General features: G+C 44.4%; 1 protein-coding gene across 1 annotated transcript; it reads left to right on the forward strand.

The window, feature by feature from the left end:
- Window positions 1–337: 337 nt before the first annotated feature.
- Window positions 338–81,084, forward strand: LOC127572871 (CXXC-type zinc finger protein 4-like). Its single transcript, XM_052020570.1, has 2 exons — window positions 338–2,550; window positions 78,931–81,084. The coding sequence occupies exons 1-2, from the start codon at window positions 1,729–1,731 to the stop codon at window positions 78,976–78,978; spliced, it is 870 nt and encodes a 289-aa protein (XP_051876530.1). The 5' UTR covers window positions 338–1,728; the 3' UTR covers window positions 78,979–81,084.
- The last annotated feature ends 63,095 nt before the right edge of the window (window positions 81,085–144,179 follow it).

The raw sequence follows: 144,179 nt of genomic DNA on the forward strand, positions 1-144,179 counted from the left end.
GATGCTGCTTGACCCGCTGAGTTCTTTCAGCAGTTTCCTTTTTTTTGCTCCAGATTCCAGTATCTGCAGTCTTGCTTCTACTTTCTTGAATTTTCTTGTGCTCTTATTTGGAAATCTTTTACCACATCTCCTACGGTTTCCTTCTGTGGCTTGGTGTTATTTTTTGAATAATCACTGTCCTGTGAATCACCTTGAGAATATTTACTATGTAAACATGTGTTTTTGAATACATCATTGTTCTCAATTAACTTCAACATACTTCCTGTTACATTGAAAATAATGTCATTTTAATTGGACAAATTCCTACTACATTTAAACGAAATTAAACTATTCAATCACATTCACCTCTGTTATGAGTTCGGACCTCTGCACGCTGACCCATGTGTGGTTAGATAAACCATCACAGATCGATCTCACCAACCAAGCCACTAATCAAAGGTTGCCCTGGTTCTTGACAGGACGCCCCAAACTCGTAACCAAACCCACCAACAAGGATAATGACAGCAAGTGGAGGGAACACCACTGTCTGCGGGTTCCCCTGCAACCCACCCCTCACGTTCTCAACCTGTTTATTTATCATCGTTGGGTTTGAATGTTGAACTGCCTACCCAACAATAGTGCAGAGTACTTTTACCGCAAGGGCTGTTGTACAGTAGTTCAAGAAAGTAGTTCACCACATCTTCTCAAAGCAATCCGGGATGGACAACAAAAGCTCGCCTTCCCAGCGACATCGCAGAAACATGAAGAAAAGAACATCTGTAAGCTCCCCAAGCACCAGTGGTTCAAGTGAAAGCCACCACTGCGGTGTATTCTCGGTGAATATTACTGGAATGCATCGGGAGACTCCATTGTCTCAAAATGACTTAACAGGCAAGGAACGCTGTATTCCCGAGCGAGTATGTATTTATTTGTGGATTGACCGCTTTGCTGATGAACTTAAAAGTCAGTACCTTTAAATAAAATGCTAAATTCATTCTGATCCTGAACCGCGAAGGTGGTTAAATGCTAAACCAGAACACGCAAGAACCCGCAAAGCGAGAAAGACGCGAATAGCAGAATTGAAACTTTCACGTGTCTCCCCGAGATAAAGCGGCCAACGAGGACGCGCCTGGTCTGGAGTCGTATCCGAACAATCTGTGCCTCCACATAATTCGCTCGTCGCGGAGCCAGATACAGATCAGTTTCTGCAGCACCAGATGTGAGCGCCGCGTTTGTGGAGTCTACATCACTGTTACCACTGGTGGAAGGATGTTGTTTGCCCCCCTGAGAGACTCGGTGCCACTAAACGCCTCAGGGCTCGCATCCGGACCGCCTGGTCTCCCGGGCGAGGCCAGGGCAGCTGAGGGCACGGCCGAATCCACTCACTGCACTGCCTTCGGTAAATCAGACATCCAGAAACCTGCTCACTGAAACATTCGGAGCGGTGCATCAGAAGAAACTAATCAACTCAGAAAAGGGGTTTTGGACTCGTTAGCTGGCAATGCCTTCTCCTGAATCCAATACACACTGTAACAACGCGTGCTGGAGATTCTGCCTTCTATTTTGTTAGTTATTGGCATCCAGGTTTTTAACGTTAGCTTCTGTGCGCTTCGTTTTATTGCAGCTTGCTTCAGTTGGAAAAGATGGAATAAGTCTGACCCAGCGACGGCACTGGGAGCCACAAGCGCTCGGCACTGAGGCAAGTTCCCCGGGAGGTCTGTCTGTCACGCTGCTGCTTTGTACAGAGCGATGTCTGGTGCAAGAGGCATTGTTCCCACTGTGAACAGTTGCGACGAAAAGCCGTTGAACACCGGGAAGGAGAAGGATGAAGTGAATGTGGTGGCGGTGGACTCCGACATCGAAGACCAAAGTTACAAGCTTTCGGCAAATTGCAGCAAAACTAACGGATCGCCCAAGCAGGCAGCCGAGGAGCCGTGCGGGGTGGCCCCGGTGTTTGCTCACGCCAGATTAGGCGGCTCACTTTGGAATAATGACAATGCCGTGCTCTGGGGAAGGAAGCCGCCTGCAATAAATTCTAATAAGACCCATGTGCATAGAAGTGACTCTCAGAGGCCAGGGATGATTGACAGGCTGCCAGGGACTTTGCAAATTGTGCACAGCGATCTGGCGCCTGCCTTGTCTCTCGAGCGCAGCAAAACTTCAGCAGGGGATTACACCAGCGAAGCCGAATGCAATGCATCCGACGCCGAGCTCCTAGCTCTCCAGGAGCGTGCTGGGGCGTTCGCGGCGTTCCCAGCTTTAGGGGCCATCTCCATGCCCCCAGGTTTCATCATCATGACTGCCCTGCACTCTCCCACCGCCCTGGCGGCCGTGTCGGACGGCGCGCTGCACCTCGCCAGCCTGCCCGAGTGGCCGGTGCACCGGGTGGCGGTGGCCGGCGGCGGGCACCCCGCTAAGAAGAAGAGGAAGAGGTGCGGGCTTTGCGCGCCCTGCAGGAGGCTGATCAATTGTGGGGAGTGTAGCAGCTGCCGCAACCGCAAGACCGGCCATCAGATCTGCAAACTGCGGAAATGTGAGGAGCTGAAGAAAAAGCCCGGCTCTTCACCAGAGGTAAACACACAGACACACACCGCCTCCACACACCACCACACACATCACCACACACTACATACACCCCCCCTACACACCCCCCACACACACACCCACCACACACACACCCACCACACACACACCCACCACACACACACACACCACCACACACACAGACACACACCGCCTCCACACACCACCACACACCACCTCTACACACATGACCACACACACCACCACACACACACACCACAGACTACATACACATCACACATACCACACCACCCATACACCACAGACTACATACACATCACACACACCACATGACATTACACATCACACACACCACACACACACTCCCACCATCACCACCACACACACTCACCACACACCCATACGCACACATACAACACACACACACACTATCTCCACCACCACCACACACACCACACACACACTACTTATACCCCCCCACACGCACACACCACACACACTCCCACCATCACCACCGCACACACTCATGTCATGACCACACACACACACACGCAAACTGCCATACATATACAGAGAAGCCCAGAGTGGTGCTTAATTTGGTTGAGATCAATCAATCCTTCTTTAAGTGGAGAACTGAACACAAACTGTTGTCTGGGTTTCCTGGGCTGGATTGCTGTGCCTTTGGATGTGCTGTCATTGTTTAAATGCAGAGGTAGCAGGGAGAAGTTCTCCCTACAGGCCTGTTGGCTGGAGGAAATGATGGTTTCCAGTGGAACACACAGTAACCCCTAGGTCCTGGCAAATTGGTCCCAACTGTGTGTACATTTGGATTAGTTACTGAGTAGCTTGCCACAAGATCCACTGGCATGCAGGGACATAAGTGCTGCTTGGAAGTGGGACGTGTGAATGCATACCGTTCACTCTACCTACACCGTGTAGTTTGACCCAGTCGATGCAGAGGCAGTCGGTGGTGTGTTTGAGTTCCAGGTTAACAGTTTTGAGTTCAGCCAATGCACTGTGTTAACCTGTGTTGCTTATCCTCTTTGCATACTGTAGGCCTGGAGTGAAAAGGGTTGTTCTCACTGCTATTGCCCCAGTGACAGATAACTTCTAAATTAGGACACAGACATATGACAATGGCAGGAGATAACTGCACAGTAATTTATCTGAGGCAGTCCCTGGGGATCTCCTTGAGCCTAACCAAGATAGAAGCTGGGCTAATGTTACCATTGTCAATTTGGGCAGGTGGAGGAGAGTGAGAATTTACCACACCAGCCCTAATCAGTAAATAAGTGTGTTGGAAGCAGGTTGACCACTCTGAATCATTTACTGAAAGACCAGCAATACTTTCACATAATGATTGAAAAACTGGGAACATTGATCAACATAGTTCGAATATATATTGTCTGGAGTCAAATCATCGACTGCTAAGTGCATACTTGGAAAATGTGGTCTAGCTGGACAGCTAACACTTTCTTGCTTTACATGTGGTGAATGTGACTCCTATTTAATATTGAAAGCTTTAATATGGCCTGTTCAGTATAGGGAAGAGCAACCAATAAATTAGGTGTAGCTAGTTAATGTGGGAGCTTCATTGAAAAGAAGAGGGAAAAATCTGACCGAGGCAGTTATTAAACTATTGGTCAAATCCTGTGTAAGATAATGGGATCAATATCAGATGTACATAGAACATAGAACAGTACAGCACAGAACAGGCCCTTCGGCCCACAATGTTGTGCCGACATAGCTATTCCCTCCTACCATGTAAACATGGTAATTATTATACAGATAATCATGTAGTATAAACTGCAATCAACATGAATTCAGAATGAAGAGACATTGCATGATGATCCTTCACAACTTTTTTTTGGTGCAAGTGATAACCCAAATGGACAGTGGCTGAATCTCATGACATGATGTCCTTGGACTTCCAGAGGATTTTTGAACAAAGGTTCATTTCAGCAAGAATAACAATTGATTACAGGGTAGAAAATTGTTTTAAGATGTTAAAGAGGTTTGTGTGGTGGAGGGATGGTGTTGATTGGATACAACATGGGATGTATTGGCGATTAATATACTGATCGTTGATGATTCTATTTGATATCGGACAATTGAACACTGAATCCAACTTGGGACAAAAAATTTGAGGTTCTGGGAAACTGTTCGCGGGTCTCAAAGTAGGTGAGTTTCACCCTTTAAAGCACAAGACCTGGATGATGTTTAAATGCCTGAGCCTTGTTTGAATGGCTTCAGTTACATAGAGCATTTGTGAGACTCCATCTGGGGTAATACACAAGTTCTGTGTATGGTATTGGTCTCCTTATTGGTCTCCTTTATATTGGAAGCAGTTCAGAAAAAGTTTATCAGACTAATGCTTGGATTACCTTATGAGGAAAGGTTGGAAGGGCTGGGGTTTTGTAAAAGGAGAGGGGATTTGATGAAAACATACAAGATTCTGAGGGGTCCTGATGGGGTGGATCTGGAGAGGATAATTCATCTTGAGGAAGAAACTGGAACCAGGAAGTCACTGTTTAAAAATAAGGAGAGGAGGGCAAATAAAAAAAAGAAGAGGAGGGCATTTTTTTCCTCAGAAGTTCATAAGCTCTTCCTCAAAGGGTGGTGGAAACAGAGTCTGAATATTTTTAAGCAGAGGTAGCTGGATAATAATCAAAAGATGACAAATGCAGAGTTGAGGTTACAATCCGATCAGCCAAGTGGCCTCCGTAACTAACCTGTATGTTGATATTGAATGACACTGAAGGCCATGCAGAGCAGACGGCAATGATGTCAGTGCCGCAGGGAGGACTGGAAATTTGCAGCCCTCACTTGCTCCATTGCTTGATGTTGAATTTAATATCTTCAAACTTATTTACACATTACAGCACAGGAGGTCATTCAGCCCATTGAGTCCATTATGGCTCCCTGAACAATCCATTCCACACCTCCATTCATAAGGCCCTGCAACTTATTTTCTCACTCATGCCTATCCATTCCCCTTTGATTCCCTTACCTACCCTAAGGGTAATCTACTGTAGCTAGTTTACCTACCAGCATGTCTGTGGGAGGAGGGAAAAACAAATTAAAACACTCAGAGGAAATCCGCAGTCACGGGAAGAACATGCAAACTCCACACACACAGCAGCTGAGGTAAGGATTGAACCTGGGTCACTAGTGCTCTGAGGCAGGGGGTCCAACTACTGCCTCTTATTCTGTAGCTGCAGATTCCTCCAACCTTCTGCTTCAGCTCTATGTACAGAACCTGATCCCCTTTTCTTCTCCCTTATTCTCCCCTTCTGTTCCCCCTACTGTTTGTTTACCTTCAATTTGCCTTTATTCCTCTCTATTCCCCTTTCCCCTTACTAACCTTCTCCTCCTCCTAGACTCATAGTGTCATTAGCATGGAAACAGCCCCTTTGAACCAACTCATCCATGCTGACTGCAGTGCCCACCCATGGTCCCATTTGTCCATGTTCAGCCCATATCCCTCTAAACCCCTGCCATCCATGTCCTTATCCAAATGTCTTTTAAATTTTGTTATTGTACCTGCCTCAACTACTTTCTCTACCAGCTCATTCCAAATATCCACCACCCTCTCCATGAAGAAGTTGCCCCTCAGATCCCTTTTAAATCTTTCAGTCTTACAGCTCTCACCTTAAACCCATGCCCTCTAGGTTTTACTTTCCTCTTCCCTGGGAAAAGGACTTTGTGCGTTCATCCTATTTATACCACTCATGATTTTAGACACTTCTGTAAGATCACCCCTCAATCTCCTTTGTTCCAAGGTATAAAGTCCTAGCCAGCCCAACTTCTTCCTATAACTCAGGCCCCTGAGTCCTTGTAGCATTCTTGTAAATCTTCTCTGCATTCTTTCCTGTTTAATGATGTCTTTCCAATAACAGGGTGACTAAAACTGTACTAAAACTGCAGCCTCACCAACGACTTGTACAACTGCAACATAACGTCCCAACTCCTATACTCAGTGCCTTGAATGATGAAAGTCAGTATGCTAAACGCATTCTTCACTATCCTGTCTACTTGTAACGTTGCTTTCAGCAAATTATGTACTTGTACTCCTCGGTCTCTCTGATCCATAATACTGTCCAGGGCCCAATCATTCACTGTATAAGTCCTACCCTGGTTTGATCTCCCAAAATGCAGTAACCTCACATTTATCTGGATTGAAAGCCACTTGCCAATCCTCGGCCCACTTACCTAGCTGATCAAGATCTCCTTGTAATTTTTGATAACGTTCTTCACCGTCTACAATACCACCTATTTTAGTGTCATCTGCAAAGTTATTAACCATGCCTTGTAAATTCACACCCAAATTGTTTATGTAAATAACAGACAATAAAGGTCTCATCACTGACCCCTGTGGTGCACCATTAGTCGCAGGCCTGTAGTCCAAGAAACTACCTTAAGCTGTCACTCTCTTCTTCCTACCATTGAGCCAATTATGAACCTAATTAACTATCTCTCCCTTGATCCCATGCAATCTGACCTTCTAGACTAGCCTCCCATGCAGGACCTTGTCAAAGGCCTTGCTAAAGTCCATATAGTCAACGTCCACTGCCCTACCCTCATCTACCCCCTTCGTTACTTCTTCGAAAATTTCTAAGAAATTTGTCAGACACGATTTCCCACACACAAAGCCCTGTTGATCGCTTAATTAGACCTTGCCTATCCAGATGTTGATAGATCCTGTCCCTCAGATCCCCTCCAGTAACTTACCCAATAATTTTCCTTTACTCACCTCTCCTCTGTATTCCTGCTCCCCTTCCCTCTGTTTGCACATCCCCTCCCTTTCTGTTTCTCTCTTTCCCTTTATTTTCCACTTTTCCTCTCAACCCTATTTTGCTTACGTTAAATTGTATGGATAGAGAATCTCTTTCTGCACTCAGGAGTTTGTGGAGGAGCTAGAAGTTCGGAATGTGTATCTTGTGCTTGTAGTATGGGAAGCAGTGGTCTTTTCATTGTATATGCTCCTGTTCTGTGGATTTTCACCAATGTTATGGCACCATTACCATTTCAGCACTCTTGGTGCAAAAATGTTTCATGTTATTTTGTTTACCTATGAATCCGAGACAAGTACCATTTTAAGAATATAAAATAGTTGGGTTTGAATTGAAACTGTATTTCAGTCAACTTGGATTTTACGTTTTGTACTATAATTACTGCTGCTTCAATTGATTTTCTACACCTCTGCTTCACAAGCAGTATTTCCTTTGTGTAACTTGTGCAGGAGTATTAGCCATCAGCCAGCATCTGTCCTACACATTGAAGCTTTTGTTGGTGCTAATATGTTGTGTGGCTTTAGCACAGATCATGTGACAGGAAAAAACTTCGATCAACAAGTCATCTCACATGACGTAAGATGGCGCTGATTGATGGATCTTCATTAAGCATATTGCAGGCACACTTGACTTTAATGTTGCACTCTTGATTCATATTCTGATTCACACAAAGTCAGACTGTGAGGATAGGATGTCTACAGATCAGAATCTTCATAGTTTCTGTTAAAAATGTTAAGTAATTTGTGATTACATTGTTGTACATTCATGTTGGAACTGTCTGACCTGGATAATAAAAATTGGTCATAGGAAGTTCAACAACAAAGGGGATTATAAGCAAATTTTTATTCTGTTCAGCATTAGAATGATCTCTCAACATAAAATAAGTTGAGTTGTTGATAGCTTCAGCACAGAAGCAATCATTTGGGCATCAGGTCTGTACCAGTGTTTTTGTTAACTTAAACCTGTAAATCAAATCCTGCTTTCCTGTTCATGCTGCATGTTTCTAAGGCTGCAGTGGTTAAAGGAGATGGCCCCCCAACACCTAAAGAGCAAGGTGAGATGGACAATAAATGCTGGTCTTGTCAGTAAAGCCTGGAAAATTAATTTAAAAAGATGTAGTGATAACAGTACAGCAAACAAGGTGAGATGATTAGGTAATTTTCCCTGTCACTTAAGCCTGATGACTAGAGGCCACGGCCATGTACGGACATCTGACTTATGGCTTCTCCATACATAGGAACGAACTCCCATAAATATTATTAAATTCAAATGAGAACCAGTCTTGAAAAAAGACTGTGTAGAGAGGGTGCAGAGGAGATTTACAAGGATGCTGCCTGGGATGCGGAGCATGCCTTATGAAAGCAGGTTGAGGGAGCTCGGCCTTTTCTCCTTGGAGAGACGGAGGATGAGTGGGGACCTGATAGAGGTGTATAAGATGATGAGAGGTATTGATAGGGTAGATAGTCAGAAGCTTTTCCCCAGGGCTGAATTGGTGGCCACAAGAGGACATAGGTTTAAGGTGCCGGGGAGTAGATATAGAGGAGATGTCAGGGGTAAGTTTTTTACTCAGAGAGTGGTGAGTGCATTGAATGGGCTGCCGGAAACGGTGGTGGAGGCTGATACGATAGGGTCTTTCAAGAGACTGTTAGATAGGTATATGGAGCTCAGTAAAATAGAGGGCTATGGGTAAGCCTAGTAATTTCTAGGGTAGGGACATGTTCAGCACAGCTTTGTGGGCCAAAAGGCCTGAATTGTGCTGTAATTGTTCTATGTTCTATGTGTACCTGTAACCTCCCTACAGTAATCAGACACCATTGTCTTTTAAGAGCACAGGCTACCAGTTTCACTGTGGGAGGCCACTTAAGAGAGTCACTTTGGAAATTGACAAGCAATCGTTTCTATTGATACTTGTGCAATGATACTCTGTTAATCAAAGTAACAACCACTGATACTTTCATTCTATGGAGACCGGCCATTGAGTTTGAGACATCCTGATTCTGTACCATTGTAACTAGGCACAGGAAGACAATAAATAAATGTACATTGGCCCTCATTATCATCATTCATTGCAATACTGTGGAGGTATGGTGACCGTGTCGAATGATTTTGTGTGTTTTCTGACTTCAAAAACAAAATTGTCTTATGGACATTTGTAAAGTCAGAACATGTTTGTTAGCCGGGGATGGCCTATACCTTGCTAGCAGTGACTTAGATTGATTTTATGTACATAATTCATATGTAACTACCCTCAATTAACTTCATTTTTTGGAGAATTTGTCCTGGTTATATATTGAGGAAGTTGCTATGTGACCTCGACGCTTTAAACTGACTGTTTTCTGACCAAATTGACTTTGATATACAGTTAACTGCTGAGAGCAATATGCCCCCAACCACCCACCCAACACCCCTCTTCCCCTGCCCGCCCTCAACTCCCCACCTTCTCCAACTCATTGGCTGATTCACTGCTGCCTATAAATACTCAATACTTTTAAATATTATACTTTTGCAATTAGTTGTGTAAATTCTTTCTAAAAATTCTTTCTGTTAGGCTCTGCTTCACTTATAGCAGTGCCTGAGATTTCACACAATAATTATATGCTGTGGGTGGAGAAGATGTATTGGAGACCAGATGCAGTATGTAAAGAGAGTTGAACGACCTAACAGACCAAAATTGGAGACTGGAAATGAGAGGAAAGTTCCATGGACAGCCAGCCCCTTCATTTCTCATGTTCAAGACAGCAAGAGAAGAGTTTGAGTTATTCTTGAAAAAGATTCATTTCTTCTTGGGAGAATTAAATGTTGCTTGGACAAAAAGGTATATTTAGTGCAAAGGAAAAAAACAGTCTTGGAGGCAGACCGAGGAAGAAGCTGGTGTTCTACTTCAGGTGAAAGGAGATAATGAGGCTATGAGTTGGACCTGTTAGATGTCAGAGCAGACTCCTGTAACTTAAAGGGAAGAAAAGCAACTATCTTTTATGAATTAGAAGGAAGGTAAATTTAAGGGCTGAAGATTAAGGCATGAATATGATTGGCTCTGGAGATTGTGAGCCTCAACAACGTACATAAGGAATAGAAATGGCAGCAGAAGAATGGATAGGATTGGTTGTGAGCAGAGGTGTCACAGATGTAAAATTTCTACAGGGTAGGAGAAGGGGGAAGTGGTGAGTTCAAAATGAAACAAGCCGATCTAAAAGTTGGTGCAAAATGGAATGACTGCAGCTTTAAAGAGAGGTCATCTGATGGTCAGATCACATTTCTAATTACTCACACACTGGGGTGAGTTTTAACTCTTGCTGCCAGCTGGAAAATGGCCATAGAGAGCTGGCCACCCATTGTATACCATGCAACTTGAGATATATAACAGATGTTGATTCACTGTTGCCAATTTTATATGTGGCGGTGCATGTTAAAATCTATTACAGAGTTGTTAGCCTGAAGTTTTGGTAAAACAGTAGCATAAGGAGCTCAACAAGACAATAAGATAGTTACCCATGAAAATCCTTCAAAACCATGCTACCAGTGCAGCACCCCAGATTTCTGAAAATTGGTTTCTTTTTCCCAGCAGAAAATAGTGCAATGATGTAGTGAGCAAGACATGGGCAAAAAGGGAGGACCTTCTGCTTGCGAGTTAAGGTTTGTGACAAGGCTGTTGGTTTATTTGTGTCAGAGAAATAAATTCTATTGAACAACTTGTTTCAAATTTAATTACAGTTTGATGTTGAGATTATTGACTGGTTTAAGGTGGCACAGGCACTGGAAATCATTTTACACTAATTAGCAATAGAGTTCATAGTTCATCTGATGTCATTGATAGCAGAAGAGCTTCTCAGTCAAAAAATTACATAGTTGGAAGCTGGTGTGGATTCCAATAACTTGTCTTTCACTTTGAAACATGCTCCACCATTTAATAAGATCATGGCTGATTTACTTTACATTGACCTTCCTATGCTTCCTCCTTACCTATTGATTTGGTGTCCAATAATCAACTAATCTTTGTCCCACGTTTATTCATCTTAAAATCCAATGAATATCCATAATCTTGTGGTGTAAAAAATCCCAATTTTCTCAACAGTTTAAGTGAAGAAACTTAACACCATTCAATTCTAAATGGTCAGTTCATATTCTGAGATTATGATTCTTGGGTTAAATACCAGAGCTGAGGTTCTCAGCCTCTCAGGTTCCATCTAGTCAAGCTCTTTTATTGTTTCATATGTATTAATGTGATTACTTTTCATTCTTGTAATTCAGTGGTGCATACCATATAGTCCAAGGCAACATTCCAGCTCGTGCAACCTTTTTATCAGGCCCATCTTTGTGGCTGTCCAAAGTCTAAACCAATTTATTGGTTACTGATTGGACCATTAAAATAAAAAAACAAGGACAGAAAATGCTGGAAATACTCAGCAGGTCAGGCCACATCTGTGAGAAGAGAAACACGGTCAGTGTTTCTGGTCGGAGACGAAGTTCACTTTCAAAGGGTCTTCAGTCTGAAATGTTGACTCTTTCCCTTCCTACAGATGCAGCCTGACCTGCTGAATACTTCCAGCACTTCCTGTATTCGTTTTAGATTGCAGCGTCTGCATCTTTCTTTGATTTCCATTCAAGTACAAACCTGACCAATAGAGGGAGGCTAGAATGCTTTAGAAAGTGTGGGAGACCGCAAGATCATTAGCAGGTAAGAGGGGGATGGAACTGGTGAGGAAGCAGAGAAATACCAAGGGGTTACCAGAGATAAAGTGCAACACAGCATCGAAGGATATAGTGGAAGCAGCCAGGAGGCACTGAGGGAGTAGTGTAGAAAGCAAAAAGGGCAAGAACTGATAGAATAAAAGGAGCACAGCAGCCAGAGTAGTGGCAGAGAAAAAGAAGCAATTGATAGCATCAAACACTTCATATGACTTGGAGGGAGAAGTATTGCTTTGTTGAGATAAAACACAACTCACACAGTGCCCATTCAAGTGTTTCAGATTGTCTGTCCTGCAAAAAAGGTTTGGGATACTGTTCTAAACTGCAAGAAACATTGGCCAGATCCACCTCACTTCTCTTCATAGGATCATCCCCTAATTTCAGGAATCAATCCAAAGAGTGCTTTTGTGCTCCCTCCAAGGCAAATATATTCTTCCTTTGGTAAAGAGAGCAGTACTACCCATAACACTCTAGATTTGGTCACTCCGAGACCCTGTCTAATTGCAATACTTTGCCTTACTCCTATACTATAATCTCTGAGTAATAAGGGTGAATATTTACTTTTCTGACTACATACTAATGAGTACAAGAACATGAAGATCCCTCCAAATAGAATATTTCCCAGTCTCTGTTATCATAAAAATATTTTGCTCTTATATTTTTTCAAAACAATTCTCCACATTATATTCCATCACCATTATCCTTATCCAGTCACTTAGCATGCCTATATCCCAATAACCTATCCTCCTACCCAGCTTTGTGTCAGCAGCAAACTTGGATACATTCCACTTGGTCCCCTTATTTAAATCATTGATGTAGATGGTAAATTGCTGAGGCCCAGGTCATGACCTTTGTGATACCCAGTTTCCTGACAATCTGAACATGACCAGATTATTCTTAGTCTCTCTTTGTGATCATTGAGCAATCTTAAATTTACGCTCCTCAATCACATGAGACTTTATTTTGTACAATAGCTTCTTGACGTATGACTACACCCACTGGCTCCTCCCTATCTACCATGTCAGTTACAGTCTCAAAAGATTCTAACAGAGTTTGCAATCTGGAATGCACTGCCTGAGAAGGTGGAGGAGGCAGGTATTCTTGCAACATTTAACAAGCATCTGGATCCGCACTTGAATTGCCAAGGCATACTTGGCCATGGACCAAGTGCTGGTAATGGTGATCAGTATAGATAGGTACTAGATTGTCAGTGTGGACATGGTGGGCCAGAGGGCCTGCTTCTGTACTTTATGACTCTATGATTTGGCTAACCCAGTTTAAATTTAAATTTCTTTTTAAATTTAAATTTTATTTACAGCGTGGTAACAGACCCTTCTGGCCCAACTGGTCCGCGCCGCCCATTTTAAACCCAATTAACCTACCCATACGTCTTTGCAATGTGGGAGGAAACCGGAGCACCTGGAGGAAACCCACACAGACACAGGAGAACGTACAAGCTCCTTACAGACAGCAACGGGAATCGAACCCCGATCGCTGGCACTGTAATAACGTTGCGCTAACCGCTATGCTACCGTGCCGCCCACCTACACTACCCTTTCATAAATCTATATTATGGTTTCCAAATGCCCTTTCACCATATCCTGAATAAGAGATTCAAGCACTTTCGCTACTATTGATGCCAAGCTAACCAGCCTACTGGCCCATTATTTCTTTGCCTCTTATCCTGAATAGCAGAGTTAAATTTTGCTATCTTTCAAATTGCAGGGGTTATTCTGAAGGGTGTAAACCAATGAATTCACTGTCTCAGAAACTATTTATTCGAAAATCATTGGGTATGGGTCATCAGGTCCAGGGATATACAAATGCTAATTTTTTTAAACTTCTCCATTCACACTGTATCTAGATTTCCCATTATTTCTGGAATTCTAGCATGAAGGCAGGTACAAAGTGCACAGTTTCTCCCAAGGCCTTATTAAATTTTGGGCTGGAACATGTTGCAATGTGGGCAGTGGTCCTGCATGGAATGACTGACAGACTGCCTTCTAATGCTCAGCGTGTCATCAACTTCTGCAGTGTGGCAGTCAGGAACACATTGGAAGTCAGGTGCCATTGCCACTGACCTGCCACACCAGCAAGTCCATTGTGGTTTAGATTGTACTTAACTGAGGGGCTGGATATGATTTACATATAAGCAGGACCAACTGCCTTTAAAAGGATAAGTTAAGGTTAAGATTTTTTTATTATATTTATCTGTTTAATTAATTTACACAGTTTAATGTATTTTTGGTATTTTAAAAGTTTTACTTTTACTCATTTTTTCTTCATATTTAATGCCCTTTCTAAATGCCCTGAATACTAGAGACAATTAAAGTCAGCAAAACATTTTTAACAAAAGTGAGGTGTCAATGGCCATCAGAGGAATCCTGAGCCGTGATTGCCACCCCTGACATGGGAGGGCTGTGGAATGCAGGTCTCCAATACGGTGGATATCAAAAGGTCACTAAAGGTTGGTGTTGCCTTAGGAATTGTGTGGATGTTGGAATCAGAGATCAGGCACAGGCCCTGTCAAGCATGATACAACCGATTATAACTTCTCTTCCCTCTGCCTGTATAGGACCCGTTTCGATTCACTAATCTCTTCCTTTTGAGGAACTTTTATAATCTCATGTTTCTTCTTAGTTTACTCTCTTACTCTATTTTCTCCCTATCAGTTTCTTGCTTGTCCATTGCAAAGTTCTGAACTCCTTCCAGTCTAATACAATCTTTAGTTTGTCTTGTTCCTTCCGACATTTTGCTGTGTTAAATGTGCTTTTTGGATATTTGTTGTTGTAGTCACAAATTGACTACTTCTGCCATGGGATTAGGATTGCTTAAGGGAATATGAAAATAGTTCTCACATCTGACATTTCAGCCACTGGCGCACTCCCATGTCAGCACACGCTGAGTGTGGAGATTGACACTGTAGTATGCACAGGAGTACACACCGTGCCACCTTGCCAGGGGCCCTCATTTAGATGTCAGGTGCAGAGACCATTTGCTCAGCTAAGCTCACTTTATTACTGTTCTTTCCCATTCAGTAATAAAACTGATTAAGTTAAAATTTGTGTTAATATTCTTTTTGCTTTTGTTTCCTTTTTTAAAAAATTGTAACTTCAGTCCAATCAGGACACTGGTTTGCAGGAGTTGCTGGTGAAGAGTAAGAACTAATGGATACACAGTGGAAATGGTGATGGGAAAGCCAGCTTGGGTTGACTACGTGTTTAGTTGTTATATCTACTCCGTGATGAACTGTTAAAATAATGTGCTCCAGTGAGAGGAAGAAGGAATGGGAATAATGAAATCTTTAGTGTCTAAGCAGCTATTTGTAAGTGTCAAGGTTCCACAACTATTAGACTGATTGTGGGAGGCTGGGGATGGATAGAGCAAACTAGTTCCATTAACATTTGGGAGCTTAAGCTTCATTAAGGCATTGCTGTGCTGTTGGAAAGCATGACATGCAGTTTTCTGTGGTGGGTGTGTAGATAACACTCGCACTCCTAGCCTTTCCAGGGATATTGAGTAATTGTGAGTCTGAAGCTGTAACTAACATGTAATGTCTGGAGTCTGGGGTTGTGAGAGGGGGGGTGGTGGTGGGGGGAGGGCAGTTCAAAGTCCTGGCATGCAGACCTGTAGTAGAGAATCATCAAAAGCTGCAGAGACTGCAGAAATTGGCTGCCTGCCAGGTCACGCTCCATCAGTGTCATCTGAAAGGAGGATAATTCCTTTCCCTTAAGGAGATCAGATAATTGGAAAAATCTGGACTGATTTCCATTTCACCAGATTAGCTGGGCATTTAACAGCTCCAAATGTAGAGGTGTTGCAGATAAACAGCTGTGGGGTGTGCTGAGGAGGGGAGTGGTGGTTACTGGAACGGTGGTGGGGGTGGGGAGTGTAGAAGAGCTTGGCTGTACATTGAAAGGAGCTCCTGAAAAATCTACAATTGAAGTGGCCTGAATTTTCAGCAGCTGGAGTCAGGTACAAGGAAAGTCAGTGCTTCTCAGTGATCCCAAAATTACAGATGAGTTTGTTTGTAATGCACATTATTATTCATACAGTGATGCAGCATTTTTGGAACACTTACAAATATATAATCTCCTCCTCTTTTAATGCAGTGCTTTTTAGGATCAGGATCCTTCCTCTATGTTCTTTGCTTTATGTCACCCCTCACCCTCAACACTCAACAGGTCCATGGCCTCTGCCAAAATTGACACCATGGTGACCATAAAACTTCCCTTACCAGACAGGTTTAACAGACCCACCTCCACCCTCACTGATGACTTTAGTTAGCCAATGCCACAATTTTTCCCCATGCCCTAGGAACAGCTGCCAAATGGCCTCTGCCCTTCCAGTGCAACTCCACTCCAAAAAGAAATCAAAACACAGAATGCTGCAAATTCTCAGCAGAAAACCTGAGATAAAATTGATGACTTTTCATCAGAAACCACCAGTTTTTTTAGAGTTTTGTTAGAGAAGTTAGTGATCTGAAATTGTTCAGTTCCACGTTGAGTCCCGAGGGCTATAATGTGCCTTATTAGAAGGTCAGATGCTGCTCCTCAAGCTTATATTGGGCTCTGATGGAACGGTTGGAATTACCGCTGCAACACAGTTGGGGGCTAGAAGTAAGTGGAGGTTTCAGGCTGCAACTTGACAGATCCTTCCAATTTGAAAAAAAACAATTCTGTCCAGTTACCATGGGAAATCCTCAGTCCAACTCAGTGTGTGTGGAATTCCCGCAAGAAATGACAGAGGACATGTCTTGACATCACCAGCCCTCTGGTTGGAATTATGCATTGACTGCGCAGTAGGTGGAGTGCTGGAAGTAAGTGTCTTTGCTTCTCTCTTGTCCTTCCAACATCCTTCCTAGGGAAGGTCATATATTGGGTATTCATTGGAGGAAAATTTGCTCCAGTGTCACGGGTCACTCCTTTGATCCGTCACAAGCAGAATCCTTGCTGCGTATCGACGATGAGGACTTGTTCTTTGTGATTATTGTAATAATAATTTGGCAGCAATTCTCTGTAATTTTGGATCTGATCCCTGTATGTGTCTATCCCTTGTTCCCTCCACTGCTACATTACCTGAGGAGCAGACCATTAACAGACTTTGGATTTAACATAATCCTCTGTGAGAGGGCCAAGCTCTGTTTCAAATATACCTGTAATCAGGGAAGTTGACTGCTTATAGATCAGGCTGTCAAGAGATTAAAATGAATAAATACAATTAATCTCATGATTAAAAGTTTTAGTCTGCTAATCTTGGTTTTAATCACTTATTTACCAGATACTATCATTTTCACATATTGGCAAAGGAACTAGAAGGAAGATGAAGAGATTTTGGGTGGTCAGGAATGAACTGCTTGAAAGGATGGTGGAAGCAGATTCAGCGGCAAATTGGATATGTATTACAAAATAAGAACATAAGGTCACGGGGAAAGAGCAAGGATGTGAGAATATAGCAGGTACTTTGAAAGATCTGGCAAAAGCATGATATGCCATTTAATCTTTGTGCTGTATCATTCTATAATTCTGTTGGTATGTTGAAGTACTTATTATCATTGTTGGCATTGGTGCTGGCCAGCGCATGTATTTTTGGTGTTAGCAGGAGATAATTGGTCTGCCGAGACAATGTTGGTGGATAAGTTAGTGCAAGAAGTATTGTTGATTGTGCAGGTTGGAGTTAATGGCCAAATACAGAAACAGCCAGGTTGTTTTAAAAAAAAACTAAAGGAAAATTCACAGAATGATACATTCCCAACCTTGAGAAATATGGTGGGCTGGATCTTGCTAGAGCAGAACAAGTCAGCACATGCAGTGCTGGACTTCTTCCTACACCCTTCAGTTTGAATCTGATTTGATGTGACTTGCTGAAATGAGAACTGATTACAGCATGACTGGGGCAGTGAGTGACCTGAGTGATGCTGTTTGAGGCAAACTGTGAGTGGCATCAACCAAGTAGCATTAGAACTTGCCAGTTGCTTTGTATGTTAATGTTCCCATATGTAACGTGGACTCACCATCATTTTTCTAGGAGGATTTTTGTCCATTATATTCCTAAGAAGGATTCAGAGGGGAAGTAAAAGAGCATAAGGGTTATGCTGAGCGTTCCTCTTTATGCTAGTTCCTCCTCTCCACATCTGCAATTAATGCAAGTTGAATTGAATGAATTGGCAACATTCAAATGTGTTAATTGTAGGAATCAACTGCTGTTAATTGGCAGACATAAGTTATGAGAACATACCAAACAAAAGCAAAAAAGAGGAGCCTCTTTGTTCACCCTCCTCTGTCATTCAGTATGATCATGGTTGATTATTTACCTGAGTGACACATTCCTGCACTCATCCCATATCCCTTGATACAGCACAGAAATGGGCCCTTTAGGCCCACCTGGTCCATGTCGACCGTGATACTTGCCTATGCTAATACCATGTGCCCATATCCCTTTTCGCCTTTCAAATCTAAGTATCTGTCCAAAATTTGTAATTGTACCTGCCCCTACCACCTCCTGTAGAATCAGAATCAGGTTTATTATCATTGACATTTGTGCTGAAATTTGTTGTTTTGCGACAGCAGTACAGTGCAAGATGTAAAGACATAAAAATTACTATAAGTTACAAAATAAATAGTGCAAAAGAGGAATAATGAGGTAGTGTTCATGGGTTCATGGACCGTTCAGAAATCTGATGGCGGAGGGGAAGAAGCTGTTCCCAAAACATTGAGTGTGGGTCCTCTCGCAGCTCATTCCAGATATTCATCACCTTCAGTGTGGGAAAAACTTACCCTTCAGATCTCCTTTAAATTTCCCCCCTCTCACCTTAAACCTGTGTCCCCTAGCTCTAGACTCCCCTGTCCTGGGAAAAAATGCTGACTACCTGTCCTATCTATGGCCCGCATAATTTTGTAAACCTCTAAAAGGTCACCTCTCATTTTTATAAACTGAAGAGTGTATAGGCCCACTCTATTTAATCTCCCCTCCTCGGGAGGCTGGATACAATATTGCTGGCACAATAACCCAGGTGCTGTTGTACAAAGGCCCCATATAATTGGAGGAAGATATCTCTACTCTTGTACCTAAAATCCCTTGCAATAAAGGCCAATGAACTATTTACCTTTGCTTGTTGTACCCATGTGTTAACTTTCTGTGATTAGTATACAAGGACACTCAGGCCCCTCTGAAAACCAACAATTTCTCACCATTTAAAAACAGCTCTGCCTTTCTATTTTTCCTATCACGTCGATGATCTCATATTTTTCCATATCGCATTACATCTGCCGTGTCCTTGCCCATTCATTTATCCTGTCTATAAACCACTCAGCCTTTCTGTATCCTTCCAACAGCTTGCACTGCCATCTGGCTTTGTACCATCAACAAACCAAGGACATAGATTCTGAATGCAAGAGATGTTCATGGGGATAGTGGGAGGACACTTCATTGGAATAAGGCCTGTATCTCAGCATCCACCACTTTAGGAAATCTACTGGGATGAAAAACGTGGTTTTTTTCCCTCTTCCCTCCTTTGCTCCCTGGCCAGGAGACCAGTCATGAAACTTCAAAAATAAACTACCCACTTTGGGAAATTCAAGCCACTTCCCAGGCCTGGATCCTCCAGTAGAACCCATCTGTCATTGTGGAGCCGAGAACATCTGTCCTGATGGTACATCAGCGTGAGGCTGGGTCATTTCTGAGCCAGTGAGTAAATTGGTAAATTAATTTGTTATTGTCACATGTACCAAGGTACAGTGTAAAACTTTGTTTTTCATGCCATGCATACAGATCATTTCATCACATCAGTAAATTGAGGTAGTACAAGGGAAAAACAATTACAGAGAAAATGCAGTGCAGGCAGACAATAGGGTGCAAGGCCATGATGAGGTAGATTGTGAGGTCAAGAGTCCATCTTATCGTATAAGGGGACCGTTCACTAGTCTTACAACAGCGGGATGGAAAGTGTCCTTGAGCCTGGTGGTACCTGCTTTCAGGCTTTTGAATCTTCTGCTCAATGGGAGAGGGGAAGAGAAAATATCTGGGGTGGGAGGTGTCTGTGATTATGTTAGCTGCTTTACTGAGGCATTAAGTGTCATGGTTCCGAGTGCTGGTTCTCGATTCTGCCCCTTATCCCCATTGATGGTGCCTTGTTGTACAGCACATGGTTTCCATGCACTACTATTTGCCTAATGACACACACCTGAGTTCCATCAGGAGACTAGTATAAGAACCCTGGTTTCACAAACACTGGTTGCCTGATTATTGGTCTATCTCTAGGCCTGCTTTGTCTCTTGGCTGCTTAGAGCTGGCAACCCTAGAGCAGTCCTGGTTTTGCTGTTTCTCTTAGAAAACCCTATTTCTGTGTTGGGACTCTGTCTCATAGCCCCAGGGCAAGATGTCTTCTGTTTGCTGTTCTGTGTTTGGTTCTGAGGAAGCATCCTGACTCCAGACTTGTTCTGGTGTTCTGCATTTGGGTTCTCTGAGATCTTGCTCTTTGTGTGACATTGTGACAGAATAATCTAGCCACATGAACCCAGTGGACATGAATCCCCTGCAAGAGGCCCTCACCAGCCAGGGCTCACTTCTGGGCTGGCATGACCAGCAGCTCCGGGAGGTTATGGAAAACTTCTGTGTCCTAGCAGTGCATGTTGGGCAAGTCAGTGAACAGGTCAGCTGAGTCTCTGCTCTTCTTACCTCTTCTGCTCTGAGAACTCTGATCAGCCTGGACAATCCGTAATAGCATCACTCTACGGCTTGATGACCTGACCACCCAAGGAACTGCATGTATCTGACCCAGAACCCTGCTGGGGGTCTTGGAAAGTGCTGGTCCTTCCTGCTACAATGCTCATTAGTGTTTGAGCAGCGTCCTTCTACGTACACCACCGATAGATCCAAGATAGCATTTATCTTGGGGCTGTTGTGAGGAAGTGTTAGAATGGGCCACTACCATCTGGGACAATCAGCCAGAGACCTGCTCTTCATTTCACACATCCATTGCAGAAATGAGAAAGGTCTTTGACCATCCTGTCAGGGGTAAAGAGGCAGCCAAGCAACTACTCACCCTCCATCAGGGCTCCCGCAGGGTCGTGGAATACTCACAAGATCACAAGACAAGGGAGCAGAAGCAGGCCATTCGGCCCATCGAGTCTGCTCCAAGGAAAAGGGAAAAAGAAATGGGGTGGGGGGAAAAAAAACTATTCTAATCCCATTTTCCAGCCTTATCCCCATATCCCTTGATACCCTGACTATTTAGATATCTGTCTATCTCCTCCTTGAACACCCCCACTGATCTGGCCTCCACTGCTGTGCGTGGCAAGGAGTTCCACAATTTCACCACCCTCTGGGTAAAGAAATTTCTCCTCATCTCTGTCTTGAAACTGTACCCTCTAATTCTAAGATTGTGCCCTCTGGTCCTGGACTCGCCCACCAAGGGAAACAGCCTAGCCACATCTACTCTATCCTTACCTGTCAACATTTTAAATGTCGCTACGAGGTCCCCTCTCATCCTTCTGTACTCCAGTGTGTACAGTCCAAGAGCCGACAAACGCTCATCATACTTAAGCCCTTTCATTCCCGGAATCATTCTCGTAAATCTCCTCTGAACCCTCTCCAACGTCAGCACATCCTTCCTAAGACGTGGGGCCCAAAACTGCGCACAGTATTCCAAATGAGGCCTCACTAGTGCCCCGTAGAGCCTCATCAACACTTCCTTACTTTTATACACTATACCTCTCGAGATGAATGCCAACATAGCATTCGCTTTCTTAACCACCGATCCAACCTGGTGGTTAACTTTTAAGGTATCCTGTACGAGTACCCCCAAGTCCCTTTGTACTACCGTACTATCAATCTTCTCTCCTTCTAGATAATAATCTACCCGCTTATTTCTGCTTCCAAAGTGTACAACTGCACATTTCTCAACATTGAATCTCATCTGCCATTTCCTTGCCCATTCTCCTAAACTATCTCGGTCCCTCTGCATCCTTTCTATTTCCTCCATGCTCCCTACTCCTCCACTTATCTTGGTGTCATCCGCAAACTTAGCCACACAACCATTTATTCCATCATCCAAATCATTGATGTACAAGGTAAAAAGGAGCGGCCCCAACACCGACCCCTGCGGCACACCACTAGTAACCGGTAACCAACCAGAACGAGATCCTTTTATTTCCACCCTTTGCTTCCTGCCAACCAGCCAATGCTCCACCCATTTTGCTACCCTACCCATAATTCCATGACCTCTCATCTTATTAATCAGTCTCTTGTGAGGCACCTTATCGAAGGCCTTTTGAAAGTCTAAATACACAACGTCTACCGCCTCTCCCTTATCCACCCTACCTGTGATTTCTTCAAAAAACTCCAATAGGTTGGTCAGACAGGACCTCCCCTTCACAAAACCATGTTGACTAGGTCCAATCTTGCCTTGCGCCTCTAGGTATTCGGTAACCTCCTCCTTGAGGATAGATTCCAATAATTTTCCCACCACTGACGTCAGACTAATAGGTCTGTAATTGCCTTTGTGCTGCCTCCCACCTTTCTTATACAACGGAACTACATTCGCTACCCTCCAGTCCTCCAGAACCATGCCAGAATCTATCGATTCCTGAAAAATAATCGCCAATGCCTCCGCTATCTCTACAGCCACCTCCTTCAGAACCCGGGGATGCACCTCATCCGGTCCGGGAGACTTATCAGTCTTAAGCCCCTTTAGTTTTCCTAGCACCTTCTCCCTATTAATCTCAACTGAACTCAGTTCCAATTCGTGAGACTCCTGACTAACGGGCACATTGCTTATGTCCTCCACGGTGAAGACCGATGCAAAATATTCATTCAATTCCCTTGCCATCTCACTATCGTCCATTATAATACCTCCTGCACCGTTATCAATTGGTCCTATGTCAACCCGTGTCTCTCTTTTATTCCTTATGTATTTAAAAAAACTCTTAGAATCCTTCCGAATGTTGTCTGCCAGCTTCCTTTCGTAACTCATCTTTGCTTTCCTAATGACCTTCTTAGTTTCTCTCTGCAGATTTTTAAAAACTTTCCAATCTTCTGTTTTCCCACTAATTTTTGCTACTTTGTACGCCGCCCCTTTTGCTTTTATTTTATCCTTCACCTCCCTCGTTATCCACATCTGTGCCTTTTTTCCATTCAAAACCTTTTTTCTTGGAATATATCTGTCCTGCATTGTCCTTATTTCCTGTAGAAATTTCTTCCATTTCTCCTCTGCCGTCCCTCCAGCTAACTTACTCCTCCAATCAATTTGGGCCAACTCTTCTCTCATACCTTTGTAATTTCCCTTATTCCACTGAAATATCGATACACCAGTTATCAGCTTCTCCTTCTCAAACTTGAAACTAAACTCAATCATGTTGTGATCACTTGTTCCCAGTGGTTCCATTACCTTTAGTTCCCTAATCACCTCGGGTTCACTACACAGCACCCAATCCAAAACAGCCGATCCCCTGGTGGGCTCCTCAATAAGTTGCTCCAGAAAAACATCCCTTAGACATTCCACAAACTCACTCTCCTGAGTACTACCGCCTTGCTGGATTTCCCAGTCCACCTTCATGTTAAAATCCCCCATAATTATCTTCACATTGTCACTCTGGCACGCTTTTTCTATCTCAATCTGCAACTTATGGTCCACTTCCTGACTGCTGTTCGGGGGCCTATATATGACTGCTACTATTGTCCTTTTACCCTTGCTATTTCTTAGCTCCACCCATAAGGATTCCACCTCCTCTGACCCAATGTTCTTCCTTTCTATTGATTTTATATCGCTACTAACCATCATGGCCACACCTCCCCCTCTGCCTACCCGCCTATCCTTCCTATACACTGTATACCCCTTGACATTCAGTTCCCAATCACATCCATCATGAAGCCATGACTCAGTGATTGCAACGATGTCATATTTATTAACCTGTAGTTGTGCCACTAGGTCATCTACTTTATTCCTGATGCTACGTGCATTTAAATATAGTACGTTTAGACTGGTATCTGCTATTGATTTTATTGTACTTCTATTGTTCAGCAGATTATCCTGACTTTCTACCTGTCCATCCTTCTTACTATCTTCGCTACCTACTATCTTAGACATGTTCGTGTAGACCTCATCCCCTATCCTAACATTCAGTATCCTAACATCCTCATCCCCGATCCTAACATTCTGTATCCTAACATCCTGATTTGTTGTACTTCTATTATTCAGTAAATTATCCTGACTTATCACCTGCCTGTCATTCTTGCCATCCTCAATGGATTCGTTTCTATACACTTCCTCCCTCACCTTAGCATCTTGTAACCTAGCATCCTGGTTACCATCCCCCTGCCAGATCAGTTTAAACCCTCCCCTACAACTAAATTAAACATTCCCGCCAGGATATTGGACCCTTTGGAGTTTAGGTGCAACCCATCCTTAGCAAATAGGTCTTGCCTCCCCCAAAAAAGGTCCCAGGTATCCAAGAATCTGAAGCCCTGCCCCTTGCACCAGTCACTCAGCCACGCATTTAACTGCCAGAGCTTTCTATTCTTCCTGTCATTGACACGTGGCATGGGTAGTAGTCCTGAGATTACTACCCTTGAGGTCCTACTTTTCAACCTTCTCCCTAATGCCTTGTATTCCTCCTTCAGGACCTCTTCTCTTTTTCTACCTACATCATTGGTACCTACATGTACCAAGATTTCTGGCTGCTCACCCTCCCATCTCAGAATATTCTCAACACGGTCTGTGATATCCCGTACCCTGGCACCAGGGAGGCAACACACCATCCGAGACTCATTATCGCTATCGCAGAATCTGCTATCCGTACCCCTTACTATCGAATCCCCAATAACCACTGCATGTCTCTTCCTCTGCTGGACCACAGTACCAGACACGGTGCCAAGGTCCTGGCTGCTGAGGTCTTCCTCTATGAAGTCATCCTCTCCAACCGAATCTAAAATGAGATATCGGTTTTTGAGGGGGACCGCCACTGAGGTGCTGTCTACATATTCTTTATAACTCCTGTCTATCTCCTGCTCGCTCTCCCTAACCAACCGAAGGTCATCCAGCTGCTGCTCCAGACTCTCAATCCGTTCCTTGAGGAGCCGCATCTCGGTGCACTTTGCGCAGATGTAGTTATCAGGGAGTCTGGTCGTCTCCCAGGGGCCCCACATCTGACACTCCAAACACAACACTAATCCCAGATGCATACTGCTGAATATCACTGAGGTCAACAACTAAACTAAACTAATAACTTACCCCCTCTCTATAATCTCGCCTCTTTCCCGCTCTCGCTGAAGCCCGTTGAGCCAAAGCCGAACCCACTCTGCTCCCTCTCACTCCACTGCCCGCTCCGACGCTGCCCGCTAGATATGCTCGTCTGCTTTTTAAATCGCCCGCGCGCTTCCGGGTGACGTCACGCGCCTGCGCAGTCACTCGCCGCTGCCCCGAACGCTAGAAAGAGAAAAAAAAACCTTGCTCGTTATTTTCCGGCACTCTCCGCTCTCTTGTCGCTGGAAAGAAAACTGAAGGCGAACCTCCGACTTTTAAATCGCCCGCGCGCTTCCGGGTGACGTCACACGCCTGCGCAGTCACTCACCGCTGTCCCGAACGCTAGAAAGAGAAAAAAAAACCTTGCTCGTTATTTTCCGGCACTCTCCGCTCTCTTGTCGTGGAGTTCTGGATGTTAGCGGCCATCTCTGAGTGGAATGATGAGGATCTCCAGGGGTTTTTCAGCAAGGCCTCGGCGACGGGATAAAGGACAAGTTGGCGGCAATGGATGAGAAAACCAGACTGGACAACCAACTCTGGGAACGGCAGAGAGAGGACGGTTCATGCAACACCTCCATTCACCCCATGGGTCACCTTCCCAGCCTCTCCTAGCCCGAGCCTCTCTGCTCCTTCCGCTCCTAGAGCTGCTCCCGACCTGGCCGATTGCACCACCCCGGGAGAGCAACCAATGCAGCTGGGATGGAACCGCCTATATCCCACTGAACAATGTCAGAGGTCAAGAGCTGGGAATTGTCTCTATTGCGGCCAGCCTTGCCATTTTCTTGCCACTTGTTCCCTTTGGCCAAAAGGGGAGGGCTCACCAGTAGAGAGGGGGGTCCTGGTGAGCCAGACAACTTTCCCTTTTGTCCCCCAGAACCGGATGCTGATCCCAGCTACCATAAGGTACCTCCAACAGTCCCTGTCCCTTTCTGCCTTGGTGGACTCTGGCACCGAGGGAAATCTGTTGGACAAAGATGTAGCTTCCTGGGCCAGGATTCCTCAGGAGTCAGAGTTCCCCTCCTGAAGTTCAGGCACTAGACGGAGGATTGTTGACCCGAGTATCTCACCGTACACCTCTGTTGTCTTGGCTTATCTCTGGAAACCATCGAGAATGGGTCCAATTTCACCAGATCCTCCCCGCAGACTCTGATGGTTCTTGGGTACCCCTGGTTGAGCCACCATAATCCCCACATCAATTGGTCCATGGGCAGGATAGCCAGTTGGAGTCCCTTCTGCCGCTCCACTTGTCTGAAGTCCCCGGTAAAGGCTACTGTTAGTTCATCAGCTGCTGAAACCCCAGACTTGACCAGGGTCCCAGCAGAGTATCATGACCTGGGGCAAGTACTTAGCAAGCATTGGGCTCTTTCCCTGCCTCCACACCGGCCATACGATTGCGCAATTGACATTCTCCCCGGGGCTCCGCTACCTACCAGTTGGTTATATAACTTGTCCCGACTAGAGAGGGAAGCAATGGAGGGGTATATCAACGAATCTCCCTCGGCAGGCATTATTCGTCCCTCATCCTCCCCAGTAGGCACAGGGTTCTTCTTTGTGGGGAAGAAGGACTGTTCACTGCGTCTATGCATCGACTACTGGGGCCTAAATAACATAACTGTCAAGAACAAGTACCCGCTGCCTCTCATCAATTCTGCTTTTGAACTACTACATGGGGCCACCATATTCTCTAAATTAGATCTACGAAGCACTTACCATCTAGTCAGAATAAGGGAGGGAGACTAGTTGGAAACAACATTTAAAACCCCTTTCGGCCACTTTGAATACCTGGTAATGCTATCTGACCTCACCAGTGCTCTTGCTGTTTTCCAAGCTCTGATCAATGATGTCCTACGAGACTTCATAAATCGAAGTGTTTGTCTATCTGGATGAAATCCTGATATTCACTAGTCTCCAGGAACACATCCATCATGTCCATCAGGTCCTCCAGAGGCTTTGTGAAAACAAACTCTTCGTCAAGACTGAGAAATGCGAATTCCATGTCCCCTCTGTCAGCTTCTTAGGATACATCATTGAGAGTGGACAAGTAAGGGCAGATCCCGAGAAGATCTGGGCGGTGGCGGAGTGGCCTCGACCCACGACACGCAAACAACTCCAATGGTTTCTGGGGTTTGCGCATTTCTATCGCCGGTTCATTAGAGATTATAGTTGGGTGGCAGCGCCCCTTACTCAAATCACTTCACCTGCGACTCTTTGAAACCCCAAAGGTGACTCGGCATTCTCGGAGCTGAAGCAACGCTTCATGTCCTCCCCCATCCTGGTCCAACCAGACCCCTCCAGTCAATTCATTGTGGAGGCTGATGCCTCTGACTCCGGGGTGGGGGCTGTCCTCTCATAACGCTCAGGTCTGGATCAGAAACTGCACCCCGGTGCTTTTTTTTCTTGCCGGTTGTGCCCTGCTGAACGTAATTACGACATGGGGAACCAGAAGTTACTGGCAGTCAGACTTGCTTTAGAGGAGTGGAGGCACTGGCTAGAAGGAGCGGAACATCCGTTTATTGTTTGGACAGACCACAAGAACCTGGAATATATCTGAACCGCTAAACGCCTGAATCCTCGCCCTTTGGCAGGTTCAGGTTTACGTTAACCTATCGTCCTGGGTCCAAGAACGAGAAGCCCGTTGCTCTCTCCCAGCAATACACTACCGAGGAGGACCATCCTAACCCCGAGACTATCCTTCCCTGGTCCTGTGTGGTGGTGGCCCTCACCTGGGAGATCGAGGCCGTAGTCAAGAAAGCCCAACAGACTCAACCTGACCCAGGTAACGGACCACCCAACTGCCTTTTTGTATCCAAGTCCGCGCGGTCTCAGGTTCTTCAGTGGGGACATTCTTCTCATTTTGCCTGCCATCTGGGGATTGATAGGACGCTTTTCCTTTTGAAGAAACACTTCTGGTGGCCCTCCATGGACGCTGATACCCATTCCTTTGTTTCTGTCTGCGCCCGTGGAAAAGCCTCCCACTGACCACCTGCTGGACTGCTTCATCCCTTACCTGTACCTAGCTGTCTGTGGTCCCATATTGCCCTGGATTTTGTCAAGGGACTGCCCCCTTTTCCCCTTTTCATGGGAACGCAGCTGTCCTCACCATAGTGGACCGATTCTCCAAAGCAGTGCATTTTGTGGCCCTTCCCAAACTCCCTACAGCTCAGGAGACAGCTGACCTGGTCGTCCAACATGTCTTCCGCCTCCACGGAATCCCTGCAGACATTATTTCAGACCTGGGTCCCCAGTTTGTCTCTGTAGTATGGAGGTCCTTTTGTCAGGCCCTTGGAATGTCTGTAAGCCTATCGTCTGGTTTCCATCCACAGATGAACGGCCAGACAGAACAGGCAAATCAAGATTTGGAAGCAGCGCTGCGCTGCATAATGGCGAACAACTCATTTACATGGAGCACCCACCTCGCTTGGGTTGAGTACGCCCACAACTCTCTGGTCTGCTCTGCCACCAGAAGATCCCCTTCAAATGCTCACTTGGTTACCAACCCCCTCTGTTCTCCATCCATGAAGAGGATATCGCCGTGCCCTCAGTTCAGGACCATCTCCGCTGTTGCTGCAAGGTCTGGAAGGACACATGTGGGGCCCTGCTCCATTCCACCAACCGCAACCGGAGAATTGCTGATTGCTGTTGGGTTCCTGCACCAGAATACCAGCCTGGGCAGAAGGTTTGGCTCTTGGCTAGGGACATCCTCCTCAAAGACAAGCCCAAGAAACTCTCCCCTCGCTTCTTGGGACCTTTTGAGATTGAGCGGCTTGTCAATCCCGCGGTGGTCCGGCTCAAATTGCCTACAACTCTGAGGATACATCCCACTTTCCACGTGTCCCAGGTGAAGCCGGTGGTTACCAGTCCATTGTGCCTTCTGGCTGAGCCCCCTCTGCTCTGCTTCCACCCACCCCCCCCCCCCCCACTAGATCATCGGATCATTGAGAACCATCCAGCATACACCGTCCGGTGTTTACTGGATATGCGCTGCCTGGGCAGGAGTCTGCAATACTTGGTCGACTGGGAGGGATATGGTCTGGAGGAACGTTCCTTGGTTCCTCACTGCTTCATTTTGGACCCTTCCCTCATTCATGAATTCCATCAGAACCATCTGGACAAGCCCGGTGGGTTGTCTGGAGGCTCCTGTTGGGGGGGGGGGAGGTGGGGGTACTGTCATGGTTCTGCGTGCTAGTTCTCAATTCTGCCCCTTATCCCCATTGATGGTGCCTTGTTGTGCAGCACATGGTTTCCATGCACTACTATTTGCCTAATGACACACACCTGAGTTCCATCAGGAGACTCAGAACCCTGGTTTCACAAACACTGGTTGCCAGATTATTGGTCTATCTCTGGATATACTTTGTCTCCTGGCTGCTTAGAGTCATTAACTCTAGAGTAGTACTGGTTTTGCTGTTTCTTCTAGAAAACCCTTTTTCTGTGTCAGGACTCTCAGAGCCCTGAGGCAAGACTCCTTCTGTTCGCTGTTCTGCATTCTGTACCAAGGAAGCATCCCGACTCCAGTCTTGGACCGGTGTTCTGCATTTGGGTTCGCTGCACTCTCGCTCTTTGTGTGACATAGTGACAGTAAGAAGTGTAGATAGTCAATGGAGAGGAGGCTGCTTTCTGTGATGTGTTGAGCTGTATGCACAACTCTCTGTAGTTTCTTGTGGTCATGGGCAGAGCAGTTGCCATACCAAGCTGTGATGCATCCAGATAGGATGCTTTCTATGGTGCATCTATAAAAACTGGTGAATGTCAAAGGGGACAAACCAAAGTTCTTTAGCCTCCTGAGGCACTGGTGAGCTTTCTTGGCCTTAGCGTCTATGTAGTTGGACCAGGACAAGCTATTGGTGATGTTCACTCCAAGGAACTTTTAGCTCTCAACCCTCTCAAACTTCAGCACTATTGATGTAAGTAGGAGCATGTACATTGCACCCTCCCACTTTCTGAAGTCAATGCTTTGCAGACATTGAGGGAAAGGTTGTTGTCATGACACCATACCACAAGGTGCTCTATCTTCTTCCTGTACTCCCCATTTGTTGTTTGAGATATGGCCCACTACAGTTCTATCATCTGCAAACTGATGGAGTTAGAGCAGAATTGGCCACACAGTCATGAATGTACTTCCAGCATAGGGTGTCAATGGCTTCCTCTGCCCAGTTACAAAGACAACTACAATTCCCAAACTAAGGAGAAGACCTAAGATAACCAGGCTTCAATCTTGTTTCAGCAGTGACTCTGGACAAAAGAGTAAGGGAATTCAACTCCCTACTTTTTACATTCATAGCAATACTGTAGACCATAGTTTAAAACTGTGACAGATAAAAGGAAGAAGCTAGAAAACTGAGAGCAATAAATACCTTGTTACAGCAAGTCATTAAGGCAAGAGCATTCCATCTTTTCATGGAAGAGTAGATACACATTTTGAACCTGAAAAAGATCAGGGCAGTGAAGAGGGATGGTGGCAGGGATTGCTGGAAGTTGACACTGGCCTGTGGAATAGGGAAAGTCTGTGCCGTGAACTTTAGTGGTTGGATTTTCCTCTTGATTTACCATCTTGATGCTGCAAACTGACCATGTTCGCCAACAAATTTCCATCCTCTTCACCCTCCGACAGTCCACCCTCATTCATGTAGATGAAGTCAGTGGGGTTTGGTCAACCCATTAACCTGATTGTCGCTGAATGCTAATTCTAGCTTGACAGTAATAAAACAACCCCAGTCTGAACAGTGGTATGCAGTAGGTGCTGGAGCTGTTCTGTTTGCTGTGGTTGAATGATGATGATTTTAGCCATTTGGTGCTCTTAAACCAAATCCTATCTGGTCAATTATCACTGATCTACCCTGAGTGAAAGTGATGGAAGCTGTTGTCAACAGTGCTATCAAGTGGCACTTACTCACCAACAACCTACATACAAATGTTCAGTTTAGGTTTTGGCAGAACCACTCAGCTCCAGACTTCTTCACAGTCCTGGTCCAAACCCAGATCACAAATCTAAGTTCCAGGGGTGATCTGAGAGAAATTACCTTTGACATCAAGGCAGCATTTGATCAAGAGTGGCATCAAGGAGCTCTGGTAAAACAAGTCAACAGGCATCAAAGGAAGACACTCCAGTGGCTGGAGTCTTCTTCACAAAGGAAGGTGGTTATTTTCAGAGATCAGTCTTCGCAGCCCCAGGACATTAATGCAAGAGTTTGTCAGGGCAGTGTCCTCGGCCCAATCCTATTCAGCTGATTCGTCGATGATTTCTCTTCCTTCATAACATTAGAAGAGGGAATGTTCACAGATAATTGCGTGATGTTAAATTCCATTCACAATTACTTGGCAAATGAAGCAGCACATGCTTATAAGGATGATCTAGACAATACTCAGGCTTGGGCTGGTTATAACAAGTAATATGCAACAAAAGTGCTGGGCAGTCACCACCTTCAACAAGAGGGAATCGAAGCATCTACCCTTGACCTTCAATAGCATTACTGTCACTGAGTCTTCACCGTCAATATTAGCGTAGTCTCCATTGACCAGACTAACTGGACTAATTACATAGAGCAGACGAGAGGCTGGTCAATGGAGACTCCGCTAATATTGACGGATCCTGTGGCTACTGATTTGTCTCTTGATATCCTGAGGTTTTTCTGCCATCCATAAAATACAAGTTAGGAACTGATAGAATGCTCTCCACTTGCCTGGATGAGTCTAATACCAACAACTCTTAAGAAGCTTGACATGCAGAACTAAGCATCTGCTTGATCAGCACCCCATCAACCATTGTAAACATTCACCCCAATACTGACACAGTGGCTGCAGTTGTAACATCTATGACTTGCCTTGCAGTTACTCACTCAGGCTGCTGGGACAGTACCTTAACCCCTGACCTCTATCATGAAGAAAGCCAAAGGCAGCAGGCAACATAATTGTGGGAGTACCTTCACCAGACTGACTGCAGTGGTTCAAGACAGCAGCTCACTACCAGCTTCTCAAGTGCAATCAAGGCTGGCTTTGCCAGCGATGCACAGATCCTGAAAATGAACTTAAAAATTAGAAAGAAATTTGTGTCCTGTCTGTTTAATCAGCTCTGCAGATGGCATATGTTTGGCCCTGAACTGAGCTCTTCCCTGCATTCTTAATTTTAAAACCACTAGTTTGGAGATTTTCAGAACAAGACCAAATAAGAGTCATTTGTTCCCTATGCATAGGTTGTACTTAAATTTCCCTGCAAGTTACTTTAATGGATGTTTTGACTTTCTATATACCTCCACCTGTGGCATGTTAACGGTGAGCTGGAGCTATAGCCCACTTACACCCAGAGGACTGTTGTTAGTACTAGTGAAAATTACCATTGTAATGAATATTTTTTCTACTGTATCCTTCCACTCAGAAGCAAATAACCTGTGTCTTACAAAGCAGATAACTTCAGACATATGTACCAATTCATTTAGTTTCCAGTAGAAGTAAATAAGCAAAGTGCAAATCATTTGCACCACACAAATGCTGAGCAATGACAATATTTAATGAGAAAATCCAGCTATCATGCCTTGACATTCAATGGCATTACCATCTCTGAATTCCCCCACTATAAATATCCTGGGGATTACAGTCAACCAGAAACTGAACTGGAGTGGCCATATATACTATGTGGCTACAAGAGCAGGTCAGAGGCTAGGAATCCTGTGGTGAGTAACTCACCTAACTCTCCAAAGCCTGTCCACCATCTAGGAAGCTCAAGCCAGGAGTGTGGTGGAATGTTCTCCATTTGCCTGGATAGGTGCAGCTTGAACAACATTCCAGAAGCTTGACACCATACAGGACATTGCAGCCCACTTGATTGGCACCCCATCAACTACCATTCACTCACACCACCACCGACACACAGTAGCAGCAGTTTGTACCATCTACAGGATGCACTGCAGCAACTCACCAAGACTCCTTAGACAGCACCTTCTGAACCCACGGCCTCTAGAAGGACAAAAGCATGGGAACAGCACCAGAAGTTCCCCTCCAAGCCGCACACCATCCTGATTTGGAAATACATCGCTGATCCTTCACCATTGCTGGGTCAAAATCCTGGAACTCTCTCCCTAACAACATTGTGGGTATTCCCACCCTTCAAGGACTGCAGCAGTTCAAGAAGGCAGTTCACCGCCACCTTCTCTCGGGAAATTAGAGATGGGCAATTAAGTGTTGACTCAGCCTGAAAAGCCCACCTCCCTTAAAGGAATAAAAAAAAATTCTGTTCTGCATATTGGCTATTTCCCAACAAGTTCACAAAATCCAACATGCCAATTCTTCAATTTCACAAACAGGAAAAGCTTTTTTTCAATTAGTTTGGAGTGCCAGTCTTCTCCTACAGACGTCAGAAGGTTTTTTGTTTTTGTTGGGGCTCAAGGTCACTCCAGACACTTAAATGCAGTATTGAGGGACTGTTGCACTGTTAAAGGTGCTGCCTTATGAAAGAGACATTAAACTGAGGCCCTATCAACCCACATGAATAAATGAAAAGATTCCATAACAACAATTCAAGACGAGGACCCACCATTCACAGTTAACTAAGAAAGTTCGAGTTAGTGCCAAAATTAAAGAAAAAGCATATAAATTGGCAAGGACAGATGGCAGGTCAAGAGATGGGAACAAATATAAAAAACAGCAATGAATGACTGAAACATTAATAAAGAAGGAAAAAGTAGTGTACGAGACTAAGCTAGCCAGAAATATAAAAACATACAGTAGGAATTTCTAAAGACATTTGAAAGAGAAGAGGGTTAGCAAAATGAGTATTAGTCCTATGGAAAGTGGAAACTAATTATTGAAAAAGAGGTGACAGGTGAATTGAAAAGGTAATTTGTACCTGTCTCCACTATAGAGGATACAAGTGTTATCCCACAAATAACTTTGGGTTGGGAATTGGACAATTGCTTGGGCAGTGACAGAACAAATGGAGCTGTTGGCTGACAAGTCTCTGGGCCCTGATGGACTTCTTACAAAGGGTTTAAAAGAGGATAATGAGGTAGTTGATACATTGGTTTTAATTTTCCAAAATTCCCTAGATTTAGGGAAGGTTCCATTAGATTGGAAAATGGCAAATTTACCTCCTGTATTCAAAATGGGAGGGAGGTAGAAAGCAGGAAACTAAGGCCAGTTAGTTTAACATCTGTCAGGGTGAAAATATTGGAAGCTATTATTAACAACATTATGGCAGAGCACGGGAAAATTCAAGGTAATCAGGCAAAGTCAACATTGTTTTGTGAAAGGGAAATCATGCTTGACCATTTTATTGGAGTTGTTTGGAGAAGTAACGTGCTGTGGATAAAGGGGATGTACTAGACTTCCAGAAGGCATTAGATAATGTCAAAGGTTATTGCAGAAAATAAGAGCTCATAGTGTAGGAGGCATTTTTGGGGCATACAGAAGGTGGCTAACAGGAAACAGAGAGTCGGCGCCAATGGCAATTTCTCTAGTTGGCAAAATGTAACAAGTGATTTACCACAAGGATTAGTGCTGGGTCCTCAACTTCATAAATGACTTGGATGATGGCACTGAAGCTGTGGTTGCTAAATTTGCTGATGACAAAATGATAAATAGGAAAATGAGTTATGAAGAGGACATAAGGAGGATACAAAGGGATATCAGTAGGTTAAGTGAGTTGGCAAAGATGTGGCAAATGGAGCATAATGTGGAAATGTGAACCTGTTCCACTTGGCAGGAAAAGTGAAAAAGCACATGCTCTAAATGGTGAGAGATTGCAGAACTCTGAGGTGGAGGGAGATCTGGGTGTCCTAGTGCACAATTTACACTGGACTGAAATGCAGGTACAGTAAGTAATTCAGAAAGCTAACAGAATATTATTGTTTATCGCAAGGGAAATTGAATATAAAAGTAGGGAGGTTATGTCTCAGTTAATTAGAGCATTTGATGAGACCATACCTGGAGTACAGTGTACACTGTTGGTTTCCTTATTTAAGGAAGAATGTTAATGCATTGGAAACAGTTCAGCGAAAGTTTACTGAGCTGATACCTAGACAGGTTGTCTTAAAAGGAAAATTTGGACCAACTGGTCTTGTATCCTCTGGAGTTTGGAGTGTGAGGGGTGATGTGACTGTCAATCCTGAGGGGTCTTGGTGGGGTAGCTATGGAGAGGATATTGCCTCTTGTGGAAGAATCTAGAACTGGGAGTCACTCTTTAAAAATGAGGGGTTGTCCATTTAAGACAGAAATGATGCAAAACATTTTCTCTGTAGGTCATAAATTATTGGATTCCTTCTCTTAAGTTGGTGGAAGCGTAGCCTTTAAACATTCTTAAGGCAGAGCTAGGCAGATTCTTGATATAAGCGAGGGGGTGAAACGTCATCGCTCCCAGGCAGGAATGGGGAGTTGAGGTTACAATCAGATCAGCCACAACCTTACTGAATGTTGGAGCAGGCTTGAGGGACAAAATGTCTACTTCTGCTCCTAGATGTACATTCAAAGAGGAGGTGGGGAATTCTGCTCTGATTAGGCCATCATTAATCATCAACTGCCATTACTAAAAATAATCAGGCCATTTATAAAATTGCTGTTTTCAGGGCCTTGATCTGTGCAAATTTCCTATTGCTTTTCCCTGTAATAGAAGAGTTACTGGTTCATAAGAGTTCGTAATTGGCTGTTAAATATTTTGGAACATGCTGTGGAGATGAAAGATACCATTATAAATGCAATTCCTCTGTATCTTTATCATGAAAAAAACCATCATACCAGCCCTGAAGTCATTTGTGACTATCTCTTGCAGACATTGTGCTGAACATTGAAGGGGATAACTGAAATAAGAATTCCAATAGCTGTCTTGCCAGTGAACAGACAGAAGACATTCTGAAGTCTTGTTCTAAGGGTGGATAAATCCAACAATATCCTGTAGTCCAGTGAAAATCTTCAGTGAGCTCACTTGTTCCCCCCACTGACCCCATCAGGCAGGCAGAAGATACAAAAGCCTGAAAGCATGTACCAGCAGGCTCAAGGACAGCTTCTATCCCGCTGTTATAAGACTATTGAATGGTCTCCTGGTATGATAAGGTGGACTTGACCTTACAATCTACCTCAATATGGTCTTGCATCTTACTATCTGCCTGCACTGCACTTTCTCTGTAACAGTAACACTTTATTCTGTATTCTATTATTGTTTTCCCTTGTACTACCTCAATGCACTGATGTGATGAAATGATCTGTATGGATGGCATGCAGAAAAGTTTTTCACTGTACCTCAGTACATTTGACAGTAATAAACCAATAATAAACCAATACCTACACTTTTAAAATGGAAAACATCAAACCAGTTTTCTCTTTAAAAAAACAATGTTGCCAATTAAGCCAAGAATGAAACCACTTTGAACTTTTAATCAAAAACATAATTTGATCTTTAAATAATAAGCAGTCTGAGTTTTTTCTGCAGCACCAAAGACCAACCATTGTTAAATTCTTGTACTAGTGTTTTGCACCTTCTTTGTGAAGCCAGCCATCAATTATGCACTGATGCTTCCACTGTTCCTTTCTGGTAATAGTACTGCATATGCCCACATATCGTTCCAATGATGGATGGGGTAAAACCTTCAGTGACAGCCCTGAAAAATGACTCTTTCTCCCTTAGCATGGATACCACAGAGAAGCACCAACACAGCATTAAAATGATTTATCAAAGTGTCTTCCCCACACTTGACCTGTAATGCACCAGTGATAACTCTCACACCCAAGTTTGTGTTTTATCTCCAATAGCCAGGCTGGGGAGCTTTGACAATACTTGACAAAAAGTTGGAATTATTTAGGAGTTTGAGGTGCTTGATACCATTCCATTCTCATACCCAGCTTTTCTAAAAATCAGCAGTGATTGCATTGTGTTGCAACTGTTAGGCAAGCCCGTGTATCTGTTTCCTGACCTTGGCAGATCTTATATTGTTTGGTTAATTTACGTCTTTGTGTTGCAGCCCCTGGCAGCATTTCACGTTTTGTCTGGTTTGCTCTGTTCAGGTGATGATGAGGAGAATCCCCATGACACTTGGTGTAAGTTGTCATTGTTGGGAGCTGAGTGGAGTGTAATGAGGGGGAAGTGTAAAAGAAATTTAAAGACTGCCTGTTGCTGTTGATCAGTTTATATTAACTAAGGCACTCAGTTAAATTTTAATACCCCATCTTCCCTTGACCTCCTAACTGCTGAGGATGACAGGACTGCAGCACCAATTTTTTTATTCATTAAAGGCCTTTGCAGGCTGAGCTAGTACTTAATTGCCCATCCCTAGCGGCCCTTGAGAGGTGGTGATGAGCTGTCTTCTTGAACCGCTGCAGTCCTTGAGGTGTGGGTATCCTCATAATGCTGTTAGGGAGGGAGTTCCAGGATTTTGAACCAGCAACGCTGAGGGAACGGTGATATATTTCCAAGTCAGGATGGTGTGTGTCCTGGAGAACAATTCTATTGTGAAGTGCAGTTTGGGTGTTCGAGGGTCAGCTATCAGTGATAGCGCTCCTTCTTCTACGTGTCTCTTTCCAAATATTCCAGGATCCAATCTCTGCAGATGCATTAGTGCAGTTCTGAGGACAGTGTGCTCTCAGTATGTCATCTTTCAAATGAAATAAACCAGGCACCTTGTCAGCCTTTTTACAAAGAGTTCCTCTGCAACATTGAAAGAAGAACGTTGAGCTCTCACCAGTGTCTTGGCCAATATTTACCAATCAACCCGCATCACTTTAAAAAAAGGATTATCTGGTCATTTATTGCTTTGTCTGGCACCTTGCTGTGTGTAAATTGGTTGCTGTGTTCCCAACATTACGACAATGAACTACACTTTAAAGTATGAAATAATTAACTGGCTGTAAATTGCTTTCAAATGTCATGGGGTTGTGAAAGCATTGCTAGGCTTCTTGCTATTTATTTATAATATGGAATACGTTGGATGAAATTTACTCCAATAACCTTACACATTCACTCAAACATGACGCACTCAGCATATTGCATGTTCTATTCAGTGGTAGGAGCACTAAAGGAGCAAATTGCTCCTTGCTGCTTGATGATGAGCTTCCTGGGGGATGTGGAAACTGTCCTCGTGCTGGTGAGTGATGAATATTTTATCATATTCTTCACCTCAGCTTTGTAAAGGTAGGAAGGTATTTACAGGTAAGCCAAAAGGTCTTTTGGCCTTGCACAACTGCTTATCAAAGCCTCCAGTGGGTAGTGAGCCCAGAATGAGTTGTCCTTGCCAATACAGGTACCTGTAATTGTCATGAGGAGTTGGTTTGAACTTGGCTTAATGCAGATGACCATTAGAAGCACCCGTATGATTAACTTAATTTGCTACTTGTCTGACACAAAACTGGATTTGGCCAGATCCCAAAGTAGGCCAGATAGAGTTTACATTATTGGAGGAATTGTGAACAGCTGAGTATGCTTGACCTTATAAAGGAAAAATAATGAGGTGGCTGAAAATGGTTAGGTTGAGTGTCCCTGCTTCACGGAGCTATTTCAGCAGAGTCACATGGCTGTGAAGATTGGCAGTCACGGTACTTCCTTTGTCAGCTATGACACTTGCCAGTGGAGAGTTTTTCAATGGATCTCATTGACTCCAGTTTTGCTAAATGCAATATTTAGTCAAATGCTGCCTTTATACCAAGGGCAGCTCTTCTCACTTTTCATCATGTAGCTGCGAATGCATCAAATCTTTGTGTCTGAAGGCTAGGAGTTCCTGCATGGTGAGCAGGTTTGGGTCAGTAAGTGCTACTTAATGACATTGTTGACAAATCTTCCATTACTTTGCTGATGATTGGGAGGTCGTTAATACAATGGTGGGTGTCAGCTTCAATTTGTGCTATTTTGAGATAGTTTTAAAGGTGTTTTTTTCCTGCATAGTATTCTGATTTCAATCTGTGCCAGCTATTAATCCATTCAAAAATACTGCAGATGCTGGAAGTCTGAAATGCTTGAAAACTCAGTGGGTCAGGCAGCATCTGCAGAAGGAGATACAGTTAACATCTCAGGTATGGGACCCTTCATCAGAACTGAAAAAGAGAGAAACAAGTTAGTCCAGGTGGCCGAGAAAGTAGAGGAGGGCCATGAGTGGAACAAAGGGAATTTTTCAGATAGGGTGAACAGATTGGTGGTTAAGCTCTTTGTCTGTGTAATGTGTTGCTGATGTTGTAATGTCTGTGTAAAGTTGCGTATTCTGGCCCAACAGCCCAGACTGTACAAATGAAAGAAAAAGGGATGCAGGCAAAAATAGCCAGTCCTTATACAATCAGGAAAAAAAGAGCAAGTAATCTGAAGTTGAAGAATTCAATATTGAGTCCTGCAGGCTGCAATGTGCTTAGACAAAAGGTGAAGTGTTGTTCCTCGAGCTTGTGTTGGACCTCGCTGTAAGAGTGTATGAGGCCACGGAGAGAGAGGTCTGTGGGGCGATGGGATGATGAATTAAAGTGACAGGCAATGGAAAGCTCAGGGTCAGTCCTGCAGACTGAGCACTGGGTGCTCGGCAAAGCAATTTTTTTGGTTTCTCCAATGTAGAGGAAGCCTCCACATTGGATGAGATAGTGTGTGAATATTACATCTGATCGAGATTGTGGTTAGGTGAACTGAGTGCCTGAGTTGGTGCAGTTCACCGGATGAATGTTTAAGAAATAAAGCAAGAGCAGACCATTAAGCCCACATTCCTGCTCTGCCATTCAATAAGATCATGGCCGACTTTTTGCTTCAGCATCACTTACCCAATGTCCATCAATACCATTAATATCTAAAATTACATTGATATCTGTCTTGAATGTACTGAATTACTGAACCTCTACAGCCCTCTTGAGTAGAGAATTTCAAAGATTCACTAGTCTCTGGGTAAAGACATTTCCTCTTATCTGACTGGTTAACCCCTTATTTTGTGACAGTGATCCCTGGTTATAGACTCCCAGCTAGGGGAAGCATTTTGTATGTTTCAATGAACTTGAGTTGTAAGGATAGACTTGCTAGGCTGGGACTTTTTTGCCTGGAGCATAGGAGGTGAGGGGTGACCTTGGAAAGGTATATAGAATCATGAAGGGAGTGGTTAAGGTGGATGGTCACAGTCTTTTCCCCAGGGTAGGGGAGTCTAAAATAAGAGTGTTTAGATTTAAGATGAGAGGGGAAGAATTTAAAAAGAGACCTGAGAGGCAACTTTTTCCACCAGAGGGTGTTGGGAATATGGAACGAGCAACCAGAGAAAGCTGCAGAAGTGGATACAATTCCAATATTTAAAAGATATTTGGACAGGTATGTGGATAGGAAAGGCCTAGTGGAATATAGGCCAAATTCAGGTAAATGGAACAAGCTCAGTTAGACATTTTGGTCAGCATGGATGATCTCATAGAGTCACAGTTATACAGCAAGGGCCTGTTTCCATGCTGTATAACTGTGACTCTATGAGATCACCTCAGTATCTAAACTTGAGAGGATACACCTAGTCTGCTGAATCTTTTCTCATGTGGAAAACTTTCTAGTAATCAGTAATGCAAGTATATCCTTCCCTAGCTGAGGAATCCAAACCTACACACCATTTTCCAAGATGTGTTCTCACAAATCGCTATATAACTAGAGCAAGATGCTCTTCTCTTGCATTCAAATCCTCTTGCTATAAAGCCCAATATATCAATGGCTTTCTTAATGCTTGGTAACTTTAAAATGCTGTCTATACAAAGATGCTTGGGTCCCACTGAACCTTTCATTCTCTCAACAATTCAGAAATACCTACCATACCCACTCCTGTGAGATGTGAAGTTTTTGTAGTACAACAGCCGGGCCCTTGGGTTCTGATCTCCACAGCTATCATCTCCCCCTGCCCTTCCACCTTGTCTCCTTTTCCTCTAATATTTTAAAGATGCTTCTCCTATCTCCAACAAGGCCTCCAGTGTAATCCAGAGTAATTTTGTGGTCCACCCTCCCATGTCATAGTCATACAGCATGGAAACAGGCCACACCGACCAGTGGGGACCACTCCTATTAATACCATCTTCCAGCCCATCGCCTTCAATGCCTATGCAATCCAAGAGCTTGTCCAGTTTCACTGCTGTCAGTGAAACTGCTTCCATCACTCTCTTGGGCAGTGTATCCCAGGTACTCACCACTCACTGGATGACTGAAGTCCCCCTTGGATCCCCTCTAGGTATGTTAGCCTTGTTCTTAATCTATGTGGGAGTCACTTAAAGGCCAGCTGGTCAGAATTCAGTACCAACATGTTCCTGTGAAGAAGAAAGACAAGGATGGCAATATTCAAGAACCTTAGATGATGAGAGATGTTGTAAATTTAGTCAAAAAGAAGCATATGTAAACTTTAAGAAGCTGAAATCAGACAGGGCCTTTGAGGAATATAAAGGAAGCAGGGGAGAACTTAACCAGAATCAGGAGGTCTAAAAGGTGACATGAAATGCCTTTGGAACATAGGATTAAAGAGAATCTCAAGACATTTTATACATACATTAAAAACAAGAGGGTAACTGGGGAGAGGATAGGACCACTCAAGGACAAAGGAGGGAATTTACGCCTGAAGCCAGAGGAAGTGGGCAAGATACCAAATGAGTACCTTGCATTGGTGTGAACCAAGGAAAAGGACATTGAGGATAGTGAAATCGGGGAGGGTTATGTTGATATCAAGGAGGAGGAGGTATTAGGTCTTCTGAAGAACATTACGGTGGATAAGTCCTCAGATCCTGATGGAATCTATCCCAGGTTGTTGAGAAAAGCAAGAGAGGAGGAAAATGGTGGGACCTAGACAGAGATCTTTGTATCCTGTTTAGCACCAGGTGAGGTCCCAGAGGACTGGAGAATAAGTAATGTTGTTTCTTTGTTTATGAAGGCGGTAGGGAGAAACCAGGAAATTATAGGCCAGTGAGCCTTGCATCAGTGGTAGGGAAATTAATGGAGAAGACTCTTAGGGATAGGATTTGCTCACATCTGGAAAAGCATGGACTTACTAGAGATGGTCAGCATGGCTTTGTACGGGGGAGGTCACACAAACAATGGAGTTGTTTAGAGAAGATGATTGATGAGGGTAGGGCAGTAGAGGTCGTCTACGTGGACTTTAATAAAACATTTGACAAGGTCCTTCATGGTAGGCGGACCCAGAAGATTAAGGCACATGGGATCCATGGAGCCTTGGTAGACTGGATTCAAAATTGGTGTTGCTATAGAAGATAGGCTAATGGTGGAGAGCTATTACTCTGATTGGAGGTCTGTTGTGGTGGTGTTCCACAGAGATCAGTGCTCGGACCTCTGTATAAATGATTTGAACAGAAATGTAGGTGGGCTGATTAGTAATTCTGCAGACGACACAAAAATCAGCAGAGCTGTGGATAGTGTAGAAGGTTGTCAAAGGATACAGCAGGATATGAGTTAAGAAATGGCAGATGGAGTTTAATCCAGACAAATGTGAGGTGTTTCATTTTGGGAAGTCAAATGTAAGAGCATTGCTGTACAGCGGGATCTTGGGGTGCAAGTCCATAGCTCTCTGAAAGTACAACACAAGTAGATAGAGTGGTAAAGAAGGCATAATCACACTTGCCTTCATTGAGGCACTGAGTATAAAAGTCAGGAAACCATGCTGCAGCTATATGAAACTTTGGTTAGGCCATATTTGGAGTGTTGTGTGCAGTTCTGGTCGCCGCATTACAGGAAGGATGTGAAGGCTTTGGAGAGGATACAGAAGTGGTTCACCAGGATGTTGCCTGGATTAGAGACTGTTAGCTATAAGGAGAGGCTGGACAAAGTTGAATTGTTTTCTCTGCAGTGTCACCCCTCAGTATCTGTACTGAGGGGTGACCTGAGAGAAGTTTATAAAATTGAGAGGCATAGATAGGGTAGATAGAGTCTTTATCCCAGAGCGAAAATGTCAAATACTAGAAGGCATGCGTTGAAGGTGAGAGGGGAAAAGTTCGAAGGAGATGTGCAAAGCAAGTTTTTTACAGAGTGGTAGGTGCCTGATGAGCGCTGCCAGGGGAGATGGTGGAAGTAGATACAATAGCAACATTTAAGAGGCATTTAGACAGACACATGAACAGGCAGGTATATAGACCATGTGCAGGCAGATGGGATTACTTTAAATCAGCATCATGGTCGACACAGACATTATGGGCTGAAGGGCCTATTCTTGTCCTGTTCTATATTCTTTGTCCTAGTAGTTTTATATACTTCAGTCATATCTCCTCTTAACCTTCTCCACTCCAGGGACAACAGACACAGACCCTTTATTCTCTCCTCATAAATGAAATGTTTTATCCCAAACATCATTCTAATGAATCTGCTCTGCACTATCTCCAGCACTATCACATCTTTCTTATGGTATGGTGACAAAACTCTAGCTGAGGTCTGACCGATGTTTTATAAAGTTGGAGTGTAACCTTCCTGCTCTTGTATTCAGTGCCCCGACTAATGAGGACCAATATCCCATATGTCTTTTAAACACGTTATCTACCTGCACTGCCATCTTCAAAGATCTTTAGACTTGTACACCAAGATCCCTCTGTTCTTCAGTGCTCTGCCACTCATGCTATATATCCTAGCCTCATTAGTGCTCCAAAAATGCATCACATCAAATTTATCTAGATTGAACACCAACTGCCATTTCTCAGCCCATTTCACCAACACATTTCAACAGCAAATATCACCCTGTGGCCCAAGACTACCCTCCACACTGTCAACAACTCTAGCAAACTTCGTGTCATCTACAAACTTGCTGATCAAACCTCCTACATCCACATCCAAAACATTCACGTATATTACAAACAGCAAGGGTCCAGGCATCCAATCATCAAAACAACCCTCAACTATCGCCTCTATTGCCAAGCCAATTTTGGATCCAATTTACTAAATGTTGAATCCAATTTGTGCTGGATCCCATGGGCCCAAAACCTTTGGACCAGTCAAGTGGGACCTTGTCAAGGTCTAACTGAAGTTAATGTAAACCAAATCTACTACCCTACCCTACCCTCATCAATGCACTTTGTTACCTCTTCAAAACATTTAATCAGATGATCAAACCAGATCTGCCCTTGACAAAGCGATGCAGGTTGTCTCTGATTAGTATCTGACTTTAAAAGTGATTGTTAATCTTGAACGTCAGAGTTTTTCCAACTCTGATCCCTACAACTGATGTGAAGCTCACAGGTCTGTAATTGCCAAGCTTTACTCTGCTCTCCTACTTGAAAAGGGGCACCACCTTTGCCATTCCCCCAGTCATCCGGTACATCACTTGTGGCCAGCGAAGGTTTAAAAGACTTACTGAATCTCTTCCCTTGTCTTTTACTTATGGAGATTTTAATTAGAATTTAACCTCCTCCTTCGTTGAATCCTCCAACTACAACATCCATTTCCTTTGTGAATACTGATGAAAGGGTTTCATTTAGGTCCTTGCCTCTCCCTTCTGGCTCACACACAGATTGCTCCTGTTGTTCCTAATGGCCCCTACTCTTCCTTAATCTTTTGCCTTTGATATACTTATAAAATGCCTGCAGGTTTACTTAATCATGTCCCCTAGTGATATTTCGTGATCCCTCTTTGCTTTCTGTTTTAAGCACCTCCTTACACCTTCATACACTTGACAGGCCTCCCCATCTTTACCGTGCTGACTACCTCCCCTCTATCTTCCAGTCCCGATGAAGGGTCTCAACCCAAAACATTGACTGTCCATTTTTCTCCACAGATACTGCCTGATCTATTTAGTGCCTCCAGCTTCTTGTGTGTTGCTCCAGACTCCAGCATCTGCAGTCTCTTGTGTCTCCCACGTCTTTAGTTCCCTATACCTGATATATGCTTCCTTTTTGCTCCCTATCCAACCCTCAGTGTCCCTTGACATCCGGGGTTCTCTGTACTTGTTTCACCCCGACAGGAACATGGTGTGAGTCTATTTTCCAGCTCCAGCTACCTGCTGTAGCCACATTACATCTCCCCTTTGAGAGATCTCTCTGGTTTCAGTTGTCCCCATGCTGCTGTGACCAGCCAACAGTGTAATGAGTGGTTAGGGGAATGGGAGGGTGGAGAGGGGTAGGTGGGGTGAAGCTGAAGCCTTTATTGTGAACAGACAGCTTGAAGTTGGAGTGCAGCCTGCACTGCATTTAAAGAATCATCCCAGCTTGGGTTCCCGACACCTGTTTTTGGAGCGTGTTGATTATAGCCCGTTCTTTCTTGATTTTAATCTAGTCCTATCTCAGTACTGCTCAGTACTGCCTCTTCATTTGCTGCTACTTTGCAGACTCCCCTAGTTCAATGAAGATTGATGTGAATACTACTTTGGTACCTGAGCCTCGCCTCTCCACCTGCAGCCATACAATGTCCAGTTTGGGGCCCTTCATTTTACCATCCTGTTATTGAATCTGTGTTTGTAAAGGAATTTTAGATTCCTTTTCATGTAATGTATGATTGCTTTAAATATGACTAGTGAGGACTCCTTTGTTTTGTTTAATGTTGTGTTCAATTCAAATGGGGCTTTGGCTGAGTGTGAATACTGTGAGTGGAGTTGTGATTTGCTTGCTGTTCATGCTGCCAACTGTGGATAGGCCCAAACATCTCTGTACCGAGTGGTGTCTTGTGTATATACATAGCTGGTCACATTGCACCAAATAAATGGACATTACCTGTCCTAATTTAACAGTGTAACATCACATACTAATTACCTGGCTTATTTTTTGTTATTTTAGTTTTGGCCCAGTGCCATAGTGAACCCACAGCAGGAGAATCCTGAATCACACAGCTAGCCAAGAGAAAGGGAAAACAATGTTAATATTCCCAGCAGTATTCCCAGATGGAAGCCCTGACTGTCTGACGCTGAACTCAGAAACCACTGAACCATAGGATATCAGATGATTACTGGGTGTAGTTGCAGCAGAGCAAGTTTAGGAAATAGATTGAAGATAGAACAGTACAGCACAGCACGGACCCTTCGGCCCACGGTGTTGTGCCGACTTATATAAATCACAATCAATCTAACCCTTCCCTCCTACACAGCCCATAACCTTTCATTTCTCTTGCATCCATGTGCCTACCTAAGAGTCTCTTAAATGACCCTATTGTATCGGCCCCTACCACCACCCCCGGCAGTGCGTTCCAGGCACCCACCACTCTCTATTTTAAAAAAACCTACCTCTGACATCTCCCCTAAACTTTCCTCCACACCTTAAACTGACATCCTCTGGTATTGGCCATTACCACCCTGGGGAAAAGGTGCTGGCTGTCTATCTATGCCTCTCATAATCTTGTACATCTCTATCAAGTCGCCTCTCATCCTCCTATGCTCCAAAGAGAAAAGCCCTAGCTCGCTCAACCTTTCCTCATAAGACATGTTCTCTAATCCAGGCAGCATCCTGGTAAATCTCTTCTGCACCCTTTCTAAAGCATCCTTCTGATAATGAGGTGACCAGAACTGAACACAATACTCCAGTGTGGTCTAACCAGAGTTTTATAGAGCTGCAACATCACCTCGTGGCTCTTGAATTCAATCCCCCGACTAATGAAGGCCAACACACCATACGCCTTCTTAACCACCCTATCAACTTGCATGGAAACTTTGAGGGATCTATGGACTTGGGCCCCAAGATCCCTCTATTCCTCTACACTGCTAATAATCCTGGTGTTAACCTTGTACTCTGCCTTCAAGTTTGATCTTCCAAAGTGTATCACTTCACACTTTTCCGGATTGAACTCCATCTGCCACTTCTCCACCCAGCTCTACATCCTACTTGTATCTCATTATAACCTACGACAACCTTCTACATGATCCACAACACCTCCAACCTTCATGTTGTCTGCAAACTTACTAACCCATCCCTCCACTTCCTCATCCAAGTCATTTATAAAAATCACAAACAGCAGGGGTCCCAAAACAGATCCCTGCAGAATACCACTAGTCACCGGCCTCCAGGCAGAATATGCTCCATCTACAACCACCCTCTGCCTTCTGTGGGCAAGCCAATTCCGAATCCACACAGCCAAGTTTCCATGGATCCCATGCTTCCTGACTTTCTGGATGAGCCTACCATGGGGAACCTTGTCGAACGCCTTACTAAAATCCATGTACGTCACATCCTCCGCTCTACCTTCATCAATTTGTTTTGTCACCTCCTCAGAAAACTCAATTAGGCTCATGAGATTGAAAGGTTCTTTTTAGATTATATTTTCCAATTCTGAGGAAGAATTATTCCTGAAATATTAATTTTCTCTCCTTCCATTGATTGACTGCTCAGTACTTCCAGGAGCTTTTCTGTTTTAGGTGGTCAAGATTTCATGAGCAGTGACTCAGTAACTAGAGCATAGCTTTAAGGTAAGCGGTAGGGGACTTGCAGGCACAAAGAGGAGAATTGTCTTCATTCACAGGGCGGAGAGGCTCTGAAGATCATTTCCCACTCCCCGGACGGGCAGAAACCCTCATCACATTTGGGAAGTACTTGGACGAGCAATTGTAATGTGGCTATAGATGAAGAAATGAAGAAGTGAGAATGTTGGTGACGTCAGAATTTATTGTCATATGCACAAGTATGTGTATGCTCAGGTGCAATGAAAAACTTACCTGCAACAGCATCACAAGCACATAGCATCATATAAGCAGCATTCACAAGAAAAACATAAGTTAAACATAAATTATGCACAATTTTTACAAGAAAGAACACAATTAGAACAAAAAAACACACAAGTCCTTTTTCATTTGGTGGACTCATGATGATCCAAGTGGCTTTATCCTGTTCCAGCAATTTCTATGGTTCTACTTTAATTACCTGCCCTATTTTTCCTCTCCATATGGGCCCCTGTCTTGCCTGTCCTAAGCAATGCACAGGCGTGATGAGAACCCTACCCTAATTTATGTGGTGCATATTGATGCAACAGTGCAGATTCACTCACTACCCTGTATTTGTCCAGTTACATGCCTGGCCCATAAAATATGGTGCTTGCCCTTCTTGGATTCAAACAACAAAGCACCTAAGATTAGGTATTCAGTTGAGCTTTTCACTTTGGCTCTAATCTTGTCAAGGATTGATAGTTTAGCAGCTGACACAGATAAATAGTGGGTGAGTACAGGGACCTGATATGCTGTAAACCTACCTTCTGCCCAACTCTGAGGAGGTAATTTCAAAATACAAATACAGATGCACTATTGCCGTGTCAAACCCTTGTGTGTCATTTCAGAACACAAGCAAAACAGATGTAGATTTTTACTACCCTTAGGTAGGAGCTATATATAGGCTGTATCTGCAGTTGTTCTGTGAGCAGCGGGAGTTTAGATGCAGCTAGGTTTCCATATTGCAGGGACAAGATTGCTGCAGATTGCAATATGCCACTAGTGTATCAAGGGAGATAAAGCAGCTTGATAGATGGACTGGCAGATGGCAAGGTGTGTGGAAAGAAAGGTGGATTGTGAATGGTGCAGCAGCTCACATGCCCAGTTTTTCTGCTAAATATCACTCAATAAGCTTTGATTTCAAACATTTCTTTCTTAATGAATAAGTTGCAAAGTAAAACAAAAAATACATGCAGCCTACATTAGGCAAGGTCAGAGATCCTTTTGCAAAGTTGTTGAGATCTGAGGGTCTGATGTATGATGGAGTTAAATACAGGCATGTTTTTGGCTGCATTTTCCTTGTTTAATGGAGAGAAGTGGTCGAGCTTTCATGTCAAAACAGAATAACTGCAGGGAAGTACAATCATGTTTAAAGACGTGTGAAATTCCTTCTCAGCTGAGCCGTACGAGGCAAGGCAAGTGACAGGCACTTCTTGGAATGTGGCTTTCTTCAGATCAGGCTAGTCCTACAAACTCTAGATTTGTCCCAGAATCTCCAATAGTTTATGATTACCTGGGTTCTGAGGACTTCTCTGCAAATTCCTATTTTCCCAAATGCAGGCTTGCATAACGACACCTGCAATCAACCTGCTCTTGAGCCACCGGCTCCATTCCACCCTTCAATGGCAAGGGGGATCTGAGTATGCTGAAGATTCTGTCTGAAGATGTTTCTGAAGTGCCATGGTGTCAATTGGGTCTGTTCATCAAGGTTGCTGGCCTTGACAAACTGAACCTGCTCCCTTCTTCCCTTCCATCCAGTCTCTGAATTAGCTTTCATCCTGCCTCAGCTGTTCATTTAATCCTGAATTTTGCCAAATGTAAGAAGCACCAAGATAAAGAAGCCATGGTAGATACTTACTTGTATGTAATTAGTTTGATTGTTATTAATTAAAGATCAGACCCCTTGCATCTTTTGTCCCTTTATCTGTAGTGAACACTTGCAGGTATGGCTATTCCACAGCCAGCTGAAATGGTGTAATTGAGCATATAAACCTGAAATGACGGCTTGAAAATTGTTCCAGGTCAAGTGCACTGACCCTGCTCCCAGATTCCTGGAATGCATTCATGCTGCACAAAGCTTTGTGCAGGAAGCTTAGAATCCCGTGGTGTAACCCTTTGTGTTCCAGTTAAAGGCCAGTTTTATGTACACACCTGCAGAGCAATTGCTTCTGTCCAGGGGAGTGAAAAATTAAAGTAAATCACAGTTCTGGATTATCATTTGACAAATGCTGAAAATGTATTTAAACCACAATTTAATATGAACAAAGACATAGAATTTGACATAGAATGCAAATATACATAAAGCAAAGGAAAAAAACAGCTGCTTCATCTGGCTCATCTTCATTTTTTTATTTTGTGTCCATTTTTGATTGATGATGCTGCTCTGAGGGATGTTTTCTCTACATTAAAGATGCTATGTAAAGGCAGACTATTATTGTGACAGTGGTTCTGATGACATGCGTGTCCTTTAAACTTGTAAAAGACCAGCATAATTCACTTCTCCTTTCACATCCAACCACCAAAGTCATACTTCTTTTCAGTAGCTTACACATTTGAACTCCTACATCCTGACATCCTTCAGTGTGGGCTGTCAAATGACAAGTAATGTTCAAGCCACAAAAGTGCCAGGCAATAATGACTGTCTCTTTCGAGAAGGATTTGAATCACTACTCTCAGTATTAAGTGACACTTCCATCACCAAGTCCCCACCATCAACATCCTGGGGTTGCCATTGACTAGGAATTCAATTGGTCCAGCTACAAGAATACTGAGTAAGCTGTGGCAAGTGACTCACTACCTGACACCTAAAGCGTTTTCCACCATGTATTAGGCAGACAGGAAGATTGTGACGGAATACTCTCCACTTGGATGAGTGCAGGTTCTCCAATACTCAAGAAGCTCAGAACCATCTAAGAGAATGTTTGATTGGCACTCCATTCACCACCTGAAACATTCATTCGTTCCACCACTGGTACATTGAGTTCAATGTATACCATATACAAAATGCACCATAGTTACATATCTAGGCTACTCTGACAGCACTCCTAAAACCCACAAACTTCTACCACCAAAAAGGACGAGTAGCAAACTAATGAAAGAGACATGCTCTGCAGGTTGCATTCCAACCATTACTTGGAAGTGTGTTGCCATTCCCTCATCATTGTTGAGTCCACATTCTGAATGTCCCTGCCCAACAGCATTGTGGAAACACCTTCACCAGCAGGACTGCAGCAGTTCAAGAAGGTGGATCCTCAGTACCTTCTCAAAGACAAATAGAGATAGGCAATAAATGCTAGCCTTGCCAGCAATTCTCCCATGCTGACATTATTTCAGTGCAGAATTTTGGGACATCTTTCTTCAAACAGAATTTTTATTGGATGGAAATGTGGTGTAAAATGAGATGGACTATGTTAAATATTTACACTTGATTTTTCTATGATGGTTTATATGCTCAAAGGAGCGAGCAGTCCTCTAATATTTGTGTTGCTAAGAATTTATTTATACCACAGTCAATGGTCTGAGTCAGTTTTTCTTGCACAAAATAATGTTCTCACCTCTGGATGGATGTATTCCCAAAGCTTCACCATGATCCTTCATCTCCAATCACCTTGCCCAGACAAGCAACCTTTATTCCCCAAAATTCGAATGAGGTAAAACAAAAAGAACACAATGATTTTAATGCCTTTATATAGAACATAGAACAGTACAGCACAGAACAGGCCCTTCGGCCCACAATGTTGTGCCGACATAGCTAATCCCTCCTACCTACAGAATGCCCATATTGCTCCATTTTCCACTCATTCATGTGCCCATCCAAGCCCCTCTTAAAAGCCCCCAATGAATTTGCCTCCACCACCCTATCGGGCAACGCATTCCAGGCATCCACCACTCTCTGAGTAAAAAAACTTACCCCTCACGTCTCTTCTGAACCTACCCCCCTCACCTTAAATGCATGCCCCCTGGTATTGGATTGCTCAATAATGGGAAAAAGATATTGCTTGTCCACCCTATCTATGCCCCTCATAATTTTATACACTTCCAACAGATCACCACTCAGCCTCTGCCGCTCCAGAGAAAAGAGCCCAAGCTTGTTCAGCTTCTCCTGATAGCACATGCCCTCTAATCCAGGCAGCATCCCAGTAAACCTCCTCTGCACCCCCTCTAAAGCCTCGACATACTTCCTATAGTGAGGTGACTAGAATTGCATGCGGCCTTTCTATAGAGATGCATCATAATTTCTTGACTCCAATACTCAATACTTTGATTAATGAAAGCAAGCATTCCATAAGCCTTCTTAACCACCCTATCTACCTGTTTAGCCACTTTCAATGAGCCATGGTCTTGCACCCCAAGGTCCCTCTGTTCTTCAACACTGTTAAGGGTCTTACCCTTAAGAGTGTACTGCCTCTTACATTGGTCCTACCAAGGTGTAATGCCTCATTTATCTGGGTTAAACTCCATCTGCCATTTCTCTGCCCACTTATGCAACTGATCTATATCACGCTGTATCCATTGCCAGTCTTCTGCATTATTCACAGCTCCACCAATCTTGGTATCATCTGCAAACTTACTAACCCACCCATCAACATACTCATCCACGTCATATATGTACATCACAAACAGCAGAGGACCCAGGACAGATCCCTGCGGAACACCACTACTCACAGGCCTCCAGCCCGAATAAGTCCCTTCAACTACCACCCTCTATCTTCTATGGGCAAGCCAGTTCTGGATTCACACAGCCAATTCTCCATTGACCCCATGCATCCAAACTTTATTGATTAACCTATTACGTGGGATCTTGTCAAATGCCTTACTGAAGTCCATTTAGATGACATCCACAGCTCTACCTTCATCAGTCTCTCTCATCACCTTGTCAAAAATATCAACCAGGTTAGTAAGACACGACTTGCCCTGCACAAAGCTATGCTGGCTTTCCCTAATCAAGCCATAGGATATTACCAGCATCTGGAATCCAATCTCTAAGAATTTTCTCCAGGGATTTCCCTACAACTGACATGACACTCACTAGTCTATAGTTCCCCTGATTTTCCCTTGTTCCTTTCTTAAATAGAGGAACAACATTAGCCTCTCGCCAGTCATCCGGGACCTCACCCATGGTCATGGAGGACACAAAGATACTGGTCAAGGTCCCAGCAATTTCCTCTCTCGCCTCCCTCAGTAACCTGGGGTATATCCCATCAGGCCCCGGGGACTCCATGAATATTTTCTCCTGGTTTGCTCACAATGGTGATCTGGAGGTTCATTCCTGGAGATGCCAGACCATTGTTGGGGTTCATAGCCTTGAGTGCACCCAATAGCAGAGTAACCTCCACTGTTTTGCTGCTTAAGGGAATGGGAAAGACGGAATCTGTGAACTTTTAAACGGAGGCTGAGTAATGTTTGGAATGTGCCTGTGAAGTTTGACTATTTTGTAAACCAGGTTTGACACTCCATAGTGGGGGAAAACCATCTGAGTCATCTGTAGTCAGGTCAGGATCCTCACCCTGGGTGTACCCTGCACATTTAGTGTTATGAGCAAAGTATTGCTTCACATCAACATCAAACATGCAAGGTCCGTGCAGCATAATTGTGCTGGTACAGGGTTGTTAGCAAACAAAAGGAGCACCTTAATGCCTAATCCATCTTTTACCTTTAGAATCTGGTACACAATCCTGGAAATACTAGCACAGAATAGAGCCACTCAGCCCACAGTACTTGCCTCATTGTTAGCTCTTCAGCTGGGTCTATTTGTATACAAACCTATTGTTCCAATCAAGTGGTCTAAGTATTGCATGACTGACACTTAGTGTTCCTTGTTTTAACTGTGGACCGATTTTCAACAGGTGAATTACAATGACAGTTATAAACAGCCACAATTGGTCGTGTGGGGGAAGGGAGATGCCTGGGGTATTTTATATCTTGTGTCTTATTTAAATGCTGGCAGTGTCTTCTCATCAGTTCGTTGAATATCAAGAGAGACAGATTTCCATTCTGTCATGTTGACAGACGGCCAACACATAGAGCGGCCACCTATCTTCAGTAAAGGAATATATTTGGCATTTATCCTATAGCTTTGGTTACCTGCCAAAGAGAATGATTTCCTCTCTGTATTTTAAGGTGGATTATCTGAAACCTCACCCATCTCCTGCATATATCAGAATATGACAGGTGTATTAGTTCGAATTTTCTAACACACAAAGCTGTACAATAAAAGCACTAAATCCCTTTAGTCATGATGAGCAGGTTCATAACTTTTCACTTTCTGCACGTAGAAAATTTTCCCCAATTTACTGAACACCAGTAACAAAGTCACTACAGAGAACAGCACACAAAACATGGCTAATGTCAGATGTATCAGGCACCTGCTCACAGTTCTCTTCTGACAATCACCTTAACTAGTTCAGAATTTTAAGATTTAATGAAGTGTGGTTGTTGTGCAAAAACCAGATACCCATCACACAGCATGGGAGAAGTCAATAATGGTGTTCTTTTTAAGCATATCATTGATGGGAGAATTTTGAAAATCCAGTGCAGTGAAATGGGTCCAGAGTATCTGCACTGAAGGATAATCTCCTGCATGAGACTGATGCACTGCCATGATCTGCCTCATGGGGAGCTGACAGGGCAGCAGAATAGAAAGTGTATTTGTGCTTTAGTAATGTCAGACTAGCTCTGTTGTTCTCACTCTTGCCTCAGAGTCCTGGGTGGTGGTGCAAGACGTACTGTGAATTTGAGATTTCAAGTGTGGAGGGAGATGCTGCCTTTGAATCAAGGCATTAAATTCTGCAGCTCAAGATGGTTGCAAGGCCTTGAAGTCTGAGAATGATAGAATTATCCAATTATCTTACCCTCATTGTTGTGCACAAGTAATTGCCTTGTTTGGCTACAGAATATTTCATTTGGGTGTAAATATCTCTGGGATGTCATGATGACACATTAATATGCTGAATAAATAGAAGTTTGTACTTTAATTGAGCTTTCTGGTTCTCTGAGCTTAGAAAAAATTTAAATGTTTATAAGATAAGATATTTATGTATTAGTCACGTGCACATCGAAACACACAGTGAAATGCATCTTTGGCGTAGAGTGTTCTGGGGGCAGCCCGCAAGTGTCGCCATGCTTCTGGCGCCAACATAGTATGCCCACAACTTCCTAACCCATATGTCTTTGGAATGTGGGAGGAAACCCGAGCACCCGGAGGAAACCCACGCAGACACAGGGAGAACATACAAACTCCTTACAGGCAGCAGCGGGAATTGAACCCGGGTCGCTGGCACTGTCATAGCGTTACGCTAACTGCTATGCTACCATGATTGCCAGACTTCTCCCTTATGAAAATATAAAATAATTTGTGCTGACTGAAATTGTTTGCCTTAAAGTGTTTATCAGAATATGAGTGTTTTTTGATACTCGTTGATCTTTTGTTCCTTTATGAGGGTAAAATGTGCTGATGACTGAATAATATTTCATCTCTCTATCAGCTACTAAGTGGGGTTCCTCGAATAATTGCGGGAGCCCCTGTGCCCACTGACTTACTGTCAGGAACTTAAAATTCTCATTGTTAATTTCAAATTGTTATACGGGGTCAACTTCCTTATCTTATAAACTCTTCCAGCTGCAGAGTCTCTGAGATTCCCCCATTTCTGGGCTCTTGTGTATTCAGGGTGTTAGTTGCTCCATCATTAACAGCCATGGCATCTGTTGCCTGACTCATAGAGCGGTACAACATGGAGGCACACACTTTGGCCCACCAAGCCCACACTGACCATCAAACACCTATTTTTACATGACCCTAACTCATTTTCATGCCCATTTACAAACCCACTTCCACCGCACCAAACTCTACCACTCATCTACAGACTAGGCATAATTCTTTACCAGAGCAATTAAATTCAAACATTTTGAATAAACCAGAGCACCCACAGAAAATCCGTGCAGTTCCAGAGAGAACGTGCAAACTCCACACAGACAGCACTAGAGGTCAGGATTGAACCCAGATCACTGGAGCTATGAGGCAGCAGCTTTGCTAGCTGTACCACTGTTCTTCCCCCATCATTTCTATGTCTTACCCATATGTTCTAAACTCTAGAATGTCCTTCTTAAGCCTCTTCATCTCCCTCCTTCACTTTCCTCCTTTAAGACCTTCTTTAAAACTAGTCGTTCACCTGTCCTGATACCTCCATTTCTGACATGGCATCAAATGTGGTCTGATGATGTCCATGTGAAGTGCTATGGGATATGTTACTATTTTAAAGTTGCTATATAAATGCAAGCCATCATTGCATCTCTGGTACGGGCATTTCCACCATGATGGTGCACCTGATGTAATTCAGGAGACTGTAAGGAGTTAGGTGGATTGGAGCAAGGTGGTTAGGTGGTAACTCTGGAAAATGCTGGGTAAAGGTAGGTAGTTAGCTTTTCTAACATCATGTAACAGAAAATATAAACATTTTAGTGATTATGCTTTTGCTTAACTCTTTTTGTGAGCTCCTGATATTATTGGATGCTCAAAACCTTTTCAATTGCCTAATGCTGTCACTGTTTGGTTTAGTGCACCATTGAATGGGTAAGACATGCAAATGTGTTTAAATTTCTCTGAAATTTGCAGCTAAGTGTAAATACCTGCAGGAAACTATCATCCCATGTTACTGGAAATATCAAGCCAAGAAGCTTACAGAAACTCATTAACAGTGTCACCAGACACATTAACTGGATGAGTTCCTACTCTACCTCATTAATTTATCTTCATACTATATAACTAACATGTAAAGAGACCAGTGTGGCAGTAAAACCTTCAGTCAACAATGAGAACGTCCAAATTGTGCACCAATCTGGGACAAGATTTTAGAAAAAACTCCAAACAATCGGAAACAATCAATCAATCAATCAATTAATTAATTAATACTTGTTATTTTTATTTACAGTGTGGTAACAAGCCCTTCCAGCCCAACGAGTCCACGCCGCCCATTTTAAACCCAATTAAACTACCCGTACGTCTTTGAGAATGTGGGAGGAAACCGGAGCACCCGGAGAAAACCCACGCAGACACGGAAGAATGTACAAACTCCTTACAGACAGCGATGGGAATCGAACCCCAATCGCTGGTGCTACGCTACCATACTGTACTGTGCAAAAGCATAATCACTAAAATGTTTATATTTTCTGTTACATGATGTTAGAAAAGCTAACTACCTACCTTTACCCAGCATTTTCCAGAGTTACCACCTAACCACCTTGCTCCAATCCACCTAACTCCCTATAGTCTCCTGAAAATCTGGGAATTTCTTCTGGCTCCCAAAATGGTAGCCTCTGAATGAGAAGGTTTGTGGGCACAGGTGAACATGGATCATTTCCTTATTACTTTTTGGAAGTACATTGACCACACAGACTACAGCATCTTCATAAGAGTTATTTATTGTGATCCTTGCCCAGCGTACTCACCCAGGAGCCTCTCCAGCCATGCTGTTCCTTCTTCTCATGAAGGGTTTGGCCAGTTTTCTCTTCCATGTCCACACATGGTACTCGGAGTTGGCTATTGCTGCACTCAGCTATACCCCCAGTGCCTCAAACCACTCCTGTGGTCACTAACACCGTCTACTAACACAATGTTTTCTTGCTTGATGTGCAGTCAGGGTTTTTGTACTTCATGAGATGTCCATTTGTTACATCCTCAACACCAGTTTGTAATATCTGCTCACATGCATAGATTATCTGTTCAGACTGTTATTGTTCAGGGAATATTGAGAACCATAAAGAGCCACAGAGCTGCAGGACATGTGCACCTTGTTCATTCAGTTCTTTAACCATACTGCACAAATCTGCCATACATATACACTGGCTATACTTATCACAGTTGATCTCTAATTAGCCAACATTATTTTACTGAAATACAGACTGATTTTCATAGAATCATAGAACAGTACAATGTTGTGCTGACCTTTAAACCTCGCCTAAGACTATCTAACCCCTTCCTCCCACATATCCTTCTATTTTAAATTCCTCCATATGCTTATCTAGCAATCTCTTGAATTTGACCAATGTACCTGCCTCCACCACCGCCCCAGGCAGCACATTCCATGCCCCAACCACTCTCTGGGCAAAAAACCTTCCTCTGATATCTCCCTTGAACTTCCCACCCATTACTTTAAAGCCATGCCTTCTTGTATTGATCATTGGTGCCCTGGGAAAGAGGCGCTGGATGTCTATCTATTCCTCTTAATATTTTGTACACCTCTATCATGTCTCCCCTCATCCTCCTTCTCTCCAAAGAGTAAAGCCCTAGCTCCCTTAGTCTCTCCTCATAATCATACTCTCTAAACCAGGCAGCATCCTGGTAAATCTCCTCTGCACCCTTTCCAACGCTTCCACATCCTTATAATGAGGCGACCAGAACTGGACACAGTACTCTAAGTGTGGTCTAACCAGAGTTTTGTAGAGCTGCATCATTACCTCACAGCTCCTAAACTCGATCCCACGACTTATGAAAGCTAACATCCCATATGCTTTCTTAACTACCCTATCCACCTGTGAGGCAACTTTCAGGGATCTGAGGATATGAACCCCCAGATCCTTCTGCTCCTCCACACTACCCTGGATCCTGCCATTAACTTTATCCTCTGCCTTGGAGTTTGTCCTTCCAAAGTGTACCGCCTCACACTTCTCCAGACTGAACTCCATCTGCCACTTCTCAGCCCAGCTCTGCATCCTATCAATATCCCTCTGCAATCTTCGACAGTCCTCCACACTATCCACAACACCACCAACCTTTGTGTCGTCTGCAAACTTGCCAACCCATCCTTCTACCCCATCGTCCAAGTCATTAATAAAAATCACGAAACGCAGAGGTCCCAGAACCGATCCTTGTGGGACACCACTAGTCACAGCCCTCCAACCTGAATGCACTCCCTCCACCACAACCCTCTGCTTTCTACAGGCAAGCCAATTCTGAATCCACACGGCCAAGCTTCCCTGGATCCCATGCCCTCTGACCTTCTGAAGAAGCCTCCCATGTGGAACCTTGTCAAATGCCTTACCAATATCCATGTAGACCACATCTACTGCACTACTCTCATCAATCTGTCTGGTCATCTCCTCAAAGAACCCTGTCAGACTTGTGAGACATGATCTGCCCTTCACAAAGCCATGCTGGCTGTCCCTGATCAGTCCATGATTCTCTAAATGCTTGTAGATCCTATCTTGAAGAATCCTTTCCAACAGCTTGCCCCCCCCACAGATGTAAGGCTCACTGGTCTATAATTCCCTGGACTATCCCTCCTACCTTTTTTGAATAAGGGGACAACATTTGCCACCCTCCAATCCTCCAGTACCATTCCTTTGGATAGCGAGGACTCAAAGATCCTAACCAACGGTTCAGCAATCTCCTCCCTCACCTCGCGGAGCAGCCTGGGGAAGATTCCGTCAGGCCCCGGGGACTTATCTGTCCTAATATTTTTCTAACAGCTCCAACACATCCTCTATCTTGATATCTACATGCTCCAGAACATTAACCTTACCAACACTGTCCTCAGCGTCATCAAGACCCCTCTCCTTGGTGAATACTGAAGAGAAGTATTCATTGAGAACCTCACCCACTTCCACAGCTTCCAGGAGCATCTTCCCACCTTTGTCTCTAATCGGTCCTACCTTTACTCTCGTCATCCTTCTGCTCTTCACATAAGTGAAAAATGCCTTGGGATTTTCCTTAACCCCACTTGCCAAGACCTTTTCATGTCCCCTTCTCGCTCTCCTCAGCCCCTTCTTAAGTTCCTTCCTCATATCCCTCATGAGCCCTGTCTGATCCTTGCTGCCTACACCTTATGTATGCTGCCTTCTTCCTCCTAACTAGTTGTTCCATCTCTCTTGTCACCCATGGTTCCTTCACCCTGCCATTCTTTCTCTGCCTCACCGGGACAAATTTCTCCCTAACATCCTGCAAGAGATCCCTGAACAATGACCACATCTCCATAGTACATTTCCCTTCAAGAATGTCATCCCAATTTACACTGGCAAGTTCTAGCCTTACAGCCTCATAATTTGCCCTTCCCCAGTTAAATACCTTCCTGTCCTCTTTGCTCCTATCCTTGTCCATGACAATGCTAAAGGTTTTGGAATGGTGGTCACTGTCCCCCAACTGCTCACCCACTGATAGATCTGTCACCTGACCCGGTTCATTACCTAATACTAGATCTAATATGGCATCCCCTCTAGTTGGCCTGTCAACATACTGTGACAGAAATCCGTCTTGGACACACTTAACAAACTCTGCCCCGTCTAAACCTTTGGTACTAATCAATATTTGGGAAGTTGAAGTCTCCCATGATAATAACCCTGTTATTCTTGCACCTTTCCAAAATCTGCCTCCCACTGTGCTTCTCAGTATCCTTGCTGCTACCAGGGGGCCTATAGAAAACTCCCAGTAGAGTAACTGCTCCTTTCTTGTTCCTAACTTCCACCCATACTGACTCTAGAGAGGATCCTTCTACATTATCCACCCTTTCTGCAGCTGTAATAGTATCCCTGACCAGTAATGCCTCCCCTCCTCCCTATCCCTTTTAAAACACTGAAATCCAGGAATATTCAGTATCCGTTCCTGCCCTGGTGACAGCCACGTCTCTGCAAGAGCCACAATATCATAGTTCCAAGTACTTATCCAAGCTCTCAATTCATCACCCTTATTCCTGATATTTCTTGCATTTAAGTAAATACACTTTAGCCCACCTACCTTTCTACTTTTATACCCTATACTCTGATTCTCCTTCCTCAAAGCCTCTCTATATGAGATCTGACTTTACTCCATGCACTTCTTCCACTGACCTATCCCTCTGGTTCCCATCCCCCTTGCAAACTAGTTTAAACCCTCCCGAGCCACACTAGCAAACCTGCCTGCAAGGATATTGGTCTCCCCCCCCCCCCCCCCCCCCCCCCGAGTTCAGGTGTAACCCATCCAATCTGTACAGGTCCCACCTTCCCTAGAAGAGATCCCAATGATCCAAAGATCTAAAACCTTGCCCCCTGCACCAACTGCTCAGCCACGCATTCAACTGTCATCTCCTCCTATTCTTACCTTCACTATCACTTCCACTTTCTTTTGAGATTCACACTAATCAATAATTTTCGGATAAAATTTCCAATTGACTCTAGCGTACGTTGAACAGGCGTTATTTTAAATCCTGGAAAAGAATCTGGGATTTTTGGACTTTGATTATTCTGCAGGAACTACAACTCGTACATAAACTGAACCAGCATTTTCTGCTTTTATTTTAGGAAGAGATAGATGGGTTAATAGGATGAGCTTATGGAGGGATATATTTTTAAAATATACACACACGCACACACACACACACACACACACACACACACACACTGTAAGACAAGGAAATGAGAAATGGGAGTTTATACTCAGTAGAAGAACACAAGAGTGTGAACCAACAGAGAGACCAGGGGCTTTAAGTATGTAATTTCCTAAACATCAAGTGTAGGTGGATAAAACCTTTAAATAAGGTGAATAATACCTTGGGTTATAAACAAGAGCATGGAGTAAAATAAAATAAAGAAATAATGATGCATTTGTACAAAATTTTGATTAGTTAAGTTACAATTTAGGTACAGGATAGAGTTAGAAGTCATATACAGGAAGATCACAGAGATTGGACAGCATAGATTCACTGGGTTCGACAGTTCAGAGGAGAAAACTGAAATACTGGACTAAAGAAGGACGAGTTCATTTAACAGAACTCTTTAAAAGCATGAAGGACTTTAATGTGCCAAGGCAGTTTGCTGTATTGGGGTGTCAGTAACAAGGATCATTAATTTTCAGAGAGGGAGTAAAGGGATTAGGAGAAATGTCTTTATTGGCATATCAGTGAGCACATTCCTGATGAGGGGAAAACACTGCAGATTCTGCTCTTTTCTCAGTGTCAAAAAGTTGGCTTCTTGCCATTAAATATATGCAAATGAAAGAACTTACATTTTTATGGTGTCTTTCGGCTAATCCCAAAGCACTTTATAGCCATTGAAGTAGTTTGAAGTATACTCATTGTTTTAATGTAATGCCATGGATCTTTTAGGCTGCTTAAATTACTGGAGAGGCAGACAGGTTTAGCTGTTCATCCAAAAGGTGTCACCGGTGACAGCCCAGCACTAAATTTTATGCCAGTCTGCATTTTATACTCGTCTCCCAGGTACAGGATATGACCCCATAACTAGTAACTCAGAAACAGGAGTGCTATCTCTCAGGCAAGGCGAATAGAATAACTCATTATCCTCCAAGGTTCTGTTTTTGTTCTGCCTGCTACTAAGTATTTCCAGGTATTTGTATTAAAGGAAAAAGGGTCAGATAAAAGTTAAATTTAGTCTATGCCCATGCAGTTTGATAGACAGGAACACTTGCTGTGGAATTTTCCCTCATAAATGGCTGTTTTGTTGTTTTAATTAATTGCAATAAGCTGATATTGACTGTACTTAATTTGGTGGTGAAAATGCCAGAGCCTCTCACATCAATACCCATCCACAGGAAGTGGTAACACAAATGCAGAGACTGTGATGGCTGTAACACAGCTACTTGAAGACATTGAATATCCAAAGAGTAAATGAGCAACAACTTGCTGTCAGACAGCAACACTGCTATTTTGATGTAAATTGTGCAGCAACTTCAAGCAGGGTTAAATTCAAAAAAATCTCATCTGTCTGCTAGCTCACTGCTGAAAGGGAGTAAGTGGCAAGCTTTTGTTGCATTTATGCTGCAAACATATACATCTAGGACATAGAACATTACAGCACAGTACAGGCCCTTCAGCCCATGATTTTGTGCCGACATTTCATCCTGCTGTAATATCTATCTAACCCTTCCCTCCCACATAGCCCTCTATTTCTCCATCATTCATGTGGCTATTTGAGAATCTTTTAAATGCCCTTAATGTATCTGCCCCCACAACCTCTGCCAGCAGTGCGTTCCACACACCCACCATTCTGTGTAAAAAAAACTTACCCTGACATCCCCTTTATACCTTCCTCCAATCACCCTAAAATTATGTCCCCTCATGTTAGCTATTGTCACACTGGAAAAAAGTCTGACTGTCCACTTGATCTATGCCTCTTATCATCTTGTACACCTCTATCAAGTCACCTCTCATTCTCCTTCTCTCCAAAGAGAAAATCCCTAACTCACTCAACCTATCCTCATAAGACACATCCTCATAAGAAATACTCTTCAAGTGTTAATTGTTAACAATCAACCTCTCTGGCACTGAAAGTTAATTCTTACAAGTGTGCTATCTCATTCCTTCAAGTTTTAATTATTGGTGGAGCTTTAAAGATATAAAATTGATAGAATGGATGAGGGTGGGAACTGCAGGAAGGACGTGTAAACAGTCCATAGCACCATGGCACAGGGAGCAATTCAAATGGGGGAGAAAAGTTGGGCTGATAAGTGGCAGATGCAGTTCAACCCAGATAAGTGTGAAGTGGTTCTTTTTGGTAGGTCAAATATGATGGCAGAATATAGTATTAATGGTAGGACTCTTGGCAGTGTGGAGGATCAGAAGGATCTTGGGGTCCAAGTCCATGGGATGCTCAAAGCGGCTGCACAGATTGACTCTGTGGTTAAGAAGGCATATGGTGCATCGTCCTTCATCAATCAGGGAATTGAATTTAGGAGCCGAGAGGTATTGTTGCAGCTATATACGTGCCTGGTCAGACCTCACTTGGAGTACTGTGCTCAGTTCTGGTCACCTCACTACAGGAAGGATGTGGAAGCCATAGAAAGGATGCAGAGGAGATTTACAAGGATGCTGCCTGGAATGCGGAGCATGCCTTATGAAAGCAGGTTGAGGGAACTCGGCCTTTTCTCCTTGGAACGACAGAGGATGAGGGGGGACCTGATAGAGGTATAAGATTATGAGAGGTATTGATCGGGTAGATAGTCCGAGGCTTTTCCCCAGGGCTGAAATGGTGGCCACAAGAGGACATAGGTTTAAGGTGCTGGGGAGCAGGTATAGAGGAGATGTCGGGGGTAAGTTTTTTTTTACTCAGAGTGGTGAGTGCGTGGAATGGGCTGCTGGCAACAGTGGGGGAGGCGGATACGATAGGGTCTTTTAAGGGACTGTTGGATAGGTACATGGAGCTGAGAAAAATAGAGGGCTATGGGTAAGCCTAGTAATTTCTAGGGTAGGGACATGTTCGGCACAGCTTTGTGGGCTGAAGGGCCTGAATTGTGCTGTAGTTTTTCCATGTTCTAAAAGAAAAACAATAATCCTAGTGGTTAGCACAGTTAGTGGAACAGACACTGTTCTCTGTAATAAAGATGGAGAGGCCCAAAGACTGTGTAGCCTGTTAGGGTCCAGGACATCTCTTCTGGGCTGGAGAAGAACTTGGAGTGGGAAGGGAAAGATCCAATTGTCGTGGTCCACGTAGGCACTAGTGACATAGGTAGGATGAGAAAGGAGGTTCTGCCGAGGGATGAGGAGGAGCTCGGGGGCAAAACTGAAAAGCAGAAGCACAAAAGTGATAATCTTTAGATTATTCCCTGAGCCACATGCAAATCAGCAAAGGGTTAATAAGATTAGAGAGATAAGTTCATGGCTCAAAGGGTACTGCAGCAAAAATGGGTTTTGATTCATGGGACACTCACACCAGTAGTGGGGAAGGAATTACCTGTCCCATTGGGGTGGTCTTTACCCGAATCATGCTGGGACCAGTGGCGTGGCAAATTGTATAAATAAACAGGGCTTTAAACTAGAGAGGAGGAGGAGAGCTCCAAGAACAGGATATTTAATAAATCAGGAAGAAATGACTAAGCGGTGGCACAGGATGAGAGGGGAAATTGACAAGCAAAGTGTGACAGGCTGTGGCAGAAAATGCAAACAGAAGTATACAGGTAGCATTTTCAGTAAGATAGATGAGTTGATGACTAGCAACATCTGAGTATGATCTAATAGCTACTATGGAGACATAGTTGCAGAGCGACCAGAATTGGGTGCTCAGTATTCCAGATCATACAATGTTTCATAAGAACAGACCAAAAGAGAAAGGAGGCAGGGTAACATTGTTAATTGACGAAGGTATCAGAGGTGTGCTGAATTGCAATATAGAGGCAGTCTGTGGATAATGATGTAGAATCAGTTTGGATTGAAATCATGAATAGTAGGGGAAAGAAAATGCAGGTGGGAGTAATCTATAGACCCACAAAATGTGACCTCTGGACAGGGCAGAGCAGAAATGGGGAAATATTTGAAGGGAACTGCAATTATCATGGAGTATTTAATCCACATATTGATTGGACAAACTGAACTGGCAAGGGTGTCGTAGAAGAAGAATTTATGGATACGTAAGTGGTTGCCTCTTAGAGCAATATGTTACTGAACCTACCTGGGAACAGGCTGTTTTAGATTTGTTCATGTGTAATATGGAAGGATTAATAAGAGGGGGTCCTGACCACAATATGATAGAATTCCATATGCAGTTTGAGGATGAACCAGGCCATAATGACTGTCTTCAACTTAAATAGGGACAGTTATAATGATATGAGGGAGGAATTGTCTAAAGTAGATTTGGGAAATAAGCTAAGAGACAGGTTCATGGATGAGCAGTGACAATATTCAAACAGCTGGTTATAACACTCAGCAGGAATTTATCCCAATTAGAGAGATTCCATGAGAAAGAGCCATAATCTGTGGTTAATAAAGGAGGTCAAATATAATGTTAACTTGAAAAGTAGGGCATAAACAGTGCCAAGGACTAGAGGTAGACTGGAGGACTGGGAAGATTTTAGGATCCAGCTGCAAAAGACAAAAAAACCTCATAAAAAGGGAGAAAATTGATTTTGAGAGAAAACTTGTATGCAATATCAAAACAATCAGTAAGGGTTTCTATGGATATATAAATAGGAAGAGGGCAGTTCAGGTTGGTGTGGGACCTCCAGGGAACGAGGCTGGTGAATTAATAACAGGAAACAAAGAAATGGCAGATATGTTAAATCAATTTAACCATGGAGGATGCTGCAAATGTCCCTAAGATAACAGATGAGCTAATTTCAAATACCATGGAGGAACTTGAAAAAATCCCAATCACAAAGGATAAAGTATTAGAGAAACTCATGAGGCTAAAGGTGGACAAATTGCCAAGACTTGACAGCCTGCACCCAAGGGTGTTAAAGAAAGTGGCTGCAGAGATGGTGGACCTATTACTAAACTTAGGTAGGGTACTGGAAAATTGGAAAACAGCCAATTTTTGTTCAAAGAGGAAGACAGAAGGCAGTTAGTTTAACATCTATTGTTGGCAAGATGCTAGAGTCAGTAATCAAAGAGGAAATTATCATTTCTGAAAGTGAATATAATCAAACCTAGTCAACATGGTTTATTGAAAGCTAAACCATGTTTGACAAATTTGCTCAAATTCTTTGAAGATATTATAGTGTATATTGATAAAGAGGAACCTGTTGATGTTGTGTACTTAGATTTCCAAAAGGCATTTGACAAGGTGCCACATAAGAGATTGATACATAAATTAAGAGCCCAAGGTATTGGAGGAAGTGTGTTAGCATAGATCGAAAACTGGTTGTCACTTCGAAAACAGTTGGAATAAATGGGTTATTCTCAGGATGGAGGGATGTAAGGAGTGGAGTACCCCAGACGTCAATTCTTGGCCCTCAATTGTTTACCTCAATGATCTGGAGGAGGGAACAAATTGTGATATTTCCAAGTTTGCTGATGATACGAAAATAGGTGGAAGGATATGTTATGATGAGGACATTGTGACTCTACAATAGGATATAGATCGGTTAAATGATTGGGTAAAAAGCTGGAAAATGGAGTTTAATGAGGTCATGCACTTCAGCAAAAGGAAACAAAAGGCAGATTATTATCTCAATGGAGAGAGACTGCAAATGAGTGCAACTCAGAGGGATCGAGGTGAGCATGAATAAGGTTAGCAGGCAAGTCCAACAAGTATTTAAGGTGGCAAATGGCATGTTGGCTTTTATTGCAAAGGGATGGAGTTTAAGACTAGGGAAGTTTTGTTACAGTTGTACAGGGTGTTGACGAGCCCACACCTGGAACACTACAGTTTTGGTCTCCCTATCTATCAAAGGATATAGTAGCATTGGAGGCAGCCCAAAAGAAATTGGCCAGGCCAACTCCTGGGATGAGAGGGTTGTCCTATAAAGAGTGACTTGACAGATTTGTATTTCTTACTCTTGTGTAATCCTAAGGGGTTTTGGCAGGGTAAATGTTGAGATGTTGCTGTTAGTGGGAGGGTCATGAACAAGGCGACATGGCTACAAAATAAAGAGCTGATCATTTAAAACTGAGGTGTACACATAGAACAGTGCAGCACAGGAACAGGCCCTTCAGCCCATGATGTCTGTGCTGAGCATGATGCCAAATTAAACTAATCCCTCCTGACTGCACATGATCCATACCCTACCATTCCTTGCATATTCTTTTGCCTATCTAAAAGCCTCTTAAATACCACTATAGTATCTGCCTCCACTACCACCCTGGCAGTGCATTCCAGGCACCCACCACTGTCACAAAAAACCTGCCTCACACATCCCTCTAAACTTTTGCCCTCTTGCCTTAAAGTTAAGCCCTCAAAGTAGAAATTTATTTTTGCAGACAGTAGTGAATCTCTGGAATTCTCTGCCACCGAGAGTGGTGGAGGCCAGATCATTAGATATATTTAAGGTGGAGGTAGACGTATTTGAAAGATGGCAGAGTTGAGGGTTATGGGGAAGTGGCACAGAATAGGACAAATCAGCATTGGTCTGTCTAGATCATATTGAATAATGGGAAAGGTTAAGAGTCAAAGTGTCACAATGTCGAGCAAAGAGCGAGCTCGCAGAGAACCAAAATGCAGTGCACTGGTACGAGACTGGAGTCAGGATGCTTCCTCAGAACCAAACGCAGGTGGCAACCTGAAGGAATCTTGCCTCGGGGCTCTTTGAGGTGGGGTCCCAACATGAAAACTGGATATCCTAAGAGGAACAGTGAAACCAGGACTGCTCTAGAGTTGCAACTCTAAGCAGCCAGGAGACAAAGTATACCCAAAGGTTGACCAGTACTCTGGCAACTAGTGCTACTGAAACCAGGGCTCTTATGCTAGTCTCCTGATGGGGCTCAGGTGTGTGTTGTTATGCGATTAGTAGTGCATGGACTCCATGTGTTGCACGATGAGGCCCCATCAATGGAGCCAAATCAAGGGCCAGCACTCTGAACCATGACAGTACCCCCACCCCCCAACAGGAGCCTCCAGGTGACCCATTGGGCTTACCTGGATGGTTCTGATGGAATTTCTGAATGAGGGAGGGGTCCAAAATGAAGGAGCAAGGAACCCAGGAACGTTCCTCCAGATTGTATCCCTCCCAATCCACCAAGTACTGCAGGCCCCTACCCTGGCAGTGTATATCCAGTAAACACCAGACGGTGTAAGCTGGGTGGTCGTCAACAATCTGGAGGGGCAGAGGGGGCTTGGCTGGAGGGTATAATGGACTGCTAGCCACTGGCTTCACCTGAGACACGTGGAAAGTGGCATGTATCCTCAGTTGTAGGCAATTTGAGCTGGACCGTCGTGGGATTGACAATCTGCTCAATTTCAAAAGGTCCCAAGAAGCAAGGAGCTAGTTTCTTGGGCTCATCCTTGAGGGGGATGTCCTTAGCCGAGAGCCAAACCTTCTGCCCAGGCTGGTACACTGGTGCAGGAACCCGCTGATGATCAGCAAATCTCCAGTTGCGGTCGGCTGTATGGAGCAGGGCCGCGCGTCCTCCCAGACCTTGCGGCAACAGCAGAGGTGGTCCTGAACTGAGGGCACGGCGATGTCCCCCTCATGGATGGAGAACAGAGGAGGTTGGTAACCGAGTGAGCATTCGAAGGGGGATCTTCCGGTGGCGGTGCAGACCAGGGAGTTGTGGGCGTACTCAACCCAAGTGAGGTGAGTGCTCCATGTTCACAGGTTGTTCGCCATTATGCAGCATAGTGCTGTTTCCAAATCTTGATTTGCCCATTCTGTCTGGCCATTTGTCTGTGGATGGAAACCAGACAACAGGCTTACGGACATTCTGAGGGCCTGACAAAAGGACCTCCATACTGCAGAGACAAACTGGGGACTCAGGTCAGAGACAATGTCTGCAGGGATTCTGTGGAGGCAGAAGATGTGTTGGATGACCAGGTCGGCTGTCTCCTGAGCTGTAGGGAGTTTGGGAAGGGCCACGAAATGCATTGCTTTGGCTAAGCAGTCCGCTACAGTGAGGACAACTGTTCCCGTGAGAAGGGGGCTGTCCTGTGACAAAATCCAGGGTGATATGGGACCACAGACAGCTAGGTACAGGTAAGGGATGAAGCAGTCCAGCAGGTGGTCAGTGGGAGGCTTTTCCCACCAGTGCAGACAGAACAGGCAGAAACAAAGGAATGAGTATCAGTGTCCATGGAGGGCCACCAGGAGTGTTTCTTCAGGAGGAGAAGCATCCTATCAATCCCCGGATGGCAGGTGAAACGAGAATGTCCCCACTGCAGAACCTGAGACCGCATGGATTCTGGTACAAAAAGGCGGTTGGGTGGTCTGTTACCTGGGTCAGGTTGGGTGTTGGGCTTCCTTCACTATGGCCTCGATCTCCCAGGTGAGGGCTGCCACCACACAGGACCGGGGAAGGATGGTCTCAGGGTTAGGATGGTCCTCCTCGGTAGTGTATTGCCAGGAGAGAGCATTGGGTTTCCCATTCTTGGACCCAGGACAATATGTCAGTGTAAACCGGAACCTGCTAAAGAATAATGCCCACTGGGCTTGATGGTAATTCAGGCATTTCGCGGTTTGTATATATTCCAGGTTCTTGTGGTCTGTCCAAACGATAAACAGATGTTCTGCTCCCTCTAGTGAGTGCCTCCACTCCTCTAATGCAAGCTTGACTGCCAGTAACTCCCAGTTCCATGTCATAATTACGTTCGGCAGGGGACAACCAGCGAGAAAAAAAGCATAGGGGTGCAGTTTCTGATCCAAACTGAAGCATTGAGAGGACCACTCCCACCCCAAAGTCAGAGGCGTCGACCTCCACAATGAATTAGCTGGAGCGGTCTGGTTGGACCAGGATGGGGGAGGACGTGAATGCTGAGTCAGCTTCAGGGTTCCACAGAAAAGGGGTCTTAGGTGAAGTGAGTTGAGTAAGGGGCACCGCCACCCAACTATAATCCCTAATGAAACTGCAATAGAAATTCTCAAACCCCAGAAACCGTTGGAGTTGCTTGCGTGTCATGGGTCGAGGCCATTCCACCACCACCCAGGTCTTCTCGGGATCTGCCCTTACTCATTCGCTCTCAATGATATAACCTAAGAAGCTGACGGAGGGGACATGGAATTCACATTTCTCAGCCTTGACAAAGAGCTTGTTTTGCCAAAGCCTCTGGAGAACCTGACGGACATGCGGGGTGTGTTCCTGGAGAAGATCAGGATGTCATCCAGATAGACAAACAAGTTGATTTATGAAGTCCCGTAGGACATCGCTGATCAGAGCTTGGAAGACGGAGGGAGCATTGGTGAGGCCAAATGGCATTACTAGGTATTTGAAGTGGCCGAGAGGGGTATTAAATGCTGTTTTCCACTCGCCTCCCTCCCTTAACCTGAGGAGATGGAGAAAGGGCCGACTGGAGACAAGTGGAATGGCAGAACGGACTCCAACTGACTATATTGCCCATGGCCCAATCGAGGTGGAGATTGTGGTGGCTCAACCAGGGGTACCCAAGGACCATCGGCATCTGTGATGGAGTTTCAGGTGAAATTGGACCTGTTCTCGATGGTTCCCAGAGATCATCGACAACAGCGAAGGTGTACGGTGTGAGACTTCGGTCAACAGTCTGCCATCTAGTGCCTGAACTTCTAGAGGGGTACTCAGTGGCTCCCGAGGAATCCCAGCCCAGGAGGCTGCATCTTCATCCAACAGATTTCCCTTGGCGCCAGAGCCCACCAAGGCGGAAAGGGACAGGGACTGTTGGAGGTGTCTTATGGTAGCTGGGATCAGCATCCAGTTCTGGGAGACGATAGGGAAAGTTGCCTGGCTCACCAGCACCTCCCTTTCTACTGGTGAGCCCTCTCCTCTTGGAGAAAGGGCACAAGTGGCAAGAAAATGGCCAGGCTGGCCACAATGGAGGCAACTCCCAGCTCTTAACCTCAGGCATCATTCAGAGAAAGGCGGTTCCATCCCAGTTGCATTGGTTGCTCCCCTAGGGTGGTGCAATCAGCTGAGTTGGGAGCACCCCTAGGGGCGGAAGGAGAAGCAGCAGAGAGGCTCAAGTCAGGAGAGGCTTGGGAAGGTGACCTGTGGGGTGAATGAAGGTGTTGGACAAACCATCCTCTCTCTGCCGTTCCCAGAGTCGGTTGTCCAGTCTGGTGGCTAGGGAGATCAACACATCCAGGCTGGTTGTCTCATCTTGTGCCGCCAACTAGTCCTTTATCCTGTTGCAGAGGCCTTGCCGAAAAGCCCCCTGGGGAGCCTCCTCATTGCATCAAGTCAGCTGCTAACGTCCAGAACTCCACAGAGTATTCTGCAATGCTGCGGGAGCCTTGACAGAGGGTGAGTAGTTGTTTGGCTGCCTCCTTACCCCTGATGGGATGGTCGATGAAGGTGTGAAATGAGGAGCAGGTCTCTGGCTGATTGTCCCAGATGGCAGTGGCCCATTCCAGCACACTTCCTTGTAACAACCCCACAATAAATGAGATCTTGGATCTCTCAGTGGTGTACGTGGAGGGCCACTGCTCAAATACTAACAAGCATTGTAGTAGAAAGGACCAGCATTTTCCCAGATCCCCAGTGTAGGGTTCTGGGTCAGGTACATGCAGTTCCTTAGGTGGTCAGGTCATCAAATCATAGGGTGATGCTCCTACAGATTGTCCAGGCTGGTCAGACAGTTCTCAGAGTGGAAGAGGTAAGAAGAGCAAAGACTCAGCTGATCTGCCCAACATTTCACTGCTAGGGTACAGCAGTCTGCCATAACCTCCCAGAGCTGCTGGTCATGCTGGCCCAGAAGTGAGCCCTGGCTGGTGAAAGCTTCATACAGGGGCTTGATGACCGCTGGGTTCATGTGGCCAGAGTATTCTGTCACAATGTCAAGCAAAGAGCAAGCTTGCTGAGAACCCAAATGCAGCACACTGGTATGAGACTGGAGTCAGGATGCTTCCTCAGAACCAAACACAGAAGGAATCTTGCCTCAGGGCTTTGAGGTGGGGTCCCAACACAGAAACTGGATATCCTAAGAGGAACAGTGAAACCAGGACTGCTCTGGAGTTGGGAGCTCTAAGCAGCCAGGAGACACAGTATACCCAAAGGTTGACCAATACTCTAGCAACTAGTGCTAGTGAAACCAGGGCTCTTATGCTAGTCTCCTGATGGGGCTCAGGTGTGTGTTGTTATGCGATTAGTAGTGCATGGACTCCATGTGCTGCACAACGAGGCGCCATCAATGGAGCCGAATCGAGGGCCAGTGCTCGGAACCATGACACAGAGTTACATAATCATCAAATAGCATGGAAGCAGGCCCTTTGGTACAACTCGTCCATGCTGACCAAGGTGTCTTTCTGAGCACGTCCCCTTTGCCTGCATTTGGCCCATATCACTCTAAACTTTTTCTATCCTTGTGCATGTCTAAATGCCTTTTAAACATTGTAATTTACCTGCCTCTACCACTTCATCTGACAGCTCATTCCATGTACCCACCATCCTCTCTGGTCCCCTCTAAATCTTTTCTCTTAAAAATTGGTATTGATAGGGTAGATAGTCAGAGGCTTTTCCCCAGGGCTGAATTGGTGGCCACAAGAGGACATAGGTTTAAGGTGCTGGGGAGTAGATATGGAGGAGACATCAGGGGTAAGTTTTTTACTCAGAGAGTGGTGAGTGCATGGAATGGGCTGCCGGAAACGGTGGTGGAGGCGGATACGATAGGGTCTTTCAAGAGACTCTTAGATAGGTACATGGAGCTGAGTAAAATAGAGGGCTATGGGTAAACCTAGTAATTTCCAGGGTAGGGACATGTTCGGCACAGCTTTGTGGGCCGAAGGGCCTGAATTGTGCTGTAATTGTTCTATGTTCTAAACCTACAGTATGTCCTCTAGTTTTAGACTCCCTTATCCTGGGAAAAAGACTGTGACAATCCATCGTATCGATACCTCTCTATAATGTTACTCCTCAGCTACCTTCACTCTGGGGAAAACAGTTCCAGCCTATCCAGTCTCTTTAACTGGCAACATCCTTGTGAATCTCTTCTGCACCCTCCCTAACCTAGTGGTCTACTCCTGCTCTTGTTTTTTTGTGTTCTATGTTTACCTTTTCCCTTCTCTTTTTGCTCTTTTATAACAACCTTTCTTTTTTTAAAAAAAAAGTCCATGAAGGTATTTAGAATATCTGGGTACAAGGGCTGATATTTATCTTCAATCACAGAAAACATCTGTTAGTGGGAGTTTGCTGAGCTCAGTGTGGCTGCTGCTCCTCAAACAAAACCTTACTCTGTCCTTGGATATAAAGTGCTTTGGGGTGGCCTAATATTGTGAAAGTTGCTAAAGAATGGTATCTTCATTTTCTATATTTCTCTATTTGATTTAGCCTTGAATTTATTTACTCTCATGTACCTTTGTGTTTCAGTCCATGCACTTCACTTTAGAATCCTTTAATCTGATTGGTTAAGGTAGGTTACTATGTTCAGTCATATTCCTCACTGAAATATTATCAGTTGTCATTTTCAGTAAATTGTCATGCAAACATTTTAAAAACTATCAACATATAAGGGCAATTTTAACCGTAGCATATGTAGCTAGATGAGTGGCTGCATCAAATTGCAGCCTATTAGCTTTAAGTTCCTTCTGTTTTCCCTGTCCATCTATAATAATGATTTGAATCTGACGTTATTGGGAAGTTCATTGGAAGTGCAACTTTAATCCCAAAGCAATTGAGCAGTCTATGTTAGTTCATCTATCTATTTAACCTTGCAGCTCTGCTATAATCTTTGGGGAACAGTAGCAATACTCCATATAGTTAAGTGTGCGTAGCTCCTATAGAACAAAAGTAATTGTTGTTACAGTGGTAATATTCCCTAGAAGATGAAAGCAAAGCTCCTAACAATGTTGTGTTTAATAATCTTTACATCATTGATATTCCTTTTGGCACACTCCTTACAGTTCTATCGGATATTATCAAGACTCCTCATGGGTCTGTGCCTGTATTCTTTTTATTGTAGTAAAACACCATAGAAGTTTACAGCACAGAAAACAAGCTGTTTATCCCATTGTGTCTGTGGAATTTTTGCTAAAGCAATCCAAAACTGAGCTCAGCACTCACCATAGACCTCTATTTTAAATACTTATCCAATTTTTCCATTGAATAAGGCAGTATGTTATTCCTGTGGCAGAAGATTCCATAGACCAATATGTAACTTCCACCTAACTCTAATTGTTAATAACTCTGTTATATTTTAAATAGGTGAACCTCAGTGACTCTCCTGATAATATCATTGCTCCTTAGACACTAGTAATCATCTACCAGTCATGATTATCATGCCATACTCCTAATTTCATCATTGTAGAACTGTCTGGGGACAAAGAACAGTACGGATGCTATTTATAGGACTATACTGAGACTGTACATTCTCTGAAGGACATTATTTAACTTATGATAATATGCTCCTTATTGCAGTGTCTCATGGGACTATATCTGTAACATTATTTATTACAGGGTCAAATATCAATGAAGAGTTTCTAAACTCTTCAAATAAGATTTTTGATGTAAATGGCATGGAAGTGATTGCCATGAACATGTCTGAGATTATGGAAGAAATACATTGCACATCTGATATTGGCCTGTTCAGTTCTGGAATTACTGTCAAGGGTTCAGAACATCAATATAGTGCTGAAAATACCATTTGGCAAAATTTCTGCAGATCAAATCTCCACTAACAACATTGTCCTGGATGAAAAGCGTGTTAATTATATACTGTTCCATAGATCATGATATATTTATTTTTATAGCACATGATTTAATCATTCTCCAATTGTCCAGGAATTCATCCATGAATTCACAGTTTGTCTAACTCAATGGCATCTTGATTATTTTCATATTAAGCAGTTTATCCTCAGTCCCATAATTTGTAATAATTTTACAGAAGTTGAGAGACAGGGTTATTGCATATTCTGTTGCCTTTGGTGTCTTTTTTGAATGACGGTCTCTCCTCTGATCTTTTCTCCTTTATCTCCTTCCTTTTCTTTTGCTCTTTCTCTCCTCTTTCATTTTCATTTGTTCCTCTCCCACCCCTTTTGCATTTTTGCTTTTGGGCAGGTTGTTTGCAGTGTGTGGCAAGAATTTTGCTACCAATGGCTGCAGGCTGCATTTAGGGTGGCATGAGATAGATACGTAATCCTCGCCTACTGACTTCCTCCCCTCACACCATTTACATGTCTCCCTTCCTCTGGATCATCATTTTCCAAATGAAATAAAACCAGGAGTAGGGCCATTCAACCCCTCACACCTACTCTGTCATTCAGTAATATCATGGCTGATCATTCTGCCTATGTCTCTTTAGATATTTTGACCCTAATGTATGCAATTAACATTGGCCTAATCTCCTAACAACTCAGGACTGAGATCACTAGTTGCTTCAAAATTCAACGGATTTCTGATTGAAGATAATGGTAGGGAAACAGGCTCTCTCTCTCTCTCACTCTCTCTTCTCTCTCCCCACTCCCTGAGCTTAATCTATTTTGTTGCAGTCTCTGGTTCAGGAGTTCTTTTATCTTTAAATGCACAGGTTAAAGCAGTGCAGGACAGGGACCTGGGCATGTTCAGAGAGAAATACAGCACAGAAACCGGCCCTTCAGTCCACACCGACCATCAGCCACCCATTTACACTAATCCTACATTAATCCCATTTTTATTCTCCCCACATTCTCATCAACTCCTCCCAGATTTTACCACTCACCTACATACTAGAAGCAATTTAAAGTAGCCAATTAACCCACTAATCACATCTTTGAGCTGTGAGAGGAACCTAGAACACATGGGGGAAATCCATGCAGTCACAGGGAGAATGTGCAAACACCACAAAGACAGGGGTCAGGATTGAACCTGGGTCTCTGGCACTGTGAGGCAGCCTGCTTGCTGTGTCACTATGCCACTGTGTTGTCCCAGTCCCTCAGAGATCCAGTTTTCTACTCTATATACAAAAGCATGTGCAGGTTTTAAAATGTGTAATCTCTTTGTTTCACTGTTACTACACTTCATTGTTACTACACAACAGGTGCTTGTTAGTAAAACAGATGCCACGTACCTGTTAAAATGACCCTACATTAACTGAAGTGAAAACAAAAAAAAATGCTGAAAATACTTGGCAGGCCAGGCAGGATCTGTGAAGAGAAAAGCAGAGCTAACCTTTCAGGTAAATGAACTTAAAGCCATAAATATCAAAAAAGTACAGATGTAGGAAATCTTAAACAAAAGGAGAAAATGCTGGAAACAGTCAACAAGTCAGCAGCAAGATGAGTAGAGGTAATGTTTTGGGTTGAAGACCTTCATTGGAACCTTTAGCCATGTGATAAAACTCATCAACCTGAAATCTTAAGTCTGTTCATGGACAAAACCGAATCTGCTGAGTATGTTTTTATTTCAGATATCTGGCATCTGCATTATTTTGCTTTTGCAACTGATGTGTTTGTTGTGTTTGAGCTCAACAAGTCAGTGCAATCTTCTTCCTGATGTGTGCAGCACTCAGAGCCAAATGCACTGATTTTAATCTCCTTGCAGGTGTTTATCATCCTTCTGTATGGTGAGCCTTCATGCAGCCAGCTGCTGTTTCCAGTCTGTTGCCTTAATTGTGTTCAAGACTTGTGGTTGCATCACTATCGTGTGCCTCGTTACTCAGATAAGCAATTTTAGAATATGATCCCATCAGCACAGCATTGACTAAATGTGACTGCGGAGACCAGATGTCTGTGCTGGGTGGATGATGTACCCTGATGGTAAAGTAACTTTGGAATGTTTGCAAATTGCAGTCTAAATATTAGTCATGATGTAGTTAACCTGGTGGAGATGATGTCAACCACACTAATAGAAATACTCAAAGCCAGACACCATGGTACCTTGGTTAACCCAAAGCAATGCAATGTCAATGTGTGGCATTGTTGCTGGGTTATTGCCTCTCTGTTTGGTTGCTCAAGTGTGGAGTCAGGTTTTTAACCTCAGAGGCGTGTCCTTTTCGTACATCCTAGCACTCTTTTTCACCTGCTGACATGCTTCTCTTCTGCCCCTATTTCTCCTATTCCTCCTCCTTCTGCTGGTTCTTGAGACTTACAGATAAGGGCTGGGACTTCAGATGACAACAGCATGGAACAGATGACAAGGAAGGCTAAAGATCCCCTTTGGGGAGTGCTGCAGGGCACCTCCTGTTCACTCCAGGTACTGGACTCTCATCTTGAGGACCCTGGTGGCACTCTCCACTGACCTCCTGGTGATTGCATGGCTCTGATTGTACTGGGACTCTGCTACATGGTCAGCAGCTCAGAAAGGGACAGGGAGCCAAAGAAGGAGGGGATACCTTATCCCCATTGCACCAGCTCTCAGTGCAGTATGGCAGCTAACATGTGACAGACTCCCTGAAAATAAAGAATTCCCAGGAAAGAGGTTTGGCTGTGAGAAATGTCATACCCTGAAGAGTAGACTGTTTGAGGCTGTGATAGCCCAAGTGATTCAGAGCTCAATATTTACAGAGAGTGCCACGAGTGCCATATGATTTCAATCCATTGCTCTGTAAGCCTTCAGGAAGCCTGTGACCCTGGCAAATCCCCACGTCCCTGACAATTGCTGTTCTGTGTTCATAGAGAAGGAGATAAATTCTTCACACCAATTAGTCCGAATGTGAGCTGAACACTGAGATATGGCCATTGTCACTGACATGTGGAGAGATGGTTAATAGATAATTTTAATTATATTTAAATATGTGGTATTAGATTTCCAAATGTTCGTTGAGGCCCTTGTATTAGAAATTCATTTTACTAAGAAAAATAATGGATGAAATAAAATTTCAGACAGAATAAAGTGTATGAAATGATGAGAAGCCCAGAAAGGGACTTCTGAGCTTTAGCAGAGAGGCCAGTAAAAGGGAAATGGGAGAAAGGTTTGAGAGGAGTTGATAAAGAACGATTTCACTCATTGAGTGGTAGCCATCTGAAACTCATTCCCTGAAAGGCAGAACGGCTCACCATATTCACAATCTGACTGAGCAGATGAAGAGGTAAAGCCTGCAGGCTGATAGACCAAGGGCTAGGGAATGGGAGATACTTGAAATCTACTCTTGGCTGGCATGGACATGATTGGGTTGAATGGTCTCCTTTTGTGCTGTAAAGGTTTGACATTCTGTGAAATGAGTACACAGTGACCTGGGTAAGGCTGACTGCAAAATTGCAGCTTTTGTGATTCATTTAATGTAGGAGAAACAATAACTATGGGCAATCATGATAAGATAACTTTCATTTATTACTGGGTGAAAAATGAGTGAGAGCAGATAGGCAGGTTGTTGCCCATTTATTTTAGCACCATCTAGAATTCATAAAAAAGTTAGTCCTGATGCTTCATCTGTAAGGGAAGTGGTGCGTATCCACTATTGAACCCACCACTAAACTGGATGTTTCATGTGGATAAAATACATGGGTATCACTATGACCCTCACTAAGTTTTCAGTGGGTCACATCCCAGGCCATGAGGGCTTTAAAAGTTAACCACATTGTGTGGGATTGGAGTCACATTTAGGGCAAACGGAGTACAACTGGCAGGCACCCCTTTCCAAGGGCCATGTGAATCATTTTTCAATATTCCAGTAGTTTTCATAATAGGTCAATTGGCTGACCCAAATGTGTTGACTTTCATTTCTAAATTTGCCTTGATGAATTTGAACTTCTTATCAGATTGCCTCTCCCATACCATAGATACCCAGATAACTTTATTCTGTTGTCTGTGTGCCTTTCATCACAGTTCACTCATGTACACACTTAAAACATTAAGCTGTCTTTACAGTCACTGACTGGCAGCTTTGGCTGCATTTTACACTTTGGCATTGTAGCAGTGTTGCTGCTTCTGAGTGAGAGGGTGCAGGTTCAAGCTGCGTCTCATCCTGGCAGGTGGAAGCCTGAATTCTGCCTATGAAGTCTGGATATTCACAGGATATTCACACAGGAAGGCTCTGGGTGAATTGTCCCTCTTTGCTCATTATATAAGTTGTGGGAGGCCATTAAGCCCTTCCCTTAGTCAATGGTTGGGCGGCCTGCAAGTACTTAACTATTTCTCCCTGTCCAACAAAAGAAAAAACGGGAAGCCATGACAACTTTAGTATTGGCAGTTTTCTTTCCTATTTTTAAATATTAATCTTTTTTTTCTTCCTTTCACTTTTGCAGAGGGTGATTGTCCCCGGTGGCAGTGAAGCCTTCAGATGGTTCTTCTGAGGATAATTGCAGAGCTCTTCAAGACCTCATGAAACGTGAATTGTCTCACGAGCAGAGAGCTTGTTCTGCATGTGTTCCCGATGCAAGGCACAAGTTCCATGCCGATGGTTCTTTTCTCATTATTGTAGTGGACGTTTTTTTCGAGCATTTTTGGTTTTATGTTAAAACTGTGTGCTGTTATTATTAGGGGTGAATTTTACAAAAATGCAGCTAGCATTGTATGATGAAGAGAACTGGACAATCACTATACTATATTGAGCATTTGTGGCCAGTGCTATTGTTTATATAAAAAAAACTTGTTTTAAGAGATGGGGAATTAAGCAATAACCTATAGTGCAATTGTACAGGTAATGAGCATGTTTTGTAGGGTAGTGAAGGATATAACAGTTTTGCTAAGAGTAGATTCTTTTTTTTCCTGGGTCTAACAAAGGGTTTGTACTTAGTGTGCTACAGTTCATGCTATCAGATGCTTCTCTATGTTGACTGAAGAAGACAACAGGACCACTGCAGTGCTGTTTGACTTTCAAGATTGGTGGATGGACTGTAAAATGACTGAATAACAAAGGCATGAAAGAAGATGCAGGGAAAGGAGTGATTCACTGTTTGCAAAGAAATCCCCTTATATTTGGTTGTGTCAAATAGGTACCATCAATGTGGAGACATATATATTTAGCAGTGTATTTTCTTTCCTTATCTATTAAAGATGCACTTTGGTGAGAAGCCTTTGTAGAACCTCTATTTGAGCATTGTGATATAATGGAGAATTGACCTTATGAAGCACCCAGTATATTTGTCATGTCAAAAGAATGCATCAAATCATTCACATGGCCAAGTGTGTAAATTTTGCCTCCATTTATAAGATGGGATATTCCTTTAGATTCCTTTATGATGAAGGAGCTTGTTTAATCACATTCTGTGAAAATTATTTAGTGAGGGCAGTTTAGTGGTTACTGCACAGACCTCTCAGCTCTGAAATCTTGGGCACTGATCCAGCTTCAATGAATGGTGAAAGCTTGTGTTCTCTCTCTCTCTCTCTCTCTCTCTTTCTCTCTCTCTTTCTCTACCAACAGTATGCACCCTACACCCTAAATGTGCAGTGAGTTTGAATGCTGTCAACTTTCTCACTTCCTGCTAAGTGTAAGCCATGAGAAAAATTATCCATAATTGGACACTAAGTTAGGAATCTCACCTGGAGACCACTGACATGGTTGGTGTATGAAAGAAGACCTTTCCACCTGTTTGAGTTGGGGACATTCTTCACGAATGTTCACAGGAAGCGCAGTCCCTTTTAAGCTATAGCACCTAACTGGGACAGAGTTAGTGGAAGCTTGCTGTGCACCTAGCTCCACAAGGACCCTTATCGTTGCCTTCAAGTAATAGAGGTTCAGTTTCCCCACTACAACATCAACCACCTTAAAGTCAGCATTAATGTTCACCAAAGTCAAAAGGAAGCGACTTAGATTTGCACAGAACATTTCTTCTATGGAACGTTATGGAGGGGGTGGGGGGAGGTGCGGGGGAGGCATGGACGATCATTTGATTCTATACAAAGGCTAATTTACCCTCCTAGTTTTATTTGTAAAACCTGCTCGATTTAAAATTGAAATAAATGACAATATGTATTCATTTGGAGAGCTGCCTAGTGAGGCTGAAGGTTTTGCTCTTATTAACTGATCAAAACACAACACAAAGCTGTAAATCTGAATTAAAAATGAGTGCCGACACAGGGTCAACCCCTGAAGCGTTAACTTGTCTTTCTCTTCACAGGATCACTGACAAAATGGCTCTATATTTCTTGCATTTCCTGTTTTTTTTAATTTATCAGTCTTTTTATGTCATGGTGTCTGGGGTCCTGCACAGTAACTGCCTGCAGATGCACGTTTGCAGCCTAAGTTGCATGCTATATCTGTACTTTCCTGACTTTTTTTGAAATAAACTGGTAGCTAAATTCAATTGTTGCTAAATGTGAAATTAGTTGTCTGTTGTTGCCCGTACAGTCTGGGTCAAGATGTTTGTGCGGCATTGTTTTATCAAACAAAAGCTATTTTTGTAACTGATTTTGTGAGTAGTTTTAACATGCACCCAAATAAAGTGTGATACAATGATCAGCTCATGCATTCAGGTGCCCTTTTATCTTTTTCTTTAATTTCTGATCCTGAAAGGAGAAAACCTGCATTGATACAGCACCTTTCACAACCCCAGGTATCCAAAGCACTTTGAATCCAATGAAGTGCTTTGGAAGCACAGTCTTTGTTCTACTGTAGGGAAAGGCAGCCGTTATATTTTACACAATACAAGGTCCTGGTAACAGTAGTGTGATTATAATCAGATAATCTGATTTGCAAAAGGCTAGTATGCAGATTCAGCAAGTAATTAGGAAAGTTAACAGAATGTTGTCATTTATTGCCAGAGGAGTTTAATACAAAACTGGGAAGGTTAACCTTAAGTTATATAGCATATTGGCGAGGCCATGTCAGAGAAAACTAAAGAATCTAGTATCTGGAATGAATGTGTTGTCTTATGAGGAGAAGTTGAACAGACTGGGCTTGTATCCACAGGAGTTTAGAAGTGTGAGAGGAAATAATTGAAACTCATAAAATCCTGAGAGGTTTCAACATGGTCGATACAGGGAGGATGTTTCCTCTTGTGGGAAAAATTAGAATTAGGGGTCACTGTTTAAAGGGTATTCTGCCTAAGACAAGAGATGAGGTGAATGTTTTTTCTCTCTGTTGTGAGTCTTTGGAACCATCTTCCTCAAAGGGCAGTGGAAGCAGAGTATTTGAATATTTTTAAGGAAGAGGTAAATAGATATTTGATAAGGGGTGAAAGGTTACTGTGGATAGGCAGGAATGTGGAATTGAGATTATAATTAGATCAATCATGATGGTGTTGAATGGTGCAACAGATTTAAGGGGCTGAATGGTCTACGCTTGCCCCTAATGCAAATGTTCATTGACCATAGTTGAGAGATAAATATTGTCCAGACTACTGTGGGGACCTAGCCTGATGTTCTTCAGAGATTGCCAGGATATCTTGTACATCCACCCCGGGTTTATCATCTCACAGAGGGTCCCCTCACTACTGACCGAACTGTCAGCCTTGATTCTGTTTAAATTTCTAAGGTTGTGAAAGTGCCAAGACGCAGTGTTATTAATGCCCTACTTTTATGCTTTTTAAGAAGGAAAATGAGTATGGAACAGAGCTAAGGTGGAGGTTTGACTATGAAGAGTGTCTTTAATCAAAGTGAGAAAGAGAACTTGTATAGTCAAGGGAAGGTATGAATTCATGTTCCATGTGACTCAATACTGTGTCTAACAATTCAGTTTGATGGGAGTGGGGTGCCCACAGGACCATTCATCCATTACACTAAACCCACAATATACTAAACCCACTGCACTGTAGTGTTCCCACTATACACTACACCAATGCACCATTCCCAGAGCACAATACTTCTTCAGGAGGCTAAAGAAATTTGGCATGTCCCCTTTGACACTCACCAACTTTTATCGATGCACCATGGAAAGCATCCTATCTGGATGCATCACGGCTTGGTATAGCAACTGCTCTGCCCAGGACCACAAGAGACTGCAGAGAGTTGTGGACACAGCCCAGCACATCACAGAAACCAGCCTCCCTACCATGGACTCTGTCTATACCTCTTGCTGCCTTGGTGAAGCAGCCAGCATAATCAAAAACCCCACCCACCCGAGTCATTCTCTCTTCTCCCCTCTCCCATCAGGCAGAAGATACAGGAGCCTGAGGGCACATACCACCAGGCTCAAGGACAGCTTCTATCCCACTGTGATAAGACTATTGAACAGTTCCCTTATACGTTGAGATGGAATCTTGACCTCACAATCTACCTTGTTGTGACCTTGCACCTTATTGTCTACCTGCAATGCACTTCCCTGTAGCTGTGACACTTTACTCTGTACACTATTATTGTTTTTACCTGTACTACCTCAATGCACTATGTACTAACTCAATGTATCTGCATTGTGTAATGAATTGATCTGTACAGACGGTATGCAAAACAAGTTTTTCACTGTATCTTGGTACAAGTGACAATAATAAACCAATACCAATACCAATCCAGAGCAATGCAGAAACACTATTGTAAGCCCAGAGTGCAATATATTCATTGTATTCACTGTTCTCCTTCTCAGCTATCCTTCCATAGGTTGATTATATTGTTCACAACCACACTGTTCACCCAGGGCATCCTATGACCCCATCATGGTAAGCCCACTGTAGTCTGCACCTGGTTGTATGTTTCTGGACATTGGGAATTTTCTGTGCTGTGATAACCAAGTCATCACAACAGCATGGGTCTGTGAAAATCAAACAAACTGCAGATGCTAAAAATCTAAAATAAAAACAGAAAATACTGGAAATACTCAGCAGGTCAGGCTGTATCTGTGGGAAGGGAAACAGAAGTAAAGTTTCAGGTCATAGATCATTGGTCAGAACTGGGAAGGACAGAAAAGAAGATGTTAAGCTGCAGAGAGGATGAGGGAGGGGGGTGTCTCTGACAGGGGAAAACTGGGGTGACCATGGGGATAAACTGTGCTGGATGGAATGATTATTTGGTATCTAGCAATTTTTTGTTAATTCATAGAGTAGAATAAAAAATAACTGATCCTCCATTTAGGGAAAGGGAAAGGAAGAAACAAAAGATCCTAGAATGCCTGGTACTTTTATATGATGGTGAAGAATTGAATGATAATGTTTGCTTTATTAAAGTTGAAATTAATTTCAACATCCTTGATAACTAATATTGTAATGCATGTAAGGAGACAGCTACCACCTGCCATCAATGTTTTTCTCCAAAGTCCCATCACTAAATGGGTTCCAGTGTTTGGTCAGCCCTGGTGCTCCCCACTGACTTCACTGAAACTGATTAACAGGTGGGGTGGGGGGCAATTGAATGTTCATTATCAAAGACAGGTTTCTACATGTTAAGTGTGTTGGAATGACCCAAATCCACCTTTCCAGCATTCCAGTTCGAGGATCTCCAGTCAGGCTTTCAAACTGTTGACAGCACCAATTAGCCTGAACCAAGGTTGTAAATGATATTTCTGTGTCTGAATTCATGAAATGTTACTGGATTTCAAATTCTCCGTAAAAATTGACATGGTTGTCACATCATCCACTTCCAACATCTTTCACATTGTCCTTCTGGGTGGGATTGCCTGCAATTTAATCCATGCCTTCTTTTGGATCATAGCCAAAGCCTATGTGGGGAGTTTCCCACACCATTACCTCTGGAGTGCCTTTTTCTTCACTGACTTGCTGGATAACATCATCTGCAGACAAGGGGTGGTTTCTTCAGCTCCTTCACTGCCTGCGTTGTCAGACTGCATCTCCAATGCTCGGTAGTATTTGAGTTGGAAATGCTCCAGATGAAGAATGGGAAAGTTGGATATAGTAAATTCATTCAAAACTGTATCCCCAGCTTTGCCCCCATCCTTATCCCTGGACACTTTCTGCATTTTCTCTGGTGGAACTAGCTTGTTTCTGACCTCACATTTCTACTGAGCCTCCAACTAACATCCCTTCCAGGAGAAAGATCACCCACCTCCATCTCATTGGCCAGCTCTGCCCCTTCTTCAGATCTACTACTGCTAAAATCCTCAGCTATGCCTCAGTCACACCAGACCCAACCATTCCAGTCTTCTTCCAGTCATCCTGCCATCCTTCACATTCTATAAACCTAAGCCTTCATTGTAACCCACGTATGCCCACCAGTACACTTTTCTGGCCTACATTGGCTGCCTGTTCTTTAAAATTCTCACCTCTATATTTTCTGTTATGGTCTTGCATCTTCATTTCTCTGTAACCTTTCTCTCTGAACCATCTGCAGCTCTACAACTCTCTTCCTCATTGTCTCCCTGTCCTTTTACCTCTGATCTCCTGATGACAGCCACTCCCTTGACTCTAGCACAGCAGCTGTCCAGACTGTATGCACTGGACTTCCCAGGATTGAAGACTTCCAGAAGATTCATGGAATGATAGACTGCACTCTTGTGTTAGGATGTTTCCAAAAAGTCCACACATCATGGTCAGCATGGACTCGTTGGGCCAAAGGGCCTGTATCTGTGTTGTATGACTGTATTACTCTTTGGAATGGGAGGCACTGGTGGAGCAGCTGAGACTTTAATTCCACATTTCAATTTTACTTTCCATGAGTTTGTCCCACCTGAGTGTTGACTATGTAAGACAATGATTGGTTTAGATACGTAAATAGAGGGAAGCTGTTCCCATAAGTTTCATGGACAACAGGACATAGATTTAAATTTTGGGGCAAAATTGCTAAGGAAAAATTATGAGGAAAAACAGTTTTACTCAGGGCACATTATGGCCTGGAACTTGTTGCCTCTAGGGGAGATAGTGACCAAATGCATCAGTACCTCCAAAAGGGAGTTGGATGGGCACTTAATACAAAATGTTCAGGGTTATTGAAAAAATGCTGGGGAATGGTACTGAAACAACTGCTCTAACTGCAGCCAATATAGACTTGATGGGCCAAATGGCCTGCTGCGCTACAACAATTTTATAATTCTATGAGGAGACTTTATCCCTGTACTGCCTTAAGAACAGACGCTGTTTGTTTGATTGGCAGTGAGTTGGCATTAACCGAAGAGGAATGGGTATGGAGAACTATTAGTCATTCTACACCATGAGCCTCATACATATTGATTCTTGACACGAAACCGCAGTAAAACCCCCTGGGAATGATTTAATTTAGCAGGGTTCAGTGTGACGAGGTCACGGAGTGAATGAAGATTAGCTTTGGACCTCTCCAGCATCAAATGCATAAGCACGTTTCAGCACAGTTAATGCCTGAGAGAGGAAGGGCAGAGAGAGAGAAAGAGAGAGAGAGAGAGAGAGCAGGGGAGAAATTGAATCTGAGAAAAACAGGAAAGAGAGAATCTGAGAGAGCAAGGCAGAGAAGAAAACACAGGAGGGGAAAGGAACAGAGTGACAGAAAAAAACGAGAGGCAAAGGGGAACCAAGAGGTAAAAAAGGGATACATAGACCCAGGCAGACAGAGATCAAAGACACAGAAACACAGAAGAGAGGGAGAAAGCAAAGAATCAAAGGGCAAAGAGCAGACAGAAACTGACAGGCAGGCAAAGAGAGACAGAAAAAGACAGAGGGGGAGAGAAAAGGAAGAACAAGACAAAAATACAGACACAGAGACAGGGTAGAAAGAGGGTGGAAGAGAGAAAGTCATACACACATCTCCCTTGAACCTACTCCTGGTGATTTGAAAAGTACTGTGCATCTGATGATCACTGTCCTTTACTAATTTCTTTAGATCAAACATTTGCTTTCATTCCTACTTCTCCAATCTACTATTGAGACTTTAATTATACATTGTCTTAGTTTTTAGCACAAAATGTTTGAAAAACTTTTGGAATGAATTAAATGGGCTGAATTTAGCACTAAGAAGGTAAAATACTGATGAAGTTGGAAATCTGAAATTGAAACAGGAATTACTGTTATTAGCTTTCATCTTCAGCTTAAAATTTGACCGGGGGCCTCCATGTTTCTGTTCTGATATTGCTGGGATTGTTGTGTGTTTTCGTCTTTCAGTCTACTTGCAAACTTCCAAGCCTATTTTTGAGAAATTTTATGATGTCTAGGAACGAGACAGTAATTAAAAAGACAAATGTACAGAAATTGCTCTGCCCTGTGTCATATGGAGTCATAGTAAGACACAGCACAACCCTAACCCAAGTTATAAGGAATAAGGAGCGAATGGATTCCAGGAGTGAAGGAAGACCGTTTCCTTGGAGTGAAGGAGACTGAGGGGTGACCTTATAGAGGTTTATAAAATCGTGAGGGGCATAGATAAGGTGAATAACCTTGTCCCTCAGGGTAAGGGGGTCCAAAACTAGAGGACATAGATTTAAGGTGAGAGGGGAAAGATTTAAAGGGGACCTGAGGGGCAAGATTTTCACACAGAGGGTGGTGGGTATACCAGAAGCTGTAGAGGCGGGTACAATTACAATGTTTAAAATACAGGTGGACAGGTACATGGATAGGAAAGGTTCAGAGGGATTTGGGCCAAACACAGGCAAATGGGACTAACTCATGTAGGCAGCTTACTCGCCATGGATGAGTTGGGTTGAAGGGCCTGTTTCTGTGCTGTATAACTCTATGAGCCAATGACTAAGCCTGTGCTGACCATCAAGCACCCATTTACACTAATCCTACCCTAACCCATTTTATGGTCCCCACAATCCCGTCAACTTCTTCCATATTTTACCACTCATTTGAACACTAACCTACCAACCTGTACATTTTTGGATGTGGGAGGAAACTGGAGCACCCAGGAGAAAATCCAATGCATTCACAGAGACGACGTGCAAACTCCACACAGACAGCAGTTGCGGTCTCTGGAGTTGTGAGGCAGTTTTGTTTTTTCTGATTTTTGTTGATTTGAACAGAACCAACTTTACCCATGGGAGAAAGTTTTATCACAAGTCATAGGTTCAAAGAACACGGAAACAAGCCCCTTGGCCCACCAAGTCCACACCAACCAGCAATCACCCATCTGCAACAGCACGTTGTACTTTCCTCACTTTCCCATTCATTGCCTTCAGATTCTACCACTACCAACACACTCACCTACATACTAGGGGCCATTTACATTGGCCATTTACAGTGGCCAGTGAAACTACCAACCTGCACGTCTTTGAAATGTGGGAGGAAAATGGAGAACTCGGAGGAAACCCAAGCAGTCAAAGGGAGGACATGCAAACTCCACGCAGACAGCACTTGAGGCTGTGCCACTGCACTACCCTACTGTGCTCTTTCTCTAGTATCCCACTTGGTCTCCTCTCTCAACGGTTCCCATCTTCCCACCCCACTTCCCTTATTTGGTTCTATGCTCCACCTTCCTTTCCTATCAGATCCCATCATCTCCTTTGTTGCCTCCACCTATCATCTCTCAGCCTCTGTCACTATTTCCACTCTTCCCTCCTCCGTCTGCCTGTCACTCCTCCTTTCCATGCCAGCTCTTACTCCACCCCTTCCCCTCACCTCTTTATGCTCTCTATTCTTTCAGTCCTGATAAGGCTCTCAACCCAAAGCATTGATTGTCCGTTTCCCTGCACAGATGCTGCCTGACATGCTGTTTCTCCAGCTGCTTGGTTTTTGCTCCAGATTCCAGCATCTGCAATCTCTTGTGTCTCCAAAGTATCTGCTTGCTGCCACCTGTAACCTTCTGGTGAAGGTGAAAAGGCCATATCCCCACACAAAAAATGGCAAGGCCTTGGAAGCAGATCATATCCTGCCTGAAGTTCTAAAATTTGGAAATGAGAGACTTGGGTCACAAATCCAAAGCCTTATCTACAAGTTCAAGTTCAAGTTTAGGTTTATTGTTGTCAAAGGCATATATACACAGGGTTGAAAAGCCATGAAAGTTAGCTTTTTGCAGCACCAGCATAGCACATTACAAGATGAGCTCAAACATAAGTCAACATAAACTTAAATTAACATAAATTATACATAACTTACATATGTGAAAAATAAAAAAACGACACTAATGCAAGAGTAAGAGAGAGAGAAACAAAAATATAGTCCAAGGTAGAATTAAGGTTTTTCAGGTCGGTTCAAGAACTTGATTGTAGTGGGGAAGAAGCTGTTGTTGAACCTTGAGGTGTGGGTCTTCAGGCTCCTGTACTTTCTGCCTCATGGCAGCATCGAGAAGAGGGCATGGCCTGGATGGTGGGGGTCCCTGATGATGGATGCTACCTTCCTGAGACTTTGCCTCTTGTAGATGTACTCCATGGTGGGGAGAGCTGTACCTGTGATGGAACTGGTTGAGTCCATCATTCTCTGTAGCCTCTTGTACTCCTGTGCATTGGAGTTTCCATACCAGGCCGTGATGCAACCAGTCAGAATGCTTTCCACTGTACATCTGCAGAAGTTTTCAGAGTCGTTGATGACATGCTGAATCTTGTCAAATTTCTAAGTAGAGGTGCTGGTATACCTTCTTCATAGTTACATCTATGTGTTGGGCCCATATAACACATGGAAGGGGAGCATATGCCAGGGTTCACAAAGGCACTCTAATCATGACCATAGTCAAAGGAACAAAAACAGAAAATGGTCGGGCAGCATCTGTTTCTGTTTTTGCTGTGGAGATAGAGATTCAGCCAAGTTTCAAACAAAGATGTCAGAAAGAGGAGTTCTCATTTGGGACAGCCAGAAATATCCTGGTGTCATGGTTCAGAGTGCTGGTTCTCGATTCTGCCCCTTATCCCAATTGATGGTACCTTGTTGTGCAGCACATGGTTTCCATGCACTACTATTTGCTTAATGACACACACCCCTGAGTTCCATCAGGAGACTAGTATAAGAACCCTGGTTTCACAAACACTGGTTGCCAGATTATTGGTCTATCTCTGGGTATACTTTGTCTCCTGGCTGCTTAGAGCTGGTAAACCTAGAGCAGTCCTGGTTTTGCTGTTTCTCCTGGAAAACCCTGTTTCTGTGTTGGGACTCTGTCTCAGAGTCCTGAGGCAAGATTCCTTCTGTTTGCCGTTCTGTGTTCAGTACTGAGGAAGCATCCTGACTCCAGTCTCGTTCCAGTTTTCTGCATTTGAGTCCTCTGCGATCTCGCTCTTCATTTGACATTGTGACAGAATAATCTGGCCACATGAACCCAGTGGACAAGAATCCCCTGCAAGAAGCCCTCACCAGCCAGGGCTCACTTCTGGGCTGGCATGACCAGCAGCTCTGGGGGGTTATGGAAAACTTCTGTACCCTAGCAGTGAAAGTTGGGCAGATCAGTGAACAGGTCAGCTGAGTCTCTACTCTTCTTATCTCTTCTGCTCCGAGAACTCTATCTGACCAGCCTGGACAATCTGTAATAACATCACCCTATGGTTCGATGACCTGACCACCCAAGGAACCTCACGTACTTGACCCAGAGCCCTACACTGGGGGTCTGGGAAAATGCTGCTCCTTCCTGCTACAATGCTCATTAGTGTTTGAGCAGCGGCCCTCCATGTACACCACTGATAGATCCAAGATAGCACTTATCGTGGGGCTGTTGAGAGAAAGTGTGTTAGAATGGGCCACTACCATCTGGGACAATCAGCCAGAGACCCGCTCTTCATTTCACACATTCATTGCAGAAATGAGAAAGGTCTTCGACCATCCCGTCAGGGGTAAAGAGGCAGCCAAGCGACTACTCACCCTCCGTCGGGACTCCAGCAGTGTCATGGAATACTCCACGGATTTCCAGACGTTAGCGGCCAACTCAGGGTGGAATGATGAGGCTCTCCAGGGGCTTTTTCGGCAAGGCCTCAGCGACAGGATAAAGGACAAGTTGGCGGCAAGGGATGAGACAACCAGCCTGGATGCGTTGATCTCCCTAGACACCGGGCTGGACAATCGACTCTGGGAACAGCAGAGAGGGAGGACGGTTCATCCAACACCTCTGTTCACTCCATGGGTCACCTTCCCAGCCTCTCCTAGCCCAAGCCCCTCTGCTTCTAGAGGCACTCCCGACCCGGCCGATTGCACCACCCCGGGGGATCAACTAATGCAGCTGGGATGGAACCGCCTATCTCCCACTGAACAATGTCAGAGGTCAAGAGCTGGGAATTGTCTCTATTGCGGCCAGCCTTGCCATTTTCTTGCCACTTGTTCCCTTCGGCCAAAAGGCGAGGGCTCACTAGTAGAGAGGAGGGTCCTGGTGAGCCAGACAACTTTCCCTTGTGTCCCCCAGAACCAGATGCTGATCCCAGCTACCATAAGGCACCTCCAACAGTCCCTGTCCCTTTCCACCTAGGTGGACTCTGGCGCCAAGGGAAAACTGTTGGACAAAGATGTAGCTTCCCGGGCTGGGATTCCTCGGGAGCCACTGAATACCTGTCTAGAAGTTTGGGCATGAGATGGAGGACTGTTGACCCGAGTCATGCACCGTACACCTCCGCTGTCTTTGCTTATCTCTGGAAACCATTGGGAACAGGTCCAATTTCACCTGATAGCCTCCCCGCAGACTCTGATGGTTCTTGGATACCCCTGGTTGAGCTGCCATAATCCCCACATCGATTGGTCCACGGGCAGGGTAGCCAGTTGGAGTCCGTTCTGCCACTCCACATCTCCAGTCGGCCCTTTCCACCATAAAGGCCACCGCTAGTTCGTTGGCTGCCGAAACCCCAGACTTGTCCAGGGTCCCAGCGGAGAATCACGACCTGGGGCAAGTATTTAGCAAGCATTGGGCTCTTTCCCTGCCTCCACACCGGCCATACGATTGCGCGATCGACATTCTCCCTGGAGCTCCGCTACCCACCAGTCAGTTATATAACTTCTCCTGACCAGAGAGGGAAGCAATGGAGGAGTATATCAATGAATCTCTCACAGCAGGCTTTATTCGTCCCTCATCCTCCCCAGTAGGCGCAGGGTTCTTCTTTGTGGGGAAGAAGGCCGGTTCACTGCGTCCATGCATTGACTACTGGGGCCTAAATAACATAACTGTCAAGAACAAATACCCACTACCTCTTATCAATTCCACTTTTGAACTACTTCACAGGGCCACCATATTCGCTAAATTAGATCTATGAAACACTTACCATCTAGTCAGAATAAGAGAGGGAGATGAGTGGGAAGCAGCATTTAAAACCCCTCTCAGCCACTTTGAATACCTGGTGATGATATTCGGCCTCACCAATGCTCTCACCGTTTTTCAAGCTCTGATCAATGATGTCCTATGAGACTTCATGAATTGATTTGTTTGTCTATCTGGATGACATCCTGATCTTCTCCAGGAACACACCCATCACGTCTGTCAGGTCCTCCAGAGGCTTTGGGAAAACAAGCTCTTCGTCAAGGCTGAGAGATGCAAATTCCATGTCCCCTCTGTCAGCTTCTTAGGATACATGACTGAGAGCGGATGAGTAAGGGCGGATCCCGAGAAGGTCCGGGAAGTGGCAGAGTGGCCTCGACCCATGACACGCAAACAACTCCAATGGTTTCTGGGGTTTGGGAATTTCTATCGCCGTTTCATTAGAGATTATAGTCGGGTGGCAGCGCCCCTTACTCAAATCACTTCACCTGTGACCCTTTTTCTTTGGAACCCCAAAGCTGACTCAGCATTCTTAGAGCTAAAGCAACACTTCATGTCCTCCCCCATCCTAGTCCAACCAGACCCCTCCAGTCAATTCATTGTGGAGGTCAATGCCTCTGACTCTGGGGTGGGAGCGGTCCTCTTACAACGCTCCGGTTTGGATCAGAAACTGCACCCCTGCGCTTTTTTTTCTCGCCGGTTGTCCCCCGCTGAACATAATTATGACATGGGGAACCGGGACTTACTGGCAGTCAAGCTTGCTTTAGAGGAGTGGAGGCACTGGCTAGAGGGAGCGGAGCATCCGTTTATCGTTTGGACAGACCACAGGAACCTGGAATATATCCCAACTGCTAAACGCCTGAATCCCCGCCAAGCCTGGTTGGCATTATTCTTTGGCAGGTTCAGGTTTATGTTAACCTATCGTCCTGGGTCCAAGAACGAGAAGCCTGATGCTCTCTCCCGGCAATACACTACCGATGAGGACCATCCTAACCCCGAGACCATTCTTCCCCGGTCCCGTGTGGTGGCGGCCCTCAGCTGGGAGATCAAGGCCGTAGTCAAGAAAGCCCAACAGATCCAACCTGACCCAAGTAACAGACCAGCCAACCACCTTTTTGTACCCGAGTCCATGCGGTCTCAGGTTCTTCAGTGGGGACATTCTTCTTGTTTTAACTGCCATCTGGGGATTGATAGGATGCTTTTCCTTTTGAAGAAACACTTCTGGTGGCCCTCCATGGACGCTGATACTCATTCCTTTGTTTCTGCCTGTTCTGTCTGCGCCCGTGGAAAAGCCTCCCACCAACCACCTGCTGGACTGCTTCATCCCTTACCTGTACCTAGCTGTCTGTGGTCCCATATCGCCCTGGATTTTGTCACGGGACTGCCCCCTTTTCATAGGAACACAGCTGTCCTCACCATAGTGGACCGATTCTCCAAAGCAGTGCAATTTGTGGCCCTTCCCAAACTCCCTACAGCTCAGGAGACAGCCGACCTGGTCGTCCAACACGTCTTCCGCCTCCACGGAATCCCTGCAGACATTATTTCTGACCTGGGTCCCCAGTTCGTCTCTGCAGTATGGAGGTCTTTTTGTCAGGTCCTCGGAACATCCGTAAGCGTATTATCCAGTTTCCATCCACAGACGGAACGGGCGTATCAAGATTTGGAAGCAGCACTGTGCTGCGTAACGGCGAACGACCCGTCAACATGGATCACCCACCTCGCTTGGGTTGAGTAAGCCCTCAACACTTTGGTCTGCTCTGCCACTGAAATATCCCCCCTTTGAATGCTCACTCGGTTACCAACCCCCTCAGTTCTCCATCCATGAAGAGGATATCGCCGTGCCCTCAGTTCAGGACCATCTCCGCTATTGCCGCAAGGTCTGGGAGGACACACGTGTGGCCCTGCTCCATTCCGCCGACCGCAACCGGAGAATTGCTGATCGCTGTTGGGTTCCTGCACCAGAATACCAGCCTGGGCAGAAGATTTGGCTCTCAGCTAGGGACATCCCCCTCAAAGATGAGCCCAAGAAACTCGCCCCTCGCTTCTTGGGACCTTTTGAGATTGAGCAGATTGTCAATCCGGCTCAAATTGCCTACAGCTCTGAGGATACATCCCACTTTCCACGTTTCCCAGGTGAAGCCAGTGGTTAACAGTCCGTTGTGCCCTCCAGCCGAGCCCCCTCTGCCCCCCCCCCGCATCATTGACAACCAGCCAGCGTACACCGTCTGGCATTTACTGGATGTGCGCCGCCGGGGCAGGGGTCTGTAATACTTGGTCGACTGGGAGGGATGCGGTCCAGGCGAATGTTCCTGGGTTCCTCGCTCCTTCATTTTGGGCCCTTCCCTCATTCATGAATTCCATCTGAACCATCTGGACAAGCCCGATGGGTCGCCTGGAGACTCCTGTTGAGGGGGGGGGAGGTGGGGGTACTGTCATGGTTCCGTGTGCTGGTTCTTGATTCTGCCCCTTATCCCCATTGATGGTGCCTTGTTGTGCAGCACATGGTTTCCATGCACTACTATTTGCCTAATGACACACACCTGAATTCCATCAGGAGACTAGTATAAGAACCCTCGTTTCACAAACACTGGTTGCCAGATTATTGGTCTATGTCTAGGTATACTTTGTCTCCTTGCTGCTTAGAGCCGTTAACTCTGGAGCAGTCCGGGTTTCGCTGTTTCTCCTGGAAAACCCTGTTTCTGTGCCTCAGGACTCTGAGATAGAGTCCTGAGGCAAGATTCCTTCTGTTCACCATTCTGCGTTTGGTACCGAGGAAGCATCCCGACTCCAGTCTCATTCTGGTGTTCTGCATTTGGGTTCTCCACTATCTCGCTCTTCGTATGACATTGTGGCACCTGGGGCTTTTTCCCTCCAGGAATCTAGCCCTACAATCCCAAAACCACCATCCCCTGCACTTACCTTGCTGGCCTTTGAGATGGGCAGACAGCGGGTCTGCCCATGGTTTGGGTCACCCACCTCTTCATCATCTGGATAGGTGTGCTCCCCCAGCTGATGACCCAGAGTTAAAGTTGACCCTACAGATATTTAAGCAGGCAGAATGTGGATATAAAGCAGCGGAACAACATAGATATACACACTGTAGGGGACTCCATACAGACTGCAGCAGATATTGCAAAATCTCTCTCTCACTGCATTAACAACATGTTTTCCAAAGCAGTGAGTATTGTTTTAAAGCTTCACTAATCTGCAGGAGATTGTTGTACTCAGTTGTCCTACATATTTAAAAGAATTGCCACAATCAATTTTCGAGCATCTGCTCAAGATGTTTGCAGTTAATTGCTCATTCTTTCCTCCATACAGCTGAGAACCCTTTCTCAGAGTTACTTAAATAATTTAAAATGATTTCTCTTTAATTGAACTTCTCATTACAATTTTACCTTGAGCCAATATCTGGGAATTTCTCTTTTCAAATTCCGAACACAGCAGTGAAACCTAATCGGTACCAAGAGTAGGAAGGAGCGTGCACTTCAGCAGTATCTTAACATGTCTTCAGGACATGCTGAAACACTAGGCAATGAACCACTTCAGAGTATAATGCCTATTGTTATGTAGGGAAGTACAGCAGGCACTTTAGGCACAACCCACAGTATGATGAATCTTAGAATGTAACACCTTATTTTTTAACATCTTTCATAATCTCAGGATATTCTACAACCAAAGAGGTAATTATGACGTTCAGTCACAGGCATAATCTGGGCCTTGGTCTAACATCTTGTGCAAAAGAGAGAGGATCTCATTGATCCCACCAGATACTTAAAGTCCTGGATAGAATGGATATGGAGAGGATGTTTCCATTAGTAGGAGAATCTAGCATCCGATCTAGGACCCTTTAAAACTGAGATGAGGAAGAATTTCTTCATCCAGAGGGTGGTGGAATCTACGGAATTCGTTGCCACAGAGGGTCATGGAGGCCAAGCCATTGGTATGTATTTAAGGCTGAGATTGATAGGTTCTGGTAGAGCAGACTTGATGGGTCAAATGGCCTAATTTTGCTCCTATATCTTATGGTCTTATGGTCTAAAAGACAACACCACCTTGATGAGGAAGGTGCACCAGCATCTACTTGCTTAGAAGGTTAAGGAACTTTAGCATGTTATTAAACATTCAAACAAACTTCTACAGATGTACTGTTGAAAGCTGATTGGTTGCATCCTGGTCTAGTACGGCAATTTGAATGCACAGGAATATAAGAAGCTACAGAGAGTAGAGGACTCAGCCCAATATATCATGGGCACATCCCTCCCCACCACTGAAAGTATCTACATGAGGAATTGCCTCAAGAAGGCAGCATCAATCATCACAGATCCCACCATAAGGGTCATGTCGTTTCCTTGCAGCTACCATTGGACAGGAGGTACAGAAGCCTGAAGTCCCACACCACCAGGTTCAAGAACAGCTGCTTCCCTTCAACCATTTGAATCTTGAACCAACCTGCACAGCCCTAATCACTACCTCAATATAACAACACTATGACCACGTTGACCACTTTGCTCTACAATGGACTTTGTTGTTTTTGTTCCAATTGTGTTCTTTCTTTTATAATTTTGTATAATTTATGTTAATTTATGTTTTCCTTGTGAATGTTGTGTCTCTGATGTGATGTGCCTGTGACACTGCTGCAAGTAAGTTTTTCATTGCACCTGTGTATACATGTGACAATAAACCTGACTTGATTTGACACGACCTTCAATAATGTTGCACCCTCTTGGTACTGCCTTGAAGCTGGATCAGTGACTTTCTTTGATTGAGGAAACAGTGTCCGATTCAGGACAGTCAGCATAGCTTTGTGAGTGGGAAGTTGTGTCTGACAAATCTCCTGGAGTTCTTCGAGGAGGTAACCAAGAGGGTAGGTGAGGGTAGGGCAGTGGATTTTGTCTATATGGACTTTAGCAAGGCCTTTGACAAGGTCCACCATGGCAGACTAGTCTGGAAGGTTAGGTCACATGGGATCCAGTGGGAAATAGCGGATTGGATTCATAACTGGCTCAGTGGTATGATGCAGAGGGTGATGGTCAAGGGTTGTTTCTCAGACTGGAGGCCTGTGTCTAGTGGTGTGCCACAGGGATTGGTGCTGGGACCTTTGTTGTTTGTAATTTATATAAACAATTTGGATGTAAATGTACAAGGCATAACCATGATACATAGTCTGCAGATGATACTAAAATAGGTGGTGCTGTAGATGGTGCAGAAAGTTATGAAAAATTATAGGGGGATCTTGATCAGCCAGGTATGTGGGCTGAGGATTGGCAAATGGCTTTCAATCCAGATAAATTGTGAGGTATTGCATTTTGGGAGATCAAACCAGGGTAGGATTTATACGGTGAATGGTAGGGCCTTTGGAGTGCAAGTGCATAGTTCGTTGAGAGTAGCGTCACAGGTAAATGGGGTGGTGAAGAAGGTGTTTGGCACGCTGACCTTCATCAGTCAGGACACTGAATATAGGAGTTGGGAAGTTATGTTGCAGTTACATAATACATTGGTGAGGCTGCATTTGGAGTATTGTGTACAGTTTTAGTCACCATATTATAGGAAAGATGCTATTAAACTGGAAAGAGTGCACTAAAGATTTACCAGGATGTTGCCTGGACTTGAGGGCCTGAGTTATAATGAGAGATTGCATAGACGAGGACTTTATTCCCTGGAATATAGGAGATTGAGGGGTGACCTGATAGAGGTACACAAGATCATGAGGGGCATAGACAGGGTGAAAGCACATAGTCTTTTTCCCAGGGAGGAGGTGCTAAAAATACGAGGGCACAGGTTTAAGATGAGAGGCGAGAGATTTAAAAGGGACATCAGGGCAGCTTCTTCACATAAAGGGTGGTGCATATTTGGAATGAGCTGTCAGAAATAGCGGTTGAGGTGGGCACATTAGCAATGTTTAAAAGCCATCTGGATAAATACATGGATAAGGGAGGCTTAGAGGGCTATGGGCCAAATGCGGGCGGACGGGACTAGCTCACTGGGCAACACATCCAGCATGGACGAGTTGGGCCAAAGGGCCTGTTTCCATGCTGTTTGACTCTAAGAGGTGATGTTGACCAGAACATTGATAGGATTTGCTGATCTTCAAGTTCTATCACAACTACTCTATGAACTATGAACTACTTTGACTCCTTTTTTTCCCTTCACTAAATTATTCAATAGGAAAAGCTAAAGGTTATTTTTTGTATTTAATTGCAAGGCCACATTAGCATGTATCTTAAAGAATCAGAGAATCGTAGAGTCATACAGCTCAGAAACAGGTTCTTCAGCCCACTATTTCCAAGTCAACCATCAAGTACCCATCTGCACTAATCCCATTTACCAGCACTTGGTCCCCAGCTTTCTATGACTTGGTGATTCAAGTACTTATCTAGATATTTCTTAAATGTTGTGAGAGTACGTGCCCCCACCACACCCTCAGGCAGTGTACTACAGATTCCAACCACCCACTAACTGAAAAGCTTCTTCCTCAGATCACCTCCAAGCCTCTTACCCCTTACCCTAAATCCATGTCCTCTGCATTTACAGTATATACCCCTATCATAGGGAAAAGTTTACTCCTATCTACCCTGTCTATGCTCCTCATAACATTGTTTACCTCAAGCAGGTCCCCACTCAGCCTCCTCTGCACTGAGGAAAATAAGCCTAACCTGTCCAGTCTCTTCATAACTGAAATGGTCTTTCCTTGGCAACATCCTGGTGAATCTCCTCCGTATCCTCTCCAGTGTGATCGCATCCAGTGTGACTGGAATTGAATTTCCCACGGTGGTTTTGGTTTGGCTTAGTTGTCAGCTTTACTCCAGTAGTGATCCAACCAATGTTTTATAATGTTGTACTATAACCTCCCTGCTCTTATATTCTATGCCCCATTTAATGAGGGCAAGTATATTGTCTTCTTTCTTCACCACCTTATCCATCTGTGTTGCTACCTTTAGGGATCTGTGGACTTGTACACCGAGGTCTCTCTGTTCCTCAATACTCCCTAGGATCCACTGTGTATGTCCTACCCTTATGAGTCCTCCCAATCTGCATCACTTTGCACTTATCAGGATAACATTCCATCTACTGTTGCTCTGCCCATCTCATTGGTAATATCATTCTGTAGCTACGGCTATTTTCTTCACTAACTAACAATTTTTGTATCATCTGCAAACTTATTTATCATACCTCTTACAGTCATATCCAAATTACTAATGTACATAACAAACAGTAAGGGTCTCAGTACTGATTCCTATGGTAGACCACATGTCACAGGCTTCCAGTCACGAAAGCAACCCTCCAGCATTACTCTCTGCCTCCAATTACCAAGCCAATTTTGGATCCAATTTGCCAACTTGCCTTGGACCTCAAGGGTTCTAACCTTTTGGACCAGTTTCCCGTATGGGACCTTATCAAAGGCCTTACTGAAGTCTTCATAGACTACATCAACCACACTGCCCTCATCTATAAATTTTGTTGTCTCTTTGAAAAATTCAATCAAATTGGTCAGGAAGGATTTGCCCCAATAAAGCCATGCTGACTATCTTTGATCAATCCCTATCTTTCCAAATGTAGATTAAACCGGTTCCTCAGAATGTTTTCTAATAACTTCCCTATCACTGACATCAGACTCACATGCCTGTAATTACTTGGATTATCCCTACTGTCCTTCTGGAATAGATCAGTCACCCAGTACCTCACCTGCAACCAGGAAAGATTTAAAAATCTACATCTGGGCCTTAGTAATTCTCCTCCCTTGGCTCCCATAGCAGCCTGAGATACATCTCAACAAGCACAGGGGATTTATCCACCATTATGCCTGCTAAGTCATCTAATATCTCCTCTTTTTTAATGGTAACATCTCCCAGAATTTCACTGTTACCCCCCTCCCTGAATTCTCCAACTACTATATCCTAATGACAATCCACCCTTCATTGGTACTGGTTCATGGCGTATACTGTGCTCAAAACAATTGAAATCATCAATAATTTAAAGAAAGTCATAAGTTTATACACATAACGTCAAGATCTCTAAAGTTCTTTACAGTAATCACTGTTGAATGATATGCAGCTGCTAATTTGCACAAATCAAGCTTCCTCAAACAGCAATGTGATAATGACTATATAAATTGCAACTTGTTATGACCTTACAGGATGTGAGTGTTGTTGGCAAGGCCAGCATTTGCTCTCCATCCTTAACTGCCCTTGAGTGGATGGGGTGAACTGCCTTCTTGGACGGCTGCACTCTACATAGTGATGTTGGATTGGGAGTTTCAGTAGTTAGACCCTATGATAACAAATGAATGGTTATATATTTCCAAGTCAGGATGGTGGTTGATTTGCAGCAGAACTTGCAGGCAGTGGCAATACAATGCACCTGGTGTCCATGTCCTTCCAGGTGGTAGAGGTTGCAAGTTTGGGAGATAGTGTGGAAGAAACTTTGGTGGATTTTTAAAATTCTTCTTGTAGATGGGACACAGTGGTCACAGTTTGTAAGCAGTGAAGGGAATAAGGGAGGAATGTCGTCTGCTTTATCCTGGATGATGATGAGTTTGTTGAGTGTTGTTGGAGCTGCAATCACCCAGACAAATGAAGAATGTTACATTGTGGTGGAAAGGCTTTGGGCTATCAGAAGATGAGTCACTTGTGCAGGATACCCGGCCTCTGGCCTGTTCATGTAGCCAAAGCCTATAAGTGGCTGCAAAAAACAAACTGCTGGAGGAACTCTGCGGGTTGAGTAGCATCTGTGACGGAAAAGGAACTGTGGACATTCCCAGTTGAGAACCTGCATCAGGACTGGGAATGGAGAGGGAAGATAGCCGGTATAAAAGAGAGAGGGGGAGGCGTGAGACAGGGGCCCGTAGGTGATAGGTGGACGGAGCAGTGGTGAGGAATGATCAGCCAGGTGCGGGAGGGGAAGGGGTGAACTTGGGAGACAGAGGCAGGTGGATGATAGCTGGAAGCAGACATAGGAAAAGAAAGAGGGAAAAAGGCATTAGTCGGAGCCAGGTTGGGGGGGGCAGGGGAAGGTGAAGATGGAGACAGAGGCTGGAGGGTAAGGATCATGGACACAAAGGCTACAAGTGCTGGAATCTGGTGAGTAAGGAAGATTATAATGGGAACCATTAAAGGGAGAGATGGGCAAATGGAACCAGATGGAGGAGGGGATCCTGTGGGTGAAGTGTGTGGGTGGTGGGTGGATGGTACCAGGAAGGGAGGGGAATGAAAATGGTGGTGGGGGGCTGGAGGGGAGGTATGGGAAAGGGAACAAGAATGGGAGTGCTGGAGGTCGATCAGAAGGAGAGAGAGAGGGGAACACAGGGAGTGAGGGTTAGCTGAAATTGGGAAATTCAGTGTTCATACCATTGGGTTGTAGACGACCCAAGCAGAATAATATACTAGAACATAGAACAGTACAGCACTGGACAGGCCATTCGGCCCACAATGTTGTGCCAATCTTGGTGCCAATTTATACTAAATGTCCTCTTCCTGAGTATCGTCCATATCCTGCCATTCCCTTCATATTCATGTGCCTATCTAAAAGCCTCTTAAACTCCACCTAACTGCCTGATTCCACTACTACCTCCAGTAACCCATTCCAGGCACCTACCACTTTCTGAATAAAAATTCTGCTCCTCATATCACCATTAAACTTCCCTCCTCTAGCCTTAAAAGCACATCCTCTGGCATTTGACATTTTTATCCTGGGGAAAAGATTCTGACTGTCTACCCTATCTGTGCCTCTCTCTATCAGTTCTCTATCAAGTCTCCCCTCAGCCTCCAACGCCCTTGGGAGAACAACCCAAGTTTGTCCAACCTTTCCTTATAGCTCATGCCCTAAAATCCAGGAAGCATCCTGGTAAACCTCTTCTGCACCCTTTCCATAGCCTCCACATCCTTCCTATTATGGGATGACCAGAACTGCAAGCAATACTCAAAGTGCAGTCTGACTAAAGTTTTATATACTTGCAGCATGACTTCCTTACCCTTATACTCAACACCCGGACTAATGAAGGCAAGCATGCCATACGCCTTCTTTACCACCTTATCCACTTGTGTAGGTACTTTCAGTGAACTATGGACCTGGACCCCAAGATCCCTCTGTACTTCAATGCTATTAACTGTATACTTTCTCCTTTCATTTGAATGTTGTTCTAATTCATGTGATTGGTCCAGTTATATTTCTGTTCAAAATAACACTTAGAGTATTGATGGTGGGGACTTAACAATGTCGTTGTATGTCAAGGGTAGGTGATCAGACTGTTTGTTGCCAGAGATGATGGTTGGCATGAACGTTACTTGTCACCTAATAGCCTAGACCTGAGTGTTGTCCAGGTCTTATTGCATGAACTGGTTCATTATCTGAGAAGTGAAAAGATTTATACATCAGTGATGCTGATTGACGGAGAAATATCGACTAAGACTCTCCTGCTCTTTTTCAAATAGTATCTTGGGAGCTTTCACTTCCTAATTAGAGTAGATATTTCATGTCTCATTGGAAAAAAAATTCTTTCTACAGGCAAAGTAACAAAGTGCTTAGTTGGCCCAGATCTTAATATTCGGTTTTATTTGCATTAAGCTTATGGCAGGCAGAACCTTCACTGAAGGGTGTACAGTCAGACCAACCCATTTCCTCTGACTGTGACCCTGCCTCCATCCCCTTCCCCCCACCTGGCACCAATGCAGCACTTCCTTCATATTGTGTTGGCCTGGACTTCTGTCTCCAGGGTTTTTGGAGAGAAAGTTGAAAGTACAATCTTCCAGCTCAGTGGAAAAAGTTCAACCAACTGGACAAGTCTGGTAGGTACAGGGATTATGTAGGGACTGGGGTTAGGTGGGGAATGGGGTTAGGTGGGGACTGGGGTTAGGTGGGGATTGGGGTTAGGTGGGGACTGGGGTTAGGTGGGTACAGGGGTTAGGAGTGCACTGGGGTTATGTGGGTACAAGGGTTAGGTGGGGACTTAGGTTTGGTGGGGACTAGGGTTTGGTGGGTACTAGGGTTGGGTTAGGTGGGGACTGGGGTTGGGTAGGTACAGGGATTAGGTGGGGACTGGGGTTAGGTGGGTACAGGGGTTGGGTTAGGTGGGGACTGGGGTTGGGTGGAGACTGGGGTTAGGTGGGGATGGATTAGGTGGGGACTGAGGTTAGGTGGAGAGTGGGGTTAGGAGGGGACTGGGGTTAGGTGGGGATTGGGGTTAGGTGTGAAGAGCTCAGGGGAACAATTTCAAGCCTACCTCCTCAGCAGTTAAAATCATCCAAGTCACTTACCCACCCTGAGACATTGGGAGATGACCAGCAATTAAACTGCTGCAGTAAGATCTCCAGCTGTATCTGGTGAGACCCTTTGTAGGATACACACGATGGATCCCAATGACATCACTAGGTCCCGACTTCATTTCCACCAAGTAGCCCTAGTGGCAGGGAGTTCCAATGAGATCCAGTTCAGTGTCAAAGTCGACTGGAGCTAGAACAACAATTATAAATGGTAATCTTCTTGGTTCCCTTTATCTACCTTCCGTAGCCTCTAAGTCTCACAATCTTGCCCCCATTCCCATTGCTTCGTGCCCTCTTGCTAAGACAGTCGATTCTATCATTTACCAGACCCCCTAAAAGTGTGCCTAAAGTGTGTGAACCCCTTCAAATGTCAGCAGCCTTCTGCCAGGAATGACTCAGGAAACTGAGACCTTGGTCTGTCTGATGATAGGGAAACTTTATTGAAAACACAATTAAAATGGAAGAGATGTGGTCTGAATATTAGCAGGAGAGTTGGGGAGAATGCAATGGAAGGCAATGATCCTGGCAAGGCCACAGGCAATAGACACTCCTGATCTCAATGGCAAATAACTCACTTCTTGAATTTCTGACCAGAGGCTGGACCCTGGCTTTTGAGTGTAAACTTACCATTTGCAGGAGTCTTATCAATAGCCTGATTTGAGTTTGTGAAAACTTACACACCAGAAAGAATCAGAATCAGAATCAGGTTGATTATCACTGACTTATATGTTGTGAAATTTTTTGTTTTGCGGCAGTGTACAGAGCAAATACATGAAATTACTATACAAGCTCAATAAATAGTGCAAATAAAAGGAATAATAAGATCATGTTCATGAGTTCGTGGACTGTTCAGAAATCTGATGGTGGAGGGAAAGAAGCTGTTCCTAAAACATTGAGTGTGGGTCTTCAGGCTCCTGTACCTCCTCCCTCGTAGTAACAAAAAGAGGGCATATCCCGGATGATGAGGGCCCTTAGTGATGGATGTTAATGGCGATGGGTTGGAAACCAGAAAATTAAAAAGTTGGAATTAGAATAAAAATCAGAATTAAATTTTAAACCCTCCCATACCCCAGTCCTGATGGGCAGGTAAGCATGATAGTTTGATGAAGTCAGGGCCATAATGTCAGACTATTGGCAAAGGCAGGGTTACTGCACAGAGATATGCATGAAAATAATTATCTGAGTGTGAGAAGCAAGGTACTTAGTCAATGCAAGCAAGTTCAGATAAACATATCTGGTGCAAACATAATTCTGTGAAAAGCACAATGTTAACTCACTCACTAAATATATAGAGGTTGTCATCTCAGCAATATGTACTGATGAAAAGGTCAGCTTTCTCCTCACAAATGGTCAGACTCAACTAGTTGTACTCAATTAGCAGAATCTGACTCACAGGCTCCAAAGCTGTTTCACACGTAGCAGGCTGGAGATGTGACAGGAATCCTAAACCTAAAACTCACAAGAGATTTGACCTCAATTGAGCTGGCTCCAGATTGCCAGCCCTCATTGCTGCCTCCAGCCAGAGAGGGGTCAGGGGAAATTGGCTTATCTAAATGTGCAGCTTGTAATCGAAGGAACTCAGGAGGGGGCTGGGCCAGCTTTCTCTCAGCTTAATGCGAGTAAGACAAAGTATAAAGATCCTAAAGGTCAACTAGGCCCCTGTTTTATCGGCTGTGGGAAAGTGGAGTTTAATTCCAAGGGTCACCTGCATTGATTCTATTGATCCGGTTGAATTTTTTCAACATGTGCTCTTCACTCTTCAGCAGCTGTTTCTGTGCTTTAGAACCATAGAACAATATAGCACAATACAGGCCCTTCGGCCCACCATGTTGTGCCGCCCTTCAAATCACACCTAAGACTATCTAACCCCGTCCTCCCACATATCCCTCTATTTTAAATTCCTCTATATGCTTATCTAACAATCTCTTGAACTTGACCAACGTTTCTGCCTCCACCACCACCCCAGGTAGTGCATTCCATGCACCAACCACTCTCTGGGTGAAAAACCTCCCTCTGACATCTCCCTTGAATTTCCCACCCATTATTTTAAAGCCATGCCTTCTTGTACTGAGCATTGGTGCCCTGGGAAAGAAGCGCTGGCTGTCTACTCCATCTATTCCTGTTAATATTTTGTATACCTCTATCATGTCTCCCCCATCCTCCTTCTCACTAAAGAGTAAAGCCCTAGCTCCCTTAGTCTCTCCTCATAATCTATACTCTCTAATCCAGGCAGTATCCTGGTAAATCTCCTCTGTACCCTTTCCAACGCTTCCCCATCCTTCCTATAATGAGGCAACCAGAACTGGACACAGTACTCCAAGTGTGGTCTAACCAGAGTTTTGTAGAGCTGCATCATTACCTCGCGGCTCTTAAACTCAATCCCACAACTTTTGAAAGCTAATATCCCATAAGCTTTCTTAACTACCTTATCCACATGTGAGGCAACTTACAGGGATCTGTGGGTATGAACCCCCAGATACTTCTGCTCCACCACACTACCCAGAATCCTGCCATTAACCTTGTACTCCACCTTGGAGTTTGTCCTTCCAAAGTGTACCACCCCACACTTCCCTGGATTGAACTCCATCTGCCACTTCTCAGCCCAGATCTGCATCCTATCAATATCTCTCTGCAAGCTTCGACAGTCCTCCACACTATCCACAACACCACCGACCTCTATGTCATCTGCAAACTTGCTAACCCACCCTTCTACCCCCTCATCCAAGTCACTAATAAATATCACAAAAAGTAGAGGTCTCAGAACAGATCCTTGGGGGACACCGCTAGTCACAGCCCTCCAATCTAAATGCACTCCCTCCACCACAACCCTCTGCTTTCTACAGGCAAGCCAATTCTGAATCCACATGGCCAAGCCTCCCTGGATCCCATGCCCTCTGACCTTCTGAAGAAGCCTACCATGTGGAACCATGTCAAACGCCTTACTAAAATCCACGTAGACCACATCTACTGCACTACCATCATCAATCTTCCTGGTCACCTCCTCAAAGAACCCTATCAGGCTTGTGAGACATGATCTGCCCTTCACAAAGCCATGCTGGCTGTCCCTAATCAGTCCATGATTCTCTAAATGCTCATAGATCCTATCTCTTAGAATCCTTTCCAACAGCTTGCCCACCACAGACGTAAGGCTCACTGGTCTGTAATTCCTTGGACTACCTCTTCTACATTTTTTGAATAAGGGGACAACTTTTTTCACCCTCCAATCCTCCGGTACCTTTCCTGTGGACAACGAGGACTCAAAGATCCTAACCAACAGTTCAGTAATCTCCTCCCCAGCCTGGGGAATATTCTGTCAGGCCCCGGGGACTTATCTGTCCTAATATTTTCTAACAGCTCCAACACATCCTCTCTCTTGATATCTACATGCTCTAGAACATTACCCTCACCTACACTGTCCTCAGCATCATTGAGGCCCCTCTCTTTGGTGAATACTGAAGAGAAGTATTCATTGAGAACCTCACCCACTTCCACAGCTTCCAGGCACATCTTCCCACCTTTGTCTCTAATTGGCCCTACCTTTACTCTCGTCATCCTTCTGCTCTTCATGTATGTGAAGAAAGCCTTGGGATTCTCCTTAACCCTACTTGCCAAAGCCTTTTCATGTCCCCTTCTTGCTCTCCTCATCCCCTTCTTAAGTTCCTTCCTTGCTACTCTATATTCCTCAAGAGACCTGTCTGATCCTTGCTGCCTACACCTTATGTATGATGCCTTCTTCTTCCTAACTAGATGTTCCACCTCTCTTGTCATCCATGGTTCCTTCACCCTGCCATTCTTTCTCTGCCTCACCGGGACAAAATCATCCCTAACATCCTGCAAGAGATCCCTGAACAACGACCACATCTCCACAGTACATTTCCCTTCAAAAACGTCATCCCAATTTACACTCTCCAGTTCTAGCCTTATAGCCTCATAATTTGCCCTTCCCCAATTAAATATCTTCCCATCATCTTTGCTCTTATCCTTGTCCATGATAATGCTAAAGGTTAGGGAGCAGTGGTCACTGTCCCCCAAATGCTCACCCACCGAGAGATCTGTCACCTGACCCAGCTCAGTACCTAATACTAGATCTAATATGGCATTCCCTCTAGTCGGCCTGTCAACATACTGCGACAGGAATCCGTCCTGGACACACTTAACAAACTCTGCCCCATCTAATCCTTTGGCACTAAGCAGGTGCCAATCAATATTTGGGAAGTTGAAGTCTCCCATGATAACAACCCTGTTATTCTTGCACCTTTCCAAAATCTGCCTCCCAATCTGCTCGTCAGTATCCCTGCTGCTACCGCAGGGCCTATAGAATACTCCCAGTAGAGTAACTGCTCCTTTCTTGTTCCTAACTTCCACTCATACTGACTCTAGAGAGGATCCTTCTACATTATCCACCCTTTCTGCAGCTGTAATAGTATCACTGACCAGACATCAGTGAAGTCAACCAAACTATTGATTTTTTTCCCATTAGAAGCTAACATTTCACGAAAGGCTGTATTTTACTAAATATACCTGATTTTGACGCCAGTTTAAAACTTTCATGAGCACTTTTGCACTCAGATCCATTCTTTAATGAAGGTTCTGTTGTTCTTAAAGCCGTCTCTTAATTTACCTGTTAACATTGGAACAGAGGCAGCCAAAGGGCTGTAATAGAAGTTTTTGAAGTTTGTGGAAGATTTTGCAAGGATTAAGAGTAGAAAAATTGTTTCCACTAGTTGGTATATCAGTCAGAGGAATGCAGATTACTGAAAGGTTAAGGGAAAAGACTTTTCTTCAGCCAGAATGATTATATAATGGAACTCTTAACCTCAAAGGACTCTTGAAGTAGAGGCTTCAACATGTTTGAAGGGAAATTGGATAAGGAAACAAAACATGATTTTGAGGAATATAAAGAAGTCAGAAAAGAACTCATGAAGGGAATTTGGAGAGCCAGGAGGGGCCATGAAAAGTCCTTGGCAAGTAGGATTAAAGAGAATCCCTGAGGCATTCTATAGATATATCAAGAGTAAGAGGATAACTAGGGAGGAGGGGGTAGGACCACTCAAGAATAAAGGAGTGAACACGTGTTTGAAGGCAGAGGATGTGGGCAGGGTCCTAAATGAGTACTTTTATCAATAATGAGTGCTTTTATCAATAATGTTAGGAAGCTCTGGCTTCAAGTCAACTCCAAAAAACTGAGCACAAAGCTTTCGGCTGGCACCCCTGTTATTTAGATGAGCCTCTGTTCAGTCTCTCAAATGGATTTAGAGGTCCCAGGAATGCACTGCTTGAGGGGCTGGTGGAGGCAGGAGCTGTCACAACCATTTAAATGAATATTTGAATGGCCAAGGCATAGAAGGCTACAGACCAAGTGCTTAATAGATTGCTGTTTTAGGATCTTGCTGTCCACAGATTGCCCACTGAGAATCCCCCCTCACAACAGTAACAACTACAACAGTAAACTACTACAAATTACTACCACAGTAACTACAACAATAACTACAACAGTTACTACTGCAACATTAACTACAACAGTAACTACAACAGTAATTTCTACAACAGTAACTACAACACTAAGTACAACAGTAACTGAATGAGAAACACGATAATGCTGGAGGAACTCAGCAGGCCAGGCAGCATCCGTGGAGAAAAGCAGGCGGTCAACGTTACGTGTCAGGACCCTTCTTCAGGACTGAAGATAGGAAAAGGGGAAGCCCAATATATAGGAGGGAAAAGAAGAGCAGTGATAGGTGGATACAAGAGGGGAGGAGGGCTGGGCACAGGGTGGTGATAGGTAGATGCATGTAAGAGATAGTGATAGGTGCGGGGGAGGAGGGGAGAGCAGATCCACCGGGGGATGGGTCAAAGGTAAGAAGAGAGAGGGAAAAAAAGGGCTAGGAAAGGGAAGAAGAGGAGAAGCATGGTGGGGGGGGGGCGCGTGTTGTGGGGCAGGGGTGTGGGGATTACCTAAAGTGGGAGAATTCAATGTTCATGCCATTAGGCTGTAAGGTTCCAAGCTAGAAAATGAGGTGCTGTTCCTCCAGTTTGCGTTTGGAATTCTCCTGGCAGTGGAGGAGGCCGAGGACTGACAAATCAGTGATAGTGTGGGAGGGGGAGTTGAAGTGACTGGTAACAGGGAGATGTAGATTGTGGTTATGGACAGAGCGCAGATGTTCTGCGAAACGGTCACCTAGTCTGCATTTGGTCTCACCAATGTAGAGGAGGCCACACTTGGAGCACCAAATGCAGTAGGTGATATTATTGGAGGTGCAGGTGAATCTCTGTCTCACCTGTAAGCACTGTTTGGGTCCCTGGATGGAGGTGATGGAGGTGGTGTAGGCCTGTTGGGTCTGGGAGGGGTGGGGGCGAGAGCGGAGGTGCGGGAAATGGCAGAGATACAGGTGCGAGCTCTCTCGACCACAGTCAGGGGGAAGCTCCGGTTAGAAAAGAAGTTGGACATCTCAGATGTCCTGGAGTTGAAAGCCTCATCATGGGAGCAGATGTGGCGGAGGAGGAAAAATTGAGAAAAAGGGATAGCATCCTTGCAAGAGGCAGGGTGGGAGGACCTGTAATCGAGCTAGCTGTGGGCATCAGTGGGCTTGTAGAAGATGTCAGCCAATAAGGAATCTCCTGAGATGGAGATGGAAAGATTGAGGAAGGAGAGAGAGGTGTCAGAGATAGTCCAAGTGAATTGGAGAGCAGGGTGAAAATTAGTGGCGAAATTTATGAAACTGTCGAGTTCCGCACAGGTACAAGAGGTGGCACCAATGCAGTCACTGATATGATGGAGAAAGAGTTGAGGAATGGGGCCGGAGTAGGCTTAGAAATAGGGTGTAGCTATGGGCACTCGCATGGGCTCCAGCTATGCCTGCCTCTTCATTGGCTACGGTGAACAATCTCTGTTCCAAGCCTACTCCGGCTCACATTTCATCCCACCAGCCTACGTATCCAACACATCATTCTCAGCCACTTCCACCATCTCCAACGGGACCCCACCACCAAGCATATCTTCCCCTCCCCACCCCTTTCTGCCTTTCGCAGAGACTGTTCTTTCCGCAAGTCCCTCTTTCACTCCTCCTCTCCCATCCATCCCGCTCCCACCCCGGGAACTTCCCACTGCCCCTGCCAAAGGTGCAACACCTGCCCCTACACCACCTGCACCTCCCTTAATATCATCTACTGCATTCAGTGCTCCAAGTGTGGCCTCCTCTACGTTGGTGAGACCAAACACAGACTAGGTGACCATTTCACAGAACACCTGCGCTCTGTCTGTAACCACGACCTGCATCTCCCTGTTGCCAGTCACTTCAACTCCCCCTTCCACACTATCACTGATATGTCAGTCCTCAGCCTCCTCCACTTCCAGGAGAATTCCAAGCGTAACTGGAGGAACAGCGCCTCATTTTCCATCTTGGGACCTTGCAGCCTAATGGCATGAACATTGAATTCTCCCACTTTGAGTAATCCTCACCCCCACTTCTCCACAACCCCCCCCCACCATGCTTCTTCTCTTCTTCCCTTTCCTAGCCTTTTTTTCCCTTTCTCTTCTTACCTTTGACCCATCCCCTGGTGGATCTGCTCTCCCCTCCTCTCCCACACCTCCCTATCACTATCTCTTACCCGCATCTACCTATCACCACCCTGTGACCAGCGCCCCCCCCCCCCCGCCTCCCCTCTTTTGTCCACCTATCACTGCTCTTCTTTTCCCTCCTATATATTGGGCTTCCCCTTCTCCTATCTTCAGTCCTGAAGAAGGGTCCTGACCCGAAACATTGACCGCTTGCTTTTCTCTGCAGATGTATCTCCAGCATCATAAGTGTTTTTCATCTGGATTCCAACATCTGCAGTCCTTTGTTTCTCTACAACAGTATCTACAACAGTTACTACTACAACATTAACTATAACAGTAACTACAATAGTGACTGCAACACTAACTACAACAGTAACTACTACAACATTAACTACAATAACTACAGCAGAAATTACAACAATAACTGCAACAGTAACTGCAGAGTAGCTACTACAGTAACTACTACATCAGTAAATACAACAGTAACAATGACAACAGTAACTGCAACAATAACTACAGCAGAACTCCAATAGTAACTACTACAATGGTAACTATACAGTAGTAACCCCAGTGGTAATCACTACAAAAGTAACTACAGCAATAACTACTACAATAACTACAACAGTAACTACAATGGTAACTTCTACACCAGTAACTACAACAATAACAACTGTAACTACGACAACAGTAACTGTAAAAGTAATCACTGCAGTAACTAGAACAGTAGCTACTACTACAGTAACTACTTAAAAAGTGTTTTGTTGAATGTATGCTCTGAGATATCATGAAAGCGATGTGGATGATGTGTGTGCAAGTGTTTCTTATAAGAGGAGAGAGATAGAATTTGCTTGAGATGGAAGAGTTAGCTTGCTGCATGCTGGGTATATGGGCCTCTGTCTGCGCTATAATTTCTGTGTAGTAGATGCTGTTCTTCCGTAGCAGTTAGTCTGACCTTCCGCTATGTATCGTGATGAAGGTCATCAGTTTCATGGAGGGATTAGTGTACAGTCAGATAGGAGGAAAACTATCCTTCCCTGAATCCTGGCAGGCAGCACCTTTGATTAGAACAATTTAAACCATATCCATATAAAATAGAGGGTTGGATCATGTTCAATCCAACCCACCGTCTGCACTTGGCCTCCAGGCTAATTCTAGGCTCAATCTTACCTGCTGCAGTCTGTGCACGATGAGCTGTGCTTAAGGCCTTCATTCCACAGTCTTTGGTGTTGCTAATAGAGCTGCTGGCTCACAGCTTCAGCAACCCAGGTTCAATCCTGACATCCAGTGCAGTCTGTGTGGGGTCTTCATATTCTCTGTGTGATGATGTGGGTTTCCTCCAGGAGCTCTAGTTTCTTCCCATGTCCCAAAGTCATGCTGGTTGGTAGGTTAGTTGGCCACTGTACATTGTCCCTCCTGTGTAGGTGAGTGGAAGACTCTAGAGGAAATTGATGGGAATGTAGTGAGAATAAAACAGTGTTAATGTAGGATTAGTGTTAATGAATGCTCCATGGTTGGTGTGGACATAATAAGTCAAACGACCTGTTTTTTGTAGAGACTCAAGACACAGCAGCTGCTGGCCTGATGCAGGGTTTTGACCCAAAATATTGACAACTCCTTTCACCCACAGACACCGCTCGACCCGCTGAGTTCTTCCAGCTGATTGTTTGTTGTGGCCTGTTTTTTGTGCTGAATGACTCTCTCTTTGTCTTCCACGAGGTACAGCAGGCTGTGAATGGTAACCAGGCCTCAGACTGCACAACTTGAGAACTCTCCACTTCCATCACTGCCTCAATAGCTGATAAAGGTTCTTTGCTGTTAAAAGTATTTTCACAGTTCTTAAATATCTCTGATGTTAAGAGACATGTAAAAAGAATTTAAATGGATTTAAATAACTAATATAAATTTTTAAAAATTAAAAATAAATTTGTTGAAAATGCGTTATGCCTCAGTACATTAATTAAAAATGAAAATATAAAGTGAAATAAAGAAAATAAACAAAAGTCTTATGGGGACATGAGAGACCGCTGATGCTGGAATCTGGAGCAACAATCTGCTGGAGGAACTCAGCAGGTCAAGCAGTATCTGTGACAAAAATCTTAACTTGAATTTAGCTTTTTAATGGATGTTGATAATCTCCTTGAAATGAATAAAGTTGTTGCTTATCTGCCAGCCATATAACATTATCTGAGCCCTCAGCCCAGTGCACTCTGAGACCACTCTGGAGTCAGTGTTGAGTCCAGTGGAAGAGCAGGAGTTAGAGCCACTGGTACATTTGCAGCACATGGACATGTTGAACTTCAGAAGATGGATGGATGGCTGTTCCCTGTATGTGCACATTTTCTCATTCTGCACAAACCTCTTGCAGCATTCAGTGCTTCCAGAATTCCCATCTAAGCAAGTTTAACCTACGTTTATCACAGAGTGGGCCATCTCTCGGAATGGCTAAACTATCCCTATTAAACCTCCTGCTCTTTGAGAAATCCTGATTCCAGCCATGTTTCTCTCTTGGTATAGCTCAGGTCATTGTTCACTCTTCTGCTACTGGGAGCAGATAATAGTCACAACTAAATCCACCCTCCATCTAAAACTGTAAGCTTGTCCAATCTCCAATTCTATCTTCCAGCTCCCCAAACGTACATCATTCATTCCCACTAACTCCACCCCCGACCACTGCACTCTGCACCCACCACTCCGGCTGACGGAGCCTGATTCAGGTGATCTCCTGTCATCTACCATATTGCTACTGTCATGGTTGATCCAGAACCACAGGCTCGGTGCCTGAAGTTCAAAAATTACAGTTCTAAGCAAAACGGCCACAGGATGAAGATGCCTCGAAGGTGGGGCTCATTTCAGTTGAAATTTATTTAAATTGCTGGGATACCATCCTGTAAACAGCAGCTGTACTTTCAATTTCTGCCATAATTTTACAGCAATCACTGTACTTAATGCAAAGGAACTAAATTTCAGAAGTGAGCTATGATGTGCAGTCATTACCATACAGCATTGAGCTCTACTAACCAGGGAACTGGCAGGAAAGATTGTACCTGCTGGGGTTCTTGAGTGAGAGATAACCTGTTTGGGGGCTTTAGAAGTGATGGGGGAATTCAATGGGCAGGGCACAGAGAAGATGTTTCCATCGATGGGGTTTAACAAATGTGCAATCTGTTACTTTTGATACATGAGTTCATAATAAATTGAGAACAACTGTGCCCCATTTCGCGTGCAATTACTCTTGTATCTTCACCATGTAACATCAACTTTGGCAGCCACAAAATATGGTGTCACATCATTCTGGCTGGTAGGACTGCTGCCTCACAGCTCCGGCAACCTGGATTCCATCCTGACCGTTGTCCGTGTGGAGTTTGCATATTCTCCCTGTGACAACATGGGTTGCTTCCAGTGCTCACATGTCCCAAAAAATGTGCAGGTTGGTAGGTTAATTGGCCACTGTAAATTGTTCCTAGTGTGTTGGTGAGTGATAGAATTTGTGGTGGTGTGGCTGGGTGGGTGGGGTGGGGGGAGGAGTTGATAGCAATGTGGGAGAATAAAATGGGATTGGGATATGATTATGTAAAAATGGCGGAGTGGCCATCACAAGATCAAACAAGATCACAAGACAAGGGAGCAGAAGCAGGCCATTTGGCCCATTGAGTCTGCTCCAAGGAAGAGGGAAAAAAAGAAATGAGAAATGGGGAATGGGGAGGGGGAAGAGAAGAAAAAAAACCTATTCTAATCCCAATTTCCGGCCTTATCCCCATATCCCTTGATACCCCAACTATTTAGACGTCTATCTATCTCTTCCTTGAATGCCCCCACTGATCTGGCCTCCACTGCTGTACGTGGCAAGGAGTTCCACAAATTCACCACCCTCTGGCTAAAGTAATTTCTCCTCATCTCTGTTTTGAAACTGTACCCTCTAATTCTAAGATTGTGCCCTCTGGTCCTGGACTCACCCACCAAGGGAAACAGCCTAGCCACATCTACTCTGTCCTTTCCAATCAACATTTTAAATGTCGCTATGAGGTCCCCTCTCATTCTTCTGCACTCCAGTGAGTACAGTCCAAGAGCCGACAAACACTCATCATACGTAAGCCCTTTCATTCCTGGAATCATCCTCGTAAATCTCCTCTGAACCCTCTCCAATGTCAACACATCCTTCCTAAGATGTGGGGCCCAAAACTGCGCACAGTATTCCAAATGAGTCCTCACTAGTGCCCCGTAGAGCCTCATCAACACTTCCTTACTTTTATACACTATACCTCTCGAAATGAATGCCAACATAGCATTCGCTTTCTTTACCACTGATCCGACCTGGTGGTTAACCTTTAAGGTATCCTGCACGAGTACCCCCAAGTCCCTTGTACTTCCGTACTTTGAATTTTCTCTCCTTCTAGATAATAATCTGCCCGCTTATTTCTGTTTCCAAAGTGTACAACTGCACATTTCTCAACATTGAATCTCATCTGCCATTTCCTTGCCCATTCTCCTAAACTATCTAGGTCTCTCTGCAACTTTCCTATCTCCTCAATACTCCCTACTCCGCCACCTATCTTGGTGTCATCCGCAAACTTAGCCACAAAACCATTTATTCCATCATCCAAATTGTTAATGTACAAGGTAAAAAGGAGCGGCCCCAACACCGACCCCTGTGGAACACCACTAGTAACCGGTAGCCAACCAGAACCTTTTATTTCCACCCTTTGCTTCCTGCCAACCAGCCAATGCTCCACCCATTCTGTTATCCTACCCGTAATTCCATGACTTCTCATCTTATTAATCAGTCTCTAATGAGGCACCTTATTGAAGGCCTTTTGAAAGTCTAAATACACAAGATCTACCGCCTCTCCCTTATCCACCCTACCTATGATTTCTTCAAAAAACTCCAATGGCAGGATCTTCCCTTCACAAAACCATGTTGGCTAGGACCTATCTGGCCTTTCACCTCTAGGTATTCCGTAACCCCATCCTTGAGGATAGATTCCAATAACTTTCCCACCACTGACGTCAGACTAATAGGTCTGTAATTTCCTTTATGCTGCCTCCCACCTTTCTTACACAGCGGAACTACATTTGCGACCCTCCAGTCCTCCGGAACCATGCAGGAGTCTATCGATTCCTGGAAAATTATCACCAATGCCTCCGCTATCTCTAAAGCCACCTCCTTTAGAACCCGGGGATGCACCTCATCCGGTCCGGGAGACTTATCAGTCTTTAGCCCATTTAGTTTTCCTAGCACCTTCTCACATCTGTGGGCAGTTGTCCCCTGAGTCTTGTGGAGCCACCTTCAGACTGAGCTGCCTCAGCTCTTTCTCCTCTTCCTCTTCCTCTTCCAGGAAAGTGCACCATTGCAGGGACTGACTTCCACATTCCCAAAATAAATGCTTCAGACAACGTGGAGTTCACTTCTGCCTCAGATTGCAAAACTGGCACAGATTTGTTAGGCCCGAATGCCCTGTTCCTGTATCTCTCGATGATTCTATGACCCTCTATCACACTCAGCTATTTCCTTACACTTCAATATTGTGTCGGCATGTAGGCTTTAATTTCAGTTCATTTTCAACCCCACAAACTCCCACTGATTCCTTCCATTCCCATACCTTCAACTTCCTATCCCAAAGTCTTTGGCACTGTTCCAAAATATTCTAGGCCCTTTCGCCCTCCAAGCTCCCATGCCTGGAAACTCTGATGGGGAACCCCACATTAGTTTTGCTTGTACCGTGCCTGAAATCAGTTGGGTTGTGAATGAGCCTTGTTCACCTTGTTTGCGAAGTTCAGTGCCTGGGAACGCGGCAGGATAATGCTTACTCCTGTGTTATCGTTCTTGTCTTAGACTTTGCTCATCATGTTGAATGAACTCTGTTCTCTCTGCGGCATCCTAGTAGAAGCTGGAAGCAACCGTGGTGCAGATATAAATTAAAATATATCCCTGTAAGTGTTGAGTGACAGAACTTATATGTGGCTGAAGGTAGAGGATCAAGGGGTGACACAATGACTGGAACAGGTCTGGCTTCACATTCTGATTTCAGATTCAATGGAACTGAAACCCATCAGTGTGGAGTCTGCTGAGAGCAGGTCACATCACTTCCTTCTATCTGTACCGATGATTTCCCAAGAGCAGCACTGGCCTAAAGCAGTGTACGTGCCACGCTGCAATTCACAGCTGGCTTTCAATCTCAAAAAATGTTTGACTGAGTGATCGATCACTCTTTGAGCAACAGAATTAGTATTTGCAATCATGCTTTTTGCACTTGCTGCTGAGTCTTACTGCGTTAGTTATTTAATAATACCTTTGTCTACACGTTGAAAAAGATCCACGCCCCCATCCCCCATCTCTCACATCACCCTGACTCCCACAAAGTGTCAGTACTTTTTATAGAGATGTACAATGCTCTCTTGCCTCCCACCCACTTTCCCCCAAACTCCTTGCCAAAGCAGCAGAGGAACACCAGTACAAATGTGATTTTGAGGTGATCTAGAGGATGCAGGGATGGAAGTGCAATCAGTCATGGAGCCATGGAGTCATTCAGCATGGAAACAGGCCCTTCAGCCCACTGACTCCAAACTGAGATCAAGCACCTATTTACGCTAATCCTACTTTTTATTCTTTCCATAATACCATCAGCTCCCCCTAGATTTTCCCATTAGCTACACACAACACATGGTTTAAAATGGTCAATTAACCTGCATACACCTGCTGCAGAGAGTTGTGGACACAGCTCAGCGCATCACGGACACCAGCCTCCCCTCCTTGGACTCTGCCTTTACCTCTCGTTGTCTTGGTGAAGCAGCCAGCATAATCAAAGACCCCACCCACCCAGGACATTCTCTCTTCTCTCCTCTTCCATCAGGTAGAAGATACAGGAGCCTGAGGGCACGTACCACCAGACTTAAGGACAGCTTCTACCCCACCGTGATAAGACTATTGAACGGTTCCCTTATACAATGGAGATGGACTATGACCTCACAATCTATGTTGTTGTGACCTTGCACCTTATTGCACTGCACTTTCTCTGTAGCTGTGACCCTTTACTCTGTACTATTATTGTTCTTACCAGTACTACTTCAATGCACTTTGTACTAACTCAATGTATAATTGACCTGTATGATTTGTTTGTAAGACAAGCTTTTCACTGTACCTCGGTACGAGTGACAATAATAAACAAATACCAATACCAACACCATTTTTGGAACTGGAGCACCTGGAGGAAACCCACACAGTCACAGAGGAACATGCAAACTCCACACAGACGGCATCCAAGGTCAGGATTGAACTTGGGTCTCTAGTGCTTTAAGGTAGCAGCTCTACTAGCGGTGCAACTATTGCCAAGTTTTGTACACTTTAGGACAGAAGTGAACTTTACATGGGCTGAAACACTTATTTTGGGAATGTGGAAGTCAGTCACTGCAATGATGCACTTTCCTGGAGGAGGGAGAGGAGGAAGAGCTGAGGCAGCTCAGACTAATGGTGGTAGAACAGGCCCCAGGGCCAACTGCCCACAGATGCCCACTCAACCATCTGAGAACCTTTGCATTCCTGCCCAAAGTTATCGAGTAGGCAATACTTTTGCTAACAAAGCATAAGCCAATATATATCCCTGGAAGTGTTGAGAGGCAGAACATTAATTTACACTGCACTTCCCAAAGGAGAGCAGGAGAACATTGCCACCTTGCCAAATGGAGCCTGGAGCTTACTATTTTACTGGTCACTATGTTGCCAGCGAATTTTTTTTCATGATGGTTTCCATTTCACTGGTTGCTTTCAGGCAGCAACAGTGATTTGGAAAATCACCCCCTTCAACTCTCTATCCAGCTCCTACTTGAAGGTTATTATGCACTACCCTACGTGCATCATTCATTCAGCCAGTGGACTCCTGATCATTACAATTCAATAAATAAATGATTCTCTTCATCTCACCTCAGATTCCTTTGCCAATTGTTCTTAAAACTGAGGCTTCTGGTTAGTGACCTCCCTGCTCTTGATAACCGTTTCCCTTTTATTACTTCATCAAGAGCCTGAATGTCTGAAGGATTATTTTCAACTTGCCTGGAGGAGAATGAGGCTGATCTCAGTTTGTGACTGGAGGGAATGAAGGACAGCCTAATCAACATACTCCCTGCGTGTGTAGTGCCAGAGTTTATATCTGCAAGGGGCAGATAATACTAGAGATGTACCTGAAGTGGCCGTGTATCTCAGGATGACCATACCACTGGAAATGGCACCACAGTGAATGTCTGGCTGCCCTAAGTTCAGCATATCCTTCTGTCACTTGTGAGAGTGGGCTTTGTAGGTTTGAGGGGAAGCAGCTTGTCTGGGACCCTGCAACGCACAGCGGTCTGTGTGGGAGAAGAGCACACTGTCTGCTTTGTGAGGCCCTGTGCACTGGCTCTGTCAATTTAATTAGCTTGTAGAGCGGAACTTTGTACAGGCCTGATCAGCCACAGCTAACACATGTTCGGATAGCAGAAATGGTTCATATTAAGGCTCACTGAGGGATTCTGCAGCTGAAGGAAGTCTGTCAGTGAATGGGTCCCCGCTCCTCCATTAGCAATCCTATGTTTAACCCAAGAATGCCATTTTGGGCAGGCGGATGAGTGGTTTCTCTATACATTGACAGTCTATATCCTGAGGATTCCTGCACTGCTGTTAGTGGGAGTGAGAGGAAGTGTGAGTATGGCAGGGCGAGGGCTGGGGGTGGGGGTGGAGAATTCTTGGCCGTTCCTGGACCACCAGGAATGTATCAAATTGTTGAAAAAATACGGCTGTTTGGCTAATGTCCTTAAAGTGAGGGAACGTGCCGCCATTACTAGGTCTAACATAGAAATAAATTCAGTTCCACACTAACTTGGTTGACAAATTACTGTCCTGTAAAGTAGCTGAGCAAGTCCCTCAGACACCACCTGCCTCTCTGGGCAATGCTAATACCAGTCTTGCCAGCAAAACCCATATGATGAGAACAAATTCAAGAAACGAACTTTTGTGCATTGCTGTGCTGCTGCCTACTTTCTGCAGGGAACGTCCTGTTTGTGTTTTCCTGTCAAATAATGCCTGAGGTATAGGCACATTTACCTTAATTTTATCCCCAAGAGTTACAGATCATCAGCATTTCAGAGTGCCACTGGAGCTCCAACTGGAATAACCACACTGCCGGATTAACTAGTTGTAAGTGGAAAAGAGTTAGAACCCAGTCTCTTATGGAATTCTATTATATCTCAATTAATTGTAAGTAAGTGTTTTGCAAAGCGAAAAGGCAGATGCATACTGTTTCAGGATGTAATGCTCCAGTGCAAATCCAAATGACACTGTAGAACCCTGGAGTTTTCTGCATAATAGGAGGCCTTTTGATTTTTGATTGAGTGGTCCAAAGTTAATCCCTCTTCCCTCTGCCTTCCAAAGCTCTGTGTTTTCATCGACTTCAACTATGGCCTCTCGCTCTCTCTCCTCTCCCTCTCTCTCTTGCTCTCTCTCTTAGTGATCCCCAATGGCAAAGCATTCCATGCACCAACAACTCTGTTCAATAAATTTCTTTTAATGTCTCTCTTTGTTACCTTAAATTGATGATGCCTCATCATTGATTCTCCATGCAGAGGAAATAGTCTTTCCCTATTCATTCTGTCAAAACCATTTATAATTTTTTAAATGTAACACCATTAAATCTGCACTCAGCCTTCTATGCTTCAGTGGAAATAGTCCCAAGGGCATGATACAAAGACAATGTGGCACTGTTGTAAGTGCTATCTTCATGTGAGATGTTAAAATGAGGTGCTGCATACCCGTCCCACTACATGTAAAAGTTGTCATGAAAATCTTTGAAGGAGTAATGGGGAACCAGTGGATGTAATACACTTAAACTTCCAGAAGGGATTTGATAAGATGCCACATCAAAGTGTAGGAGGTAATATATGAACGTGAACAGAAGATTGGAAGCAGACAGTAGGTATAAATAGGCCTATTTCCAGTTGGCATGACTTAATGATGATGTGCCACAATGATCACTGCTGGGGCCTTAAACTTTTTGTTTACAATTCACATGGAGGGAATGCCATATTAGATCTAGTATTAGGTAATGAACCGGGTCAGGTGACAGATCTCTCAGTGGGTGAGCATTTGGGGGACAGTGATCACCGCTCCCTAACCTTTAGCATTGTCATGGACAAGGATAGGAGCAAAAAGGACAAGAAGATATTTGATTGGGGAAGGACAAATTATGAGGCTATAAGGCTAGAACTTGCAAGTGTAAACTGGGATGACATCTTTGAAGAGAAATGCACTATGGAGATGTGGTCATTGTTCGGGGACCTCTTGCAGGATGTTAGGGATAAATTTGTCCCGGTGAGGCAGAGAAGGAATGGCAGGGTGAAGGAACCATGGGAGACAAGAGAGGTGGAACATATAGTTAGGAGGAAGAAGGCAGCATACATAAGGTGTAGGCAGCAAGGATCAGATAGGTCTCTTGAGGAATATAGGGTGGCAAGTAAGGAAATTAAGAAGGGGCTGAGGAGAGCAAGAAGGGGACATGAAAAGGCCTTGGCGAGTAGGGTTAAGGAAAATCCCAAGGCATTTTTCATTTATGTGAAGAGCAAAAGGATGACGGGAGTAAAGGTAGGACTGATTAGAGACAAAGGTGGGATGTGCCTGGAAGCTGTGGAAGTGGGTGAGGTTCTCAATGAATACTTCTCTTCAGTATTCACCAAAGAGAGGGGCCTTGATGACGCTGCGGACTATGTTGGTAAGGTTAATGTTCTAGAGCATGTGGATATCAAGAGAGATGATGTGTTGGAGCTGTTAGAAAATATTAGGATAGATAAGTCCCCAGGGCCTGATGGAATATTCCCCAGGCTGCTCCGAGAGGCAAGGGAGGAGATTGCTGAACCGTTGGCTAGGATCTTTGAGTCCTCGTTGTCCACGGGAATGGTACTGGAGGAATGGAGGGTGGCAAATGTTATCCCCTTATTCACAAAAGATAGTAGGAATAGTCCAGGGAAGTATAGATCAGTGAGCCTTACGTCTGTGGTGGGCAAGCTGTTGTAAAGGATTCTTAGAGATAGGATCTATGAGCATTTAGAGAATCATGGTCTGATCTGGGACAGCCAGCATGGCTTTGTGAAGGGCAGATCGTGTCTCACAAGCCTGATAGTGTTCTTTGAGGAGGTGACCAGGCAGATTGATGAGGGTAGTGCAGTAGATGTGGTCTACATGGATTTTAGTAAGGCATTTGACAAGGTTCCACATGGTAGGCTTCTTCAGAAGGTCAGAGGGCATGGGATCCAGGGAAGCTTGGCCATGTGGATTCAGAATTGGCTTGCCTGTAGAAAGCAGAGGGTTGTGGTGGAGGGAGTGCATTTAGATTGGAGGGCTGTGACTAGCGGTGTCCCCCAAGGATCGGTTCTGGGACCTCTACTTTTCGTGATTTTTATTAATGTCTTAGATGATGGGGTAGAAGGGTGGGTTGGCAAGTTTGCAGACAACACAAAGGTTGGTGGTGTTGTGGATAGTGTAAAGGATTGTCGAAGATTGCAGAGGGACATTGATAGGATGCAGAACTGGGCTGAGAAGTGGCAGATGGAGTTCAGTCCGGAGAAGTGTGAGGTGGTACACTTTGGAAGGAAAAACTCCAAGGCAGAGTACAAAGTGAATGGCAGGATTCTGGGTAGTTGGAGCAGCAGAAGGATCTGGGGGTTCATATCCACAGATCACTGAAAGTTGCCTCACAGGTGGATAGGGTAGTTAAGAAAGCTTATGGGATGTTAGCTTTCATAAGTTGTGGGATCGAGTTTAAGAGCTGCGAGGTAATGATGCAGCTCTACAAAACTCTGGTTCGACCACATTTAGAGTACTGTGTCCATTTCTGGTAGCCTCATTGTAGGAAGGATGTGGAAGCATTGGAAAGGATGCAGAGGAGATTTACCAGGATGCTGCCTGGTTTAGAGAGTATGGATTATGAGGAGCGACTAAGGGAGCTGGGGCTTTACTCTTTGGTGAGAAGGAGGATGAGAGGAGACATGATAGAGGTGTACAAGATATTAAGAGGAATAGATAGCCAGCGCCACTTTCCCAGGGCACCAAATCTCAATACAAGAGGGCATGGCTTTAAAGTGATGGGTGGGAAGTTCAAGGGAGATACCAGAGGAAGGTTTTTTACCCAGAGATTGGTTGGGGTGTGGAATGCACTGCCTGAGGCGGTGGTGGAGGCAGGTGCATTGGTCAAATTCAGGAGATTGCCAGATATACATATGGAGAAATTTAAAATAGAGGTATATGTGGTAGGAAGGGGTTAGATAGTCTTAGGCAAGGTTTAAAGGTTGGCACAACATTGTGGGCCGAAGGGACTGTATTGTGCTGTACTGTTCTATAAATGACTTGGACGAAGGCACCAAAAGTATGGTTGATAAATTTGGTGATCACACAAAGATCGGTGGAAAAATAATTTGGAAAGAGAACCTAATGAAGCTACAAAAGGATATGGATGGGAAAAGTGAGTGAGCAAAGAACTGTCAGATGGAGTATAATATGGGAAACTGTGAAATCATCCACTTTAACTGGTAAAATAGGGGATTATCTGACTGATGACAGATTGCAGAGCTCTGAGAGGGATCTGGGTATCCTGGAACATGATTTGCAAAAGCAATGGCAGGCAAATTATGGAGTCACGGAGCAAAACAGCACAGATAGAGGCCCTTCGGCCCAACGAGTCCATGCTGACCATGGTGCCCACCCAGTTAGTCCCAATTTCTGGCACTTGGCCCATATCCCTCTAAGCTCCACCCCTCCATGTACCTATCCAAGTGCTTCTTAAGTGATACTATTGCACCTACCTCAACCACTTCCTCTGGCAGCTCGTTCCTTATACTCACCACCCTCTGCGTGAAAAAGTTGCCCTTCAGGTCCCTTTTAAATCCTTCCCCTCTCACCCTAAATCTATGTCCCCTAGTTTTGGACTCTCCCACCCTGGGGAAAAGACAATTACCATCCACCTTATCTATGCCTCTCGTAATATTAAACATTTCTATAAGGTTGTCCCTCATTCTCCTACATTCCAAGGAATAAAGACCCAGCCTGGTCAACCTCTCCCTATAGCTCAGGCCCTCCAGTCCTGGCAACATCCTTATAAATCTTTACTGCACTCTTTGCAGTTTAACAATGTCTTTCTTATAACATAGTGACCTAAACTGTACACAGTACTCCAAGTGCGGCCTCGCCAATGACTTATACAACTGCAACATAATGTCCCAACTCCTATACTCAGCGCCCCGACTGATGAAGGCCAGTGTGCTAAATACCTTTCTCACCACCCTATCTACCTGTGGCGCTGCTTTCAATGAACTATGCACTTGTACTCCTAGGTCCCTCTGTCCAGAACACTCCCTAGAGCCCTACCATTCATAGTACAAGTCCTATGCTGGTTTGACTTTCCAAAATGCATCACCTCACACTTATCTGTATTGAAATCCATTTGCCACTCCTCGGCCCACTTCCCCAACTGATCAAGATCCCCCAGTAATCTATGATAACTTTCTTCACTATCAACAACACCTCCTAATTTCGTGTCATCTGCAAACTTACTGATCAATCCTTGTGCATTCACATCCAAATCATTTATATAAGTAACAAATAACAAGGGTCCCATCGCTGCAGATGCTGTGGATCCTGCGGCACACCACTAGTCACGCAGCCTCCATTCTGAGAAACAACCTTCAACCACCACCCTCTGCTTCCTACCTCTGAGCCAATTTTGAATCCACCTAACCAGCTCTCCCTGGATTCCATGGGACCTAACCTTCCAGACCAGCCTATCATGCGAGACCTTGTTGAAGGCCTTGCTAAAATCCAAATAGACAACATCCACTGCCCTACCCTCGTCTACCTTTTTGGTTACCTCTTCAAAAAACTCTACAAGGTTCATCAAGCATGACTTTCCACGCACAAAGCCATGCAGATTCCCCCTGATCAGACTCCGTCTATCCAAATGTTGGTAGATCCTGTCCCTCAGAATTCCCTCCAGTAACTTCCCCAGTACTGATGTCAGGCTGACCGGCCTGTAGTTCCCTGGCTTGTCCTTGCTACCCTTCTTAAACAACGGAACAACATTAGCCACCTTCCAGTCTTCGGGAATTTCACCAGTGGCTAACAATGATCAAATATCTCCCCAAGTGCCTCAGCAATTTCTTCTCTAGTCTCCACAAAGTCTGAGGAAGCACTTGGTCAGGCCCTGGGGCTTTATCCACCTTAATGCACTGTAAGGCTGCAAATACCTCCTCCCTGGTAAAATGAATTTCCTCCAAAACACCTCCACTTGTTTCCCTTATCTCTTGAGCAACCATGATTTTCTCCTCAGTAAACACCAAGGAGAAATATTCTTTAAAAATCCCACCCACCTCCTGCAGCTTGAGATATAGGTGGCCCTGCTGATCTCTAAGGGGACCTACTCTCTCCCTAGCCACCCTTTTACTCTTTATATAACTATATGTGACTTTCCTTAACCCTACCTGCCAGATCCATCTCATACCCTTTCTTTGCCCTCCTGATTTAAGAGTATTCTTAATCTTTTTAGAGTCATCAGGGGATTCACTCATCCCCGACCTCCTAAACCTAATGTATGCTTCCTTCTTTTTCTTGACCAGAGCCTCAATATCCCTCATCAGCCAAGGTTCCCTAAACTTGCCAGGTTTACCCTTCACCCTAACAGGAACATACTGCCCCTGGACTCTTGATATCACACTCCTAAAAGTCTCCCACTTGCCATTCATTCCTTTCCCTTCAAACAGGCTCACCCAATCGACCTCTGCTAGATCCTGCCTAATTCCCCCAAAATCAGCCCTGCTCCAGTTTAGGACCCTAACCTGTGGACCTGTTCCTTTCCATCACTATCTTAAAACTAATAGAATTATGGTCACTAGAGCCAAGGTGGTCCCTGACTGCCACTTCAGTTACCTGCCCTACCTCATTTCCTAAGAGAAGGTCCAGTATTGCACCCTCCTGAGAAGTGTCCTCTATATATTGACTCAGGAAACTTTCCTGGACACATTTTACAAATTCCACCCCTTCCAGGCCTTTAACACTCTGGGTAGTCCAGTCAATACTGGGGAAATCTCCCATTAATACAACCCTGTTATTCTTACAATTATGAGTAATTTCCCTACACACCTGCTCCTCAAGTTCCCGCTGACCATTGGGGGGTCTATAATACACCCCCACTCGAGTGACCCTCCCCTTCTTGTTTCTAAGTTCTACCCAAATGGCCTCACTGGTCGATCTCCCAAGAATGTCATCTTTAAGTACTGCTGCTATGTTCTCCCTTATCAAAAAGGCAACACCCTCTCCTCACTTACCTGAGCAAATAATTAAGAAAGCTAACAGAGTATAAACCAAGCGAGTCCAGTAGGAAGAGTAGATGCGGGCATCATAAGGCAGATAGATTAAACTGCATTCATTTTAGTGCAAGGAACTTGATGGGTATAGCGTTCATCAGCACTTGGAAATACAATATTATTGCAATCACAGAAACATGTTTAAAGGATGGGCAGGACTGGCAGCACAATATTCCAAGCTATAGAAGTTTCAGGCGTTTCAGGTGGGGAGATAAAAAAGGTGGGACATCGCAATATTGATTAGGGAGAATATCATGCCGGTACTCAGGGAACATGGAACATAGAACAACACGGCACTGGACAAGCCATTCAGTCCACAATGTCTGTGCCGAACATGATCGCAAATTAAACTAGTCCCTTCGGCCTGCACATGATCCATAGCCCTCCAGTTCCTGCATGTTCATGTGTCTATCTAAAAGCCTCTTAAATGCCACTATCCTATCTGCTTGCTCCACCTCCCCTGGCAGCATGTTCCAGGCACCCAGCACTCTGTGTGTAAAAACTTGCCCTGCACTTCTCCTTTAAACTTTCCCCCTCTCACCTTAAAGCTATGTCCTTTAGTATTTGACATTTCTACCCTGGGAAAAAGATTCTGTCCACCCTATCTATGCCTCTCATTATTTTATAATCTTCTATCAGGTCTCCCCTCAGCCTTCGACGTTCCAGCGAACACAATCCAAGTTTGTCCAACTTCTCCTTATAACTAATACCCTCTAATCAGGCAGCATCCTGGTAAGACTCTTCTGCACCCTCAACATATGGGCAGTGTCCTAAATGAATACTTCTCATCTGTATTCACTGAGGAGATGAACATGGGGACATGGTAGAGGGAGAGTTCAGTGTGAGGGACCATGTTGTTCTGGAGTATATTGCATTGGGAAGGAGGAGGTGCTAGATATCCTGGGACACATAAAGCTAGTTAAATCTGCAGGATCTGATGAGATGTATCCCAGGCTGCTATGGAAGACAAGGGAGGAGATTGCTGGGGCCCTGACAGACATTTTTATACATTTATTAGCCATAGGTGAAGTACAGGATGAAGTAGAGGATGGCAAATGTTGTTCCTTTATTCAAGAAGGACAGCGGGGAAGGCCAGATGATTACAGGCCGGTGACCCTTACATCAGTGGTTGGGAAACTACCAGAAAAAAATTCTATGGGATAGGATATACCTTCACTTGGAAAAGCAGTGATTGATTAGGGATAGTCAGGCTCTGTTAGTGGGAAATCCTGCTTCACAAATTTGATTGAAGCTTTTGAGGAAGTAATTAAATGCAATGATGTGGGAGTGTAGTAGATGTTGTCTACACGTACTTTATTTAGTAAGGCCTTTGACAAAGTCCTGCATGTTTATCTGGTAAAACATTTAGAGTTCATGGGATCCAGGCTGGCAAGTTGGATCCAAAATTGGCTTGGTAATAGGAGACAGAGAGTGATGGTGGAGGGCTGCTTTTCTGATTGGAAGTCTGTGACCAGTGGTGTATCACAAAGATTGATGCTGGGAACTTTGATGTTTCTGATATACATTAATGACTTGGTTGTGAATGTTGAAGGTATTACAGGTAAGTTTGCAGGTGATAGAATTGGTGGCATTGTAGATGGCAAGGAAGGCTGTCTAAGGATAGAGTGGTATATAGACTTGTTGGAAAGTTTGTTGGATAAATTTCTAAGTGCAGAGTGATGCATTTTGGAAGGACAAACAAGAGTAGGATATGTACAGTAGATGGTAGGGCCCTCGGGATGAACAAAGGGACCTTGATCTACAAGTCCATAGATCCTTGAAAGTGGTTGCACAGGTGGAAAGGTGCTGAAAAAATGTATAAAGAATGCTTGCCTTCATCGGTTGTAGCATTTAAGAGCTTGGGCATCATGTTACAACTTTATTAAACGCTGCTTAAGCCACAAGTGGAGTACTTTGTGCAATTCTAGTCACCACATTAAAGGAAGGACACGAAATCACTGGAGAGGGTTCAAGGAGCTTCATTAGTTTGTTGCCTAGAATGGAACTGCTTGACTCCTCCCAGTGCCCAGACAACCAGAAGTCCCAGACTAGCTCACAAGCCACATTGATACCATGGGAGTGTTGCACTGTTGGAGGCAATATTAAACTGAAGCCTGTCTGCCTTCTCAGGTCAACTTAAAGGATCTACTGGTATTTTTTCAAAGAACAATAGGAAAGTTGTAATGTTCTTGTCAGTGCTTAACTTCGAATACATCATTAAAATGGGATAAGCCTGAAATTTATGGGCAGGCAAACTTAAGGAAATCAAAGAGAAGCGAAATAAAAGTAGACCATACTACCTCTGAGGCCTGCCCCACTGTTCAATATCACAGCTGATCTTGAGCATTTGTTCCAGTTTCCCACCTGATTCCCATGTTTGCTGATTACCTAATTGTCCAAAAATCTATCCTCTCAGCTAGAATATACTCAATAACTGAAGGTGCACAGCACTCTTTTACCTTCCTATTTGCCTCCTCTACCTACATGAGCAGTTTCTGTATCTTAGGAACCAGAAGGCCAACATCCCTCTGTAAAACAACGTTTACTAGTTTCTCATGCTCTAAAAGGTGGTCTCCTTTGTTTTATTCTACCCATTAAAGAGCATAACCTCACACTTTCCCATGTTGTACTCCTACTGCCATAAAAACAGGGAATGCTGGAAATACTCAGCAGGTCAGACAGCAACTGTGGAGAGAGAAACAAAATTAACATGTCTGATCAATGACCATCATGTTCCTCTCTGCACAGATGCTGCCTGACCTACTGTGTATTTCCAGCGTTCTTTGATTATAATTCCAATTTTCAGCACCAGCTGTTCATATAACAACGTTTTGTGTGATATCTTTTCAAATGAAAATCCAGATGTGCTACATCCAATGATTTCCTTTCCTCTGCTCTGGAAGGAGGAAATCAGGCAAAGATGGAAGGAATGTTTCCAGAACGTCATTTGTAGGAGCGACCAAGAAATGGGGAGGAGATATTTGAAGCAGCAAGGTGAGTGGACTGTGGCTACATGAGTTACAGGGAAATAGAAATTGAAGAGAGGTGGAGATGGTGAACGGATGGAACAAATATTGAGGCAGGCTATCTGTAGGCCATTGGGGCAGAGGTTGTGAGGACAACGATCATGAGAGTGTTCTGAAGTTCACACCCTCTGAAAGCACTGAGTGGGAGAGTCTGGGCAATGCAGGGAGTGAGGGATGGCGACAGGGACTGGGGGAAATGCCCCTGCTCATCCTGTCCTGGAAAGGGAAACCACACTTACCCATTCTGGGCAGTGTCACCTCCTCTTAGCTGAGGTTTCCTAGGCCTTGATTAACTTCACCTGGAGCAGTTAAATCCAAATCACTAATGGAATCTGAGGCACAAAGTGTTATTTAAATATTACAATTGCCAACTCATGTCTCCAGCATGGATTACATGGCTGGCTCCCTCTCCAACATTAACCCATCTATCCTGGATGGTTCAAGTGACTATTTTACCTGGTCATTAACTTACAACTACTTGACACTTACTCTTATCCAGTTCACTGTTCCTTGAAAGTACCAGTTTAAATATGAACACAATTTGTCTTTCATTAAGCTGTGCTGGCTGTCCTTATTTAAACTTGATTTCACACCCACTTTGAAAGTGAAGACATGGATTTTAAATGTCAACTCTTAAAGGGACCTGATCAAGTAAGCACATAAAACCACTTTTTTTGAGGATTAGTGATAAAAGCTGAAAATGCCAGACATAGTCAGCAGGAGGTAAGGCATTATCTGAGATGCGAAAAGTCATATTAACATATCTGCTGTGCTCCCTATATCAGAGCAGTGTTAATAGAGAGTGAAAGTGTTATAGGGAAGTTCATAAAACCGGGCACGTCTGTGATTTTTCTGAAGAAATCAGGTCCTTCCACATTGTCACCAGACTCCCTCCAATATGGCAAATCCTCTCATCACCTGGGGTCACCATTTACCCCACAATGTCTGTCGGAGGTGAACACAGCTGGCAGGATTTGACACAGAGCTTCATGCATTGATGCCCATTTTAAATTAGCAGTTCAAAACATTTCCAGCTACTGTTCACCAGACACGTCAGAAGCTGGGATCCAGAATCACGCCACTGTTATCAGGAAACAATTCACAAAAATGCTTCATTTTCTGCAATAATCTTCCAACCAGCCAGAGGTGACTACACAGAGGCCTCAATGGCCTTTGCAAATCGATTTCAAAGCCAGAGCAGGGAATCACATGAGTGAACATTTAAAGCTGATCTCTTCTTTCCTGCTGTTTATTAGGCCGCCTGGATATGTCAGATGAAGCGCTGCAGGAATTGTTCCCAAAGAGGTCATGCAGCGATGCAGATAAACCAATGTGCCTTTGAAGCCTGAGTTGTTGCTTAGTTGATGCTACTGCTAAATGTACTGCTCAGGGAAATGACAGGACATGCAAAATTAATGGACTGCAAACTTCACTGCCCAACCTGGGGATAATTTTCTCTTCACCAGAGTGAATCTTTTTATTGGCTTATCTTTGCCATGGGTTAGATTTTGTCAGTAAAATGTTGTGTGTGTGGAGCTTTAATTGGTAGGAGAATGGAAAACAAGTACTTGCATTTAACTAATAATTTTTATGTCTTCCAAAAACACGCTGCAACCAGTGAAATGGAATGACCCTTGCAATGTGAAGAAACCGAGGAGGCTTCTACAAATAGCAGTGGGGTAGTGGCTAGATAACCAGCTTCAAATAATATTGAGAGAGCAATAAATATTGACAGGAATACTAGAGAGAGAGACATTGAAATCACAGCAATCACAAAATTGGGCCAGGGACACTCAGGTGTGATCCAAATGAGTGTACCCGAACTTAATGACTACACAAGTCACATACCATGTGTTTCTGCCTATTCCAACCTAAATAAGAGCCCAAAGCTCCACATTATAGCTGCCATAGAGGAGTGTCAGTGGAAATAGGTATTTGGGCGACACGGTGGTGAAGCTAGTAGAGCTGCTGCCCCATGACTTCAGCAACCCAGCTTCACTCCTGACCTCAGATGTTGTCTGTGGAGTTTGCATGTTCTTCCTGTGATCATGTGCGTTTTCTCCAGATGCTCCAGTTTCTTCCCGCATCCCAAAGACATGCAGATTGTAAACTGACCCCAGTGTGTTGGTGAGTGGGGGAATTGGATGGGAATGTGGGGAGAATAATATGGGATTAGTGTAAATGGTCAGCACAGACTCAGTGGGCTGAAGGGCCTGCTTCTGGCCCATATGACCTTCTATGGCTCTACGTGTTGGTTTGTTAGTTTTTTTGTTATTTAAAGGGACATGCAGCTGGCAACAGGTGACCTGATGACACAGCTTCAGAATGACTGCCAAAATCCACAGTGTGCATGAACTAACAAAGCGTGTTTTCTCCAGCATTAGTTGCTGAGGTACTCATTCCATAGGTGCCTCAGCTGTGATACCGCTGGCGCCCATTACTAGATGTACAGTTATGGCCATGGCTGGCCACCCAGGGTAAGTAAGGGGTCAAAGAGATGTCCGTCCGTGAATTACCTACTCGCAGAGAGTCTTCAGAGGGATCCAACCCAGATATGCCTGATCTTATCACATCCCCATAACAACACAGAAAGAGAGAATAAAGGAATGTTGGAATCTAGATGAAAACCACTACGATGCTGGAGGAACTCAGCAGACCAGGTGGAGAAAAGCAGATGGTCAACGTTTTGGGTCAGGACCCTTCTTCAGGACAACACAGGAAGAGGCTATTTGGCCCAATGGTCCATGCTGGTTGCCCCATTAGTCCTCGTTCCCCTCTTATTTCCCTGTATCCTTGTAACTTGCTTTCTCTCAGGCATACCCCTCAATTCCCCTTTGATTCTTATTGCCTTTAACCTACAATTTACAATGACCACTTAACCTACAGTGCGTCTTTGGGATGTGGGAGAACACCGGAGCACCAGGAAGGAACCCACAGAGTTCCAACTGGTACATCACTGCACCACCCATTGCTAATTTTATTTGACAGACTGACATGATGTGCCCCAGGACACTATACATGCTATGACAGAGAAGGAGGCTCAGATTTTTGAAGCCTTTCATTTCAGAGGTATATGACTTTCTGTTGGGAGACTTATACTGTGTCCCAGTGCCTATGGAGGAAAAGATAACATGTACTCAACCTTCTGGCCACAGGATTGATCTTTCCGAGTAGCTATATTTGCCATGTTTCTCAAATGCTGCTCACCACAGCATCAGAGAGGTCACCCAAGCATTGTATCTGAGAAGAAATAATTTCATTTTCTTTGATTTCAGAGAGATATGTCAATGTTACTGGCCTCTCACAAGTGCAGGCAATCATTGACAGCTCTCTTGTGACCCTAAGATCTCCCATTAATAACCCAGGCCTTTTCATCAACAGGAATAATTTCCACTCTCTTGTTTTGGTCCTGGGAAGAAATAATGCTTTTATTTTGAGAAGCACATGTGACTTTTTCATTCTGAGGGCCTCTGCACATGATATTTTTCATGGCCAACACTGCCCAGATATGTGGATTACCGGCTTTTCTCTAGAGTGATCACCAAACACATCAGCTAGACACTGATATGAGAGCCACATATATATCAGTGGAAAATGCCATGGGTCTGCTAAAAATGTGATTCCAGTGTCCTCATTAATGTGAGGGGACCCTATAGTATATGCCCAGTAGGTGTGGAGTCTTCACCACAGTGTTCTGCATGCTGCATGATTTTGCAAAAAAGCCTGTCACAGCAAGGAGACCTGGAGCCTGAGGTCCATAAAACAGAGACTAAAGACCAGCAAGAGCAAAAGGACCAGGAGGAAGAAGCTGGCTGCGCTGATTATAATACGTCATTGAGTAAATCCTTGCTCCACTGGCTTAAGTAGCTTGCCATAATATCTGTAGTTCCTTATTTGCAGCACTCCACTTAAAGAATTCAGACCCCATCATAAAATATACTTCTCTTTGAGGGTCTACAGTCATAGACAATAGAGTCATAGAGCACAGAAACAGTCCCTACGGCCCACCATGTGTATGCTGACCATCAATTACTGACCTGCACCAATCTCATTCATTGCCCCTTGGTCTGTAGCCTGATACACTGTGACTATTCAAGTGCTCTTTTACATACTTATTAAATGTTGTGAGAGGACCTGCTCCTACCACCCACTGAGGCAGTGCATTCAGATTCCAATCCGATCTGAATGAGAAACGCTTCCTCAGATTCCCTCTGAACTCCTTCCTCCTCACCCTAAATCTATGTCTTCTAGTCTCTCGCTCTGATGCTGGTGGAGATCAGCAGGCCAGGCAGCACCCATGGAGAAAAGCAGTTGGTCAATGTTTCTGGTCAGGACCCTTCTTCAGGACTGAAGATAGGAAAAGGGGAAGCCGAATATATAGGAGGGAAAAGCAGAGCAGTGATAGGTGGACAAAAGAGGGGAGGTGGGATGGGCACAAGCTGGTGATAGGTAGATGCAAGCAAGAGATAGTGATAGGCAGGTGCGGGGGAGAAGGGGAGAGCAGATCCACCAGGGGATGGATCAAAGGAGGAAAAAGGCGGGGGGGGGGGGGGGGTAGAGGAAAGAGGAAAGATAGATAGACAACGAAAGGGAAGAAAAGAAGCGGCATGGTTGGAGGGGAGTGTGGGGGGGGGGGGAAGAGGTTTGGGTGGGGGGGTTTGTGGGGATTACTTAAAGTAAGGCAGCAAGGTTCCAAGACAGAAAATGAAATGCTGTTCCTCCAGTTTGTGCTTGGACTTCTCCTGGCAGTGGAGGAGGCCGAGGACTGACATATCTGTGATGGAGTGGGAGGGGGAGTTGAAGTGACTGGCAATGGGGAGATGCAGATTGCGGCAGCATCCGTGGAGAAAAGCAGGCGATCAAGGCAGCCTGCTGAGTTCCTTCCAGCATCATAGTGTTTTTCATCTAGATTCCAGCACCTGCAGTCCTCTGTGCCTCTCTTCTAGTTTTTCTTCTGTTATGGGGATGAATTTATTACTATCTACGCTATCTATGCACCTCAATTTTGCATTCCTCAATCAGATCCCCCCCTCAGCCTCCTCCACTCCAAGGTAAACAAACCCAGCCTTTCCAGTCTCTTCCCATAACTGAAACACTCCATCCCAGAGATGATGCACTGGGGAGGATGCAGAGGAGATTCAACATCCTTGTGAATCTCCTCTGCATCCTTTCCAGTGCAATCACATCCTTCCTATGGTGTGGTGACCAGAACCTCACACAGTACTCAAGTGGGTCCACCCAATATTTTATATATTTGTACATTGCTCTAATATTCTACGCCCTGGCTAATGAAGGTTGGTATCCTGTGCCACCTTATCTCCCTGCACTGCCACCTTCAGGAATACAAAATTATGAGAGTCATAAACAGGGTAGATAGTAAGAAACTTTTCCCCTTTAGAAGAAGTATCTAGAACAAAGGGTATAGTTATAAGTTTAGGAATAGGAAATTTTGAGGAGGTTCAAGGAAGAAATTTTTCACCCAGATGATGGTTGGAATCAGGAACATACTCCTTGAGGTGATGGTGGAGACATGTACTCTCATAACATTTAAGGTCTTTGATGAGTGTTTGAAAAGCCAAGGCATAGAAGGTTACAGGCTGAGTGTGGAAATTACAGATAGGTACATGATGGCCAGTTTCGACACTGGACACTGAAGGGCCTGTTTCTGTGCTGTTTGACTTGAAGAGACAATTAGTAAGTCCATTCTTTCACAAAAGAACCTATCCTTGCATTTAATTTTAGTTCCCATTTAGATTGTGCCTTATGCAGTAGGTTTGTGCATGGACTGGTAAATGAACAAGTTCATTCAAAGCTGATGAAGACACCAAAGCTGAATTGAACTTGTTTGTAAAATTGCTCTGTCAATAGAAGTAGCATCCAATCAAGCTGGAAAATATTGTCACCACAAATGTCTGGTTTAGGCACAGTGCAAGGTCAGAGAGGCATAGTACAAGCCTACAAATCCAAGCTCGAAGCATACCGGTGAAATCATTTCAGTGAGTGATCCACCCGGACCAAACCTGTGTTGTACCTGGCAGGAAGATCTTTGACAACCTTGTGCTGCTCAGGGACACCATCGCCTACGTGCAGGACAGAGGGGTGGATACCTGCCTGGTCAGCTTGGACCAGGAGAAGGCCTTCGACAGGATATCACACACGTACATTTTGGACGTGCTCTCCAAAATGGGCTTTGGGGAGGGAATCAGGAACTGGATCCAACTGCTCTACACAGACATCAGTAGCGCAGTCCAAATCAATGGGTGGGAAATAGGACAGCTTCCCCATTAAGTCTGGAGTCAGGGCAGAGCTGCCCTCTCTCCCTTGTCTTGTTCGTGGGCTGTATAGAACCCTTTTGCCGAAGCCATCAGGAAGGACGAGAGCATCAGGGGGGTGACATTGCAAGCAGCGGGGCACCCAGGTGAAAACCTCCCTGTACATGGAGATGTCGCCATCTTCTGCTCGGACCCAAGGTCAGTTTGCAGATTGATCAGCATCTGCAACCAATCTGAGTTGGCATCAGGGGCCAGAGTTAACCGCGCAAAGAGCGAGGCCATGTTCTTCGGCAACTGACTAACTGATTCCAACGTCCCTTCACCGTCAGGCCTGACTACCTGAAGGTGCTGGGAATCTGGTTCGGAGGGGCGGGGGCATGCAACAAAAACTGGCGGAAGCAGATTGGGAAGGTGAAGCAGAAATTGGGACTGTGGGAACGGCGCTCCCTCTCAATAACTGGGAAGAACTTGGTCATCAGGTGTGAGGTGCTCCCGGGGCTGCTATACTTGGCGCAGGTGTGGCCTGTTCCTCGCTCCTCCAGCTTGGGAATCACCCGTGCCATCTTCCGGTTCATGTGGGGATCCAAGATGGAGCGGGTCCGATGGGTCGCTATGCACAAGTCCCTGGACAATGGGGGCAAAAGTTGACAACCATCTGCATCTGTGGCTGCATCAGGCTGTGTGTGGAACCAAAGTATGTGGGCACCAAGTGTCACTACGTGCCGAGGTTCTACCTGTCCCCGGTGTTGCGAAGGATGGGCCTGGCCCCATTGCCGCGCAACGTCCCAGATAGGTGGATGTTGCCGCACTATCTGTCCTTCGTGGAAAAGTTCTTCCAGACCAACACCTTTGACCACAAGTCCAGCAGGCAGTGGTCAGCATGGAACATCCTGCAGACACTGCAGGAGAAGGACTCAATGGATACTGTGGGGTTGTTCCCTGAGCAGACTGTCCAGACCATCTGGCAGAATGCCTCATCGCCAGAACTCACCAATAAGCACCAAGACCTTGCTTGGCTGGCTGTGAGAGGGGCCCCCCCAGTCAGATCCTTCCTGCATGGTCGAAACATTAGTCCCAGTGCGTGTCGTCCCTGGGAGGACCTCGCTGGGGACGGGACAGTCACCCAACTCTTTGCAGGCTGTGGGTTTGCGAGGAGGGCGTGGCAAAAGATGCAAGGGTCCTTGTCACGTTTCATCCCCAGCAGCTCTGATCTACGGGCTGTTCCCAGGGACACACATGGAGACAGAATATACTGCTGCTGGAAGGTCATCAACTCGGTGAAAGACGCCCTTTGGTCTGCCTGACACTTGTTGGTCTCCCAGCACTGCGAGATGTCCGTAGGGGAATGCTGCCAACGGGCACATTCCAGGCTGGAGGGGTACGTGCTGAGGGACGCACTGAAGCTGGGTGCAGCCAACATAAGGGCTCGGTGGGGAAGGACTACAGTTTAGAGTTCTTCTGCTACTGGAGAGGGAGGGGTGGGGTCAGACGAGGAAGCCCCTTAAATATTGTAAATATGGGATTGGGGTATCACCCCAGGGAGCCACACGAGTGGCATCGGTGCTGTGGTGATTTTTTATATAAAAGTAACACTAATGATTGATCCGTACATGAATGTAAAGGTTTGCACTGTTTTATTGTTGTATATAGTTTGTTTCTTTATGATGAATAAAGTTTATTTTGGAATAATAAAAAAAAGTGTTGTCATTGCAATGGTCATTACTTACCACTTTTACGTTGGTTTAGAAAGCCAAGTGTTTCACATTTCAACATCTGTGAGATTCAAGGCAAAGACAGAAACAAAAACAATTTCAGTGGCAATTTGAAATGACAAGAAACAAGGACTTCATAATTTGGAAATTCATTCAGACAATTACACTACCGAACAAGCAACAAACAGATATGTCTAACATTTGAAGTTTATCCTCTTTTAGTGCTAAATACTTGTGCATTTGATGCAAATTCCCACTGCAATCTCCTCCAAAAATTCAGAAAATTAACAAACTATATATTACAAGCATTGACATGGCATATTGCACATTCGTACATTTGCCATAATGGACCGGTGTGACTTCCTTTGGAAGCTGCATGTAGAGCCTATAGCTTTCCGGTCATTGTTGCCTTGACTGCTTAGAACCAAACAGGACTCTCCTCAACAACAAACAATCTGCTGGCATTTGTTGCTCCAAATTCCAGCATCTGCAGTCTCTTGTGTCTCCAGGACTCTGCTCAGGGCTGCCACAGTATAGCAGCAGAAAGGTCTGCTGTGGAGGTGAGGGAACACGTGGAGGAGCAGGGACATGGCACTCTCCAGGGTGTCTGGGCTTCCCAGCGTGATAAACTGGTTTGCTCGATAAGTGGTCCCAAGTCATTACAAGATGTGTACTGACCAATGGGCCAGTGATTTCAGCGTGCAGTTCATAATTTATATTTCTAAAAGGCTGTGATCAGTGAATGGAGCCAGACTGATTAATTCTCCACAATGCTAACCATAGAACATTAAAGCTAGTAGATACTCTATTGCAAGACATTAAAATGACAGTGAAAACCCCTGAATTGCTGTCCTATTCACAAATCCGGTGTGATGTTTGTGTTATTATGTGTTATTATGTAGTTATAATAAAGAAATACAGTTCCCAGCAGGCAATGCAAGGGGTCACATGGGGGAACAGGAAGTGGCTGTAAAAAGAGAGGGAAAGCAAACCAGACTGGTTGTTGGTTAATAAAATGTTCAGATGTTAAACCCATGGGAAGTTTGTCTCTTGATGAAGAACAAACATAACCTGGTGTCAGAAGTTGGAGTGAGGTCTGAACAGGAAGAGTAGATGAATACTGAGTGCAATTGAGAAAGACACTCAGTGAGTACGAAAGAAAAGCTGTAATAAGACAGAGAAAAAGCTGGCCGGCATGGCGAGGGAGCACATTGTTCCTGAAGTTCAGCAGTCACTGGATTTGCCAAGAGAGATTCAGATGAGAGGCCGAGTTCCCGTTATGGATAAGTTAAGTCCTCCCACACCTATGCAGTTTACTAACAACCTAACTGATAATTGGAAATGCTTCAAACAGTGATTCAACATATATTTAGATGCTAGTGGAGTGGGAGGGAACGATGAAAAATTGAAAGCATCTATTTTTCTGCACATGATTGGCGAAGATGCTTTGGACATCTGTAACAGCTTTCAAATTGATGAGATAGCTTTTGAGTTGGGCACTTTGAAAAAATTTGAGGAGTATTTTATCCCAAGTAAAAACATCACATTTGAGAGATATAATTTTTTATATAGATGAATATCATATGGAATGTCATATGGAATGGATGAATATCATACAGAAAATTGAAGAACCAACAGATCAGGTGAGTTCACTGGTTATTGTGCAAAAGAAAAGTGGAGCATTGCAGATATGTCTAGACCCAAGAGATCTCAATAAAGCCATCAAGAGATCAAGAGAGAGTATTTTAAACTGCCAACACGGGAGGAGATCATGTCCCAGTTTTCAGGTGCCAAATGGTTTAGCAAGCTCGATGCATCGTCTGGGTTTTGGCAGATGAAGCTTGATGAGGCAAGTTCGAGACTGTGTACTTTTAACACACCACAGGGAAGATATCGCTATCTTCGGCTGCCATATGGGATCCTGTCTGCACCAGAAGCCTACCATAAGACCAACTACATGATTTTTGAGGGCATACCTAGTGTCAAGACCATGATGGATGACATCTTCATCTATGGGCCCATCAAGGAGGAACGTGATACTCGACTGAGACAAGTGCTTGACATGACAAGGAGTGTCAATTTGAAATTAAATAAAGAGAAATGTGAGTTTGGTGTTAAGACACTGATCTTCAAAGGAGATGTCATATCTGAAGAGGGAGTGAAGCCTGACTCAAGAAAGACGTCAGACATTGAAAACATGGAGAAGCCCCAAAACAAAGAGGAGGTGAGACGTTTCTTAGGGATGGTGACTTACCTGGCTAAGTTCATCCCTCGACTATCAACAGTGTCAGCACCACTTAGGTCACTCCTTGCACAACAAAACGAATGGATTTGTTGAAAAAGGTCCTAACTGAAGAGCCCGTGCTGAAGTTTTATGATCCGGAAAGGTGTATCAGGATATCAGCTGATGCGTCTCGGCACGTCCTTGGATCAGCACTACTGCAGCAGCATGGTGGCGCATGGCAACCTGTGGCCTATGCATCAAGGGCTTTACCAAATGCGGAAGCCAACTACACACAAATAGAGAAAGAGCTTCTCGCCAGTACATTTGCATGTGAAAGGTTCCATCAGTACATCTATGGGCAAGCTATTGAAGTGGAGACAGACCATAAACCACTGGTCTCAATTATGTCCAAACCAGTGAATGACTGTCCCATGAGGATACAGCACATGTTGATAAGGCTGCAGAAGTATGATGTGAAGATGATCTACACACCGGGAAAATATATGTTTGCCGCTGATGCTCTGTCTTGAGCAGTTGACAAGACAGAAAAGAGTGACCAACAGGTTAATGCAGAAATACAGGCCTATATTGACATGATTGTCACCTCTCTCCCAGTATCTCCGGATAGAACAGAGCAGATTAGGAAAGCAGCAGAGGCAGATGCAACAATGAAAGTACTCAGTGATACAGTACGGAAAGGATGGCCAGCAGCAAAGGATGACTGTCCAATGTGTATTCGGGATTATTGGGCATGCAGAGCTGAACTGTCAGTAGTGAAAGATACATATGGTCTTCAAAGGGAACAGGTTTGTGATTCCAGTGTCACTACGCAAGGAGATGCTCCAGAAGATACACAAAGGGCATCTTGGGGAGGAAAAATGTAAACGTAGAGCACGTGAGGTGATGTACTGGCCAAGAATGAACCAAGACATCAGCCAGACCACTTCTTCATGTGAAATATGCCTTACCTACAGACCAAAGCAGCAAGCAGAACCACTTACACCACACCCTGTACCCGACAGGCCGTATTTCAAAGTTGGAGTGGATTTGTTTGACTGTAGTGGGAAGAGCCATATTGTTGTAACAGCCTACTTTTCCCATTATCCCGAGGTTGCGACACTGCAGTCAACGTCCAGCAAAGCAGTTATCACATTCCTGAAAGCCGTGTTTGCGAGGCATGGAGTTCCATGTGAAGTAGTATCAGAAAATGGTCCACAATTTTCAAGCTGTGAATTTGAGTCCTTTGCCAATGTTAGGGAGTTTCAACATATAACCTCAAGACCACAACACCCAAAATCTAATGACCTAGCAGAGAGTTCAGTTAAGGTGGTGAAGGGCCTCATGAAGAAAGCGCAAGATGGATGAGAGGATTTCCACAGAAGTCTAATGATTTACAGAAGTGTGCCACTGCAGAACAGCCTTTCATCAGCTCAAATGCTGATGGGTTGATGCATACGCACTAACCTCCCAATACATGAAAACCTGTTGACACCGAAGGAGCACACGAGGTCAAACAGGCTAAAGAGGAAGGGAAAGAAAAACAGAAACAGAATCATGACAAGATAGTGAAAAGCCTACCAGTCCTGAAGCCTGGGGATCAAGTGCGAATCCTTGATTATGATTCTGGCACGTGGTCCAATGCAAGGAGTTGTGCAAGAGGAAGTAAATCCACATTCATACCAGATCCAGACGGAGTGAGGGACACCTCTGAGGAGGAACCGCGTGGATCTACGACCACAAGCTCCAATCCATGGCTGTGACCTGTCCCCTGTCAGTAGACCAGAGGGGCCAGCATATGGAGAAAATGAAGATGTGGACCAGAGTTCCCAGGAAAACACCCATAGTAATGCAGCAAATGAAAGCAACACACCTGCGAAAACAAGTACCAGACCAAAAAGGACCATTAAATCACCTCAGAGACTGATTGAAAGCTGCTGAGTGGTGTTGTGAAACAGGTTTGAGGTCTCAGAGGACAAGGACTCTGAACACAGTCTTAGAGGTAAGTGATTTATTTACAAAAGACAAACGTGAGAAAGGGTAACAAGAATAACACACACACGTGCAGTTTATAGCGAGCATGGGAAAATCGCAACAGGGGTAAAATACACACACACACAACGAACCAGATACAGACAATCAAGGAAAAACAATACGATACCCACCACCCCTTGACTCAGTGCAGGCACAGCTCTATGCTACCAGGGATAGTAACTAGAATGCTCCCACCCCTTTTAACAGTGCACACTTTACCAACGATTTATCCAGCACCATTTCACAGTGCTCGGCCTGGAGCAAAGCAGGGTCATCCCTCGGAGACAAAAAAGAGAGAAAGCTGAGCACATGTGCACTATTTATAGTGCTGGAGGGCTGGCGGAGGTGTGGGGTCCAGCCCAGGTAGTTCAAAAAGGCCAATGGCCCAATGCCAACAAGGACTAATCGATCACAAAAGGCCAATGGCCCCAGGCCAAGTACAAAGGTGCTTAAAGGGACCAATGGTCAGGTCTGCACTGATGGGTGGGGTAGAGTCAAACCTTGATTGGCAGTGGTGTGTCTTTCGACCAGGTAATGTGAAGTGCTGTCACGTGACAGCCACGACCCTCCACAATACAAGTGGACAAAGGTTCTTGGCAGGTTTATAAGGACAAAGTATTGTGTTTGTTTTTCTTTAAAGGGGGAAGATGTGTTATTATCTGTCATTATGTAGTCATAATAGAGAACTACAGTTCCCAGTAGGCAATGCAAGGGGTCAGATGTGGGAACAGGAAGTAGCTGTAAAAAGAGAGGGAAAGCAAGCCAGTCTGTGTTGGTTAATGAAATGTTCAGATGTTAAACCCATGCGAAGTTTGTCTCTTGATGAAGAACAAACATAACAATGTGAGCTCCTAGTTAGTGAATGAATAGCAAAAGTCATAGGTCTCCCTCAAAAGCTCCAGTTTTTGCCTGCAGTAGAGAAAACATGTTGCATGATAACAGTGTGACGGATGCCAGGAAAACATCACCCGTTCTCAGGTGTTTCATGCTCAGAAGTGTCCAGGCCAGTTTCCCAATGATTATTAATCAATTTGGAAGAGGTCATGTGCATAATCTGACGCTGAAAAACATCTTTTATGCATGACTTACACATTAAAAGAAGTATGGAAATGGGTCCAATTTCAAGGGAACAGACTTTTGAGTATGGCCAGCTTTAATGGGGAGCAACTGGCTGAGACAATTCAAACTGGATTGGAAGAATGCCTCCAGCATTCATGTTTCAAAGTTGCACATTGACACATATGAGAAAGATACAAAAATATGTGTGAAGTCTACTACATAACAGTGTGTAAAACACACACATAAGGTCAGGTGCAGAAGTGGTCTATCGCATGTGTGTCTTTATAATGAATTGAGAAATAATGGTTGTACCTAAGGCAGACAAAGCAGTCCAGCTATATGGTGCCTATAAAGTCACACTAAATCAAGTTGGCCATTCCATCATTTTATAGGGATTTTATCAACATTGTCATTTTCTTCACAGAAGATTAAAAAATACACAGGAATTTCAAACTGTAAAGCAACAGTATATTGGCAAAGTATAGTTGGCATTGATTCAATTGATCTAAATGTTGCTAAAATTCATAAAGAGATGGCAAAGGGAGGGGAGGGGGGAATAGCGTAAAAGGTATTATCCAATAAATATATGTGACAAACACTTCCTCACCCATTCTCTCCTGACATCTGGAGAACAGTTCCTTAGATTTCTTCAACATTAATTTCTGCTTACAAGCCCATTACTTAGCAAGCTGATTTTCTGTGGCCACTGGGCAATGTAGTGAGCTCTCGTGAGCTGCATTAATCATCACATCCACCACAGGGAGCATCACACTTTATCTTCACACTTCAGTGAAAGGCAAGAACTTCCTCTACATACAGAAGACAAATGCTCCTGCAAACACCAACATTCATGGAGTGATCAGAGGAATGTTAGAAAAGCAATAGGATCTGACAATGGAGGCCATAGCAGCCAAAAAGTTCTTTATAATGGAAATCAAAAATCTATTTCCACAACTTTAACTGCAATGGTTTACTCAGTTTAAAAGTTAACAAGTCCTGCAAGTCCTTTGGAAAATATAAACTGCTGGAAGAACTAAATGGATAAAGCAGCATCCATGGAGGTGAAGAGATAGTTGATGGTTTGGTCTGAGACTCTACATCAGGGCTGTGGATTTCCAGCATTTCTGCATTTTCTGTTTTTGTTTTACATTTCCAGCATTTGCAGCTTTTGTTTGATTTTCGCTTGCAAGTTTTAGGCGGCAGAACAGAAATACAGGTAGGTATGTTCATTGGAAACCACCTTGCCCACCTCCCCCATTTCCCGCACATCCCCCATCTCCACTAACATTTCAGTCAGAACGCACCTGTTCCATTCTATCATGAAAAGAGGGGTTCTATTAGGTGCTGAATGTCACACTGACAACATATATGGCATTAGAGGCTTTGTCTCTCAGTGGTAACACATTAGCCACTGACTCAGTTAAAGGTTCAACCTCCACTCTATTGGCCCAAGCAGGCCACTAGAAATAATGCTGCACTGTTAGTGTAATAAACCAGGCAGATCTTAGGACCCATGTGGAAACCTTGTGTTGTCATCCTATTGTTAGCAACGCCCTCTAGTGGATGAGTGGACAAAATGAAAGTGGGTGCTCAGAGGGAGCGACGGATGTTTTAAACTGTGCTGCTTTTAATTGAAGCTTGAATCCATTGAACAGTGCTGTTATAGTGGTGGATAAGTCATTAAACTGGGGTGGTGTCTGCCCTCTGGAGTGAACTTAATAGATAGTACAGCATTGTTTTGAGAAAGTTGGGAGTAGATCAGCCAATGAACTAAAACAAGTAATCTGGAGACACAAGTTTAGGGACGAGACCCTTCATCTGGACTGGAAGGAAAAAGGGGAGATAACCAATATAAAACAGTGGAGGGAAGGGGTGGAGCAAGAGCTGGCAGGTGATGGGTGGGTCCAGGTGGGGGGGGGGCGATAGGCAGATGAGGGAGAGGGGAGAGTGGGAATGATGTCAGAAGCTGGGAGGAAGTGGCAAAGGGCTGAAGATGATTGAATCTGACAGGAGAGGACAGCGAAACGTGGAATGAAGGGAGGGCGGAGGGGAGGGGAACCAGTAGGAAGTGTGTGTGGATGACGGGCAGGTGGAGAGGGTGGGGTA

Source organism: Pristis pectinata, chromosome 7 (genome assembly GCF_009764475.1).
Source record: "Pristis pectinata isolate sPriPec2 chromosome 7, sPriPec2.1.pri, whole genome shotgun sequence".
Taxonomy (NCBI): domain Eukaryota; kingdom Metazoa; phylum Chordata; class Chondrichthyes; order Rhinopristiformes; family Pristidae; genus Pristis; species Pristis pectinata.

What these genes read in the sequence shown, in the direction of transcription:
- LOC127572871 (XM_052020570.1), top strand. Translation starts at nt 1,729, where the DNA reads ATGTCTGGTGCAAGAGGCATTGTTCCCACTGTGAACAGTTGCGACGAA. An exon ending in AGCCCGGCTCTTCACCAGAG is followed by an intron (nt 2,551 to 78,930) that starts GTAAACACACAG and finishes TCACTTTTGCAG; the next exon opens with AGGGTGATTGTCCCCGGTGG.